The sequence below is a fragment of the Dermacentor variabilis genome, chromosome 5 (genome assembly GCF_050947875.1).
Source record: "Dermacentor variabilis isolate Ectoservices chromosome 5, ASM5094787v1, whole genome shotgun sequence".
Taxonomy (NCBI): domain Eukaryota; kingdom Metazoa; phylum Arthropoda; class Arachnida; order Ixodida; family Ixodidae; genus Dermacentor; species Dermacentor variabilis.
The window spans coordinates 32,544,413-32,688,591 of NC_134572.1; the positions used below are offsets into that span (position 1 = coordinate 32,544,413).

Consider the following 144,179-nt stretch of genomic DNA (forward strand, 5'->3'; position numbering starts at 1 on the left):
TTATGCATGTGCACCTGTTCCTTTTCATCTGCACTTATGCATTACCGTTAGTAGATTAATAATGCTTCTGAACCAGCTGTACTTTCATATATGTTGCATAAACAGAAATAATTTATATAGTGCTGAATCATGCAGTGCGAAAAATAAAACAAATGCACCAGCAATGCATTCACCGTTTTTATTGCTCGATATAATAGATGAATTCCTTAAATTCATGTCGTATGCTATTATGGAAACAGATTAAATATTTACACTACTCCTTGGCAAGCATGGTCGCCAGGCTGGCCTTGACCTTTGTGTCATTAGTCCCAAAGGTGCTGCAGGTGTATGCTGCAAATAAGTAGATGCAGCAATATGAGGCAAAAATAACAAGTGTACATTCTTTGTGTGTTCATTAAGCAGCTTAATATATTTGCTCAAACCATCTAAGTCAATACTTAATGCGGTTTAACTATGACTAATGGCTGCTTGTCAATACAAATCAGCACCTTTATACAATGTTTTATTGCATGGTATGGTGAACAATTAAACAGTCACAACTGCTGCTCGTGCCAGCAACAGTATGTTCCCTTTTATGACAAGTTCATATATGATGCATTATTGTACTTATCCCAAATGGTCTCTATATTTATTGCTGAAACGTTACCCAGTTGGGCTGTCTGTACATTTTTTTTTGGCTGGTAGTTAAGTATGCCCGTGCAGAGGGATATTTTCAGAAGACGTGACTGGAATATTCACAGTATCATGCCTAAGATTGTAATTTATTTTGCTTAATACACATTTAAATGTATTTCTCATACTTTTAAATGAATGGGTGATTGGCCATAACTTCAACGGAAGGCAGATGGGCTGATTCTATCGATATGGTCACTTAATTTGTTACAGGTAATGAGGCCTCTTGGGCGTGCTAACAGGTTTCCAAGTTAGGTATACCACATGAGCACCCGAAATACCACACGAGCACTTTGTGTCATGGCACGACAGATATGCACCTCCTAGGAAACAGAACTGATAGTATAGTTCGAATGAATTCTATTACAGTAAATTATTTAAGGTGCTTTGAAAGATGAAAATTTTTTCTAGGCTATCGAGGTTCAGGACGTTTAGCTAACGCAAAAAAAAACACATATTGAGTAAGAAATGCCTTGTCAGTAAGCTTGACTTTCTTTTATTTTTCAATAAATGGAACCAATTTCCTTCAATTTTTATTAGGTGAAACGTTTTAAAAATATATTTAACTCAGAGATTCTCTGGAAACTTTGTATGACACATAACAAGACAGCATACCTATGTGGCCATTTTAAAATTTCCCGATCTTTTTCCAAGCCTTCCCTGGCTGCTTTCATGAAAATTTTTTGGCAATCTATGACGCCTGCAGCTTAAGTGTAATAAAAAAAAATATTCTGGTTTAATGCTTGCCAAGTACTGCCAGTCCGTAATATTTAGATAAAACGAATAACACGACAGTCACTTGACATGCAGTATTAGATTCAACTGACTTGAATCCCTTGATTAATAAAGCTGACAAGGGCTTTGGCAAGTTCGTAATTGATGGCCACACGAGTACAGCACGGAAGACACAGAGACACACGTAAAGCAAATGCAACAATGTGAGGAAAAACTATGCAATGAGTTATACAATTAGTTATTTTTACGGTTCAATAGTAGTTTTCAATATAATTTGCTCTCATCACTTATGCCTCTAGTTAACTTTGTTTACCTCTGACTAAAGACTACATGGCAATATTAATCAGTACCATTATGATGTTTCGTTATACTACAGTATGATAAGCAGTTAGACAACCGTAATGGTCGCCGGTGCCAGCAACGGTACGTTTCGTTTTAAGACAGGTTCATGTGACACACAGTGTACTTATAAAAATAAAAGAATTGCGAGAATCCCAAACGATTCCTATAATAATACTTGTTGAAACAAAGATACCCGGCTGGACTGTGCACATTTTTCAGGTGTTAATGCAATATGCCCGTGCCGAACGAACATGCTCAGTATACTGACTGCAGTTTTGAACAATCACGTTAAGATTTGCAATTTATTTCCGCTTAGAACAGTCTGCAATGTCTCTTTTCTCATACTTCGAGATGAATACATTTGCCACACTTTCAGTAGAATGCACATGAATGGGGGCGTACTGATCAGGTTACTTATCAACTAAAACATGTTACGATCTCTTAGGTGTGTTGATAAGGGTAGAACAAATGAAATGCCCACTGAATTATTTGAATAATCTGTGCGTTATCTACTTAGAAAAGACCACCAAATTGATAATCTGGCTCTTTTTTCTTTTGTACAGCGCATATTATATGCAGTCTGTCCAAGACGACGGCACTACAAGCAACAGTAATGAAAACCGGAACACTTATTACGCACGACAATGGCTTCATACCATGCACGATTAGCACAATGCGAATCTGCGCTAGCAGCTGCCTTGTGATTAAGAGCACGTAAACTGCAGAACGCCGAAGCATCGGAAGCCGCTTAACGCTTTTCATATAGCTCGAAAGATAACTTCTGCTGCTAAATTGTTTAAAAAAGAGACAAAAAACAAATTTTCCAACTACCGTCAAACGCAATGCCTTCAGTTTGAAACGTGTAAAGGTGTTCCCGGAGCGACTAATTTATTGTTCTCTAATTTTTGCGGCTAAGTTGCGAAGCTGCAAGTGACTGAGCTTATCATAGGTTTCATGCTCCAAAAGCGTTTGTGGTTGCATATAAATAGATTGGGTGAATCTAGAGATCTCTACTAGATATTTCTTCAAGTCTCGTATTTTGCTTGCTGTAACTTCCTAAAATTATTTAGATTGGTTGCCAGGAACCTTAAAAATACTGCTACTTTTAAACTATGCGAAAACGGCAGCGCACACACTGCTGATGCATGCCCCGCAAACACGGCCTTTCATCCGAGTACGCTAGCAGTTATTCAACTATGCCTGTCTGTTTGAAAATTCTTGATGTTAACACAATTTCGAGATATATACGTAAAGCGTGTCACGAGAATTTCACTACACATACGGTGCAGCATTCATCGCGGCGAGATCAAGCGCCACTAAATGAGATCTACCACACTGGCTTGGCTGCCCAACACACACAATCCGCTTAGTGGTAGCTCAGTATCAAGTTAAAACATGCTGTACTTCCTTTTTTACGCACCTAAGCTATAATGATAAAATCAACAAGCACGAGCGATCGCTCGCCGTAAAACATTCCGTATAGCAGAAGCGAGAACAAGAGCGCGTTATCAAACCATGTCAACGACAAACCGACACTATACCCGAGTCGCCTGCGCTACATGCAGCCGGTTCGCGCTACGAAATGCGCTCACATAATCATGAGGTATTGACGCAAAACGTCTTTGATAAAGCTTACCATTCAGTGTAGTTGACGTGTGATGCCACAAAGAAGACACGCATACACAGACACCAAGGTTCAGGGAGACACCGTGCACCGGCACAACCGTTTACGTGCCTGGCGCACTCGTTGAGACGGCGCACCGCCGCGCATGCGCAAGAGCTCCGAGCATGCGCAGGAGCTCCGCGCGGGAGGGCGTGCGCGCTCGGAGGAGTGTGAGCGCCTTTTCCTCCTTCATTTTTTTCTTTGTCTCTTTCTCTCTCTGCGCGCCATGCGCGCCAGAACGGGTGGCTTTTCTTTTCCGTTATGCATTTTTTTCGTGGACGAAGGATATGCGCTGGCAGGTTGTATGACAAACGCTGTGGGCTATCGTATGAGACTGGAACGCTAACATGAATGCGCTGTTTGTAAAAGCCGTTACGGGGCCCTTCAGACGTTTTAGACGCATTATTGCCAGCGTCGATGAGTAATACAGCGTATTTGTAGCATATCTTCCAGCGTACCGCCAAATGTGCTGCCCGCACGTATGTTAGTGCTAATTTTCTGTTCCGATGATAGGTCAAAGCAATCAGTACAGCATTGAGGTACTCATATGCGTGGCTGCGCAGGCATACCGCCGGCGAAATACTGGGTGGGCTCAGAGAATTTGGCACCTATTTTAAGTGAATGAGAAACTTTGATGAGTTTATAGTGCAGGATATTAGGCAACAAAAGTCGCCCGATGTTAGCGACGCAGCCGAGATATGAAGACAATGTGAAAAGTATCCGAGAATCGGACGACACACAACGCGAACACCACATGCGCGACATCGGTTCATGGCACATTCACAAAGTCCGCGTTGTCAGCTACAAACATTACGAGTGTCTTTGCTGTTAGCTTGATGCCTGTTTCGAATCCACTTGTATCTGAAGCTGGCGTTCATAAGATATATTTTAACAATTGGATCGGCGTTTTGCTTCCGTTATTCTACTGCCGCTAAAGTAATGCGACAACTGTGAAGACTGTCTTGGGATTGCCGAGAGCGACTACGTAGATCATATGTGGTCAACAAATGCGGAGGTATACACTATGTGTATACTAATGTCTACAAATAGGCTCTACAGCAATCTCAGCAGTATACAACTTTAGTGGCTTATATCAAATGCAGCTATGTATTATCCACCGGTACCTGCGCTTGGTTACAGCGTACACGGGTTGGGCCCAGATTAACGATGTTTGTCTATTGTTAATCTATAGACATGCCAGACCACGACAACTCAGACGTGGTGAATTCACCACCTGGTCTGCGGGCTTTCGCCACTTATTCACCCCCTTTGCCACATCTTCACCATCTGACCTTCACCACCTGGTCTTCGCGAAGTGTACGTCCGGGAAGCAGCCAGGTTTAGGGCCTTCGGGTGCCTGGAAGACCTTGGTGACTCGGACGGTGCCTGCTCCGCCGCGATCCTCGTTCGGTGCAGCTGCACCGAACGCAGACTAGCAGTCTGCACGGTTTGCCCGCCGCGCCGGGGTTGCGGTGCCGTCGTGCATAAACCAGTGCCATATCATCGCGTTCGCAGAGGGCGGGGGGTATGGGAACTCGGAATTACATATTATCGACTTTCTTCTATAGACATTCAATACACCAGGAGTAGAGAAAAAAATAGAAACCTTGTCGACTATTGTCCATAATATAGAGAGTCAACAGACAAAGTATGGACAAAAATAAATAGAAACTGTATCGGCTTTCGTCTACAGGTAGTCCATATAGAGGGGAAGTAGACGAAGAAGAAACAAACTCCTTATAGAATTTTTTCTATAGGCCGTCTATAGACTGCGAGTAGACAAAAAGAAATAGAAATCTTATCGACTTTCGTCTACAGAAAGTCTATATACAAAGTATATGGACAAAAATAAATAGACACTGTATCGACGTTCGTCTAAAAGTAGTCCATAGAGGGGAAATAGACAAAAAGAAACAAACACCTTATCGACTTTTTCTATAGACCGTCTATAGACAGCGAGTAGACAAAAAGAAATAGAAACCTTATCGACTTTCGTCTATAGAAAGTCTATAGACAAAGTATGGACAAAAATAGATAGAGACTGTATCCACTTTCGTCTATAGGTAGTCCATAGAGGGGAAGTAGGCGAAAAAGACACAAACACCTTATCGACTTTTTTCTATAGACCGTCTATAGACTGCGAGTAGACAAAAAGAAATAGAAACCCTATCGACTTTCGTCTATAGAAAGTCTATAGAGAAAGTATGGACAAAAATAGATAGAGACTGTATCCACTTTCGTCTGTAGGTATTCTATAGAGGGGAAGCAGATAAAAAGGAAACAAACACCTTATCGACTTTTTTCTATAGACCGTCTATAGACAGCGAGTAGACAAAAAGAAATAGAAACCTTATCGACTTTCGTCTATAGAAAGTCTATAGACAAAGTATGGACAAAAATAGATAGAGACTGTATCCACTTTCGTCTATAGGTAGTCCATAGAGGGGCAGTAGGCGAAAAAGACACAAACACCTTATCGACTTTTTTCTATAGACCGTCTATAGACTGCGAGTAGACAAAAAGAAATAGAAACCCTATCGACTTTCGTCTATAGAAAGTCTAAAGACAAAGTATGGACAAAAATAGATAGAGACTGTATCCACTTTCGTCTGTAGGTATTCTATAGAGGGGAAGCAGATAAAAAGGAAACAAACACCTTATCGACTTTTTTCTATAGACCGTCTATAGACTGCGAATAGACAAAAATAAATAGAAACCCTATCGACTTTCGTCTATAGAAAGTCTATAGACAAAGTATGGACAAAAATAGATAGAGACTGTGTCGACTTTCGTCTGTAGGTATTCTATAGAGGGGAAGCAGATAAAAAGGAAACAAACACCTTATCGACTTTTTTCTATAGACCGTCTATAGACTGCGAATAGACAAAAAGAAATAGAAACTTTATCCACTTTCGTCTATAGACAGTCTATAGACTTTATATCAACAAAAGTCCAAATCTATAGAAAGGAAAGGTCGTCTATGAAAAGTCTATAGACTTTCTATAGACAGTCTAAAGTCATTTTTGTAAGGGAATAATTTAAAATAATAATAAAAAACTATGGACTTAGACGCCGACAGCGACTTGTGATGTGCCGTCGCGACGATTCAATCTTTTTTTTTCTGTTATTCTAAGTCTTGAACGTTTCAATATCATTATTTCTCTATTTGAGTCGCCTATATATGTTTATCCCAGCGAGCAATTTCCCCTGCTTTTTTCTATTAATTCGGTACGTTCATTGTTTGGTGCTAACACAAACATATGAGCACATGCCATGCCTTTAATGTGCTTCTTACGCATCCCTTTCTATTCCAGTGAACTTGCCAGTATCTAGCATCAACAAGCATGGAGGAAGGAAAAAGATAGGAAGGAGCATACCGGAACGCTATTGCAGCCAACCTGGTGCTGCCAACACGTGATCGTCGCGACAAAGTGCGCGGTTGGTTTTAGAGTTCCCGCTCTGCAGGCAGTGCCACGACAGGGCGGCTGAACAAGCGTGCATCGAATAAATACTGGCATAGCTACTGGGAACCAAACCTTTCAGTAAATCTCGATTCTTGCTTCGTGATATAGACGCAGAGGTCACACGTTAACTGGGCCACCACTGTGGCGTCACGGAGCGTTCACTTGCCAAGGCTGGCTGCGTGATGTGCTCCCTCCTATATTTTTCCTTCCTCCATGTCAACAAGTACGTAAACCGAAGCTTCATGACAGCCTGGCAGCGCGCGCGGGCGTAAGTCTCAGTGCGCGCTTTCTGCTACTCACCGCGAACATCAGCCCCGACGTTGTAGCAGAAATCTTCCGCGTAGAAGTTCTTGCTGCACACTCGAGTAGTAGCCGATGGCTGCTTGCCAGTTCTAAGTTTCGCGATCCAAGCTTCGCCAGCTTCTTGTCCTGCGGGTACATGTGAACGCTGACACCGGGCTCCGTTCCGTACGTCCGGCACTGCGGCACCGAACAGTAGCCTACCATGTTCGACGCCTTGAAAGGCAGCCACTACCTATTATATAGGGCTTTCAAGTGTTTTGAAACAGACACGCGAAGCGCGAAAACTTCCCCACTTAATCAGGACCGCAGCGTAGGTGGGACTTTTACACTTTCGTTTTCAGCTCGCTTCGGCGCTTCCGAAGCAGCCAACGCGGCTTCGGAAGCGTTGGCTGCTTCCGAATACTAGCATAGCTACTGGGAACCAAACCTTTCAGTAAATCTCGATTCTTGTTTCGTGATATAGACGCAGAGGTCACACGTTAACTGGGCCACCACTGTGGCGTCACGGCGGTTGGTGAAAGTTGCTTGGTTAGATTTGAAAATGCACTGCAAAAGTTTTCTACCCGCAAAATATTGCCCGTAGCCGCCAATAGCTCGAGTCGTCCTCATGTAAATCTGATATACTGCCGACCAGATTGCCGGCTTCTAGCGATTTCATGCGGTAAGGATATAATAAACCATGTGAAATAAGCAATAATCCTCTTTATTATGGATAGACTGTGGGCAGGATGCTCGATTGTCCATATGGTGTCCACGTGTTCCTTCATACCATGTCACGCCGACGGTGGCGCCAGCTTTTCCAGTGGTGTCAGTGGTGGAGCTCGCTCCCAAAATGGAAACAAAGCACTGCATGAGCAGAGGTCTGTGTGCAGTGGCTGCTGTGAATCGCGCCCACGCGTCAGCCACGCGACTGCAGTCGCGCCACACTTAGCTCCGTTTGCAAAGCGCCGCGCGAGACAGATTGTCGGCGCCAGCCCCGGCATACTCACAGCGTTCTCTTCCTAGAATAAACCGTGTACCTACATAATCGTAATACAAGATATTGACGCCAAATGAAGGCACTGAAATTTCGCATTAGGTGTATCGTAATCATCGGAGAATGTTTTTTGTCTCCGACTTTGGCACCTCTTTTTTATATTAACACAGAAAGTGGCTTGGTTAGAATTGAAAATGCACTGCAAAAGTTTGCTACCCGCAAAATATTGCCCGTAGCCGCCAATAGCTCGAGCCGTCCCCATGTAAATCTGATATACTGCCGACCAGATTGCCGGCTTTTAGCGACTTCATGCGGTAAGGATGAAATAAACCATGTGAAATAAGCAATAATCGTCTTTATTATGGATAGACTGTGGGCAGGATGCTCGATTGTTTATTTCATATGGTAATTTTATCCTTACCGCGCAAAGGGCCTTTACATCGCGAGAAGCCAACGAACGGACTTGTGTCGGCATCTAGGTAAACACCGGAAAGTAAAGCCAACGGAGTAAACCTGTCGCATGGCCTCCGAGACCTTTGGCACGACTTGCGTTCCACCCGTGGTGGTGACGGAAGCTGCCACTGATGTCTACTGTCAGTGCAAGCTATGTATGCTTGTAGTTGATTTCACCAAACTCCAAAAGTTCGCGCTAATTTGATACTGTGCAAGGCTCTGCATATCAGGTGAATCACGAAGAAAAACAATAAATATATGGCTGCTGTCTATATCACACTGAGCATGAAAAGGAGGAAAAATAAATAAAGAAACCGTCTTGCATTGACGTATAAAAAATGATGAGTACGTTAGTTTAGAGCATTGAAGCGCTGTCCAGCTTTATAACTCTTCATAACATTGTCACAAACCACCATATGTGCGTTAAAGGCACAGACAACCGCTCAGAACATGAATCGAGAAAGCTCCTCAGATGAAATAATTCCCTATCGTAGTGATTAAAACGAGCCATGTTTTTCTCATTAAACGTGGATTTATATTTGTAATTAAGCACTAAAAGTCGCAAAAAATGACCTTTGGCACCCGACGCGGCCAAAAACATGAAGCTGCATAAGAGGTCCACAACGGCGCCTTTTACTTGTGCACGCAGTTACTGGTATTTTATTACTATTGACATGTAGTATGCTTTTTTATTATAACTTCTTTTTTATCTTACGATGTGCAGATAAACCTCCTTTTGCAGGGAGCAAGAAAGTGGCGCTGCCTTCGCCTTCGATCAGTTGGCTTTTTGTTTTTTTTAAATGGGGTTTTACGTGCCAAAACCACTTTCTGATTATGAGGCACGCCGTAGTGGAGGACTCCGGAAATTTAGACCACCTGGGGTTCTTTAACGTGCACCTAAATCTAAGCACACGGGTGTTTTCGCATTTCGCCCCCATCGAAATGCGGCCGCCGTGGCCGGGATTCGATCCCGCGACCTCGTCCTCAGCAGCCCAACACCATAGCCACTGAGCCACCACGGCGGGTGATCAGGGGTGCGATCGGAGATGGTTGTTCGGTGCGTTCGTTCGGTTACCGGCGCGCGCGATTGGCCTACTCCGCGCCGACGTCGCCAGCCGCGGGGCGCCGCCCCGTTTTTGGTGACGTCAAAATGACGACACGCTCCTGTCAATCATCCGCCCACCGAGCATTTCGTCCGAACACGACGGGAGTTGAGAAGTTTGGAGCGATCATACGGCTTCGCATGGCGCGTCTGGTGGATTGGATTGGATCCAGCAGGCGGCCTTTTCGGCTGCGAAATGGCAGGTTTGAATCCAATTCATAGTTTAATTCTAGAAAATGGCGCTTCCGTTGGAAACTTACAACGACTACGGTGGCCAGCCAGCCATGACTGCCATGACGTAGGCGTGTACTTGGGGAAAACCGAAAACGGGGTAAAAATATAAGAAATGTCTGTACAACAACGCGAACTTATTGCACCAGCTTTTTATTTTCAAAAGCTGTCGAAAAGGTCTAAATGTAGGTGGTGAACTGCAGTTTCACCCACTACCATGAAAGCAGAACAATGGCTCGCTTTCCGAGGCGGGCTATAGACATCGATCTCACTTCTCAGCAAGGAGGAAGGAAACTAAGGGGAGACCCTGACGTCACTCTTTGTGAAGCTAAAGTGAAGACGGAAGTTGGCGTTGCCCATGGCGTTGCTCCGCCTATCGGGCCAGCTCTCCTCTCTTGTTTACATTCCTCGCGAAACCACGCCGCGCTGCGAGCAACCGTGCTGCTCGGACCCGCGCGCTCCGCAGCAATACTAAACAATAGTTAGCACGTTAGCATAATTCCGCCAAAGCGGGCAAAATTTCCCGCGGATATTCTTTCGTCCGTTGCCATTGCCTTGGCGTGGTACATTGCGTACAGCGTTACATGCGCGTTCATTTCACGAAATTTAGTTCCTCCTCTCCCACCTGGCCACAGCAACATCCGGGAGAGCACGGTCCAGATAACGCAGCGCAACAAAACACGGAGACCAACGCAAACCTGCCCGCACGGCGCCTTTGCCACGGTACGAAACCTACGGAGCAACACGTGTGAGCGCGCAGAACCAAAACAGAGCCGCCATTGTGCCCCGAAAGGCGTGGCCGCTACGTCAAAGAAATAAAAAATCAGCAAAAAAGAGAACCTTCTACGTCACTTTCTCCACACTTTTCTCCTAGCGCGCCATGTAGCGCGCGGAGGGGGTAGGGCTAGAGTCAACGTTACTAGACTTTGGGCTATTCTGTGTCTATACAGTGTACTAGAATGTTTCCAGTACACTCTAGTAGGGCCTCTCCTCAGTTTCCTTCCTCCATGCTTCTCAGCGTTGCTGGAGGAGGGACTCTTACTTTTCTAGAGGCTGCTCAGATGGAAATTCTGCTTACTAGATATCCCCGTGCTGTTGGAAGTAACCGTTGCAGATGTAAACACTACCGAGGGTGAGCTTTGCATCGAACTATAAAAAAATAGGTCCTTAAAAATCGGTTGCCAGTCCCTTTAACTATAGATATATATATATATATATGCGTGACCTCCGAGTTTACATAATATTAAAGGGCATGCTACGGTGGTTAGCTTTGCATAGTTAAACTTTGCGCGCCATACTTTGCAACGCAGGTATAAACAAAAAATATGGAAGCGTTAGCTAGTATTAGACCTAGTAAGGGTAAAAAAAAAGAAAACGTTATTATTGGTGACGTCATCGCTGTCATCTGTTAGGGGTTGTGTTATACCGTCCTCGATCACCCGCACCGGTGCGCACCGACCATCCTCAATCACCGGAAGCGCACCCTGTTGGAGCGGTTTTCCGTTGCCCCGTCTCGCACCGAGAAAATCGACGGTGCGCCGGGGTGCAATCCCAGCAAGCACGGCGGGACGCGCGCGCGCACTGCCGACTGCAGAACCGCGGACGTTCTGGCCCGATAGCTGCGGTCGCAACGGAATTGGCGGAGTTAGCTAGTGGAGATGTCGGCAATGAGAAAGGAAGCGCTGCTAATTGCCGCAATCGATTAGCTTTTTTCAAGTTCGTCTGACAGCGAAGACGGCATGCTGATCGACCTCGTCCGAAAACAATGTGGTGAAGAGCGGCCGAAAGTGGACAGGTTCGTTGAACGGGTCGTCAGGATTAATTATAAAATCCATTGGTGTTTGCTTGCAACCAGCCGCAGATGCTCAGCACCTGCAAACAATAAAATGTGCGCGCGCGCGTGTGCGTGCACCACGGTGGCGTGCACGTTTTGCGCGCCAGGGGCAAAGTAGCGCTGCATGCAAGCACCCTGAACGGGGTGCAGTTTTGTCCTCGATGTTGACCCTCCACAGTGCGCTACCACGGCGGTGCAAAGCGCACCATTCTGGTTTAGGGGCAACCCCGGGGCAAGAAGATCGAGGACGCTATTACATTTGTAGTCCATAGAGTTTCCTACAAGAATTTGTAGGAAACTCTATGTTGTAGTCTTCACGGAGCACGGTAGTCTTTAAAAAGCGAAAGTGCACTTTTGTCTGGTAACATTGAGCTTAGTTTTTTCCACCGGCGTGTGGTGGCGCTAGCGCATGGACGCTTCTTATTTTCATTTTGTTGGGGTCCCTTTGAACTGACGTGTACCGGTTAGGTGTATGTGGCGGCGGTAACGCTTGGTGGTGTGGTTTGGGCTGGAAGAGCACGTACGGAATTTTGTGTCTGCAAGGGTCTAAGGGACCCCCGACAATATTAACCAAACATGTTTGGCGGCATGCTAGATGACCTCAAACGCATGAATAAGCGGCAGGTAAGCAAGCGCACAGCGTACGGTTCCTTGCATGCTCTCGACGTGTGCTTACGGCGCTGACGACTGGAGATATTGGCACCTGTGTAAATACAGTTTGCGCGAATTTTGTACTAGCTCAGTAGATATTCAAGAAGCTAGCAAAAGTTTTATGCATTCTGTGCTTTTATTTGCAACCTAACAAAAACCTTTCCCTTGCGTGTAGTTTCGCCGACGTTTCTCGGCAACGGAAGCCGGGCTTTGCCAGATGTTCTGCTCAGCGAATGTCACGAGTAATTGCGCGGTCGAAGATCTTATCCTAAATAATTACGTGGCACTAGAACACTCTGTATGGTCAGAACTCCCGCTTTCATTAATCGCTTATTGTTGCTTATTAGTACATATTTAGTACTGCGCGTACACGAATGCACGAAATTGCCCCAAGGCGACTTTCCTGCAGCAAGGTGCTGTCGTTCTCATGCTAGATTCACCCATGTCAGTTGAACATGCGTACATAATGACATCTTCCCTACTTAATGTTTCCTTATTTCTACCGGAGGCACTGCGCTGGATATTTGAGGTTATCGATGCTTTCGCTTCCCACGATCTGTCGCCACTGCGCCCATTTAATTCTCGTAAATACAGCCACGTGCCAGCATATGTTTGATTCAACCTGTTATGTTGCCTAACCTTATTTTCTTTTCCGCCCACAGCTTTTATACCAAGTTTTAAACTTTGGTATGATCGTGTCGTCGGCCCTTATGATATGGAAAGGTCTGATGGTCGTCACCGGCAGCGGCAGCCCGATCGTAGTTGTGCTCAGGTAAATGTGCCCGGATCCATTTTGAAATGAGACACATGAGAAAAAATAAATGGTGAACGCAGATATTTAAGCCGCGTGTGGCGCACCGACCGGGTGAGTTATGAAAACATTGTGCCAATTCTTTTTGGGCAAACTTTCCTTAGATTCGCTAAAGTTTGTTCTTTTTTTTATTTGAGGGGGGAGGGGGGGGTTAGGTGGTATCGCATCTCTAATCGTGCAGAGTGAGAAACATAGACAGTGTACATATTGCTGGTCCACCAATTTCGCATACTGCGCGGTTAATATGACACTAAAGGGAAATCATAAGCACCTTCTAGCATGCATTGTGTCACTTCATAGCCCGAACTATTTTCTCTGAAATTTCATGAACTTAAGATGAACTTAGAACTTTTCTAATAGCTTATTTCACTTGCAAAGGACAAAAACTGTCATGCTGAATTGCTGTCTTACTACTTTACTATGTGGCTACTCCACAGCCCTGCTGAGACTTCATCAATAATGTTCTAAGTGAGAAAATCAAACATAGAATTTGCAGAAACCATAGATGATGATTGACGATGTAAGAAAACAGCAAAACACTTTTGAAAAGCTATTAATTTAATTAAAGGAATGTTGCGCTTGAAGGCGTATATTTCTTGCGGTGAGGACAATCGGGTAGCGTGTGTTGTTTCATTGTAGAATTCCTTAGAGAAGAGAACCATTCACCAGTACATCTGTAATGGTGTTGGAGCCCCTTCCTGCAGCCACCGCAAGGTGGGAGCACAGTGGGAAGGCAATCCTTTCTGAGTGCTTCACCACACACCAAACCTTCAGGTGCCCCACAGCTCTTGTGCGACAGCACTGGCTGTGAGGCCCATTTATTCACATGCACCACAATCTTATGAAGGCATGTCTTCTACAGAGTCAACGTGTTATGTTTGTATTGTCACCCCTTGCCTGTCTTCACAACCTCTGGATTAGACCTGGATGTTTAATAAAAGTCGACAGATCAGTTATTTTACCGTTGCAAACACCATATCTAGATTAAGTTTCAGAGAACTAGGTTTGTATATGATGTGCTTACAGTTGGAGACCAATGCACTCCACAACTCATTTGTGTGAGAGCATGCTTCTTTTTGTATCGTCTGTCAAAGTCCAACCACAAACAATGGCGAAAGAACCAAAAAAAAAACGATTTGCTTTAAAATAAGTACCTTTATCTGTCAGGTAGGCAAAAAATTACCAGGTAGGCTGTACTGGGGCCACAGCTGGCAGTGGGGTACGTGAAATGTTTTGTGCATGCTGTTGAGGGTGTATGGGCACTAGGGTACAGAAGTGACAATCACATATACAAGTGGCATTTGTGCATGCATTAGCAAGCTTACATGCTTAAATTATATAAATCTAGTCGGGGTCCTACGGTCTAATCTTGTAATCGTGCTCGCCCCCTATTCAAAGTGGGCAGATTGTACTGTAGTCAAAGGTGGCGGGTGCGAATTGGCATTGCTGCCCAGGCCTCTTCACACCATTTCTGGACCCTGCAGGGTGAATGCGAGAGCACCATAGCTTAACAACTGCCACATTTCTGCAACAAATTATACACCCGGTAAAGCCTTGCAACTCCTGATAAGCGCAGTGCGACTCCTGATAAGCGCAGTTTTAAGTTTGATGAAATGTCACTCGGATCAACCAATGTGCTGCCGAGTTATACCTCTCTGAATGCTCAGCGAGAGGCTAAATTTAGCTCGAATTGAATCGTGGGGTTAGAGTTACTGTATATGCATCCCTTATAGGGAGCATGTACAGTTACTCTGTGTGGTGCGACAACGGCACCATCTGTACATGTGCCCCATGCATATTCATGTAATGGCTGCTTTCCTGTACGTAATGATACCAAAGTAAGGCATGTGGGCAGTACGGTTGCAAAGCTATAAGCGATAATAGTACTACATGTTTGTTGCATACGGTTTTAGCAAGCTATCTGTGTTAACTGAACTGAAAGATGTTCCAAGTAAAAAAATCATGTTGAAGGAGGCATATCAGCTAAATATATAGAGCATATAGCTGTAACGATATAGTATTGTGGGCCTTGAAAAGTAAAGCAGAAAGAAGCTCAGCAAATGCAACAAATAAGAAGGTTGACCTCAGCAGCTTGTCCACAACAACTAGCAGGTATGCAGACATGAATACATGCAATCATATACTTGGAAGGCAGAAGCTATGCTGGCACAACTCAAATACCTTCCAGGCATACTAATCCATGTTCAATGAGTATTCATGAAGGTGTGCAGAAATTTTGCGTGGATAACTTGTGTGCTCAATTTATCCTGTAGAATGGCCCTCTAGTGGCACTGCCGTCTCATGAAGTTCCTGTGAAATATCCAGATATTTTACCATAGAATGAAGTAGTTAGAATTAAGCCACTTAATAAAATAAATTACATGCATCGCTTAGGAAAGCCCATCCATTTCTAGTATGACATGCAGCTAAATCATCTCCATGGCATGCACTTTGTGAAGTAATGCAAGGATGCAAAGACTGCAAACTTCAGCATTTGTGTACCATTTCTTTCTTTTCTTTTCTCTCTCTCCTTTTTCTTTACTGTGGTCAGTGGGAGCATGGAGCCAGCATTCCATCGCGGAGACCTGCTCTTCCTGACAAACTACAAGGAAGACCCAATCCGCGTTGGCGACATAGTGGTCTTTAAAGTGGAGGGCCGTGACATCCCCATTGTTCACAGGGTGCTCAAGCTGCACGAAAAGTGAGTCTGGCCATTGTTGTGGCTGAACTTGTATGGGACATCTTGCTGCAATCGCTGATTGCATAAGAAATTTGTTGCATGCAAAATTTTCTAGGTTCCCTTGGCACGTTTCAATTGCAGGCTGCGGTTGGAATAGCTCACGGAAATTGAATCAAGTCTTGCATGCCAACTCGTTCTGTGTGATCACAGCATACAGTAGCCATCTCCTTTTTCAACGAACACAACAGAATGTGGGAAATCTGCTCATATTATCCGACCTTCATTTTAAAAAAGTGCACTGACTGAACCAAATAAAGGCCTTAACTATTCAGCTTATTGGAGAAAGGAGCTAAAAGGGCCTTGAAACGCCTTTCATAAAAGGTGTGGTACAGTTGAGCCCACTTATAACAATATTCAAGTGCCAGGAAAATTCCATTGTTATAACCGATAATTGTTATAACTGGGTTGCACGGAAAAATCAAAATGGGAGATGGCAGAGCTGATATGGGAAAACTATAATGGCAGGCAGGCCAGTGCCCCTCCCCACCACCTTCCTCCATCTGGCTGCTGATTGGTTTCCCTCGTTTAACTGTTTCCTGGACACTCTGATCGCATGTAACAAGTCACGGCTGTCGCCGTTAAAGAATGACACTGCTGTAACAACTGCAAAGAGGGGGTCATGGGTATCAAGCAGTATGCGAACACCTCTGAGGCATCATTTTGGTGACGCCAAAAAGGGCCTTTTAAACAATGTGAGGAGGTTGCTGCGGCAGCCTGTTGGCTTGAGAAATCCAGAAGAAATGCCGAAGTGAGACTGCCACAAGCATCTTGCCACGCACTTCTCACTAGCTTGCACGAAAAAGCCCTATGTCCGTCATCCTTGCATGCTTTACATGAAGCTTGCCAACATCCTACTCCAAGGCATCCAGGTGCTCCACGTAGTGCAGTGGGAGGTTCCTCGCAAAAATAAATCCCTGGAGGGACTGACTCATCTGCCGGGCTTCCTGTGAGGACAACGTTGTGGCAGCCTGCCCTACTGCATCATCACCGCAATCGTCGCCGTCGCTACCTGACGCAAGCATGTTCGCTATGATCGCTTCATCGGTTAGAACCACTTACTTTCCAAATCTATAGCCATACGCTTTCTTTTCATTGGCAACACCGGGCATTGCCAATGATCAGCGGGCGGATCACCCATCTTCTGTTTCTGCAGCGAATCAAAACAGACTGAGAAACCACGTGGCGAGGAACAATTTTGACGCAACCAGCAACCAACAAAGACGAATGCGAGCGATTAAGCTGCTTGCAGAACTGCGTTGAATGAGGAGCCATCGAACAATGAGAGCAGCGCAGTTGGTGCGGTCCATTTGTGTTTCGGAGAGTGGCGTGGCGTAGAGCTTTGGGCACAGCCCATTCGGGTTTGGAGGGGTGGAAGGGTGACGGGAGAGAGGTGCATGGAGAAAGCCGGAAAATGGGCGCGTGGTGGCTGTTGGAGCAGCGGGCCATCATGCAGCAGCTCAAATTTCTCGTTTTCTTTTTTCTATTCAAGAATTGCACATTTCACTACCTTTCGGCATGGACACCCAGCAGCCAGTCTTCATCGTTATAACCGATAATGCGGTGTCGGGGCATTGTGATAAGTGGGTTATTTCACCATGGAAAACATACAGAAGTTGACAGTGCAGCAGCTTCTCATGGTTATAACCGATATATTGTTAGAACCCGTATCGTTATAAGTGAGTTCGACTGTATATGTCTGGCAATTAGCACGTCACCTCTAGAAAGCGTTACGATGAAAAGTTTGTGCATGTGCTACGGGTTATGAGCAGTGTTATCAACAATGGAAGACTGTCCCCACCTCATCTTTATAGGCATCCTCTTCGTCTGCTGCTTTGGAAGCTGTCCTGGCCTGGTGTGATGTTCTATCCACCTCTCTTTGTCATCGTGCCCTGAGCATTGGTCTCAGTGCAGCGACACGGTTCTCCATCACCAGATGACACAACACCCTTATTGTGTGGCTGTTAGCTTTATTTGTACATAACCACCTTTACACATGTTTGTATTGCCCCCCCCCCCTTTTTGTTCACTGCCTTCGGGCCTATAAATGAAATGAAATGATGAGATTTATGTTTAATTTTATGAGGTCTTGCTGCTATTATTGGTGTGTATTTGCTCATCTTCAGTGACGCACTAGATCACTGTCATTGGTGCACACTGCATGCCAACTTTGTTTCCTTCTGCCGAGAGCAGTAACATGCCCTGGCAAACCAAATGCAAAACTCCTTCCTATAAAGAGTGAGCATCGGAATTAAAACAATTACGCCTTATAATATTTGAAGCAGTGAGGGTTGAGTGAGTCGGTGTGAATTCGTGATAGCCAAACAGTGCAAGGGAACGTGCTGATCAGCTGTTGCCGCAGCCCCTGCGCATAAGTGCACAGCGAGGGAGCGCTTTTTCGTTTCGTATGCCAGCATGCTGCTGGCTACCAAGCTAGCGTGCAATGCATTCTGGTCTAGCGGCTTCAGCGGGAGATAAGACATGTTCTTTCTTCCACTGCGTCATTGTGTGCCAAAGGCCGGCGGTGATTCCGGCTCTGCCATGATTCTAGACAGTAGATTGTGCACTTTTTGCCATCATAGCCTAACTGCGCTGATCATGGAGCATGCCCGCGTTACACTGGGCTGTATCGGTGCCTTCACAGTAAAAGTAGGCAATCCGCAGCTATTGGCCGCCTGCAAAGTAAAATGAAAAAGACTGGGATTCGAATTAGGTAACAAAATTTTGACCCGTGTTTGGACATAAGATCCCTGTTCACTTTGTGAACAAGGTTAGCAGCCAAGACATTTTAACCTTTTTGCTATAGTTGCTGTTGTTTTAATTTCTGGTTTTGTATTGTTTAATCCAGGCCTTTCAAGCTTCTCACACACTGAACTTTGTTATGCACTGATTGTTCTTATGATGATTTATCGGACTTTTGGTTTCCTTTGCCTTGCACACAGGGGTGATGGGTCAGTGAAGATTCTCACCAAGGGGGATAACAACTCAGTTGATGACCGAGGCCTATATGCTCCTGGCCAGATGTGGCTCGACAAGAAGGACATTGTCGGCCGGGCAAGGGGGTAAGTGATGGCTTCCTTACTGCATTCTATTGCATGCACTAGCTGCAGTTAGCCCTTTACTTCTATCTTCAAGTTCTTTTTTTTTTCTTTGTCAGCTTTATAATACTGACTGCCATGCTTTAACTATGACGTAGAAAGGAACATGTATAACTAATCCATTACGGCTTTATTGTGTATCCTGTTATGAACTGAGACAGAGTTTGTGGCAGGATTGCTTACCTTCATCTTTAAATGTAACTAATGGACATTGATGTAGTGAAGAGGCTGCAATCTCTTGTCGTCCTCTCCCCTTATATTAAGTTCTTGCCAGCATTCAGCACGGCTCGAATGAAAGTTGCGATATTCAGAGTGCTCAATTGTCTATGGGTGGCTGAGGTAGCCAGGTGTTGCTTGTGTAAAGGGGTTTATTCGGGTCGCAGAGCAGCAGCGACAAATGTGGCACCAGCAGCTAGGGCGCAGCCAGAGAACGAACTGGGTACGAGCCATGCGATGGGGCAAGGGGGCTTTTCAGCATGCCGATCTTCTTCGTCACACTTGCTGTATTTTACTTATGATGCTTCTCTTGAACAGTACTAATCAGCTGTGGAGGCACTACACAGCAAGTTGAACTGTTGTCAAAGTTGAACTGTTGAGACATAACAGTGAGGATATTGACTCCACTAGCACGGAGGTCATTGATAATGTCCGTTGCTGCGGCAGGCAGAATCCCATCTGCAGGGGGTCGTGGAGTGTGGTACTGTCCTCATTATCAAGGACAAATCCTGTTGGCGAAAACAGTTGTGGATTGTGTCCGGCATCACTGCCTTCTAGGCTTCAGACAGGATTCTGATGGCCGAGAGCAAATCCACAACGTAGGTAGTTTTTGTTGCGGTCCACACACGAGAGGTGTGATTGGTAGCGCATCTTCAAGTTCTTAATCACGCCCTGGTCCATGGACTGCAACACACTTGTAGTATTTGGCAGCAAATGCCCTATGTCAATAGCCTTTAGGTTGTTTATATGCTTGTGGGCACTGCAGCTTCTGAACTTCAGCACCTTGCAGTTCTGAAGCTTATATTTCCAGTTGAGCTTCAGTATTTTCTTTTCAAAAACATCCTGGGTTATCCTCGCCTTGGAGTTTGCCTCATACCAGACAGGCAGCGACCTAACCTCTTTAAGAGATCTCGGATGTTTTTACTTGCTTAAAATGAGGAGCAAAAGCTTCTTCGTCCCTGACATGTTACCTCCCACGACAACCAGACGCTCCTTGCTATGCTTTCCCCCATGGGAGGGTTCCCTGGACATATTATAAAAGAGGCCTGTCTCATCACAGTTAAAGACATCGTCTGGAGAGTACTAGTGCAGCAGTGCACACAACTTGTCAGCGCTGTAGTTCAGCAAAGGGTTTGGTCAAGAGCACCACTCTCGCCACACATTCGTTTGAATGCCAGCGTGCACTTTTTTGAAATTCCGCAGCAAGCCATCTCTGAATTTAAAGCCAGCAATAGTCATGCGCAGGGCCAGCGTCTCTGCTTTTTTGTCTGAGCAGATTGCCAGAAGCAAGTATCCTCCTAGCTACAGCGGCGCTCAGCCACATGTTCAAGGCCTCTTCCAGCTTCAAATAGCTGCCCTCATGGAAATTTTTCTGTTTCCCCTCAGACAATGCTTCTTCTGGCTACAGGATCTTCTCCTTGTTTGTCACGTAGTCGGAGATGGTTTGCTTAGAGATCGAGAACTCCTGAGCAACTTCGCATTGAGGTGCCTAGGCTGCTTTCCACCTGACTCCCGATGAGACGGTGTTGGTTAGGCCTAAGTGCCGGGGGTTTCGGGCTGCATGTCGTCGCAGGAGGCTAGCTTTTAATAAACGCTCATACCTGTAGACGAATATACAACATACATCTGGAGTGAGATGACACGCACAGGCTGCAATGACGGTGGCGCGTGTCAAGTGGGGTTTGCAGGTAATTGCTGGCAACTACTGCAAATGCCTATAGCACAAGCTTGTGTGTGCGCGTGCTGGTAGGAATGAAGAAATGTTGCTTGTGGGCAACACTCCGAACTTGTGAATGTGCAAAACACAGTTTAAACTGCCAGTGTTGCGGAGTCAACATTAAATGTGCAATACCTGCCCATCACAATGACATGCATAGCAATGAGTGAACGCGAAGCGCACTCACAGCTTCGACAGATTTTTCTGCGGTGCTGGAGCTGTAAAAAAAAGAAAAGAAAAAAATGATGTTACATTTATTTAATGTTGTCCTCTAGCATACATCATGTCTTAGTCAGGCTGAGGACGTTGTGCCCAGCTGTGAAATGACAGCTGTCAGGGAGATTCTACCTGCTTAATTACCTTGGCTCTTAAATGATGGGTGCTACAACTGCAAATTCCACAGGAGAGTTTGGGGATGCTGTTACAGCCAGATACACTGCACATTTTGTACTACGAATGCAGTTTCTATCAGTTACCCCCAACAATAGGACAAAGCTGAATTGCCAGTCCATATTGACACTGACTGCCCCTAAACTTTTTATCACAACTGTGCGAAGGTAATCATTAGAAACTTGCACATCTGAGCCATTTTAGTTGGTGTGTCTTTGCATAAGCCCTATGGCGAGGCTTACAGCAGTGTGCACTGCCGTGAAGCCGCAATATAAGGCGAAAATTGCATATAACCTGCACCCCGCCTTTACTGTTAGAGGGTCACTAAAGGCAAATACTAAGTCGATGTGGACTGTTTAAATACCTTTCCAAAAACCTTGCAACACTTGTTTCGTGCCAAGAAAAGACTTAGTTTACGAGAAAATTTTATCTTAAGGGTCCGAATACCTTTTTCGAAATTAAAATCTCTCCCGCCACCCAACCTGGGGAGTGGTGACGTTGCATCCATCACTGCTCTTTGCTGCCATTGCTGAGTAAAACTGCGCCCGACAGATGGCGGCACCGAGCCAAGACAGAACGGCAGATTCGCCGCTGCGGCTGCTTTTTGGTAAAGTGGCGTAGACTGTTCGGGCATCCTGCGACATCACATAGAGGTTGAATTCCCTGCTGCTTGCAGTTTCTGTGATTTTCGCGAGCCAGCAAAACCACTGCAGCACTATGCGATCAGGAAAGTACTGAAACGCGAAAGCGTGGGCTGTGCAGAGTCCAGCGAATTCCGAAACCTTTCGACCGCCCTCATCATTGTCAGCAGTAATTTCAATGAGTTCTTTCTCCTAAAGATAATATGTAAATGGGCAAGTTGCATTTTATTTGGTCTTATAATACAATACGAGGATGTTTTTTGCAACGAGTAGTTGAGTACTAGTGACAGAATTTAATTGGAGGGCTTTCGTCATCGGGCAAGTGCTTGAATGTCCTGGGGTAGTTTCAAATCATGACCTGCATTTACCTCGATTTCTCGTTTATTAAGGCTCTGTTTGTGATAGCATTGACACCTTAGAGATTCTAGAGCACTAATCTATAACTTTAGCTCTGCTTAGTGTTTGCCTTTAGTGTCCCTTTAAACGGCAATGGCGTGACCGAGCGAACGAGCACAGCGAAAGATAAGAGTGAATGCGGAGCGCGTATGAAAGACACGAGCTGCAAACTATGTGGAGACCAATGAGAGTGATCCCTTCAGTGATGTGCGTGCGGGAGACTGGTGCCATGCGGACCCGCCCAACCGCTCATTTCGTACTATTGTCTGCAGATTTTATGGGCAAGAATACTGTCCTGCCTTACCTGCCAAGGCTTATTAGTTGCTAAAATTTGTGCTGCAATCTAAAATCTTATTGCCGGAAATATGATGCCGCTACCACCATATTGATGTAATAATTGAATCCATGAGCCTCGCATATAAGGCGAGGGCTGACTTCGAGGCTAAGGATTCTGGAGAAAGCAAAAACGTCACCTTATACAGTAGACTTCTGTTAATATGACGGCAGTTAATTCCATCTTTCGCTTAATTTCATTCCAACTAAAGGTCCGAGCTGGTGCCCGTGCATTTCTATAAGCCATGATGTTCATTATTTGGGCTCTAAAATTGACATTGGCCGGATGATTCCAACTTGACCAGTCCACACGCATGCGCCTCACCTATGTGGTAACTCCATTGATGACCCCTTTAGTGGCAGCATCTGTCTCGGTGGAGCTTAGGGTACTGGGAATGTGTGAACACACGTCATCTTCCATCAAAAACACCTATTTGTGTTCTGCCCTAGGAAGGTTTTCAAGCAATAATTGTGGCTCATAATATCTGATTTATCTGTATTTACCCATTTCTGATGGACACATTTTGTTTTCCAAGTAAATTCGGTCGGAAATTGCCTGCGCAGTGCAATTAGGTACGAAACGAAAACACTTTAACACCGTCTATGCTTTACCGCATAACATGACTGTATTGCTTCAAAGCTGAGTTTAAAAAATTGATGGCTCTCTTGTAATCAAGAGTAGATCTAGGCCGGCCTTGATTCTAAGCCGACCCTAGAAAATCCAAAGCCAGGATAAAAAGAAGCAACTTACTGCGAAGCTAGGCTGAACAAAAAGGTGCAGACAGCGTTGACAAGATGAAAACCGAATTTATTTTAATATGAGCATGGCCAAGCTCATTCTACGTCATCATTGCTGTTGTTGTCTGATAATTGCCATCCTCGTTGGAGCACGCATGAAAAGCATCTCCTGTGCTCCCTCCAACAACTGATGCTTTTCTCATTGATGCTGAAGTCCCACCTGGCTTGAACGTTTGATGATGCCTCTGCGGCTAGCAAAAGTTTCGTTTCAAAGCAGCACTATAGTGGCATCACTTGTTTGGTCTGCACTTTTGCCTATTTACTGCTGGCTGCCAGGTACGGCCCGACAAGTCTTCTCCTGACTTGGGCCGACCGGCCATTATGGTCTGTACATCTTAAGGCGAAATGAAAATTATTATTTAGTATTATTATTAGTTGTCAACTAAGCCCCATAGATTGGCCTTCAGAGGCACCGGGAAATTTAGCTGGAGTTTGAGAGCTGGTACGTTTGAAGAATTGTGGTGTAGGCTGAAGATCTGGAGGCATAAGATACCTGCCAGAGTAACCCAGTGGCTGTAGCGTTGGGCTGCTGAATGTGAGGTCGTGGGTTCAATCTCAGCCACAGCTGCCCCATTTTGATGGGGGCGGAATGCAAAAATGTAAATGTATCATGTATTTGGTGCATCTTAATAAATCCCAGATTGTCAAAATTAATCTGCGCCTCCTTACTACAGCTTGCTAATAATTAGATAGTGGTTTTACCATATAAAACCCCACATTTTCTTTTTTGGCATCATAAGAGAACTAAACTGAGTCATGAGACAAGAATATTGTAGGTATATAGGGTGCGGGAAAGTCGTTATGAGACAGGTTATTGTAGAGCTTTGGGAGAGGCTTGTGTTGTATTCAGCGGGTCTAATTAGGCTGAAGGTGAATTTGAAATGTTAAGCATGTTGAGGCAAGTGCACACAAGAGTGCACAGTTCACAACTGCAGATTCAGTAATGTGGAAAGTTGGGTGAGTTTGTGAAGCAGCACGCTGACCAAGACAAGGTGCAGAGACACAAGCGTAACAGTATCGTGCAGTAAAGCAGTGAGTGTTGTGTATTCTTGTCTCACCTTATCCTGTTCAGTGCGCTGCTTCACCAACACATTATGATGACTATGGATTCACTTATGGTAGTTTCACTGTGTTCATTTATTTTCATTGCAGGTTTGTCCCATATGTTGGTATTGTTACGATATTAATGAATGACTATCCAAAGTTTAAGGTAAGTAGTGAGCAGTTTTGTGGCTTGTTAATTCTTTCTTGCTTGGTTGTTTTCTCTGAGGTTACTCTGATGTAAAAATTATCTATATGCCTGTGTGCTGCATCACATCTCAATGTGTCACTTCTAAAGGTATGGGAAGGCACATCAACCAAATATTAAAGCCTGCATATATAGGTGCAGGTTTACAACGTGTCAGAATTTCTGACACCACACAGCAGCTTGTTACATTCTGTGAAAATGATCCCCATGCAACGTGTCATAAATCTTCATGACCTTGGGTGATGTTACCACTCAAGTTATCACTCATGCGCTTGCATTCATTGGTGAAGGTATGGGCAGGATAAAAAGAAGCTAGAATAAATTGCTTGATACTCAATTTCAAAATGCCTTTTGACCTCTAAGGGTATTGCTGAAGCTTCACTTGATTCTACACTGCATCCTGAGTATAATTACTGACTTACAATAAAAAAAGCCAACTCTTGTAAAGACTTGATGTGAAAGGAGTACTGACACAAAATTTCGAACCTGTATCTTTATCTTGTTTGATTCTTTCTCAGTGTACATGGTCATTGCTGGGCAAGTATTAATGGCGAAAGCTGCAGAATACATATTTTAATGTGGGCTTTAAAGACTGCACAGACAAACGTTAATCTGCAGCACTATGTGACACTGACATCAAAAGAACACATTCTGTAGCTTCTAAACTGCCTGTTACGATGCACAAAGAGTGCTGACATCACTGATAGGGTTGCTTGCAAGGAGCACTATGGGAGATGAGGCTTCTCTGCTGGGCTGACTGCCTGCTTGTTTGTGATGCCTCGTTATCGTGGGTGCGCCTTGTGCAACCTCACTCACTATCACACAGGGCTGACGTGACTGCAAGGCCAACAAGACAGCAACGCTAACGATCGGCACTGGTTGGGAGACTGTCATTCGCAGATTAGTTTGTCATGCTAGTCCATAGATTTCATATAGGTGCTATATTGGGTACTGTATTACATGAGGGACGATAAGATACAATTAGCCAAGTATCGTCTTGATTGCAGCTTTAAATTGAAGTTGATGTAAACAAATGTGCTGCTTTGCTGCATTGGCACTTTTCCATAAAAATTTAGTGCTTTCAATCAGTGTTTAAATGCACAAAGGTGTGTCTGAAAACACATACAAGACATAGAAAGAATGAATGTGTCGGGACAATGGATCACTTTGGAGGATGTGGTGAATAAATTATCATGGAGTGTGGACAGCCGCACTTCAAAAGAAGTGCCTATGATGTTGCCTACAGCGCAGACATTTTCTGGGGTGCTGCTTTTGAGTGCCTAGAATTGGAAATGTTTTGTTATTCAGAAGAAAATTCGTGACACTTGGGGTGCAACTAGTCGGCAAGGCCCTCGTGATCGCACAGTGTGTTGTATGATCTGTAGTGACGGTGATCCACTTATGTTCGAGTTGTCATCGGAAAAGGGCCAAGCAGGTCAAGGCTGACGGAATTGAATGGTTCAAAGAGAATGTCAATAGTGTGAAGGGTCCAGCAGGCCGCAGAGTAGGTCTTTTCCAGCGTTGGCATAGGTTACAAGCAGCAACATAGCGACGCACAGAACAGTACAACTCAGGCTCAAAGAAATCAACGTCATATGCAGACGTAAGTGCGTGCTACTGTGAGGTGTTCTACCGTGGATAGTGAAGTTTCTCAAATATGATGAGACATAATGATGAGGAAGAACGAGTAGAGGTTCGTGCCTTTCAGTGCCGATATTGAGGCACTAAAGGATGCTGTCATGGAGCATGAACATACAGAGGGCAGCGTTGGTACACTGCTTATGATTGAGAACACAAGGATTCATTGCATCATTGTTCAATGTGCACGTAGCTCATATCAGTAAGAGCCAGTACATGGGCGTCCGAATCATGTGTAGCATGTGTAGAAGGATCAGGAGGATCTACCGGATGATGAGGAAGACAGTCGGCATCTTTGTGTAAACAGCCCAGCTTTTAGAGAACGACTAACAAATATTCTGTGACGTGCAAGCCAGACCAAGCCGTCTTGTCGGGTCTTTGAGAGAAGAGATCCAGCAGAGGACATGGCGGTCTGTAATGACCAAAAATGCATGGCCAAATAAGTATGGCTGGAACTTGGTGACAACCTAAAGGCAGGCACTCTTGTTTTAGTGATGGAATATCATTTCTTTCTGAAGGTGAGAGCAGACAACTAGCATTGGCTGTCATGCGCTCTCTACCGTCCTGGCATTGAATGAAAGCAACAGCGATGCTGTGGCCGCTTGCGTCTTTGCGGATTTTGCTTCCAGCACATGGGTCAAAGTTGGCAAGTGTGTGGGGAGTTGTCAGATAGGGGACGAGAGTGGCAAATGCATGGGCCTGCTATGGGCGCCCTGAGAATAGGGTGTTCTTCAGCAGTCGAGTTAGCACTCGAGCAACATTGGCGAAGTTTCTGATGAAGCATTTTGTGTCAGTAATAAGTGCACTCTCCTCTCCCATATTTGGTGGTGGTGAAAACATCCTTATTGCAAAAGTAAAAAAATTTGGCAGAGACAATTCAGACTGCTCAAGTGTGGGAATGCAAAAGCATTATACTGTTCGTCCACTTCGGAACCTAATGAATGCACTCATGTTATCTACTTTTGATGTGGTGCCCTATTGGCTGCACCGTCATGTGCCCAATGATGCACACACTAGAGCACACCTTTAGTGAGCCAGATGGTTGCAATGTGACATGTGTAATGATGCACGCAATAAGCACACCTTTAATCAGCCAGAGCCCTGGTGCCTCCGTGCTGTCAGGGAACTCGTCTTGCCTCCCGGAGGTCCAGGTTAGATTCCCACCCAGACCGAAATTTACCATATGTTTTTTTGAAAGGCGTTTATTTACTTTGTTTACAGGGACCTCCCTGAGAAATTTGATGTCAGTACAAGCATTTCTTGACGTGTTTTTACTCTCTGTGCCACCGGCCATTCAACACATTAGGCGCACCTTTAGTCTGCCAGAACCGTGGAACCACCGTGGCGTCAGGGAAGTGTGCTCTTCTCCCACCCAAAGGCCCGTGTTCAATTCCCATCCAGTCCGAAATTTTTACCTAATTTTCCTTTCAACACCATTCATTTAGTTTGTTCACAGAAACCTCCCCGAGAAATCTGATGTTCATTCGAGCATTTTGTACACGTTTTTTTCTCTGCGCCATCGGTCATTTTCGGTGCCATCTTTCGGTCCCCCTAACTTTGCCGGATTTTTGCTCAATGGGGCAATAATGCTTTCGCATTAATACTGGCCTCTGGTCATAGGTTGGTCTCGCATCTCCTATCATATCTCTTATTTAATACACTTTTTTATGTCGCCTGTCACAGCTGTCATCATTATTACTTGAAAGAAAAATTCGGCAAACAAAGTGCCATCATTGGTACCCACCAAAAATTTGATCTTACCCATTAAACGTAAAGGCTATGCAACAACCGAATGCCCTTAGTGCACCAATAAAGGTGTAATAATGTTTAGAGTGTATGGGTGCAGCTTATTTCTGTTCGGAGGGGTCGAAGGGCAACGGGAGAGAGGTGCACGTGGCTGGCATGCGCAAGTTGGAAAATAAGTGCGTGGCGGCTGTTTGGGTAGCAGGCAATCGTGCAGCTGCTCGAATTTCTCTTGCTTTTTTCTTTTCAAGGATTTCGCATTTCATTACCTTCTGGCACGGACACCCAGTTGGCAGACTCCATCGTTATAACCGATAATCCGGCATGGGGTCATTGTCGTAAGAGGGTTACTTCGCCATAGAAAATATACAAGAGCTGATGGTGCAGCAGCTATTCATCGTTATAAGCGATATATTTCTGAAAGTTGTATCATTATAAGTAAGTTCGACTATAATTAATTCTTTTGTTCCAGGTGTGATAGATATTTTATGCGATCTTGTAAAATTTGTGTAAACAAGATTCTGTTACAACATATGTAATCTGTATGGACATGTTTAGAGCGTCAAATCGTGAAATGCCATTGCACTGACAAGGTGACCACTTCTCTTCAAAAAAATTAACTGGCTTTTCACAGCGCTTTATAGTTGTAGTCAGTTCTCCCCTGCTATGTGGCTGTAGTTTGTTGCATCTCGACCACGCAGCCAAGCTGATATCACCGTAATATGACCTATGCATTTGTGTTTATAGTTGTCCCAAATGTCACACTACTCTTTTATAATCATTGTTGCTTCATATCTAACAGTGAATCTGCCTGAGATATTTTATCTTTGGAAAAACTGGCACAGAGCTCTTGCAATGCGTCAGGGGGCCTTTATGGGGGAGACCCTTAGCTGCACACACATTTTCAAGAAGCGTGCTCAGTTTTAAAGAGAAGGAATGAGCATTGAAGACTATCCTAATTTTGGCCAACCTTCGATGAGAATGTCGAAAATGTTTGCAAAAGGAATTGACGAGGGAGTTGTGGCTACACACTCGACAAGATCTTGGAAGCTGTTGGTCCGAGTTGAATTTCTTGTCTGTGCATCTTTAGCATGGACATTAGACAGGTTGCCACGAACTTTGTTTCCCACCTGCCAGGAAGTAACAAAATCACTATTTGGGCCAGACCTTCATTTGAACATTATCACAGGAAACAAAGGGGTGTTTCAAATCCTACCGCCAGACAGAAAGAGGAAGAGCAGCACCGATGCAATGGAAACTTCTAGAACTAGCTTCACCTTTGTTATGCTAGGATGTCAAGGCCCGAAAAAGCACCGGTTGTAGGTTCGATCTCCTGATCTGGACGAATTTTCCAACCGCGAGGCTTTCTTTCTAAGCAAACCCTTTGTAGCTTCTTGCTTACACTTGGGTGGACGACAATTTTTTTTATTTCATAGCTTCATCTTCAGCTTGTGATCTTTAGAAGGTTCACTTCTTGGTCTTCAACATGTGGCTATGACCCTGAAGCCAAACAAGCTGCAAGCTAATGGAAACTGTTCACCAGGTCTATGAAAAAAAAAAAAAAAAGTACAAGTTCAAATGTAGAGATGATGCTCATCATTTTTTTTTTGTGTGTGCGTGTGTGTGTGTGTGTGTGTGTGTGTGTGTGTGTGTGTGTGTGTGTGTGTGTGGAATCGTGCATTGGGAATTTGTTCCTTCTAGAAAAAAAAAATCAACTTGTAGAGGTTGAAGCAATGCAGAAAGATTGTGTGAAGAAAATTACCAGAATTATGAAAAGGGTGGTGTGCAATTTTTCTTCATCACACTAACGCCCCAGCTTGCACTGCTTAATCTGTGATGCAATACTTAGCCCCTCAATGATAGGCCATTGTTCACCGAACCTATCTTCCCATGTGCTTTCTTATTTCCCTTGGCGATGAAAAAAAGAAATAAAGTTTAAATGTACCACCATAGATGACAGGAGAACACCTTTTCAAGAGGCGCTCACTAAGCGTCATAGGCAAAGACATGCCTAATTGTGACTTTTCTCACCAGTCTTATCACAAGTCACCTGCAAGCTGCATTGGACAAAAATTAAAGATGCAATCGAACCACAAGTTCTTGCCTCCATACTCCTTAAAGGAACACTAAAACGAAACAATCAATCAGTTTAGACTAATGAAGTATTGTTTGAGAACCCTGCGGGCAGTCATTTCAAAAAAATAGTTTGAAAGTATCAATATTTGAATTCTGCGCCGAAACCCCGGCGCCGGTGAAGTCAGGGATTCCAAAGTATGTTTTTGCATTTGAGCCGCGTTGGCTGAATAACGGTTCCTGAAACTTGCCATGTTTAATATTTCGTTCCTTTAGAACACAATGTAGTCAATCTGTACTGCTATATATAATTAGTATGCTCTAGAAGATGCCATCAAAATCCAAGACGTCACAGCCCCCAGGTGCGGGAACTTAAGTAGGCGTCGCCACATAAGGTACTCGCCACTTTTTCTGGCTTACCAAATGTCTTAGCTTTGCAAGAGTGGTGTTTTTGGTGTTGTAGAACGGTAATTTATTGATGCAGAAGAAATCATTTTTCACTTCAGTGTCCCTTAACCCGTGCTCACCATTTGCATTCACATGTCTTAAATATTTTCAGTCAGCTTTCATCAATTGAACCCCTACAGAATGTGAGAGATAAGTTTACACTATCCACTTGCTTAAATAAAAAGAAGCATGTAACTTGCGCATGTGCCTTTTGAGACACAACTTAGTAGAAACATAAGTCTATTGAAGTTTTGGAAGTTGGCTGTAAAGGTAAAGTGGCAATGAAGTGGAACATGTTTTTGATGTGACATCACCCAAGGCATGGTGTTTCCTGGCATTCTCACGTCCATTTTACATTGTACTGTCACTGCTCTGTAACCCTGATTGAAATAGGTGTCTGGTGATTACTGATCTGGGATGGCAGTTGGTTGCACTACAGCCATGTCAAAGTGTTACGTGAAATAAACGCTCTGACACGATGAAATGCCCAGCTGAATATACATCAGAAATGTTTTGTGCAGTTGCCATTTAACTCCACTTGCAACTTTCAAATTGTGCTACAATAGATAGTTCTAGGAATTGCACACTCCAGCATCTTTGCATACCTAAAGCCCTACACCCATGCCAACTTACATTTCTATATTGTTTCTTCGTGTAGTGCTTTTAAGTCGGCACACCCTTAAAAGAAACACACGGCCTACTCGCATTATCTTGTATGACATTTTTGCATTCTTTTGTATCATTGGCAGTTTGCGTCCTCTAACTTCGGGTGTGCAAAATCTAAAACTCCCCCGTGTCTTTTGCAGCTGTGGCTTGTGATGTTCACACAAGACTCTCCTTTGTTTTCCTTGCTTTGCAGTTCCTTGTGCTAGGATGTCTTGGGTTATTTGTGTTGGTTCATCGAGAATAGGACTGGCTGTGTCGCGAGGCTTACTGCCTCGCCAACATCAACTCGTGTGGGACTGCGCAAGTCAACAGCGAGGGGCTTCCCTCTTCCTCGCTGCCCACCCACGTACCGGTTCAGTGGCCACATGCCACGCGTTTTGTTTCGTTTTTTTTCTGTTCAAGATGGAGAAAATATTTTGCCAAGGTGTTCACAATGCGGGCACCTCTTTGTTTACGTGTTGTACTATCCAGATCAGGCCCAGTTTATTTCTGGAACAAAAAACAAAGCAGCAGACAAACCATACTTGTGTATCTTATAAATATATTTCATCACATCACATCTTTGTAAGGGTGGTTGGAGCACGTGAAAGTGAATTAAAAGCAATTGTGTTTTTTCTTTTTGCTTTGTCTGAGGACTTCATTGCAATTTTTGCTTCATTTGTCCTAATTTTGCGCACTGTAAATATGGTGTTGTGTGGACTGCTTATACTGTGAACACTGTAGGAAGTGCTAAAAAAATTGCAATTTGTAAGTATTGTTCTTCTACTTGTGAAGTGTAACTGAACAGTGTCAATGGACCAACTGATTATTTTTTATTCTAGATATGTTGATTGAACATGGCCACCATACCCATTCTTTTACCATCTTTCAGCCATGGGGTTAATAAGACCATAAATGTTGTAATTTATTAGAGTTTTGTGTTGTTATCATGAGCCATAATATGTCTGATGAATGCTGAACAAATGCCTTTTTCTCTGGTCTGTAATATTGACCACAGATAATGGCTCATCCCTTTACTGGCAGTTCAGTGCTGATCTGACAAAGTCAAGCAACACCCAAAATATATGTTGTTACACTCATAAGGTCAAAGAAGCGTCATAAGAGCTTACAGGATAGAAAATTTATTTTCGGGTAGAAAAGGTAAATTCTTGCCTCCATAGGTTTTACTAACATCTTGTGCTTTCTCCTAAGCAGCTAGGGTTTAGCAAGGAAGGTGTATTGATAAACTAAGTGTATGGGGCAAGATGACCAGTATCCTTCAACTGACACAATCTTTGTGTAACACAGTGTTTCAGAAAATTGAAATGTCTGTGTGGCATGACAGCCTTTACTTGCATGTTACACTAAGTTGGGGTACTTGCTTTGCTTTTGCTTTCGGATCGGCTTCTTTCGCCTGCTTGGCATTGTCTTCGCTCGATACATGTTATTGGTTGCATACTAAGCCATTAGGAAATCAGGTGTACTGTGCTCACATATGAGTATATAGCTTGTGATAGCAAGGTATTCTTAGTATTTGCACTGGTTTGTTAGACCTTTTGTCTATCATGCATGTATCTCATTAAGCAAAGAAAGGAAAGAGGTGCAAACGTGTGGATGAACATCTTGTAAGCAGCAGCTGTTGTACGCTGAGCACATGCTAGGTAGTGTCGCAATACCACGCTGCAACAAACAGTGGCTTCACCGAAGGATGTAGCATCTGTGCCTCATTACTGCAAGTTGTCACTATGTACCTGAAGTGAGGATTGATGAGCCCTTATGTCAGTTGTTACACCACATGCAAGAGGGGCCTGAATGTGCATTTGCAAGTTCATTCAGGTAATTTTATGCTAAGGAGAGGCTGACCGTCTTCCACGTCCTTCTGGAGTGTCGGAAAGCTGAATCTGAAAGAAAGAAACATTTTCCCTTAGCATACCGGCAGCACATCCCCCTTCATCCAGTAATGTTACTCGGCCCAGAACCGCTGTTTGACACCAACGCAGTCCTGAGCTTCCTAAAAGATGTTGTATTACATATTATTAGCCCCACACACTCGTAGCGTCTCCTCTCTTTAGAGGATGCCGCTGCAATAGCTGTTTCATATAGCACATGCCTCTAGGCCCTTGTGTCTCAAGGGCTCTGGCGAGGCAGTGGTGCTACAGGTAATTTCACCATCCAATATATTTTCTGTATTGCATTGCTCTTTCACGATGGATTTTATTGCACATAGAACACGTCATTTGTCATCGACATAATCTTATTACAGATATATTTTACGCACTCTAGAGCGACTATTTTTAAGGCCCCTATACAGCCACTTTACATTAACCCCATAGAACTCATAACTACATCGCGAACTTATCACCACTGCCTTGGCGCTCTTTGGCCACACTTGGCCCTTGCGCCAATAAACACTGCATATCATCATCATCAATTTTATGCTAAGAGCTCATCTATCGTTTGGCTTGATCTTCCTAAATTTCTCAGCGTGCCTATTTATTTAAACCTCTTTATAGAATTGGTTTAGGGCAGCTATTCTGCCATTGTGTTGAATTTGCTTGTATGTCTGAAAGAAACATGAAGGAAATGCATAGTTACAGATACCATAGAATAATATTTTTATTGGTTTTGATTTTTTTTTACTTGTTTGCCTCTGAATGATTTAAGTTCCTAGTTGAAACCACAAAACCGAGCCCCGAGACGGGCAGCTAAAGAGATCCTAATTTTATGCATTGTTTCATTAAGGGGCCATGCACCTTAATACTACTACACACATAAGAGACAAATTCTACCTGTTAGTATTAAAGCACTTCACAAATGAAGTCTTCCAGATGCACTTTGCATGAATGGAGTGATCAGGCAAATGCTGCTATGCTCTGGTGGCCATAACATTCTTTTCCTGGTTCGAGCTATGCTTGTAGCTGTGGCATGGACCCACATGAACTGAGGCCAGCCATACCATGACAGTCATTGCTATGAGCTTGTTTTATTGACATGACCTCGAGATAGAGTGGCCGCCCCCCTCCTGTGATGCAGCCCAAAGGTCACTTGTCCTGTTTGCTCTCTGGTCCCTGTCAAATTTTTTTCTCGTTTCCACCCTCTAAGGTGGTCACAGTATTGGCATTGTATTATAATTCTATGCCATCGGGTGGTGCCACCAGACAATTGATGAGGCAACCACCTAGAGGAACCCAGTTCTAACGCATTGATGCAAGGACCACCATACGGGACTTCTGAATTTGTCAGACTTCCCATGAGCAGCCAACAACAAAAGAAATAAATTGTGCAGAAACTATTGACACTGGTTGTCACCGTAAGCGAATGGCCAGAGTGAATGAGAGCGAATATTTTCCTTGCAGAGCCCAACCATTGCAGACTTCCGGCCAACCACAAGAACAGCTGACAGAGCCATAGAAAGCTATGCCTTTTAAGAATAGCATGTTAGGTGTATTTACCTGTTTTCTTATAGCCTCCTTTTAAAGTGGAGCTTTTATTGCGTACTTCCCCGTGACTTTGCACACGTCACTGGCTTTCCAATTTCTTGCTTAGGCGGCTCAGCAGCGGCTTTCTAGGCGGTCACGCCTGCAGAGCATGGGTAGGGTGGCTACCAGGGTAGGGCAAAAGAAGATATGGCTGTGAGAGGCAATGAATGTGAGAGGGAAAACGCATGGCAGCGATTGGCTGGAGTGCATTGGGCTGTAATGTGTTGTGGAGAAGTGCATGGAGCACTAAAGAAATGGTGCAGCCAGCTCCGCCGCCATGCAAAGCGATCTAGGTGCAGCTGAAAGCCTGAATCGCTGGAAAAGGAAAATGGACAACATATTGTACATATGAAGCAAAGTGTGGCATGGTACACTTAAGAAATATACAACACCCTATGATATCGGTGTACCTTGCAGTACCGATAAGGGTCAGCGCGAGTTTGTGTGGTTCGGACAGTGCCTTATAACAAATAAATGGTAGTCTGTCATAGACAAATGAGTATTTTTACAGATTAGGCTACTCAGCTGTGAAGAAATATGTTTACTAGCTCAGATATGAATACGATATGAACAGTTTACGAGCGTGAGTGGGCAGGACCAGCAAGTATCCCCTTGTACACTTTTGATGTCGTTGCACTGTCGTGCTTAAAGATTTCATGTCTGGTAGCGTGCATTTTATTCACAGGAGGAGATGCTTTGTTGGAGCTTGTATGTAGGTGTAATCGCAGCAATGATAAATGGAGAACCTGTGTAACTATATTTTGCTATGTAATGGCAATTACCAGAAATAATAAGGTAATGTTTCACTGCAAATTTTGTTCTGAGCACCCAAAGCATAACGAAATAGCAGACTGCAATTTGGCATTGTGTGTTTATCGGTTTTCACGGCGAGCAATTTCCCGCTGCTTCTTTTTCTTAACCCGGTGCATTCGGTGTTTGAAGCTTACAAAACCATGCATGAGCATATGCATGGTTTACCGCATCCTACCGTTCCCTTTCCATTCCAGTGAACTTGTCAGTATCTAGCATCGGCAAGTCACAGACCAGAGCTTCATGACATTAGACAAGCAGCGTGCGCTGTGGGCGAGCGTCTCAGTGAACGCTTTCTGCTACTCACCGCGAACATCGCAGCCCCGGCTCCGTAGAAATTTTCATCGCGGAATAAGTGCTTGCTGCACACCCGAGTTGTAGCCGATGGCTGCTTGCGGTTCTAAGTTTTGCGATCCAAGCTTCACCCAGCTTCTTGTCCTGCGGGTACGTGTGAAGGCTAACACCGGGCTCCGTTGTGTACGTCCGGCTTTGCGGCATCGTGTGGTAGCCTACCATGTTGGACGCCTTCAAAGGCAGCCACTGGTTATTATAGTGCGTTTAAGTGTTGTCAAGCAAGCACCTGAATCGGGAAACGTGCCCGCTTAATCAGAGCCGGAGTGCAAGTGAGGCTTTAGACTTGTTTTCAGCTCGCTTCGGCGGTTCCGAAGCACCCGACGCGGCCGATGTATCCGCGTGATTCCTCATACCACGTCTCGCCGATGGCGGCGCCAGCTTTTCCAGTGGTACCAGTGGTACAGTGGGTAGAGCTCGCCCCCGCTAGCGCGCACGAAGTTATTGGGCCTCGGCGCACCTAGACGCCCGCACTCTGTCTGCATCGCAGATCGCTTTGGAGAGATAGGGCTCGCGCGGCCTGGTAAAAACGCGGCCGGGGGCACACTCAGCAGCCGTCCGAGTATAACGCCCCCGGTACGACGCCCGGTACCGTGCGTGCGAGGGAAGATGGCGCACTTACTTGCCGCTTTCCTCCCTTCGGCACGCGAGATTGCGCCGCCATCGTCGGCTCTCCGTCGCACCATGGTCGCACGCTTTCCCTTGCACATACAGCGTACGGCGCGCGGGACTGATGTCACGAGACAAACCCCCGGCTACCCTCCTCGTCCGCGACGCCTCGCCCTTCGCTTATTATCACCTAGACTTTCCTCTAGGCAGCGTTGCTTTGCCGCGCGCTCTCAACGTTTAAAAGTAGCGTCGTCCCTGTCGTCCTTCGAATCTTTCCGCCGCCGCACGGGTTCCCGTCTTCCCTGCCCCGCGCCCTCCCCGCCCATCTCTTTCCGATTGGACTACCGCCGTCACGTGACAGCGCTCGCTTTCAGAAGTCTCTCCGGCGCCATTTTCGATGCAAACTAATAAAAAATTCGCAGGACGCTTAAGCTTCGCCTTTGCGTGGAACGCTATAGCATTCAAAGATCCCCGACTGCTTCTCACACCTCTCGGCAACAGCAACTATGTAACCGTAATGTTTACCGGAAAACGCTGGCGGCGAACGCTATGCAGGAAGGTGAGAGTTCTGGTAGAAACGCAGCCTCGTGTGAGCCGCGATGCGGCGGAGGCGAGCGCTATCTGGAGGTGTTGCAAGGAACCGGGCGCGCCGCTCCGTGGCCTCCGAGAATCTCGGACAGTAGAAACGCTGGCAAGTGAGTTTGGGTTTGAATTTCCGCATAACAGAATTATGTTTTCTCGTGTGTTAAAATTACAATCCGACGCTGTCTTGTCTGTAGATTGTGTGTAAGTCGTACTTTGCGATTTTTCTGACGTATTTTACTTTGAAAAATTGAATTAGTGCAGTAACTTTGCGCTACACAGAGCTTGCGTGGTTGGGTTTGCATGGTTCCGAATGATATTTGGCGATACGACGGTCGACGCGGAACGCCGACGCCGGATTTTCTGCTACACGGGAGCCCTAATACGCGCCGTAGTTTGCGGTTTTTTTACGGTGACGGTAGCTTCCGTCATGAGCGCGTCGTTAAGAGCTGCGCGCTTCCTTGATGCTTTTTCTCATGATTTGCTGCGCCTACGGTTGCTATAATCGCTTCAGTGAAGAAAAAAGAACTTTGAACAGCGGGCCTGTTTAAGCTTCAGCTCAGTTGAGCCCGGCGACCGCTCTAAACTGGGCGCAGCTAGGCAAAGGGAAGTGAAGAGGAGGAAAGGCGAGGTGAGACATAGGCAACAGCTAGGAGCGTGTGTCGCGGCGCAGGTTTTTGTGTGAGGAGGCGCGCTGTGGGGGATTGGCTGCGCCTAGTGATTACTTATGCTCTGACGTGTACGTGCACTACTAGTTGAGAAACGCGGCGTGCGCCTGCTTTAATCAGGCTTTAAGCTTTAAGAGGGCCAATATTCGGGCCAATGACGAATATAGTGCTTTGTTTCCTTCCAGATAAAAAATAAAAACTAATATGGAGGTTAGCCCGCACCACCATCTGGTATAACGAGCATAAAACCAAATCTAAAATAAATGAATAGGGGCTACAATAGCAACCCAAAGCACCTTTAAGGAAAAGCCACTAAAGAAAATAAAAAAATTGAAGCTAAGCGTGGAGGATACTGACAGAGTGCCAAGAACAGATATAGTAGGTGTAATGGAATTATGTATTTTTTGTCAATTGTTCATTACCGCTTATAAAGCTACCAATCATCTACGTTTATACACTATTATAACGATTAAATGTCTTCGCAAATTGCGCATTTTTGTGCATATACAAGTCATTAAATTTTTCGCGTGATGGACAAATTGTCCTGTGGTAGTCGCCAAAGAATGCTTACGCATTAAAATATGTGCGCGCTACTGCTCGAGGAACGACATCCGCGGTAATATCGTGTGGTGTAAAAGCTTGGAATAAATACCTCAGATACACTGTGTTATTTAGAATACTTCTACTTACCTCACAAAGGCGCGTTTATGGCGGCCCATTGAAGTTTGCGCGACCATAGACATATATATGCTTTGGTGCATCCATATATTCGCTACACATCATGCTTACCGGACGGCAGCGTAAGAAGCTTTTTTTTACTTCACTGAAACGATTACGGCAACCGTAGGCGCAGCAACTCATGACGAACAGTAGAAACAGCGCCAAGGAAGCGCGCTGTTCTGAACGACGCGCTCATGACGGAAGCCACCATCACCATATACTACGTACACTGCGGCGCGTATTCATTCATCGCATCGAAAATAGCGCCGGAGACTTCTGGAAGCGTGCGCTTTCTTCTTGGATAAAAAAAAAAAAGGAAAGTACGCGCTGGCACGCGACCGCGGTAGTCCAATCGGAAAGGGAGACGGGCGGCGGAGGGTGCAGGTAAGAGAGAAAGGCGGAAAGCCTAAACCCCTTAAACTTCGTAAAGTAGTGACACTCTCCTCCTCTGCCTTCTCTCATCCTCGTTTCTCCTCTCTCACGCTCCCTGCTCGACCGTGGCGCCGCCTACAGTGCTCGAGCGTAGCAACGGCGCCAACATGCGCTCCTCTCCACTCCGTAGACGCTTCTCGAGCAAAAATGGCGCTGATACACGGCGCGAGGGCCCACGTGATGCTATTAAGCCAATAGCGACGCGGCGTCGGCCTCGGCCAGAGCTCGCGAGGAGGAGGCGGCATTTTTCAAAGCGTGGCACTACTTTACGAAGTTTAAGGGGTTTTAGGAAAGCCCGCGCATCGGCGGAAAAGTTTAAAGGAGGACGCTACTTTTAGACATTGAGGGGTTTTAGCTTGTTCCTAGCGAGCGTCACTGCGCTGCAGTGGACTCGTCGCGGCACCCCGAGGCGACCGCAGTACCTACGCTACGTAGCAGACCGCAGCTGCATGCAAATTCTGCGTTTGCTGTGGGCATGACAGGGTTAGAGAGCGCGCTCGCGATCATTTGCTCCTGCCTGGCTGTGCTACGTGGTCCTGCTTGTCCTGCTCCAGCTTGACCTACACATAGCAGCCACATCCAAGTTGCGCATTTTGAAGCTCATTACAAAGAGCAGCCTACCAAGGCGTCCAACCAGAAGCGGTCAGGAGTGAGCGCGCGCTGGCTGGCAAGCGTGCGTGTGGTCTGACGTTAAGTTTCACGTGGTTCGAGGCTAGTTGAGTATTCAAGACTGGTCGAAATTAGCGAGACGCGACGGCTACGACACCAATAAGCAAGGTGGCCAAAGTTTAATTCCTACGCGGGCTGCCGAGCGTGAGCAGACGATAGCCTGCTTTTTCCGGAAGTACATAATTATCGAAATTCGAAAGCAGATTTTCGTTTACTTCAGCCTGATTAATAAACTGCATCAATAAATAAACACAGTAACGGTAGGAAGAAGCGCACAGCAACTGCAATATGTGCCAGGAGGTAATTCAGAACTCATCGAATTTTTTTAATTTGTCGGTTATGAATTTGATTTTTCTGTGCAAGTAATGTTCGCCTCTTCGAGTAGACCAGCTCACCGACTAGAATTGTGCTTTCTACCGCAAGCAATTAAAAAAATGTTTGAACGTGTTCGCTGAAACACGCTGTCTAGCGCCGGCAGGACCATATAAAATGTCCCACATGCGTATCGTCCAACTCGCCACACTCTACACAGAACGGCGATGGCGCGCATCTAGTCTTGAATGGCAAAGTTGGTGTGTACTGTTTGTTACAGTGTCTAGAATTTTGTAGTACTGTGAACATGTTCCGATTCGAAAAAGTAGTGTGGTCACCGGTTAAGGGAACTATCATGAAGTGAAATGGGTCACGTAAGCCAAGATTTTATAAAACGAGGACCGAAATCTCGAGAGAGGTAACGATTCTGGCTTCTGAGTAGGTCTCACCACAGCACACCCCTTCGCTACTGCCGCAAACAGAAACTGCTTGAATTATTTAGTTCTAACCACCATTTATGCCTAGCGGATATCATCTGTTCATTCATAAACGGTCTCTTAACGAGAAAAACCGCCTACAGCCTCGCCATAGTTTCACGTGCAAGGGTCCTAGAAAAGGGGACAAAGAGGATGAGCGGGTGTAATTCACCCGGCGAAAAGAAGAAAAAGAAGCGACCATGGAAGAAGCTACCGGCAAGAGTCTTCGAAGTAACCGAAGTCGACGGAAAAAGTCGCGTCGCGGAAGCCGTAGGAGTTCAACGAAGCGGGCAAAGTCTCAAGTAAGTACCGTGGCCTTGCAACGCGTCCTGCATGATGCCAAAACCTAAGAAGGACGTTATTGAGTCGCCTCAGTAAGGCACGTATACAGTGCAGTTTTGTTCTGCTGTAAAATTTTTGCCTCAGAAGCCGAACAACTCTTTCGCAAATGCGGTTTGCTAGCTGTGCGTAGTTGACTACTCTGAACTGTTATGTTGCTCCGCAATCACGCGACTCGCTACCGCACAGGTTTCCCTGACTGCGAATGCGGCGTTTCCGCCCCATCGTTCCCCGATCAGTGGGCTTCGTCTTGAAATAATGAGAACTCTTGAGCTACAAGCGAAATGACTGCTGTATACGCGTCAAGAAGGAAAATCTGTGGGTGTCCAAAGTCTTTGCTAGCAGACAACAAGTTGAAAGTCGAAAGAATCGCTTAAAGGGCCCCTCACCAGGCCCCACAGCAAATTTTGGTTATACGCTGGAAGTTGTTACGTGTCTTCTAGGGAGCGTTCTGCCGCAAAAATGTCTCAACCCGGCTCATTAATAGCCGAGATAGAAATATTTCAGTGCCGCGAACCCATGATTTTAGCAGGCGGGCTCCACAGCCAAGCAAGACGCTCTCTCCACTCGCCCCGTCTAGCCTACGCAAGCGGAATTCCTCCCCTGCATTCTACCATAACCAGACCTCGAGGATCGCGTGACGCATACGTCACAGGCCGCGCCTTCATTTTTTTCTCGCTTTCTTTTTTCAGCGCTACGCTTTTCCGCCGACGGCGTCGCGCGCGAGCTGTTGTTTCGTTGGCGCAGCGCACGATTTTGTGCGCTGTGCACAAGGAAACATGACTAGCAGTATAATTCAATGCTACACGAATACTGAGGCAGAACAAGTGGATCGCAGAGCATGCTTACGGGCGATGGAAAACGGTAGAAAATGGCATAGTTTCGCTACCTGCGCACGTGACCGCACGACCGTGGGAACAAGCAGACGAAGCGGAAGTACATCTCTCTTGCTTCGGTGCGAAGAAAAAAAAAAACACGCAGACATTCCGTTTATGTGTTTTATTATTTCTCTAAAGTTCAATTCTTCAATTCAAGCAACAGATCGCACAGATAACAGATGTCTTGAATAATTCTCGAAATCACATGTCACCACGAGCGACGTCACACTGCGGACACGACTACGAAGGCGCAGGGGCAGCCGCGAGGAGAAGGAGAAACGTCGTTCGGTTTGAGATTTCAGATCTTTCCTCGGCGCTAGCGATGTAATACTTTGCAGACACGATCGTTATCGCGCAATGTATGCCCTGACAAGCGCCGCAAGCCTGGCCAGACCTGGTGAGGGGCTCTTTAAGGCTGCTAATTTTCTTTTTTAAATGCCAAGTATTTCTTTGCCTAGTCGGAGCCAAGGTCAAATGTGAAGCCGTCCAACGTCACAGAGTTTGTCGCTGATACGCGCGCACCCCCATGCACCCGCTCTCTGGCCGCTATTGGCTCGGCCCCTCACTCCACGCGCATGCGCGCGTTCTCTCACGAACTCACGCGCACACTGCTACTGGCTCGGCGCCTCTTGTCCTTGCTCCACTCTTCGGTACGGGTGCGCGCGTCGCAGATAGACGTGGCTCGTTTGTGCTAGGTCAAGTCCGGCCGTGCCTACGTGCGCTTTGTTGCGCGCAGACTTATAGTTATATATATATATATATATATATATATATATATATATATATATATATATATATATATATATATATATATATATATATATATATATATATATAATAGCTTTCATTGATTACGAGAAAGCTATTGATTCAGTCGAAACCTCAGCAGTCATGGAGACATTACGGACATTACGGAATCAGGGTGTAGACGAGCCGTATGTAAAAATACTGAACGATATATCTATAGCGGCTCCACAGCCGCTGTAGTCCTCCATAAAGAAAGCAACAAAATCCCAATAAAGAAAGGCGTCAGGCAGGCAGGTACGATCTCTCCAATGCTATTCACAGCGTGTTTACAGGAGGTATTCAGAGACCTAGATTGGCAAGAATTGGGGATAAGAGTTAATGGAGAATACCTTAGTAGCTTGCGATTTTCTGATGATATTGCCTTGCTTAGTAACTCAGGGGACCAATTGCAATGCATGTTCACTCATCCGGAGAGGCAAAGCAGAAGGGTGGGTCTAAAAATTAATCTGCAGCGAACTAAAGTAATGTTTAACAGTCTCGGAAGAGAACAGCAGTTTACGATAGGTAGCGAGACACTGGAAGTGGTAAGGGAATGCATCTACTTAGGACAGGTAGTGACCGCGGATCCGGATCATTAGACTGAAATAATCAGAAGAATAAGAATGGGCTGGGGTGCGTTTGGCAGGCATTGTCAGATCATGAACAGCAGGTTGCCATTATCCCTCACGAGAAAAGTGTATAACAGCTGTGTCTTACCAGTACTCACGTACGGGGCAGAAACCTGGAGGCTTACGAAAAGGGTTCTGCTTAAATTGAGGACGACGCAACGAGCTATGGAAAGAAGAATGATGGGTGGAACGTTAAGGGATAAGAAAAGAGCAGATTGGGTGAGGGAACAAACGTGAGTTAATGACATCTTAGTTGAAATCAAGAAAAAGAAATGGGGCATGGGCAGGACATGTAAGGAGGAGGGAAGATAACCGATGGTCATTAAGGGTTACCGACTGGATTCCAAGGGAAGGTAAGCGTAGCAGGAGGCGGCAGAAAGTTAGGTGTGGATGAGATTAAGAAGTTTGCAGGGGCAACATGGCCACAATTAGTACATGAACGGGGCAGTTGGAGAGCTATGAGAGAGGCCTTTGCCCTGCAGTGGGCGTAACCAGGCTGATGATGATGATGATAATGATATCAAGCGCCCGTAGACCATAGATCAATAGATCATAGATCCCCGCAGCCGTGGAGAAATGGTTGACCGTTCGCTCGTATGCAGGAGGTACTCAGACCGAATTCGGATGCTGCCGGGAACCCACCGGTCTTTTCTTACGGGTACAGATGTCTGCCAGCCCGGCACTCGACCTTTTTACAACGGTTCTCATCTTGAAAGGGCGCTCTACAGAAATTGAAAGATCTCTGGCCGCCTCTTGTCTCCCCATAGCCACGACGAAATAGTCGAACATCTGCTGCATGCTGCGGGAGGCGAACTAGTGCTGCCACCGGGTACCTACCGGCAAAATTGGTACTTGCGCGCTCTCCCCGGTGCTCGGCGAATACATGGGAGCTCCGCGCTTGGGAAGGACACCCACCAATATGTGCAACCACTCACGGCCTCGGGTAGAGCATCTGCTACGGTCGTGGGACGTTCTCTAATGTAGGCGTCGACGGCTACCTACCGGTAAAATGGGCACAAAAGCGCTCCCTGGCCCAGTGTTCGGCCATTTCACGGTAACCTCTACCCTTCGGAAGGGCCCTCGCTTGTGTGAAATTATCGGCATGGACCGGCAGGCAATCCTTTAAACCGTAATGATGGCCTATAGTGATAGAGCATACGTGGCGGATGTTCTATCACTATAGGCCATCATTGCAGTTTAAAGGATCGCCTGCCGGTCCATGCCCATAACTGGGTCAAAATCTCGGTGCCGCCGGAAACACACCGATTTTTCTATTGGGTAAAGGTGTTCCCCAGTCTGGTACTCGGCTACTTGTGGGGGTTCGCATCTCAAAAGGGGTGGGGTGGGGGGGGGGGTGGGGGCTAATGGGATTGTGCTTGGCGTATGCGCGCCCATGTCCAACCACAGATGGCATTGCTGAAGAGCATCTGCCTCGGCTGTGGGAGGCAGACTGGAGCAGCCGCCGGTTACCTACCGGCAGAATAGGCACCCGCACGCTCCTGGCCAGGTGCTCAGCCATTATAGGACCTCAATGCTCAGAAAGGGGGGTGTATTATCAACCCGAGGGCGTCCCCACCTAATAGGTGCATTGGGACGCCACGTCGGAAGTGGTCGCCATGGACGTGGCCCAAACCTCCTTTCTTATTGTTCTTTTTTTTTTTTATTGATCGATGCTTTCGGTCGGTCGACATGTTTCGCAGCCCACGGCTGCCATGATCGCTTGGACTGGTCGTGCATTTGACTTCACACAAGCTTGCCACGGCGTGCGCTGGTGCAGGAGTCCTGTCTAAGCCACACGTATAGTGATACCACTTTTGCAGGTAGCAGTCGTTCTAAACTAATCGGGGCCAGCGTGGTTAACAGAGCCTCTTCCAAGCGAGCGCCTGGCCGGAGGACGCTTGCGCACCAATTTCCAAGTATTTTTTCGTATTTGAACTATTTCACCGCATCAACGGCTCTTGAAATCTTCCAGATTGAATATTTGGTTCCCTTAGAGTGCCAGATATAGCTCTTCTTTGCAGATAAATAGTAAACGATACTCAAGTAAATGTCAAAATCCGTGACGTTATGGCGGGCTGGTGGGGGAACGTCAGGGATGACGTCGCCACGGGCCTTACGTTTTCGCGTCTTTGCTCATGGTTTACGAAGCCCTCGCACATGGTAATGGCTGCTTCGCTGTTGCATAGGTAAAGCTTACTAATACAGCTTACCTTACTGTTCTACTTGAGCGTCCCGTTAAATAACTGCATCGAATACATTCCAGCTGCGAGTATAGCGGTGCCATCGCGATTCGCGCGGCCTAAATGATCACGTTGACGCCGCGTTACGCGGACTCCACGCCAAAAATACTTCGGAAACGCGTTCCATATGGTTGCTTTTGAATGACAGACACCTTGCTGATGGTTATGTCCAATCAATCAATCAATCAATCAATCAATCAATCAATCAATCAATCAATCAATCAATCAATCAATCAATCAATCAATCAATCAATCAATCAATCAATCAATCAATCAATCAAAATGAGATTTGTAGAACATAAATACTCAGTTCGCAGAAGGAAAACGAATGTTTTGCTTTGTTGCGCGTTGGAGAACTCGCAGCCAAAATCCGACACATGATTGCAGCGCGCATTTCCTCCTGGCGCTCCGCTAGCTAGCAGTTTCGTGCGGGAGGCGCATGGAGCATTTTGGTTGCACGTACTGGGTGTTATTATTTTTTTCCATTCCTGCTTTCATTCTACCGGAGGTGCCTCATTAATGTGAAAAATTGTTTTGTCCATATAGACAACAAATTAAAATGGTATGTACGCTCCCTGTTGTCGGTGCCTCTACTTTTTGCAGAAATCTTGTGTGACAGATACTGTCCCGTCTGGAAAAGCGCCCTCTAAACAAGAAAAAAAAAGGAAAGAAAAATAAGAATAATAATAATAATATTTGGGGTTTTACGTGCCAAAACCACTTTCTGATTATGAGGCACGCCGTAGTGGAGGACTCCGGAAATTTTGACCACCTGGGGTTCTTTAACGTGCACCTAAATCTAAGTACACGGGTGTTTTCGCATTTCGCCCCCATCGAAATGCGGCCGCCGTGGCCGGGATTCGATCCCGCGACCTCGTGCTCAGCAGCCCAACACCATAGCCACTGAGAAAAAAAAAAAAAAAAGAACGTTGGTACCGAACAGGTGCCGCATTCACAAAAAAACTCTTACGCTGAACTTGTCTGCAAGAGAAAATTTTAGTCAATGCCATTGCTGCAAACGTTAGCGAAGGCGGCCAGGCAATGGCAAGGATCACTTAGGAATGAAAAAAAACTTTGTGAATTTGTCTCCAGAAGCGTGTGCAGTGTCGCGACTAAGCAGCTGGTTGCCGTACAGCTATTGTACCTACCATAACAGAGCAACAACGCCACGGCAGATACTCTTAGAGGAAATTTAGCTCATTTTCACGAACCATTTCGAAGAGCGTCTTCTCATTGGATGGGAAGACACCCTTAGAGATGCGCTCCCGCTAGTGTCATGATTGCGATCTTTGTGATAACCAGATGATCACCCTGGCGATAACCAATAACAGACGGAACTTGAGAAAATGTTTTGAGAATCCTTGTCCTTGTGTTCGCCATGAAACTGTTGTCGCTCGTTCGTCCTGTTAAGTTCTGCTCTATAGTGTGTGTGTGTGTGTTTTCCGTTCGTTTATCATACGCCAGCCAGTGATCGTCACGTCAGTTCTAGCTCGCGTGCTGGCATGGGTGGGCATTTGTTTCGTTGTCAATGCATCGACTTATACCTTATCTCCTTCTGCCGACACGCATGTATCTAGATAGTTTGCAGCATACTGCTGGGTCATCTCTATGGCTGGGTGAGCACCGAGCCGGGCAACCGAGGATTGTGTGCATGCGTATACGTGTGATTTATTCTTGTAACATATTCAGTTCTAAGCGCGCCGCGCCGTCTCAGCAGCCTCTATCGACAAGTATAATAGCGTGAAAATGAAAAAAAAAACCTTATTGCCTGCGGATTTCTTTCAGTGGTTTCCGTGTGGATTCATTGCCGAACGTTTCAACCTTTTGTTTGGTTCTTAATCATAGGACGCCGTCGCACCATCTCAAGAGCCACGAGCCCACACAGCGAAGCCCGAGGCCGTGAAAAGTAGGGAATCGGAGATAGCATTACCGGTGAGAATTTTCTTCCTGCACTTGCATCGCCTCATTTCTCGACGTTGAATTTGACGATATGGAAGACGCAAGCGGCTGCGGCCTGGCGCATGCATAAGCGATGGCAATGACACCCAGGGGAGTCATTGGTGAGCTCACGCTCGTATAGTGAGCCCATAGATTTCGTTTATATGCTCCAAGGTCAATGAGAGGCTGGCTGCGCTGAAAAAGTCTCCAATTTATCATAAGTCAAATGAACTATTTCGGGAAATTGTGACTATTTATTGTTTTACAGAGGCTGTTTGCTGGTGGAACGAAGGCTTGAAAGATGGTTGGCTGTAACCGAAACAAAATTATGTGTATACACAATGCATGTATATATCACAAAATATTCTAAACGAAAAAAAGAAAAGCCGCCGCAGTAGATTTAACGGTATCGTTGAGGTGCGAAGCACTTTGCTAGATTTTCTTTCATTACCAGGGGGGCCGATGCTATAATAGCCACGGTGTATCGAAATAAGTTATGTAGAAATCTGCACGGCGTAGGGGTACTATAGGAACAAATTTTCAACCACAAAGCTTTTCGTTGAATGAAATCAGTTATTAGTACCTTTAGCCTTCATACTGTATACTAAACATATTTTCGCAGGAAAATTGACACTTGAAATGATCGACGGGGATCGAACAAGAGGGACAACGTTTCGACAAGAGGACTTGTCTTCGTCAGCCCTGACGAAGACAAGTCTCCTTGTCGAAGTAGTCATTCGTACTAAACGCTGTGGCAGATGCCATCTTTCCCTTTCAAGCGATTCAACAATCAATTATCCAAATTGAATTCGGGGCAAAGTGGTGCCCCGCCGCGCCAAGTTGCCGTGCAACATGCCGCATTGGCGTGGCGCCAGCAACAATAACAATGAAGTTCGCGTGGCACCGAAAATAAGTACTCGCGTACCATGTTGCAGGCCCATGTTTGATTCCTCGCCGGAGACAATTTATTTTTATACAATTATTCTTGCGAAGTCGTCATATCGATGCCAGATAGACAGACTACAATGGGGTAGAGCAGCCAAAAGAAGAGTTTTCGCATTAAAGAAATACTGCGAGTTCATCTCAGTGGTAGTAGTGACTGCAGCAAGGAACAACAATGGATAGCGAGAGCACATAATTTCTCGTCCAGGATCGTCTCCGCCGAGTAGAAACCGCCATTCGATGGGAAATTAATGGTAAATTCTGGTGGTCGATCCGGTCTTGCAAGTCGGATAGCAAGACTATCCAGATCCGATTCAGGCAAAGCACGCGCCACCTGAACGGCGGTTCAGTTTCCGGAGCTATAGGACAGGGAAGGAAGCGATGGCCGATGGGAACTTTGGGTGATGCCAGCGTGATGCCAGACTGCAAGCCGCCGCATCACACAACGTTATAGCATCACGATGAGCGAGAGCGCATTCTAGAGAAAAAACTGGTACGCTATACGAAAACGATCGCTACAGCGATCGCTGCTTGAAAGGCAGCCACACGCCAGCACCGCGTTTTCAGCACTAAGGCGCTTTCACAGCTTGCCTCTCGATTTAAAAGAACTGAAGGTGTCGCTGACAAATGCGAGCGTCACCGCGTCGCCGTCATCGTTGTGAGGCTCGCAAAGCGCGACAGCATTATTATGAAACCGCCAAACGGCCGAGACGACACCATACGAGACCGGTAGAAGCGCGCTGACGGGAGCTGCATAGCGCTCATGCGACCGGAAACAGGCCGAATCTCGCAGTTTCCATGGCGTCGTCGGTGAATTTTTGGGCGCTCCAAATAGGGTTTTAGCGATTCGAAAGAACGAACTAAATGCAATCGGAGTGCCCTTTTTCGACTACCCGAACAATATGGCTACCCGTTGGGCGCTCCGAAACAAGCACCTGAAGATTGAATTAGTCTAACGGTCGACGCTCGCGCTTTAACCTTCATATAGCGTATACGTCTGCAAATATCTTCCGTTTCTGACACCTTAACTGTTTCGCTGAGGGCGGATGCCCTGATGCCATTACATTTTCTAACGATTCACTCCACAAATTCTTTGCACCTTTCGTCGTTGGATCGAACATGGCTATATAGATGGCCACAGCGTCGCCGCTATCACTGAGTTCGGCAACTCGGCAAGACGCGCGATAAGAAAAAAAAAAGAAAAAAAAGAAGATGGGGGGGGGGGGGTATGAAATGGCACATTACACAATTCGGGCCCCGAAGCACCGCGAGGCAGTGTGAGAGCCATCGGCACTCGGCGTCACCTTGTGGTTTTCTATCAGATCAAATACTGCTTAGTGGTCTGACGAGAAACGACATATACTCGGCATGTTGTAGTCGGTGGCAGGCTAACGAGGCGTTATCAATGTTAGCGCCGCCTCATCCTTGTGGCGGGATATACGCTGGAATTGTTCGCTGCAGCCCTTCATGTTTCTCGGCGTATTGATACGATGCTTCAGGGCGGAGAAGTGGCAGCCTCCAAGTCGAACATACTCCAGGCGGAGCAACCGAAGCAGGAGCTTCCACGCGGCAATGAACTGTCCTGGAATCCGACGCCCGTTCCGGTCGAAATATCGCCCGCGTCACAGCCCGAGCAGTTGGTTGGCGTGTGCGAAGCCGCCAGCAACAACGATCGTAACTGCCTCCAACCTGCGCTGCTGGCGAGCATCGCGGCGCTCATGCTGATCCTTATTGGGGCCGCCTATTACGTCCGGGTGGTGTCCTCGGCCCCGTGCTCGTCGCCGGCCTGCCAGCGACACCGCGCGCTACTGGACGCCAACCTGAACGCGTCGGTGCCGCCCTGCCGGGACTTCTACGCATATGTCTGCGGTCGCTGGGAGGCGGCGCATGACCTGTCTGTCAGGGACACCATCTACAAAGAGTAAGTACGGCCTCCACCTCCCGCCCTGTATTCGTATGGGTGAGGGAAGGGAGAAATAAATATTTCACCTTGTCCTTTGGCATGTACCGTCGATGTCGTATTGCCCACCATATTAATTTGAACGCCTCCAATTGTCGTGGAGAACCATACTGTGGACTATCTCCGCTGTCCCGCTCGTTATGTATTATGTATTTGCGCAAACAAAGCCTTCTGTATACAGAAGGCTCGTAAATGATTACTGCCAGATGTGCGAAACGAAGGTACTACAAGGTAAACGTTGCCGAGATAGGTAAGGTCTACATTCCAATTTTCTCTCGCGAAGAAGCTTCGGTCATCTTTGACGAAATGGATCGTCGAAATTCCGAGCTTAATGGACTAGTAATTGTTGTATTTTAACGTCTCAAAGGTGAACGGAGGACTACTAAGTCCTTCACACTAGTGGACTCATGTACTTGCGACCGGTGGCCGGCGCCTTTTGCAATACCGATGATGCGCTAGGTGATCGCTGTGGGGCGGAATGCATGTCACAATGCATCACAGTCACTCTTGCTTTCATGTGGTACAATAACGCCACAGCTTGATGTCCCCAGTGCCCATCTGTGGCGCAAGAAGTGCTGGGCAGCGACGCGCTAGCTCCGAGTATCGCGTTTGAATCGCTGAGCATTGTACGCGAAATTGTTGGCAGCGCAACACGGGGCTTATGCTTAAAGGCGTTATCGTGACACTAGGGAACATTACTCGGATTTATGTATATGTATATGATTTATGTATATACATATTCGGATGGTATCATAGAGACGAGCACAAAGATAACAGGGACGAGGAAGTACACAGAGCAGGCGGTTCATAGGAGATCACATGTCTTGTGTACGTACTCCTTCCTGTTATTTTGGGCTTACTTCTAACATCCTAAATTAAGCACAGCGTATACAACAACGGCTGTGAAATAAAGTGGCTAAAAAGAGAATAAACACACGCAGCAAAATTCTCAGCGAATGTACGCGCATATTTTTTTTTCTTTTTTGGTCGCAATAATTGATTGCTATAGGACGGCTGCTTCCGTGCGTAATATGTTGTCTGCCCGGTACCTGTTCTTACGTATTTTTTTCACGAAAACTTATAGCACATGAACTGCTTTCTGGATACGGGACAAGAACACAGGTTAACTAGATCAGTATGTACTTATACTCACTAATAGAAAATTCTAGAAATGTCGACATGCACTGTGTGCGAGCGCGCAGAGATAGAAAATGCACAGGCAGTATATGTTTACACTTGTTGCGATGCACACTCTGGCCCAGATTCATGACCAACGTGGCCACTATGGCGAATAGGACGACAACTCCCCAACAAGGGCAGACCGCGGTGCAGAAAGCTGCCAGGCTGTATCAGTCTTGCGCGCACGTCCACACGCAAGACTACAACCACGTGACCGAGGCACGGTCGCTGATGGAAAACTGCGGCGTGCGCTGGCCTGAGCTGACCAACACCTCGCGCCTTCTCCGCATCTTCTTCTCCATGGCTACGACCTGGAGCTGGGCAAGCGTCCTGCAGTTCATCGTGCGGAGTAACGGGAGCGTCATAATGAGGCCGTCACCTTTCTTTTGGTCGGTACTATCGGGAAGGCAGCGCTTGCTCGAGAAGAGTGCCGGCGAAGATCACTACCGGATATACTTCGACAGCATGGTTGCCGCATTCGGCAGCGCCGGGACAAGAGCGTATTCTTACAGACAACTCAGAGTGCTAGAAGACAAGGTGGTTCCTGCCCTGAAGGCAGCGCTCGCGACACCGAACTGGACCATACTGGAGGACAGCAGCCTGAACGCGATGGTGAACAAGACACAGAACCCATTCCAGAGTTCTGAATGGGAGAGCAGCATGCGGTCTAGCTTCAACTTCTCCGAAGGCTCGGTCTTATTAGTGAGCGTTGAGAACGTCGATTTCTTCAATAGCTTCTTCGCGCTAGTCAAGAGCGAGAGCGAAAGCGTCATGGCTTACTACGTCGGCTGGGTGGTCGCGCAGGCTCTCTCACTGCTGACCAGTTCGGAAATCGTCACGAAGTACTTTGTGAGCGACGATGCCTTAGCGACCAGGGAGCACGCGCTGTTCTGCGCAGACATCGCCCACGTGTACATGGGCTTGGCTTTCTACGCGGGCCACCTGAGCCGCGAAGTCACAAAGCGCGTGCTGGATGACGTCCAGACCATAGAAAGAACCGTGCAGACGGCGCTTCGCAGACACCTCGGCTCGTCGCCTTGGTTCACCGCCATTCCCCCGTCTATGTTGAAAGAAGCGGCGCTGGTCAGCTCTCTGCGACTACTGGAGACTCCAAACGCCACGACGTTGGACGATTTGTATCGTCTCTTTCCAGACATGGGCGACAACGTGTTCGAGAACGTCCGTCTCGCGGCCGTGGCTCGCCGGCTGACCGTAGCAGACACATCTATGACCGAATTCGCGAGCAGTGGAAGTGCACGCTTCTGCTCCTACCCCGCCCACGGTCAGTTTGAACTCCTGCCCGCAGTCTTAGAGAAGCCTTTCTACGAGCTCGGAGACGTGACGGCCGTCAAGTATGCGACGTTGGGCGGCGAAGTGGCCGACGCCTTCTCTTCGGCCGCGTTCGCAGGAACGGCCGACAGGAAGCTCCAGCTGGCGTTCACGCTCAAGTCGGCCTGCTTTTTCGGGAGCCAGGTGCTGTTGCGTCACCTCGAGCCGGAGCATATCGAGCTCGTGCGAAGGGTGACTTCGCTCCGCCTGATCTTGGGCGCCCTGGCGGAAGCTACCGAGGGACGCCTGCAGACCGCCAGGCTTGCCGGCTACGAGGGCTGGACGGACGTCGAGCTGCTTCTGGTCTTCTGGTGCTTCATTCAGTGTGGTGGCCTCAATGGCCGCCGAAAGTGCAACGGGCCGCTCACCATCGTAGACGAGTTTGCGCGCGCCTTTGGCTGCAAACCAGGTGACCCTATGTACAGTGGACGTAATTGCTCCATTGCGTGGTAAGCGCACAGCGGGAGGAATAATGACGACGGCGAGATTGGCACGAGCTGTGCTGGACATAATATCTGGAATTAGCGAATTATCAAGAATCGAAATTTTGAAAATGGCATCAAAGACGCGCGTCGCAGAGGAGTAAATGACCTGGAAAGATTGCCTGCGACCGCCGGTCCGGCAATTTTCTGCGACGCGCTCTTCTTTTCTTGTGGTGGTTTTGTTTTTGAAATTTGATTATGTAACTCAACACGTGAGTCCGCCAATGTGATGTACTTTGTTTCGACAGGCGGCGGCTCCAATAACCTGCCGTTCGCGACGAGGGAGCTCAGGGAAATTGCAAGATAAACACTGAATCGCAGCTGATAGAGGTACTTGCCTATGGACGCAAAGTATATATAAGCGAATGAACTTACCATTGATGAACTTTTGTTGTCTCGATTATTCGCACTTTAGATTCTTGTCTGCCAATTAGAAAGCAATATGGTATTTAACTGCTATTTCCTCTTTCTTCTGAGTAATTATGTTCGAATCAATAGTATGTCATTTCGTCTGGCTCTGTCGTTACGTTCTTTGATCATTGCGCTTCAGTATTTGACATTCGTTTTCATGACGCAAGAATACGATTGACCTGTTCGCTTCAATAAATCACTATGCGCGCTAGCCAATCCGATTTTGGCAAGAGTATCAGCACGCACACGTGATGGTTATTATTACTTACTACGTATTTTTACCGCTATAGCTGTTACGGTCTAACAACGTTGGTTGTTTTGATGTCCGCCGGTAGAGTCGCTTAAATTCCAAAATCATTTGCGAGAAATGCACAAAGAAAAAAAATGTAATTGTGCCGTGGGAATAGTAACTTACGACCAACAGATGGACAGTCCAAGATTCTGCCTCTTAAGTACTCTGGTGGTGGTGCAACAGTGGAGTACACTGAGTTGACGCCAGCAGCTTCTATAATCGCTAATTCCCGCTTAACATCTGCATACTGGATACACAGCTGACGTCCCCGCCTTGGCGTTACGTCGCCTTCCCAGTTGCAGAGGTGGTCACAAATTGAAATTTCCTTTATTTAATGACATTGGTGATGATAATGATTATGGGCCTTCAAAATATGGCACTTAGCCACAGGGGCATGGACCAAGAATCATGGGGAGAGGGAGGGTATTTGTAATTGTAGTATTGATTGTTGCTGTGCCTTCAAAACGTGGTACGTACCTACAGTGGTGGATGGTCCAAGAATCTAGTAGGTTTACGCTTTGTTAACAGTTCATTGTAAAGCAGCTAATAAAAAGATATGACTGCGAATAATTCTTGTGTAATTGAAAAGTGAGACCGGACAAGTGGACGGTGAAATTTAAGAGAAAAAATAATATTGAAAAATTATGAGGTTTTACATGCCAAAACCACTTTCTGATTATGAGGCACGCCGTAGTGGGGGACTCCGGAAATTTGGACCACCTGGGTTCTTTGACGTGCACCTTAATCTAAGTACACGGGTGCTTTCGCATTTCGCCCCCATCGAAATGCGGGCGCCGTAGCCGGGATTCGACCCCTTTGACCTAGTGCTTAGTATACTAGTTTGATTGTTGCATCTCCTTTTTGTTGTATTTCTTTTACTTTGCGTTTATTGTTTTCAAATAAGAATTTTCTTTAGCCACGTCACGCCGCCCGATTCTTGGCCTATGCTCCTTAGTGGGTGCGAGCCATGGCAGAGGTACGTTCGTCATCATCAGGTGACGTGAGCCACTGCGTCCAACCAACCGATGTCGTAATCAGTGTGGTGAAAAAATTTATAAACCAGCACCCGAGCCGAAGTGATCGGCAAACTCACGTCTACGTATTGTTCTTTACCTTACCTCCGTAGTCACAGGATTTTACCTCCTGTATAAAACAAATATGTTGGTTTAGCACGCAGGTGTCAAGACCTAAAGAAAATGCCGCAAGAAGCATTGAAGATTAGTGTCAAAGTAGGCAAATAGCCTTATGCGGTCCGCAGAAATCAAATAGATCCACCAGCAGCATTTCCGAAATAGTGCTGACGTCGATAACGGTAATTGATGATAGTGGCCCAAATCGCGCTTTGGTAGACGGCATGACAACGTAACGCCGCCACCGACGACGATGGTGTGACGACGGCGGCAACGCGACCAACACGGCATGACAACAGAATGACGACAACGGAGTGACAGCGTGGCAACGACTACGTGACAAAGGTTGTGCACCCGCGTTTTACTTCTGCGCTCGTTTACTCCACGGAGGCCGGATACTCCTCCGACCATTCGCTGTGAAATCGTGCAGATCCCACGCACTGTGGGAGTCGGTCTAAGCGAAAATGTGGGGGACCGGCAAGACGAAACGTCGCATCTCGACCAGAGATGCACAGCAGACTTTGGCGACGCACGCGCCTTGCAACCATCAAACAAGGTTGCAGAGCAGCGTGACTCAGCGTCCACCAACGACCACGACATCTAACCCTTCAGACGCCGACAGCATGCGCATCTGACTGCGCTAGCGGGTGCTTGACGACGAACGCGCTTCTCAACTCGGCTGCACCATAGTACGCATTCTTAGCAGCGAAATTCCGGCCGCCGACCACGAGAACGGGCCAGAAAGCCAAATCTATTTGCTTTAGTACGTAACAATAAGGTGAAAAGAATTACCTGCATGCCATCTACCAACACTTCGTTTCTGAAGGGATGCTCAAAAATATTTGTCCATCTGAGTCGAGGCTCGCTTTTGTTTCTAACAAGTAGGCATGGCTATTGGTGCTTAGAGGACGATATATTCTGTTCATGTTATATCAGCTTGTCCACATCGGCAGGTGCTTTTGAATTATTCAAATACGTTTTCTTTTGCTGCGTTTACTCTCGCGTAGCAGTTTATTCCATAAAACGCTGACATTGCGGCGTACGGGCAGTCATATTCCCGGAAGAGCAAGGAGGGCAATACGTGGGTGCTCTCCTCCAACAATCATGTTTATTTCCGCTCGTCAAACGACTAGACGCTTCGAAGTGAGAATGAGTGTTCGTCTTGATTTCTTCCTATGGCAAAAGTAGTGGATAACAAACCAGTAGATATACAAATGAACCAGAACTACGCTTCTGGTTCGGCGCTATGATTTAGTGTTTCCATAAAACCATGAAGTTCATGTGCTCTATTGAATGCAGTCAGTTGCGACCTAACGAACACAATAACAAAATATCCGCACACATTGGCACACTGCGTGTCTTTACATCTGCTCTCTTTCGTTTTCTTTATTTATACAGAAGGCTGCCCAGTTAAGACAAAACAGCCATGCATGCTAAGCAAATATAATCACTTGACCCCAAGTGGAAACGTTAGAAAAGCTTGAAATCTCAGTCACAGTCCTTCCCGCGAAGAAGAGCTGTCCCCGGTAATCAAATTGCCGTTGCAGTAGCTTTATGTTACGTTTTGTTCGCCTATACAGCACGCACGGGTATATCCTTTTAGTCATCTTCAACAGCACGCAATCTTAAGAAGGCGTTTGTAAGCACTGAACTTGCGACAAGTACAACTTGAGAATAAACGCATTCATTCAAATTTTTAGTGCTGGTCGTCCCTCTATAGTTTGCGGTTGTTTTCTGCGAGGGGATGGAGGACAGCAGCTTGTTATTCTAGACTGATTAAAGGGCGGGGGGCCGCTGAAAGAAATGTTTTCCAACCCAATATAGCGCCTTGAACATTCAGAGATGCGGAGCGGGTTCCCCAATCTTATATCTCTTCAGGAGAAGCGCGTCACATCCTTGATGAAGGCGACCGGATGGCGGGCACTCGACATGATGGTCCTCTCCGGTGGCAGGTGCGGGTTGGTGCTCGGCGTGTGCACGGCGCAAACCCGCACGAACACGGCAGTTGCCACGCCCGCCAACACGACCGCCACCAGCGTCAGGTACCAGTAGCGCTGCGTGACAGAGAACGTCCAGGGATGTTTGTGTTTTAGACTTACATGCGTGCCTATAACGAAGAATGTTACCACGGCAACAGCAGATGCCCTTATGTAAATATAGTCAGGATGAGCCGGAATTGGCTATAAGTAGTAGTCAGCCGATTCCGTCAAATAAACCATAGTTAGCGAGATCAAACGTGGTAGCTATAAATATATGACTCAGGAATCAATGAGCGATGTTAGGGAATCAAGTTGCTCAGGAGTCAAAGAAAACGTTGAAGTCGAGGAGAGCTTGTGAAACATCTGCGAGTCTGCAGCACGTACAGAATGAACTATGGAAGCAAACGCTTCGCTGGCAGAACTTAAAACACATGAGAAAGAGGTAGTAGGGGGGTGGGGGGAAGGGCGTTACGCGGAATTTCGCGAACAGTTCTTTTATCGCAGGGACGAACCGCAGCCATATATGTTACCACAAGTGCGCTGCCCATGCCCTCGCCGCCGAAGACGAGTCGCTTGAGCCTGGAAAGCAAACCCTGGGCGTCGATGAGGTGGCACTTTTGGAAAACGTCGCAGTATCCCTGCAGGTCGTAGCACGGAGCGCCCGGCTGCATGCGCCTGCCGCAGAAGTCCCGCATGCGCTCGAAGCTGCACGCCTCCTTGCATTCGCTTCCCGGCACTGCACGTAACAAGCGCGCAGGACGAGTCCCCTTGGAGAAAGCGTTACAGTTGCGGCAATGTTAAGCAGTGTTAAGAATAACGAAATGGCAAAAATTCTGTTATTTTGGCAACTGTTTGACGACATAAATCAAAATTTTTGTGCTACCCGATACAGATGTTAAATTTCGAATCACGCGCCCTTTTTTTTTTATTAAGGTTGCTGAATATCTAAATTTGGGGGGGGGGGTGCGAAGCCGGAGCGTAAAGCTTACTGTGAAATAAAGACAGGTAATGCAATACGGGTAAATTGCATTTATCGAGGCGTTCAAAGCATACGGAAAAGAGCGATTTTGAGATCATACTGACACTTGGCATTGGTAATAAAAAGAAGGCAGTATTTCCTCGTGTCCCTTAGTTCGCATAGCGCCTCGGGGGCGAGTTCGCACCGTTTTCTCTGCAGGCGATGAGGCACATGTCCTCCATGCTCAGGTATGACCCGGTCAGGTAGGAGTCGACCAGGTTGTACAGGCGGCAAACGGACTGACTGCACTCGCCGGCGTCGCATAGCTGAGTGGCATGATTGCACAACGTGCCGTCCGGCTTCCAGTCGGACGAAGGGCACTCGCCGCTTGTGCCGCTGGCGGACAGGGGTCAAGGACAGCACGGCGGTAAAAGTGCGAAGGAGAATTGGTCAGAATGGGGTGTTTCACTTTTGTAAATGCCTGTCACTGCCAGCATGGAGCAGCGTTGGCGTACGCCTGTCGTCTGCTGCAGCTGCCAATGCCTTTCATAATTAGTTTTGTGATAACCGATTACTTAAGCACTTCAAAAACCCATTACTTGATGAAATTACACTAATACATACCCACTTGGAGAAAATGACCACCTCTCATGTATATGATGGTCTAGGCACGCACAAATATACGCACAGATGTATAACATCGTGGCGCGGTTCGTTGCGTTGATTTTTTTCGTCGATTGGATTACCGTCTCGGCATACTTGAAATGTACTACACGGGTGCTTTTCGTCGTCGTTGGCAATACGACAGCCTTGTACCCAGAGTGGTATCAATTTTATTTAATAACCTTGTTGCCACCGGTTTTAAACAACTTATATATGGTACTACGTGCATGGGACTTCAAGGATGAGCAGAAGATTATTTTCTTATCGTTTCTGGTGTAATTTGAAATGTGTAAAAATCGGTGTCCACGAGCTTAAAAAAAGCGTCTGCGGAGCAGTTGTCCGTATTGTAGAGTCTTTTATAACGTCCGCGAAATAATAATTTATTTAAGGCCATTGCGCCCATGCTAGTGGTGGGGAATGCCTCTGTTTCGTCCTGCCTTCGTGCGAGCTTTTGACAAAATTATCTGTAAAGGCTCGTAAACAGTCTGAAAAAAAAATTCACTGACAGCTCGCGTTTTGATACTTTTGCATCTTTTTATTTGATTTTTGTTCACCTGGTAATCTTTCGATCACGTGCACTCCTGCAGATGGTGCAATGGTTCGATTTTGATGGCTGTGCGCACAGCGGTACTTCAAACACACCCACGCACAATCGGAGAATCGGCTTCGAATACGGCGTAGTGGATCTTCAGAGAAGTACTTAGACACATTTTTCAAAGCGGTAGAAACTATGCCAAACGCTTCTCGCTTGTATAGTGATAACGCTCAGCTATAGTCTGAACGTTGAGATACACTATATATAAATTGTTACTATGGCCTTGAGAAACAACGCGTTTAGTATTGTCCACGTTATCGTAATGTCATGACACAGAGTGGGATTTGCTGTGGTCATGTAGCATTGAGACCACGTTCGATGACGCTGCTTATCATGAAAAATAAACGAGAGGTGGGCGCGCATTTCTTCTGGCTGTACGCACGTGAAGCAGCGTTCACAGGAACGAAGCAAGCCGACGTATCATGACGTCATGAATGCATCCTCCTGCTGGGTACCGAAATTTGTTCGTAGAATCGAGCATTATACTGTATTATTTATGACGCTATGACACTTGCCAGTATTTTTATATAGCTCAGAAGGTTTGGACCTGCACTTCCCGCAATAAATAACTCCGAAATGTCATGTTCGTTGTAGATGTTGCAGATGGTGGCTTTCACGTTGACTGGCGCAGTTTGACTCGTATACTATCGCATATGTGTTCGCAAAAAATAAGGAATGGCTGGAACGCAGCCAAAGGGAGGACGGGGGTGTTGCGGATACCTTTTGAGCTCTGTTGTGAAACGATCTTCCGCATAGAACATGTGCTGCCCTGAAATTTGCCATTAGTGAATTCTGGAGTTTTACGTGCCAGAACCACGATTTGATTATGAGGCATACTGAAAAATTTAGCATCATCAAGAAGGATACGTGCAGTAGGCCTCGAAGGTGCAGTCGTCTTCAGGCCTGCATGCCGTCGACGTGTTGTGAAAGCGGCAGTCGGTGCTGCAGCATGCTCCGTTACTGGGACTGCGATTGTAAAAAAAAAGAAAGAAAAGAAAAAGTGCATGCTTCGCTTGGCACCCTTTCGCTTCACGGAGGAAGCTATGCGCGCTCTACTGAATCTGTACTCTAGAGTCTTTCAATGATATCTCTAGAATATATAAAACGATGGGTGGCGAAACATTCTTTGGAGAAAGCGCCTTTGAAAGGAAATGACATTGTTCTGTCAATACCTTCTGTAGAATGATATGCGGGTAACTTCTATAGTATATACTGTAGAAGGTTGTGCGGGGCCTAGGAATGTTCATTTTAGCGCACTACTGTTTTGGCGAGGCTCATGCGGCATCAGGCACCACAGAGCAGCACGGCATTGTAAATTTACGTTTGCTTCTCGGGTTCGCACTCATTTCAGTGGCGTCAACCTGACCAGTTGGAGAGAGGTTCCCGCTGTTAGTAACAATGTCTTAGAAAACCCTAACGCAGCTGGTCACGTCGCACAAGTACACGTGTCTCAAATTCGAGTCCTTACAAACTTTTGCCGGGCCTAGATCTCTTCACTATCGAGGAGGGGTAGATATGTGCCTTATTTAAGGCAGAAAGTTGGCTAGTTGGAATTCAGACAAGACACGGTCCAGTGCGTAAAAAACAAAAAAGATGGAAAGGAGCGCAGAGAAAGAAAGACGATTGGACAGATAGAACGCTGGTCTTCATATAATTCAAAACCAGCGTTCTATATGTGCAGTAAATTTTCTTTATCGGCCCTCTTTCCCGCTTTTCCTTGCGCGCTGGATCGTGTCTTCGTTTAGATAGGTGCCGGTCTGTAGTAAAGCCAACCACTTTAGCGCTTCTTAAGAGATACAGCCGGGTAAAAGCTATGCACGTCAACGGGGGTCGTGCGCGATGCCCTCACCTGCAAGCGGCTCCGGGCCTGAGCGTGCACGGCTTGCGGTTGATCTCTCCGTGCTCGCGCGCGTAACAGCACACGTCGGCACCACAGTCCTGGCGCTCGTAGCCGCAGTCGCACTCCTCGTTCATTTCGCGGATGGAGTTACCGCAGAAGGGGCCTTGGGGCTCTGCGCATGCGCGGCAGGTAACACTCGTTGCATTGGACTTTAAGCCTATTTTCTTAGAAATTGACTCTTTTGCCAAGTTCATTTCTGTAGGCTGCCTTTAAAAACTCAGCCGCCGCCAAAAAAACTCTTGTCCACAGATAGAATTTTTACCACTGGCGCGTTAAAATAAATTCTGGGTTTTCCGTTCCAAAATCAGAATCTGATTATGAGGCGCGTCGTAGTGGGTAGAGTCGGGATTAATTTTGGCCACTTGGGATTCTTTAACGTGCGCGTAAATCTAGTTACACGAGCGCTTTTGCATGGCCTTATTGAAGTGAGGCTCCCGCGGTCGGTCTCGAACCCGCGACCTCCAGCTCAGCAGCGCAGCGCCATAGCCACTGGGCTACCAAGAGGGGTCGCTTTGCTGTACGAGCATCGCCGAAAGGTATTTCACGGTAGCTAGTGACAGCTCAGAATTTAAAGCATTATGTACCTGCCGCAATGGGAGAAATCTTTAAGAGATGGAACCAGACCGAACGCTTTGATTAGGCGAGGTCACAGCCAGCACCCGCTAAGACGTTGAATTCGGCAGCAGCTGCGGCCGCTGCAAGGCAAGATCAACGTAGGTGAAAATGCGAAGGGGCTGTGGATAGTGCGAATGTGTACGAATGAAAGCGACAACGCTTCTTCGCTGATGATCTGACGGAGTCCAGAAGGTGTGTACTGGTGAGAGGCAACAGACGGGAACGTCTCATCTTGACCATGATGCTCATCGCGCATAATGGTGCATATGAGAGCCCGTTGCTCAGGTACATCGCCCTCGCCGGCAAGATGCCCAATGTCGTAGGGACGCAGTACCCTAAGGGAGCGAAGCTCATCACGCCGCTGTCATGCAGCGGTGATGTAAATAACTAAAGTGGGATTTTGAACTACCAGGACGTTGAATGCTATGGGGCTGATTTACTTGAAAATGTGACAAATGTGTTCTGCTTCCGTTATGTTGCTACTGGCCCGTCGGGAAAACGCCAAGGCCTCTTCAGTGTAGGAAGTGTACGATCGATTTTGTGTTGGCAGCGGTCGGCAAGCTTCTTTTTAGCGACATCAGATCGGTCAGCAGTAGTGCCGAATATCTGTCAGATCTTCTGCGTAAATGCAGCACATCAGTGTTCGTGGTTGAGGAACAATGTTTCCGCTACGTGGGTGAGGTAGAAGGCGACGTTTACTAACTTTTGATGGACGTTTCACTTGTTATAGTAGCTGGCAGTGTTGTAGTTATCGTAACATTCATCAATGTCGTCACCACAGAGTCCAGCGAAGACCAGGCGATCATGCTGACGACTATTGCGTGTTTAAACTGGCGTGCTCAGAGTTGCAGGAGGTGTAGGGTTAGTAGAACCAGAGCCGCTGGAGTACAACATCTCGGTTGCAGGTGGGGGCACCCGGTGGCCTGAGCACAGCCCCAGGGAGAACGGGAAACTGATACGGCACTGGGATCGAGGAAAAACCTTCCCCACTTAGAAGGTCGAAACCAGACCGAACGCTTTAATTAGGCGATGTCGCAGTGAGAACCCGCCAAGATGATGATGATCATCTTTGAAGATGATTATATACAGTTGTAAAGGATGAGGTGTGCTAAAAGCGCTCGCAATATGTAATAACAGTTGGTCTACATCGTCTCTAAAACAATCTCGCAAGCTGCTGGAATCTCTGATTTATGTGTGCAGTTACATTACTTCTCGCATTTATATTACACTTGGATATTTCATACCTATAGGACGAAACTGTTTGCAAGAAATTGTTGACAAGAGTGGCCACTTAGGTAAGGAATAGAAAATAATGCTTGTCGCTAAACGTTTTGCTTGCGCAACGAGAAATCCTTTTGGGTACTTCTTTGTAAACTATTTGAAGCACACAGTGTACATTTCGTATTTGTTATGCCAGTATCTATATCCAAAGCGGATCAGCTGCAGTGGCATTCTCCGGCGAAGCACGAGATCGCGGACTGGATGCTACACCTCGGTGGCTGCATTCTCACGGGGGCAATATATTCAATTGCGCTCCTGTAGTTACATTTAGGTGTGCGTTAAAAGACTTTAGGTGGCCGGAATTGCCCCGGTGCCATCCACTATGGAGCCTCTCATAACCGTATTTTTTTGCTTCGGAACGCTGAACTCCATAAATCAGTCTATTTTGTCTGTGCTCCCAGAATGGCCCAAACAGGGATCAAAGGTCCCTGGTTTCTTGCAATGGGCAAGCGGAGGATGGGCTGTAATTGAAGCTCACGAAATGAAAAGGCAATCGCTCGTGAAAGCATTGCGTGAGGCGTCTGGTAGTTAAGCTCACCCTGCAGGCAGTTGGGCCGGGACCCGAGCTGCGAGAACATCTGCATCAGGACAGCCGATATGTTGCGCACGCTACATACGGAGAAGCGCAGGTTGTTGGGTTTGTTGCCGCGCGTGGCGCTGGCGAACATGATGAAGTTACCGCCTGTGCCGTCGGGGACACAGTCTGGAGGCATGTCGTGCTGCCCGGATGGGACCCACAAAAGTAAGGATGTGTGAATATTTGAAGTTCAGGATGAAAGCTCGCTTGAATAATTACATTGAAGATCTCAACTTCTACCGATGGTTATACTATAACTTGAACATAATATCGCATCTTTATATAGCTCGTAAATAAATTTCAACACGCGTTCGCTAGAACGGTGCAAAGAAAAACTGCTCCGAATCGACGAGTGAAATTCACTCATAGTAAGCCTCGATCCAGCGAACGTGTCTATCGAACGTCCATATTGGTCCTTAAATACACGGACCGCTTTTTCGGGTGTCATACAAGTGCTAGCGTTACGTGTACAGACGTCGTTTCAGGGTATGTCCTCCGTGAAGCGATGAAAGCTAACGAAACGGCAGAAATTGCTTATTAAGCGCTGTTTCGCTAATTTCCACAACCGTGCATACTACCGAACAAACTAACCCGACGCAAAACCTTCTGTTGTTTGGTGGCGTTGAGTTACTCCCTTTGCAACGGCGTAAACAAAACGATTGAGGACACACCGGTGCTCCGAAGTTATGACCGAGCTCGTGGGCAAAGGTTATTTCGGAGACCTTCTGCGGCACACGCATGTTCTTGTTGAGAAAGGTGACCACGCCCGTGTTCAGGCTCAGTCTGCCGATGTAGCCCGTGGTGCCAGTGCCGACTACTATGCCGCCTCCGGATTGGAACTGCTCACATATGCCGCCCGAGAAACCTGCGTGCGTATACATGTAATAATGTTGCGGTTGTACTGATGCAAGCCCAGTTAGCCCAGTAGGTTTGACCGGAAATCGTTCCTCCCGAGCTTCTTTGACGTTGACAAAAGAAGGGTTCAGTAAATGCTCATCTAGATGGTGTCTCAGGAGTAGTAAAGCAACAGGCGTACGGCTCCTGTTCTGTGCAGTGCCTCCTTTGGGAAACACAGTGTGATGGAAGGCTTGTATGAGGAACACTTGTCATCTGCCCGGATGAGTAGTTATTTCCTCGTCAAACTGTAAGCACATCCATGCGAAGTATTTCATATATCACACACCTCATAATGTAAAGTACTAAGCCGGCAAACAGAGTTTCATTTTAACGCAGCAGACGGCCCCAATGATCGAGTTGCAGAGCGCCAAAACAACCATATCGACGTGTAGCTTGGCTGATGTCAGCTGTGTGGTGCGATGACCCTGTCTGGTGACCGGGTCCACATGATCGCTGCATGATCTGGAGCATTGCGCGATTTGTGAGCTAAAAGCGCTCGTGAGATTTGGCCGAAGTTTACGCAAGATCATATTGCAATTCGTTACAGTAGTGTCCGTGTCACATGGTCAATCTGAATTGCAGGTACATGTCGCCAGCTTTGAATATGTTGAGTAGTTTCAAACACACTCAATGTCACCGGCTGCACGCAAGAGCACTTATTGACAGTGTGAACCGCGTACTTACTATTTATTCACTCAGGGCACAGCTGCGGGTTTATATAATTTGGAACATTTCATTATAAATTCAACTATAATGTTTTTAAACGACTATCAACGGGCCAGTAAAACAGGTGCAGATCAGCTAGCCAGAATTGCCCGAAGAGGGCTGGTGACAACGTGCACGACATAAACAATGGCCGAAGTTTGTCAGTTGGGAAGGGAGTTCCATGAAATTTCTAATCAAAATATAGCTATAAAAGAAGGGTTGCATTTGGTTACGGAACAACACCGACATTTTGACGCCGCCCTTTCACATAATTGATTATTGCCTGTTCCTACATGGAAAAGAAAACCGTCTATATAGGTACACGTGCTCAGAGCACACCCTGCTGTAGTGTGCTACTATGCGGTACACACCATCGGGTTCAGCCATGTAGGCGAGGCCCAGCGTTCCTCCGGGAAAGTCCCTGTGGGTCCACAGGAACGAAGCGCAGAAACCGTCGTGGTTTATCTTTGACAACTCGTGCAGCGCATGGGGAGCGTCTAGGCTGTCCTGGCAAAAGGGGTTTGTCTGGATCGCCGGTCCCTCGCACACGCTGGAGTCGTTGATCTGTATGACACCGACAGAGTGGTCCAAACAGGTTGCCCGACCATTTCCAAAACACTGAAGATGCTCAAAGAAAGCTGCCTAATGTGGCTTCACCTGTCAAGAAGATGAAGAGGGCACAAGAAAAATATATTTTCTTTCATTTTGTATGAGTTATTCGCTATATATTTCTTATTAAATAAACGTTCAACAGTCAACAAGGCCACAGAAAAATTAATGAGATGTATGAAACTCCGCTCGTAATACGGTGACGCAGTCTGTACTAGTAGTAATAGAAGAAAAGTATGCATGACGTCGGCCAGGGCTGCTCGCAGGAGCCATGATACATGGATGCAGTGAACACACTCGCGAACTTGCTCAACGCTTCGTAGATCTAATTTAGACGACGATGCGCTTCACGCAGAATAGGCACGTGTCCGCCGAGTGGGATATATAGGTGTAACGCACGTCGTGCCGCCACCGCTAGCAAACTGTTGCCATTTGTCAAAATGTGCGCCGACTCGAAGAAAAAGAAAAAAGATACATTTTGCTTCGCGATGCATGTGTCTGTATGAGTGCGGTAGATCTACCGTACACTGAATGATTGACGTAGTTCAAGTTGCGCCTCGTGTGAGTATAGCGTTTCTTTGAGTTAATTGTGCCATAGACCGTATGAATCAGTTAGGCGAAAGCCTGCGAATAAATTATATGCAAGTCCATGCCAAACAAATAGTAGTTGTTGGGATATGTCACTTCAGCAGCACTGATGAATATCAGGGACACCTTAACATAAGAGTTCTGATTAACCGACGACCTGTGTTTTTTTTTTTTTACATCCACCTAAGGGTAAGCATGGAGCCGACTCATGGGAATGCGGCCGGCGCTTCTAGGATTTGATCATAAAAGTTTTCAAAGTTCGGCTGTAGAGCTCAGTAGCCACTGAAGAACTTGCCGAATGATTTTAATATCCTGGATGAAATCGTCGGCATTTGCGCGCAGATTGAAAAGAAGCTGTCCTCGATTAGCCGTTATACTTCACAAGAAATATCCTCACGTCACTCGCGTTTGGTGCGTAGAGCTCTCAACGTTTAAGTGCCCTTTCGAGTCAAGTTGTACATTCCTGATTTCTGCCACACATTTCCACCGGAATATGCGCGTGGCGCATTCTTACGCAACATCGACGTCTTGTCTAATGGATATTAGAAAGAAGAAGACTCATTATACGGAACGCGGCACGGATGTCAAAGCCAAATGTGGGAGCCAACTGGCCACATGGCCAGCGCTTGTTTCTACCACGAGACGCTGCACCACGAACTCGATGCCGGTGATACCGTTGAAGTTTGTGCCTCCCAAGATCTCCGAGACGGTCTTCACGTGCTTTGACACCATGCTGGTCAACTCCTGACGGGCCCTGAGAATCCTGTCATGCTCGTTTCCCTGCTAGGATGCCACTGCCTCGAACAGCGTGTGGTCCACGGGCGATCTCGAGGTTATACACGCGCTGAACGTACGTCTTTCGAAGCGTACCCTCCGGATCCCGGACGCCACCGCGGTTGGACGGCGTCTTCGAGAGGTTTCGACCGTGAATGCCGGAACCATAGGCCGCAAGCTTCCTTCGAATCGCGCTTGTCATCGGCGTTGTTTCGAGGTCGAGGTCCATCACCGAACGCTTTAGACGGCGTTGCTGTAAGGCCCACGAAAGTAAGCTACGCTATTGCGAGGAAGACTGTACCCCTGAACGAATGTACAATTGACGTACCGTACTGTAATCGCGTCAGCTTTGTTATAAAGCTTAGCATGTGTACTTTTAATGCTAACAGGCTCTTTTCTGTCTTAAATAATGGCAATAGCCTGCCGATTTAGGGTGCTTCCGCTATTTTCTCTCAAATCTAAAGCTAAGTCTGAGCAAAACTTTTTAGGTAATTGCGACGCCAGGTCTACTGTTGTAACTTTTACAACATGAAGTGAACATGTAGTATTTCTGAGCATTTTACTAAAGTTATGTTACTTGCCGACCTCGTAACAAGTAATTATACTATACAAACGCGAGCGGCTGTTAGCATTATTCGAGCTAAAGTATCAGCGGTAATCATCAAGTGTAAACTTGTTACCGAACACCATAGTGTTTTGAACAAACTAAGCCTGACGTTGTAGTCCTTCAATCACTCAGAGAACAATGGGAGGTATAGAGTTTGTTAGAATTGGCATTTGTTGAGTCACGCGCGGTGGTGTGAATTCAGTTCTTTGGCTTTGCGCCTCTTCTGCTGGCATCATTTCCGTTTTTCATGTATTTCAAAAGTTTAGTGTTGCTACCATGAAATTTTGGAACATTTTACATGTAGTGCGATTTTGTAGCTCTTTGAGCGAGCTGTCAAATACAAATGTGGTGGCTCTTCCATCGTTAGTGAGCATTTCTCAGTGAGTAAAGCAACTTTTAACGAACAAAGACTTCCAACCCTGTAATTTCGCGGTGGTTTACAGCGTGTGGAATCCTTATAGAGACGAATTTCGCCCTAGAAGCCTCATATAGAGAGATTTAATATTGTATGGTGAGATTCTTGTTGCCAAAAAGGGGTATTTACGCAGTCGTATAGTTAATGATCGTGTGCTCAATCGTCAGCCGAACGAGCCGATACTTGCAAAATCCACATTTACAAAGTCTGCTGGAGTACCGATGAGGCAATCAGCTTCTACTATACTTAACCGACATTTCTTTGCAGTGTGCACTTGAAAAACATCATAGTTTAAAATGCTGAGTTTGTATGTGATTGGCACGACATGCGACGAGCGTTAGCCAGAATAAGCTTTAATTATTGAAGTTCTGACTGCTGCTTTCTGATTGCATCATCTGAAAAGGGCGCACCGAACAACGTACAAACTCATCTGACTGCCGGAATGCCATCCTCCTCCGTTCACCCCGTTCCTCTAATGTCCATTTCTACGGGCCTAGTTCTCGCAAGCGAATTGCAGGTATATTTTCTCACATATCATGCTTCAAACGTTTTCTCTTCTAACATAGTGAAGTTTTGGGGCATATCGATAGCTGGCTGTCGCAGAGGAGTGTACTAAAAGTGTCCAAGGAATCGGCATTTAGAATATGTAGCTGAAGGGTTTATTGCTTTTGCCCTGTTTAATTTCAGTGGTGGTTGGTCTCAAGGCACCTGAGATTGGTGCCGCCGGTATTGGCGCCGTATTCGGTCCATGACATCCTTGGTGGCACCATGAAGGCCGCAACGTCCACCGGCGAAGCTGACGTCTCGCGCCGAGTAGATGAGCGAGTGGAAGGGGGCCGAGTCCTGGGTAAAATGGCCGGCGCGTTCCACGTAGAACACCTCGCCCTCGCGGGGTAGCGAGATGCAGCCGCTGAACACGCCGCTTATGATCGATCCCACCACGCGGCTGTCAGGCGCCCCTGGATAATAGCGTAGGTTATGCGACCTTTAAGTTAGCAAGAAACGAAAAGGATAACCAAGAGGTTCGATTTTTGTTAGTCGCCACATGAAACCAACAAAAGATGAAGCCAAGAAAAGCATAGAGGGAATTAACTGTGGATTACACTGACATGCAGAACTTATACGGCAAAGAGCATTAGAAGTGTTGGAAAAGACTATACCTACTTGCTGCCGGATGGAGCCGAAGCCACATACTCCGCATCACGCGTGCGATGCTCTATCAATTGTTAACCACAGTGGCGGCTGTCATCCTGTCTACGTTATGGTGCAGTTGTGCAGGTATGTGTGCTAGATCTGGCCCCGCGAGCGTTAGCCAGAACTGCTATTGACCATGGCGGTGCATGTTGAATATAGTTTTAATAGCAGGCGTCACGTAGTACGCGAACTTAAGAACAAGCAACTGGTCTACAAATCTACATATGTTACCTGGAAGTATAATGGCTGCCAGAGTCGAGACCGTCGCTATGCACTGAACGAGTAGTTAGTAGTATATCGTGTGGTATATTTTAAGTGTACAGATTAAAATGAAATTCTCCACTGGGAAGTACAGATGGTTCGTGCACACAGTGCTTTGACGGCAAATTCGATTTCGCAGGTGCCTCATCCGAACGGATCATCACAGAAAAAAGAAAAGCTGAGTGGCATGTTGGGGGACGTGTGTGTTCTCTGCGCTTTGGTAACCAGCGGCAGCCCATTTCGAACGCACGACCTCACGCAGTCGATTGGGCAATGCTGCATAACTTATTCTGAACGTCAAGAAAGAAATCTGAAGTCTAAAAAATGTCAGCCCTATTTTGTCTTGTAAACTAAAATGCTTATTGAGACGGACATTACTAGGCACAATAGTACCAACTTTAAGCAAGATTATTTACTTTGGTCATATCATAAGAAGCCAACAAACACTGACACCGATGACAACATAGGGGAAATTACTTGTGCTTAATAAGTGAAATAAAGAAACGATAAATTAATGGAAACTAAAGTGGATGAAAGAACCCACAACCTTCGCATTTGGCGGAGGTTGTGGGTTCGGTTCCCACCTGCGGCAAGTTGTTTTTTCATTCACTTTAGTTTCCAATAATTTATCGTTTCTTTATTTCATTTATAAAGCACAAGTAATTTCCCCTGTGTTGTCATTGGTGTCAGTGTTTGTTGGCTTCTTATGATATGACTGATAAAAAAAAAAACTCAGGCCCCTCAGTTAACCCCCTTTCTTCTCGTTTATTACATAACGAGGGTCTCGAATGCGGCAACATTGATCCTTTCAGGTAGCATATGTGGGTTGATTGACCACTTGCCTTCACCCAAAAAAGATCACGTTCTCGTGACGCCTTCGGCAAAAAAGGACGTTCCACGTCCGCCGCGAAGGTATGTGTGTGGTGGCGCTGGCTAACACTCCCAGGTTTCTACTAGGGCACATAAATATCCAAGAAAGTGGATGGGAAAACGGCGCCGCGGTAGCTCAATTGGTAGAGCATCGCACGCGAAATGCGAAGGTTGTGGGTATGGTTCCCACCTGCGGCAAGTTGCTTCTTCATTCACTTTAGTTTCCATTAATTTATCGTTTTCTTATTTCATTTATTAACCACAAGTAATTTCCCCTGTGTTGTCATTGGTGCCAGTGTTTGTTGGCTTCTTATGATATGACTAATAATAATAAAAAAAGAACTCGGGCCCCTTGGTTAACCCCCTTTCTTCTCGTTTATTATTTACTTTGGGGCATACAGCACATTTCCGCGATTGAAACCTTTCGGTCCTCAAACCTTTTCCCTAAATAAAATTTTGCGTTTTTTGAAACAATCTCCACTCGACAGTCTACTTTGATTCAATGAAGTAGGGTACCTCGATGTCAGCACCGCTTTCCGCCTTTCGGGCTGGTGACACTCTTTGACCAGGCCCGCGCCAAATCTCCGCCATATTGTGTCCGGTTTGTTGAAGAGGACGTACATGCGCGGGCACTGGTCAGCGCGGTGTGGTCCTGTTGCCTGGTCTTTATTTCAGCGATGCGGCCACACCTGTTCTCTAAGTCGACTTTTCGGGCTCGGGACGTGAGATGAAAAGGGCTTCACAATTTTATCGCTAAAAAATACACTGCCGTGCCCGTTTGCTGCGTACCTTTGTGCACCAGCTCAACTGAAAAATCACACCCTCGTCTTATATTTCCCCGTGACCCAGAACGCAGCAAGAAGTCGACAAGAACCTTGTTCATCGAAGATGTTTGAAGTTGTTTCTTCTGTGTGAAACGGTGTTCATTAAATTTTCTTACGCCCTAGGCGTTTGCCGTCTAAATCGCTTAATCGAGGTCATGGGGAGCCTGCTCAAACTCAATGTGTCATTTCCAAAAAATGCCATGCACTGAGCCTCCAAACGTCAGGAAAATGTTCTTGGGGAGTTTCATCATGTTGCGGCTCAGCATTTAAACTTTCACTGATTGTACCAGCTAGATGGAACAAGGGGAGATGGAATATGGAAGTAAAACCGCCGCAAGCGTTAACCTGAACTTATCTGTTTTCATGGTTATAGTAAGCATACAAACTTGAGCGTTGTCAGTGCTGTCGAGTTTGTGTGCGTGGCCTCCTGTGATTTCAGTGAGACTGAACGTGTTCGTGAGCTGGTTCGAGCTATATTTCGGCTTTCGGATTGCTTTCCTCAGGTTTTACCCAAGTGACCGCTGTACGGTGTCACCAATTCTAAATCTTCCGGAATATTTAAAAATCTTCTGAGGCCAGTAACATGCTTCTTGTCTTTCAGCTGGATTATTCTAAGAGATGGATAATAATAGTAAGGGAAATCGTAACACGTATTCAAAAATTAACGAAGATTCACTATAGTTAACGTCATAATTAATTACTTTTCGGCACATTTCGCAATTTACGAATTGTAGCCGCCGAGATTGCAAGACGTATCCACTGGAATTGAGTCTGCAGGATGACACCAGTTTCGAGATACTTCCCAAAGAAATACATGAGCATCCCAGTTACTTTTGGGCTTCAATGTATAAAAGATAATTTTGTAAAAAAGCAAGTAGAACAACAGTGCATATTTACGACGAGTTTGATTGCGCAGATATCAAATCTGGCGTCATTCTGGAAATTCGTTCCAAGTGGATACGCCTTACAAACTCACCATACTACTCGTAAATTAAATGTGCCTTCAAGTAACTAAGAAGTAATCTGTGAATTTTTAGAATTAGTTGAATATGTGTTTTGATTTTTCATGCAAGTAATGTCCGTCCATCTGAATAAGCCACCAAATGACTATGATTATGTTAACTGCAACCGGCGATTTTTAAAAATTCCGGAAAACTTGAAAATGATGACCCTTTATATTCTGGCAGTAAACATTCTCTTTCTTTTAGTGAGATGTGTCACGATGTTTCTCTTTCTTAGATTGCTGTGCTCGTCATGGGTCGTTGCATAACGGAACGAAGGCAAATGTGTCTCAACAAAATGGTTAGGCACTATATTTATAGTGCTCTTGCCTTTCACTTATTAGAAAGAATAAATTCTGTGGATTTGCGTGCCAAAATCGCTATCTGATTATGGGTAATGAAGGACTTCGAAATAATTTTGACCACCTTTGGTACTTTAACATGCACGTAAATTTAAGTACACGAGCGTTTTTGCATGTTGCCTAGGTTGAAATTGGGCAGCCACGGCCGTAATCGAAACCGCGACCACAAGCTTGCTTTTTGATACTCGTATAGTGTGCGTCTCTTGTGTGCGTCCCATGCTTTTTATCATTCTTACCTTTCACATGCACGATTTGTATCTCGATGAATACACTACCCTCAGATATTGGTAACGCTGCCGCGTTTACTCACCTTATTTTGTCCTATATCTTTTGACGCCTTGACGCAGCTAAAGCTTTACGATAGCAAGTCGCGTTAGTCTTTTTGAAGGACAACCCCTGAAACATTTAGTGTACACCATATGCGTCAACTATGTGTTTGAAGCAAAATTGTTAGCGTAAGTGAAAGCACGGCAAAAACGACTAGTTTTCTGCTGTGCACGAATTTTCTAGTACTGCTTTACTGTAAGTGTTTAAACTCCGTTTTTAAGGTGAGATGTAAATATCGCAATGCACGTAATCGTACAAAATGCGAGAATTATAAATTTTTACACTGTCAGTGAGCACAGAACCTAAGTCCCCGCTGTACGTCATAGCGCACATTTACGTGTCCCGCAATAATATGGCGGAACAATCAGACATCTCACCACCCTGTACGGAGAAGCGTGGCATCGAGGCACCTTACAATAGAGTGGGTGGCAGCGCCATCCTCTGAGTCCAGTGGTCACTGCTTTTCAGTGGCAACTCATGGCGATCCATCAGCATGGATTTTTTGAACAGGTGCTCTCAGCGCGTACTCGAATTCGCTGATGTGAAAAATCGTTCGCAAGCAGACCCTCTGTCGTAGACATCATAATGAGCGTTATCGTATAAGCAACGATGGGTCTATAAGACGTTGTACTGGTGAGCTCTGGGCCAATGTGACTGTCTTGGATTCTGTCACCTGTATCTAAACGAACGTTTACGGCCGTTTTTGAATATAATTCTAATAGGAACGCAGTCTTCATGGACAGGACGCTAACCCGAGGCCTCCTGCTGAGCAGATGTGAGGTGCCGATATTCTTACATCGCGGCGGGTGCGCACATTTAAACGTGAAGAACATGAAAACATGTCTCGTTAGACTGCAGCACGGCTGATGTGGGGAAACTAAGCTATAGAGCAGCTCGCCTGCGAGTGTGGTAGCTTAAAGGAATAAATCCTGGGGTATTACGTGCCAAAACCACCATCAGATAATGTGGCGCGCCGTAGTGGAGGGTTTCGGAATGGTTCTGACCGCATGGGGTTCTTTAACGCGCACCCAACACACAGTAGGTGGACGTTTCTCGCATTTCGCCCCCATCGAAATGCGGCCTTATAGCAGCGCAAGTGACAGCTCACCCACGACATGACCGGAATAGAGACGCTCCAGGCTGTCCAATACTAGTCCTCGATGCGCCTCGATGGTGAAGTCTTCGGAGAAAGCGGACGGGTCCCTCTCGAGGCGCAGCCTCGAGAGGGACCCGTCCTCTCTGGAACCTCTGGACCTCTCGTCCTCTCTGGACCTCTCTGGAACAAATCGGGGGAGATAGCTCGAAAGTGAACCGTCCCTTCACTGTGCGCGAAGTTCCGCAATTTTGCGCACCGATACAGCCCACTGCCGTCAACACGTGCTTACCTGTTGTAGGACCTGAATGCAAACTCGACGCTGCGCGGGGCCTGGCGTTGCGCGGCTGAGCGCTTCCAGCGCCTGCTGCCCACGCTGATGGGCTCGTACGCGAGCGGCTCGTAAAGCAGCACGAAGTCGTTGAGAGTGCGTGCTGCGCGCGCGCGGGCAGAACGAATCGAGTGACCGCAGTACGCAGGGTCCCGTGGTTTTGATTGCAAAGATATGATAATGCTGAAGTCAGTCACATTGGGCGGTGGACTTACCCGAGTAAACAATGGAAGCCATACAAGAGAGCGTCGCGAGTGCAATCCAGAAGCTTCCAAGGCCGACCATGAACGGCGCAAGAAAAAGAACTGCTCTGTGCCAATTCCTGTTCTGCTTCTTCTGTCTTCTCTTCTTCTGGTTCGTTTCCTCGCTTGCGCGCGTTCTCTAAAGCGGGCACGTGACTGCTAGCGGCTTGAACCAGCAGAGAAGTTGCTTCTAAAACTGGCGTAACTGAGAAATTAAAGCGGTTCTCCGCACTGTTGGCTTGGATGAAGACCCGGTGTCAGCCAAGGTGTGGTGGTAGCGTATGGACATGACGTCTGTAAGCACGGGATACCTTGCTTACTGCAGCGCGTACGTTTATTGCATGTCCGATTACGCTGTACTGCCCTCCTGTTGTGTGTGTAGAATATTCTAGTTGTATTAAATTCCGTATTAATGTGTGTTTATGTGCCGCCTAGAAAACATTCAGTGACAGCAATATTTTTTTCATTAGTGTGTAGCGGCTTACCAGTTTTTTTGCTGCTATATTTTTTAGCTAGTAGTAGTTATATGCGCGCCTTTTGTTTGCGTCTCGGCCATGAAGAAAGCCAAACAGTGGCCTCCACGCTTGAGCATTAAAACTTAACAACAAAAGTGAATGCACACGTTATGGCAAGAGATAACGGGACATTTCACCTTTCTGCACGAATAATAATAGCAACAAAATCTGAACATGGACACAGGGAGGAAAACTCATATACACATGATATTTGCCATAGCTACTTTATTTGCATCTATTTCTCCAGGTTTGCCCCACAGTGGGCGAAGGTCTTATTGCCGGCGGCTCTAACGCTTTCTGTGAATATTTGTTGACGTAACGCACGTTCCGGATCTGGTGAGCCACGCCGAATAGCCTCTAGAGCACGATGCTTTTCTCTTGCTGTCTATTTGTGTAAAAGAGCAAAAACAAAACAGAAATAATTAGAACTGAAAAGAGTGATGGTTAGGGCGCTATAATTACACTCTCTGAGGACGTAATTTATTGACGCACTCATAATTGTAATTTCTGACGGCTGATATATTTTCGTGCAGTGTAGCTGAACGGTAAACACAATTCGTACTCCCCCTGCGCACGCAGCTTAACTGATCATAAGGAAAAACTCGGAAGTGGTCTGTTATCTGAATTTTAGTGCATTCTGCTTACCTCGGTGAGAATTCGTGAGCGAATAATTTAAAGACACATCGGGGAGAAACATGACCACTTGTGAAACCGCAAACATTAGCACTGAGCACCGAGTGCCATATATAGAGGAATACACGAAGGCATTAAAGAATACCTGTCGCCGTATCCGCCGTGGTGGCGTAGTGGCTTTGGAGTTACGCTGCTAATTAAGCCGGCGGTCGCGGGATCAAATCCCGGCTTTGGCGGCCGCGTTTGATGGGGGCGAAACAAACAAAAACGAACGAAAAGTCATGTATCGTGCACTGGATGCACGTTAAAGAACCGCTTGTTTTCAAAATTAATCCCCACTGAGGGTGAGTCATAAGTATATCGTGGTTTCGGCACATAAAACCCCAGAATTTAATTTAAATTTTGAATACCCGTTGCGGTGGCTACGAGGATCCGGCTTTCAACTGCCGGGCGGGGGATCGCGAATTCGATTCTCAGCCTCGTAGGCAGAATTTCAATTGGGGCATATTGAGGTAGACGAGGAGTAAGTTGAGGGAATTGCTGAAACTGCACGTTTATCTACAGCATGAACAAATCACGAGGAACAGGAAGATAGGCGACACCACCCAGTGCTCGTGTGTTGTTATCGCGTTCCGCCTGATATGTTTGCGCTGAAGATAAACATGCATGAAGTTGTGCAACCGCGTAGTTCATGTGGCGGCATTTATGTAACCACCAAAATAAACATAGGCACAGAGGTGAGCACCTCCACACAGCGCAGACTGGGCAGTGATTCAGTGAGTTGCAACGCTTCCTTGACAACTGTCGCTGGTGGCTAGGAATACTCTGCAGAAAATACTCAGAATAGAACAAGTGCCAGCGTTTCAGCGTACGTTTCTTTTTCAATCGTCATAATCATCAGCCTATTTTATGTCCACTGCAGGACGAAGGCCTCTCCCTGCGATCTCCTATTACCCCTGTCCTACGCCAACTGATTCCAACATGCGCCTGCAGATTTCCTAATTTAATCACCCCACCTAGTTTTCCGCCGTCCTCGACTGCGATTCCCTTCTCTTGGCACCCATTCTGTAACTCTAATGATGCACCGGCTATCCATCCTGCGCATTAAATGGCCTGCACAGCTGCATTCCCCCTACCCCCCTCCTTAATGTCAATTGGAATGTCGGCTATCCTCGTGTGCTGTATGATTCACACCGCTCACTCACAGTTTCTTAATGTTACGCCTAACATACTTCGTTCCATCGCTTTTCTTGCGGTCCTTAATTTTTTCTCGAGTTTCTATGTCAACCTCCGAGTTTCTTCGCCCCTATGTTTGTCCCTGTAGAATGCATTGATTGTGCACCTTTCTTTTCAATGTTTGTAGTAAGCTTCCAGTCAACATCTGGCAATGTCTGCCGTATGCACTTCAATCCATTTTTATTCATCTGTAGATTTCGTTCTCATGCTCAGGGTTCCCTGTGAGTAACTGACCTAGGTAAACGTACTTCTTCGTTTTCAATACATTTTTGCAAATATCCGTCAGCACTACGCGTAACAAAGTGATGTCACTCGACTGAACGCCCAAAAATAACTCTCCTATAATTATTGAGAAACGCGGGTCCACATAATGAAAATCGGCCGTAGCTTTCACTTTAAACAGCGCCTATAAAACACACGGTCAAGAGGAGCACAGGACTAGCGCTGACTGCCAACAACATGTTTATTGACGTCCGCACCAATTCGTACTATTCGCAATGGGCTGAAATAAAGAAAGGAAGAAAGGGGAGGCTAGTCATGGTTAATCAACTCTTCATGCGCATGCGTCACAAACATAAAGCTATAAGAAGGAAAAATGCACAATATGGACACAATCCAAACTCATTAACTTCTAAGGGACTTGAGTTCCTTATCGCACAGAGCTATAGAAGGGGCGCTTACGTAAGTGGCTCCTGACCACATTGAAAAGGCCTCAAATATTTCCCTGGCCATCCGATCGCTGTACCTTCTCAACACATGTATGTATTCTAGGGGAGGGGGAAAAGCCACATTTTGCACAATGCACATCCAGATTACTACCAGTCTTAGTTTTGACACTGTGTGCAAGCTCACGCAAAGGTTCATTAAGAAAACGCCCCGTTTGACCTACGTAAGCGTAGCCGCGAAAGGTGGGCAAGGCATAAACTACATTGGTTTTGCAATCTACAGGCTTGGCGGTAGGTGCCTTACTACACAATCCACGAGTTTGTCGGCTCTCATTGACTTTCTTCCACAAACTTCCTGGTTTGTTTATTGCTTGTTCATTCAGTTAGGAGCCACTTGCGTAAGCGCCCCTTCTGTAGCTCTTTGCGATAAAGAACTCAAGTTCCTTAAAAGTTAATCAGTTTGGATGGTGTCCCCGTTGCGTATTTTACATTTATATTGTTTTACTTTTGTGATGCATACTCAACATGAGTTGATTGGCGATAGCTTGGCTACCCTTTCTTCCCTTCTGTCGTTCAGCTCGTTGCGAATAGTATTTATTTGTGCAGACTTCAATAAACATGTTGTTTATTGATGGGCCAATAAGTTAGTGTATTAGAAATCGCTGCACAGATCTGCAACGATTGTTTATGTCCTGTTGTCACATATTAAATGTAGTCAAAATAGAACTTACAGAGATATCACGCCAGTGTAGTTGGTACATGAGAAATGCGCAGATCCACTCCCAAAAGTCGACGTCCGGCCACAGCTTTGGTGTCATGTGCAAGTAGGCGTAATTACATTGCATTAACATAAAATCACTGAGCTTAGAGTCTGCACATCGCATCAACATGTCCACATCCGGGCATTCCGTGTGAGCAATGTAAGCGTCCAGCAGTTCCGCTGTGACGTCCCTGTGTGAAATCGTGGGATGCCAAACCAAGCACTGATCAGCGCTAATATGATTCCAGCAAATTTCTAGATTCAATTTATATTGAGGTTTCAAGTTCTGACGAGAAAATAGATACTGGGAGCCTACCGCTTCTCTGTACGTGTACATTTTCTTTCAATAGGTTTAGTCATCACTGGTGTCTTGTTAAAGTACTCGCTAGATAGGATAAAGTAGTAAAGACGCAGGAAAGAAGCTAGTTTATGCGTTCAAAAGAGCATTGGAGGGATCATCAGTAACTTCGTACAGACAATAAATCTGCTTGGCCTCGATAAAGAAATAAGGTTGAAAAATAGCTGTTGCAAGAGAGGTAAAAATTAACACACGCGCAAAGGACAAAGAAGACGTGCGCTTTCCTTCTATTTGTCCTGACCTGCACACCTGCACCAATTTTAGCCTCTAGTCTTATTGCTGTCTTCTACCATCTCGTCCAACTCGAACTAATACGAAGGTTGAAAAAGAAAAGAAGAAATAGAAGTGGCCAAGTGCATTGCTACTTCATGCCCTTTGATCGCTTACACGCATTTCTTCATCGCTATAATTCTCTGTAGAGCTTAAGTTATGCTTTGCATGTAGGTGATCTCGGTGCTGTACCTCTGGATGATATAAGGCAGCCTATTTTGTTTACTACGACGAAGACGTAGCCCTGACGTAGACAGAGAGACGTAGACCTTCTTGACGTGAGTGAATAAAAAATTGCAGAATTTTAGTGCCAAGTGCATGGTGTCCGCACTACGTTAAATTGCAATCTTGCCACACCTCACACTTTGTAACAAGTCCATTTGCTTTCACGTATTAGCAGTTTTACAGCGTCAGCTGTTTGCGCGCTTTGCCGCGTTGTGAGACTGTGCTTTCGGGCTGATGGAGTATTATATTGCGTGCATGCAACTGCATTGATTTGTTGGATGCTGACATCTTAGGCATTGGAAAACTTCTTTCCGTTATTTTTTTATTAGAACTACGACGGATTTCAGTGGTAGCTGGGGCAGACGATGATTCCTGCGTGTTACGATTGACGTTCGGCATTGTTTACCCGGCATTCCTCCTCGACGAGAAATCCTTCACAGGCAAGCGTGTAGCTATGAAAGGCCCTTCACGCTGTATCGTCGATTTCTCAGGACCAGGGAGCTGACTACTAAATCGGCATAACCAAAGCTCACGGGCGAGACGAGCGTCTGCCTGGATGAGGCTCGACACGACATAGACGGTGACACGAAAACAAAGGTGATCACGTCGAGGAGACCACAGCCGCCGTCCTTCGTGGAAGCAACCGCTACCGTTAATATCACTCTACCGTTGCCTCATCCTCACAAACAGACCGTCACGAATGGACCACTAAATAATCAAAGGGGCCAATGTCGAGGACTTCCGTGGGAGGGACTTCTACATCAAGTTCCCAGCTTGCCACGTCGTTGCCTCGTATGCGGTCGCGTTCGTTCAACATTGCAGGAGGAGTTCGGTGCAACGCTGCCACGTCATGGGGGGATATTGCGAACGGTTCAACGATTGTGGTGGGCCGACAAGAAGAACAGTGAATTTACCCGATGAGAAAAAGGGGGAAACTAAGGGCATAAAAAGTAGATATTTAACGAACCACTCCAGGCTACTCGGCCTGCCCCAACCAACTGGCTCCTGTTGGATCACAGTCCCCTGGCCTTTCACCAGATTAACATTCCTGCCGGACCCACTAGGCCCTTCCTGCCGGACTGCTCAGCCGCTGCCATGGCGACACTTTAACCCCCTACTCTCTTATCTCCTTTGCTCCCACTATCCCCCCACCTCTGTTTACGCTGAGCCGTGCTCCCGCAAGGGCTGCAGAACATAGCGTCAACCTATCCTTTTCCCTTCAAGAACCACTTCTCTCTCTCTCTGCGGGAGTGTGATTCGGCTCGTACTAGTGCTCCTACTCATGCTCGTGCTAGTACTCATGCTACTACATGTAAACTATCATGTAATTTTGTAAATAAGCCGCTTTTATCATCTCTTGGACGTCGTCCTGAACCTCTCGTTCTCACTTGGCACATCATAAGCCCCAAAACTGTACTGGCCACACGGACGCAGAGTCAACAACTGTGCGAAAGCGATGGGATACGCTACCCTGAGTGCCAATAGTGTACATCAACGAGAACGACGACGATAGCAACGCGACAGCAGCACAATTAAACTACCTGTCACAGGCATGAGCTAGAATTCTCGGTGGGGGAAAATACAATACCCTTTCGCTGCCTCGTTCTGCCATGAAAACATAATAGCTCTCTGGGCCACAATGAAAGGAAGCACCAGGAGTAGAAACAACTGACGACAGTTAGTGCTGTAATATTGTAGGTCGGAATTGACCGCTTAGCAATCAGTGTGGGTCAGACATTGAAAGAGTGATTGCCGAGGTGAAGGATTGTCCGCCTGGCTTACTTCAGTTTTTCGGTAAGGGCTAATGTTTAAAAAATTTGAAGCTAGGAGAAATGAACCAGGTTCCTCTATTTGATGATATGCTACACTACACAATGATACACTTCCTATATTAAGTCATATTGCTTAAGTTTAAGGGCAAGGCTAGCGACGAAATCTAACTTGAGAGATAGAAATAACTACAAGACTATAGAAAAAGGGTGCAGTGTAGCTCTTTGTAAATTATTTGAATTTTCAAATGTTTCACTACGTGCGGACGTCTAATAGACCACTGTAAATGTTATCCACAGTAAATAGCACACATTTATTGAGTAAGGTTCTTTTAATACTAAATATAAGAAAAAATGCTTGCGACCACGGTATGAGCTGCATTTCCTGAGCACAAGATAAAGAAATACATTCACAGAACTTTGTTTTCAGGATAGCTGTAAGTGAGGTGATTGCACTATACAAGGCTACTAAAGTTTCAAAGTTCACCTACTCAGTCGTAATAGTGGCCGCTTTCACGGCTTTAGCCAGATACAAGGCAGCACGAGCCATCTGGGTTTTGCTGCTGTAACCAATGCAGACAAGGCAGGTGTGTGACCTGAGGAAAAAAAACGCGGCGCTACTTCAACAGTTTAAGATTAAGTTCATTCATGGCGCTCTTTGGCCAAACCTGGCCCTTGCGCCATAAAACACTACACATCATCATCAAGATTAAGTTCATAAGCACTAATTGCAAACTTAATTAATGAGATACATATGAAATGAAACAGTTTTTTTTAATTGTGATACCGCTGTCCTGATAAGAATGTGATTGGTTAAACTTACAGTCTATAACATTTTAGCGATTGTTGGGGACAAAATATTTATTTAAAAATTCAGGGCTCTGATTTTTTAACGTAACTAGTGTTACGTTTCGCCTACGACGCGCGGTATTAGCCGGCGCGGATGCAACGGACGCGGGGGCTTCGTTCAAAGCGGCAGACATTTTGGCCCGTTCGGCGCCGCCGCTACGCCTCCCCGCCAAGCGCGTCCAGGCATGTTCCAATGCCACGTGTCTTCATGTGCGTGTGTGTGTGTATGTGCATGTTGGTGCCCACGCTTATCGAAGCGCGGCAGCCGGGGAGAGGAGCTCCCAACAACTGTGAAGCGAGGGGGTCTGACAGGCGCCGACACGACGGATGCGTCCACCTTCTCTTCCCATTGTGCCCCAGCGGCGCCGACACGACGTATGAGCCACCTTATCCCATTGTGTCCGAGCGGCACAGTCACGTGCTCGTCTATAGAGGGGTTCCTTCTTTCCCTCAACTGCGAGAGTATAAAAGCAGCTGCCCCCGGACGCCAAAAGAAGGCTCCGATTTCTTCTGTTGAGTAACGTGCTCTCCCGTCTCTCTACTTCGGTCGACCTGACCGCCAACTCTTTGCGATGTTAGAATAAACAAGTTGTTTTGTTGTTACCAGTCGACTCATGCTTTGCCGGGACCTTTGGATGCTTCCAGTTGTGCCCCAGGCCGCCAGGCCAACGCTACCCTTGGGGCTTGCGACCCAGGTGCAACAACGGGCGTCAGCGCCGAGTTCCCAACAACTCGTGCCAGCGGTGCGATTGCAACAACTGTCTGCCAGCGGTGAGATCGCGACAACGGAGGCCAGCAGCGAAGATATGCAGTTGACTGTATGCTGAGCAGCTCAACGACCATCCGGGAGCAGTGCAACGAGCCCTGTGTGATGACTGGTTGCCTGCAGCGGAACGACTGCGCTGAATTCTTGGCTGCGAGGTTTGGTGAGTGCGGGACTTTCTTCTTCTGAGCTTTGCCAGGCTTTTGTTAGTGTCAGAAACAGAGGTGGTAATTGTGGTTGTCGTTGCTGCCGGGTTAGTTTGCGGCAAGACAATAATAGGCAGTAGAGAAAGTAGCATTCAGAGCAGCCATGGATTTGAAGTCGTTGCGCAAACCGAAATTGCTGGAGCTTGCAAGAGAGTTGGGTCTGGATGTCTCAGACAAACTCAGAAAACCAGAACTGCTAAAGGCTATTCTTGAGTTAGAGGCTGAGGATGACGAGCTGTCGGAATGCCTTGAGACTATTGAGGAGAGGTCAAAAAGACATGAGCGCGAACTTAAAGAGCATTGTGTTTTGAACATCAAACTGACTGGGAGCTGTGTCTGCCTGGGGTGATGTTTGCATTAAGGACCGCGCCGCATGCGGCTACGGGGTTTTCGCCAGCTGAACTGGTGTACGGTCGCTCGCTGCGATCTCCGCTTCGCATGCTTCGAGAATCGTGGGAAGGCAGGGGCGACGACCCAGTCGTGGTGGAGTACGTGCTTAAGCTCCTCGAACGCTTAAGAAGGGCACAGGAGTTGTCAGGTGAAGCAATGGCAAAGGCCCAGCAGAGGGCCAAGGTTTATTATGATCGGACCGCCAGGGCCCGTCGTTTTGAGGTGGGCGATGAGGTCATGATATTGCGCACATCGCTAAACAACAAACTAGACGTGCAGTGGGAGGGCCCAGCACGAATTGTTCAGAAACTGTCGGACGTTAACTACGTGGTGAGTCTGCCAGGAAAGCGGAAAGCACAGCAAGTTTACCACTGTAATCTGCTCAAACCTTATAGACAAAGGGAAGCAGTGGTGTGCATGATGGTAAACGTTCCTGAAGAGCTTCCGGTCGAGCTTCCGGGACTAGGCTCAGTGACGAACAGGGAAGACACCGATCAAGTCATTAGTGACTTAATCAGTAAAGCATCGCTGTCGCCTGAGCAGAAAACCGAACTACACCAGCTTTTACAAGAGTTTCAAGGTCTGTTCTCTGAGAGGCCTGGTAGGACTTCTGTCCTTACTCATGACATAGAACTTACCTCCCCAGAGCCAGTACGATCCAAGGCGTATCGGGTGTCACCCCGCCAGAGCGATATTATGGAGGCTGAGGTAAAGAAAATGCTACAGCTCGGTGTTATTGAGGCAGGTGAGAGTGATTATACCTCCCCTTTCATTTTAGTTGAGGTACCGGGCAAGGAACCTCGTCCTTGCGTCGACTACCGCAGGCTTAATTCCATCACTAAGGATCAAATTTATCCGATCCCTAACATCGAGGAGCGCCTTGAGAAAGTTAGTAGCGCTCAGTTTATTTCCACCCTAGATCTTGTCAGGGGTTATTGGCAGGTTCCACTTACAGAAGAGGCTAGTAGGTATGCGGCGTTCATTTCACCAATGGGAAGATTCCGTCCTAAAGTGTTGAGTTTTGGTTTGAAGAACGCGCCATACTGTTTTTCGAGCCTCATGGATAAAGTGTTGCGGGGACAGCAAGAATTCGCTTTACCGTATTTAGACGACGTAGCGATATTCTCCGCATCCTGGTCTGAGCATATGGCACACTTGCGGGCAGTGCTAACCCGCCTGCGCGAAGCGGGCTTGACAGTCAAGGCTCCTAAGCGCCAGTTAGCACAGGCCGAGGTTGTCTACCTCGGTCACGTGATTGGTCAGGGTCGTCGCCGCCCCTCTGAAATAAAGGTGGCCGCTGTGCGAGACTTCCCGCAACCGCGCACGAAGACCGATATTCGGTCGTTCTTAGGTGTCGCCGGCTACTATCAGAGGTACATCCCGAGGTACTCTGATATCGCGGCTCCCCTGACGGATGCTCTAAGAAAGACAGAGCCGCAAACAGTCGTCTGGGACGAGACAAAGGAAAGAGCTTTTAGCGCCCTAAAGAGTGCCCTAACAAGCCAGCCGGTGCTACGATCGCCAGACTATACAAAAGGGTTCGTTGTTCAGTGCGATGCTAGTGAGCGAGGCATGGGCGTTGTACTGTGCCAACGGGAAAATGGAGAAGTAGAACACCCCGTCCTGTATGCTAGTCGTAAGCTGACCAGTCGTGAGCAGGCGTATAGCGCCACCGAGAAAGAGTGTGCGTGTCTCGTGTGGGCCGTTCAGAAATTGTCATGCTATCTAGCCGGCTCGAGGTTTATCATTGAGACGGATCACTGCCCTCTCCAATGGCTGCAGACCATCTCTCCCAAAAATGGCCGCCTCCTGCGCTGGAGCCTGGCTTTGCAACAATATTCCTTTGAGGTGCGTTACAAAAAGGGGAGTCTCAACGGTAACGCCGATGGCTTAAGTCGAAGCCCCTAACGTAGGAATCAGCCTCAAAATTGTTTGTTACTGATGTTTTTCTTCCTGAGGCAGGATTTTTAACATATTGCTTTTGTTTAGTGTTTCAAAGTGATGACATGCTCTCTAGTGCAATTTTCCAATTTGTGGACGCGTTCTGAGTGCTGCTAGACTACTGTAAGGAACTAGGCAGTGGTATAGAAGGGGAAAGAGCCTGGCAGGGCTTAGTGAGGGTTGTGCCGTGCTTGCTGACTGAGCGGTTGAGTTTCAGCGTAGTTCTAACGCTTGCCGGGAACGAGAACAAAAATGTGAACTCTCCCGAAGACACTTTGCAGTGTCCCGTGCGAACCTGAACGAGAGAACGAGGCCTTCTCTGTGCGCTGCGCTCAAGAAACGTCGAGGGACGCCCGACTTCGGTTATGAGCATCATCGAGCGACATCCCTCCGGACAGCGGATGCAGTCCCCTGACCATCGGGATCTCCTTCCCCCGGCGGGGCGGTCTGTTACGTTTCGCCTACGACGCGCGGTATTAGCCGGCGCGGATGCAACGGACGCGGGGGCTTCGTTCAAAGCGGCAGACATTTTGGCCCGTTCGGCGCCGCCGCTACGCCTCCCCGCCAAGCGCGTCCAGGCATGTTCCAATGCCACGTGTCTTCATGTGCGTGTGTGTGTGTATGTGCATGTTGGTGCCCACGCTTGTCGAAGCGCGGCAGCCGGGGAGAGGAGCTCCCAACAACTGTGAAGCGAGGGGGTCTGACAGGCGCCGACACGACGGATGCGTCCACCTTCTCTTCCCATTGTGCCCCAGCGGCGCCGACACGACGTATGAGCCACCTTATCCCATTGTCACCGAGCGGCACAGTCACGTGCTCGTCTATAGAGGGGTTCCTTCTTGCCCTCAACTGCGAGAGTATAAAAGCAGCTGCCCCCGGACGCCAAAAGAAGGCTCCGATTTCTTCTGTTGAGTAACGTGCTCTCCCGTCTCTCTACTTCGGTCGACCTGACCGCCAACTCTTTGCGATGTTAGAATAAACAAGTTGTTTTGTTGTTACCAGTCGACTCATGCTTTGCCGGGACCTTCGGATGCTTCCAGTTGTGCCCCAGGCCGCCAGGCCAACGCTACCCTTGGGGCTTGCGACCCAGGTGCAACAACGGGCGTCAGCGCCGAGTTCCCAACAACTCGTGCCAGCGGTGCGATTGCAACACTAGGTGTCCGCAGACGGTAAGTTGGTGCGCCCTGCAAGAACATCGATCGGCGCGCACACGGAGCTGTGCAAGCAGCATGCGGTCGGCAATATGGCTCTAGTCTGCGCCACTAGCATGATCACAGGGTTGCCTTGCTCTTTTCGAAGGAGTTCCGTCTGACGCTTCTTCTTGCTGTGTAACTTGGTTCGCTGAGCTGTTTGCCGCCGATGCATCATTTTGTTACGATGTATCCATGCAGATGGATGCATGCCAGGTGAAAGGAAGCAAAAGTCACTTCCCATGCAGGAGGTAGAAAGGACATAGAAGGCTAAGCGTCTGACGCAAAACGGATAGGCTAAGCGCCGCCATGTTGGACCATGACGTTTCCGTTTCATCCTCACAGCGGAAGTCCGTGGGAGGCCTTGTCAGTATCTGCTTCAGTGGTAGAACTCAAAAAGAATGAAAACAACTCTAAGGGCACTCACCTTTGACCGTGCGAGGTAGCCGCTTCCAATTCAGCTAGCTTACTTTGTAGCTCAATCGGAATGGCTTCAGTTTGACCCACACACATCATCCGCATACCAAGGCTATCGATGAGACCCCTGCGGTACCGAGGCAGGCGGTTTCCAGGTGTAAGACGGTAGGGCGAAACTGTTACAGGACGGCACAGGCATGCTTGATCTTTGAGTATGAACTTGTGGAATAATGAGCTCTATAAGCCCTCATTCACAAAATGCCGCCACGGTGGCCCAGTGGCTATGACCTCATGCTGCTTAGAACGTAGTAGGCTGTTCGATTCAAGGCCGCGGTGGACACTTTCCGATGGGAGCGGCGCTGGTGCACCTTATGGCACCTTTTCATGCTTGTGTTTTAAGGTGTATTTCGTAAACTCGTTGAATTAATGTATGAAATTGTCATCTGGAACTCATTGTTCAGTCAGTCTCGCCTTAATGCTAAATGACATCCCGAATAATGGGGCCGGGTAGGGAGCTCGACATGCACATGGAATTGAGATATTCGCACATTTCATCTTGATAAGCACAGATTCATAAGCACACGCCCGCGCGAGAAACCGCTTTGCTAGGTTTATCGCTGCGAAATACTGCCTGATTGGAAGCGTTTCACCTATGAAAAAGAAAGTGTTAAACCTCCTTAGCCTAGCAGTCTCCGCACCGTCTAATATCTCGTCTATGTGTATCTCACAAAAATGTATTACACCAGTGAAAGTGTCAAACAATCATTGCTAATTGTTCCTAACTGCGTGTCACCACACATCGACAATAGAAACAAAGTTGGTGTTCCAGTATGGGCATGGCTGAAGTAGACAACACGCTTTTTGTCACGTGGAAGAGGAGAATGCGAGAACTACGATGGGAAGATAGTCGGAAGACAGTTCCCACGCGATGCTGGGCGCTGATAATTTTTCCGTAACGAGCTCCCCTCGTCGGAGAAAAAGCGCCGCTAAGGGAAGGAAGTGTTGCCTCTCCGGAGGAGGCCGAGACGACGCAAAGAGCTAATGGACGTCTCCCGGAAGACAGACTCCACGAACTTGTGCCTGACCTATACTGAGAAGCAGCGGATAAGACCAGTTTGGAGTAAAAGGTCTCTCCCATACCCGTGGCCAGACCATCTCTCCGTCTTTGCGCCCGCTGGAACTTGGTAGGGGTCGCCGGTCTGATATTCCGTCCGCGACCATGTTGTTTGTGCTTCTTGACTGGCTGTCGTCCTGGTGGGTTGTGACCTGTGTGGGATTGGTTACCGCCAGGAGGGAGGGTTTGAATAGTGGTGTTATAGTTACGGCGCAGAGAGAAAGGAAGCTGCTCTGGACCATGGAATGGAGGCTCATCCAGACGTTTGTTGCTAAATACTAGATTTTTTTGTTTTTCCTATTCAACGATGTAAAAAAGTTTTGTTCAAGTGCCAGTAAACCTGTCGGTTTTTTATTTTGCAACTTCCGAGCTTCTGATTTCTTCAACGCGAAGCGTCTGCAACGCTACCATGTGGATCCTGGTTCGACACATAGCCTAGTCCCGCAACGCTATCAATAACTAACCTGTATTCTGAATCGTTTGTTCCCAGCACTAGCAGGGACTAGAATCACCTTGACGCCTCCATCGTCTCCATACTCTCCATACAAGATCCCACAGTGTTCAAGTCTACAATTTTTCATCACCTATACTACACAACTTGCGGTTAATATTTTCGCTATTTGTTAATTTTTTGTTGTTAGTCACTCCTTTGTGTAACGCCTGAGCAACCGTGAAAGTAAATAAATGAATTCGCTTGCGGGGACCATAGACACGTGTGGGCACATTTCCAAAAAAATTGTCAGAATGTGCAACAGTAAAAGCACACAGTCACAATGTAGTTAAAATGAGTTTTTCTGCTTGTGGATACTGGCTTCGAATTGTATCCTTGTGGTAGTAATATAGAAGCTTGAAACTGAAAGAAGGGTGCATAGCGTCATCTGGAGCAACATTCTAAGGCCAGTTTTGACGAATTTTGTTTTTCGTAGTAAGTGACGTGCGTCACTGGCTATCGTTCACGTCAATCACTAGCGTAAGGGAAGGTACACTCACAGGAAGAAAAGTACTGTGTAAAAAAAAAGAGAAAAAGACAGAGGTAGTTACCGTCCCGAAAATTCAGTCGGGTACGCTGTTATGCTGCACTGAAGGCTATGAATTAATTTTGACCTCTTGAGATTGTTTAGTTTGCTCGCAAAGCACGGTAGACGAGTGTTTTTGCGTTCCACTCCCACAGGAATGCGGGCTTTGCGCCACCGAATCGAACTCGCTACCTTATATACTCGGCAGCAGACCACCATAGTCACTAAGACACCGCGTCGTGTTTTTGTATACGCGGGCCTACAGAAGTCACGGTGCCGCACAGAAAACCCTTTTTCTGTTATGGTTACTTCACACAGGTTTTCATCATGCAAAAATGGGGTGAGTATCGCGGAGTTTATTATTTTTGCGTGTCACTGAATGACGCTGACTATGGAAGAATTTAATTAGCAGAGAACACAAAGAATGCGTCGAACCCTCCTTGCAATGTTACTTACAGAGTTCTCAGGCTGTTGGCCCAGGTGCCGACAGTTTTCGACAAGAGGGCGTTCTTTTCGATGTTGCTGCGCCGCAGGTGACGCATTGCGAACACAAACACGGTCACTCTATTGACACCCGCTTCGAAGCACCACCGACATGCCTGGACATGCAAAGAAACGGTCGTTATTTTACCGCGGTGGCTGTTGCTGTTACGCGGGTTGTCTCTGTGTTCCAGGGTGTCATACGGCGCCATGTCAAAGTTCCCGCGTGAAGCATCATGCTCCCCGCATATGAACTCGCACATATGGTGTGTCGGTAAACATTAAGAAAAATACAAGCGCGCGCGCACACACACACACACACACACACACACACACACACACACACACACACACACACACACACACACACACACACACACACACACACACACACACACACACACACACACACACACACACACACACACACACACACACACACACACACGCACACACGCGCACACGCACACAGGCACGCACACAGGCACACACAGGCACACGCACACAGGCACACGCACACAGGCACACGCGCACACGCACACAGACACACACATGCACACACATGCACACACATGCACACACATGCACACGCACACATGCATACACAGGCACACACATGCACACGCACACAGGCACACGCACACGCACGCATGCACACATATGCACACGCACGCATGCACACACATGCACACACGTACACGCACGCATGCACACGCACACACACGCACACGCACGCATGCACACGCACACATGCACATGCACACGCACGCATGCGCACGCACGCATGCACACGCACGCATGCACACGCACGAATGCACACGCACGAATGCACACGCAGGAATGCACACGCACGCATGCACACACACGCATGCACACGCACACATGCACATGCGCACAGGCACACGCACACGTGCACACGCATACGTGCAGACGCACACGTGCACACACGCACAGGCACACGCACACGTGCACACGTAAACACGCACACGTGCACATGCACACGCACACATGCACACACGCACAGGCACACGCACACATGCACACATACACGCATACATGCACACATGCACACACGCACAGGCACACGCATACATGCACACATACACGCATACACACACACACACACACACACACACACACACACACACACACACACACACACACACACACACACACACACACACACACACACACACACAAACACACACACACACACACGCACACACACACACACACATACACGCATACATGCACAGAAGCACACACGCACAGGCACACGCATACATGCACACATACACGCATACATGCACACACACACACACACACACACACACACACACACACACACACACACACACGTGTGTGTGTGTTTGTGTGTGTGTGCATGTGCGTGCATGCGTTTGTATTTCTCTTCTATATATATACACGCGCCCGCACACGCCCATTCGGCTATTTCAGACGCAGACAACTAATGTTCAGCAATCTGTAACGACCGCTTCTGCAAGGATTCTCAACTGTCAGCAACGAAATGGTACTGAGCACAGGCACCAAACCGCGCGGTCCGTCGCATGAGGTGGTAGCGTGATAAATCTTGGGGTTCTTGTCACTACTGTCAAATGGGCGCTCAAAATAAAACCTATAGTTATAAGAGCTTCTCCTGAGTTGAGACGCCTGTTCTCACCCTGCTGAATAGGTGCGTTCCAGCGGTGTATGTGCGTCGAAGGTCTGTGCCTGTTTGCCGCGCAAACCGTCGGCTGCCATCTGGAATGACGGCCACGTGACTAGGAACGGAACCCAACTGCACCAGCCACAGTACGACGGCGTAGTACCATGGCGTGCGGTTGTCCCAGAGTGCCTTTTGAGAAACTGTCCAAGAAGGAAGCTGGAGTTAGCTCTAATATGCGACTACGTGTTTTGTGGCACATGTTGCAATTTACTCATGGTATAACTGCCGAGTTCGCAAATTCGATCCACTAGGAACGAACTCGGAGGATAACAGTTGTTTCGAGATACGCGTTCTCAAAGTGTTCGAGGAAGTGCATTGGTACCTCGATTATTTTTTACCTTCGAGGCATAAAAATAGAAAGCGATTTGGTAAAACATGAAACAGAGCAACACCGAGTTCTTACGGCAAGTTCGACAGCGCTTGTCTCAAAATTGGTAGCACTTCGAAAATTCGCTCAAGTAGATGTGCCTCCTGAAATAGCTGGCTACAATTCGTAAATTGGATTATCTGCGCTAATGTAGCTAGTTGAAAAGATAGGGAAATTTTGTTAATTAATCAAATTTGCATTTTGATTTCTTGCACAAGTACTGTCCGCGTCCTTAAGTAATTCATTGCAATTCGTATATTTGTGCTATATGCCACAGGCGGTTAAAAAGATTATGTCAACGTCAAAGAAGTCGCAGTTTCGCTCCATAGGTTCGCTTGCGTTTCCTATCTTGAAAACGGTGCGCTCGCTACTTTCCTGTCGAGAATGCTCTGTCATGCTCATAACGCGCATGCCGTTCGTGGCTTGGAAGTACCGGGCTCGCAGCGTTAAAGGAAGGAATTGTTGTGTGGCAAGATACGACCCAAAGGCTGTAATTTTGCTTAAGAGTGTAATGCACGTACACCCTCTTAAAACGGATGCACTCTTTGGGGTGTATATCTGTCCCACAACAACAATCGTCATCTATCTTGCTTGCGTTTCCTCTCTTGAAAATTCGGCGCTCGCTACTTTCCTGTCGAGAATGCTGCGTCACACTGATAACGCGCATGCCGTTTGTGACTGGCAAGTACCGGGTTCGCAGCGTTAAAGAAAGGAAACGCGGGCAAGACAGATGATGATTATCGTTGTGGGACAAGATACGCCCCAAAGAGTGTAAATTTTTCTGAGAGTGCGCTCTTAAAAACGTTTACGCCCTTTGGGGTGTATACCTGCCAAACAGCAATAATTTTCATCTGACTTGCTTGCGTTTCCTTTCTTGAAAACGCCGCGTACGCTACTTTCCATTCGGCAGGGCTATGTCATGCTGATAACGCGCATGCCGTTCGTCACTGGGAACTACCGGGCTTGCAGCGTTAAAGAAAGGAAATGCGGACAAGACAGATGACGTGTATTGTTGTGTGGCAAGATGTATGACTCAAAGGGTGTAAACTTTTTTAGAGTGTAAGTGCCTGAAGAAAGTGGCTACCCGGGTTAACGTGCCGATGGTTTTTTCAGCTTCCAAGAAGCTTGCTCAGCTGATATATCACTTATGCAGAGAAAAATGGGGGCTCTAAGGAGAACCGCGAAAAGCGTCTTGTCGAGTGTGCCAACAACGTCGTGTACGAGATCTCCCTGTCCTGATGAAAAGTATACATCGGCCAGACGGGGCGATTCATCAGTCACTGACTCAGGGAGCGCGCAAGTATTCAAGCTTATAAGGAGAATGCACATCTTGCTGGCCATTGCAGTAGCTGTCCCATTTGTGAACCACGCGTCCTTAGCGTGGAAATCCTTGGCAAGAGCAAGCAAAAACGGTTCATGAAAGGTTAGAAGCATTTTTTATCAGAAAAGCCCGTCAGGATTGTGTAAGCGAAACATCGATTGCACTGTACAATGCAGAATTGAAATTCCCTTCACGCCTGGTTTAATCACTTCCTGTTTTAATAATTCAATTTTTACTTGTAATGGTGCATCTGCGCAGCTTGTTCATACATGTACCTTTGGCTTCAATAAACTCAGTTGTTAGTTTGCGCCTTGTTAAGAACGGTCTGCTGAGGTGCAAGTTTTGCCAGCCAGGTGCGAGAGCGGCGTCGACTTTTCCTGGAAAGCCACCGCCACCCTCTAGCCACACGGCGTCACTACGTCTACTGATCAAACGCTTCCCTCACCTAGGGATCGAGGGCGGACCGATTGTTTATAAAGAGCTGTTTTGCGGCTGCTCAGTGTACTTTGTCTCGCAGTCATGCTAGACTGATGAACTGCAGCGTCCTTAGGTAGATACTGTAAATAAACCCATATTGCTCGTTCTCGATGAGAAGCACTCCTTCCCTTCAAGAACGTCTTCAGCGTGGATAAGTTGGACGACAGCATGGGCCAGCTACCATCTAATTAATGCCCGACTCCAATCTTCACAACTGGTTACGAACGGTGGGATGGACCTCCCAATCCTTACAGCCTGTGTTCTGCTGTGCCGTCCCGTTGCGCTGTATTTCAAGATGGTTCTCATGTCAAAATACCAACTAGCCCAGCATTTAACTCTTTTAACAGAAGACGAACATTGCTAAAGGTATTTGTGGTAAGTTGGATGGCATGGTTATGTCATATGGTTGTGTTTGCTTCGCAAAAATCGCAAGACTAACACAAACTTCAAGATATCCCCTCCTAATGTGCACTGCAAAATGCAGTGATGTCCCAGCTGCTTCCCAAAAGCAAGCGTCACGTAGTCGAGGATAATCTTAACTGTAACGCCAAGGAATTTGTTCCGACTTAGGACATGAATATCTCGAAAGTGGCCCCATGGCTATGATTTCTGCGCAACTGGCACGACTTCACTGCACGTATAGGCTTCAAGTAGGTAAAGGGTTAGATAGTAAACTCTTCAATTGACCACGTAGACATTACAGTTTGTGGCGCAAGTAAAGACCACCTTGTCAAGTAATTCACCTGGGAAGCCCGTATGGTTCTGCATGCTACATCCAATTTTTCGGAAATATGTTCGAACTGGAAACACACACACATGCATACGCACACACGCGCACCCAAATATTCGCTGCGTCCAGCGGCGTTACCTTCATCGTCGCAAACGCACTCAGACGGGGATCTATCGTGGCTGTCCGCAGCAGCTGCTCCTCGTGGCCGTTCCATCCCTGCTTGTTACTAATAGTGCAAAAAAAAAAAGAAAGAAGGACACCAGATTTATTTTCTTTCTTTAGATTGGCAGTTTTATGGGCGCATAAAACAGGGCTGATGGCCGTCGACCTTTCTGATGGTAGCGAGATCGCATTTTTTATTTTTAAGTATATTTTTTAGGAGCGTGTTTCTGATATGAAGTTTACATACCGTCTGTAACTTATCTCATTCGTGGAGCTAGGCTTGAAAACCCTATCACGAATGAGCAGTCTTGCCTTGTTTATACCGAGCAATGCTCATGAATAATGAGCGCTTTTCAAATAGTTGACGCACTTTTGAAGGCTGAAAGAAAATTAATCGCGCAGCACAAATATGTGTGTCATGCCTGATGCGCCACTCTGGTGATCTTAAGTTCACTGCACGCAGTTGTAATGGAAATAATACCCTGTTGCATTCTCTCTGATCACCGAGCGCAGCTAATGATAACATCTGGACCGCGTAGTTTTTGTATCCTGCGACCACTCTTATTGTTAGTTATGCAGAACAGACGGTGAATGTTGGAATGCTTTTACATGTACTGCAGTTTAATGCGCTGTCAGGCTACACTTGCGGTACCATGCATGCTTTTTCTTAGTTTGTGACTGTTTACTCTAACCGGTAAGTCACAGAGCTCTGTGACCCAGGTGCGTACGTATGAACGTGTGTTTTTCTTTTGTCTGGTGTACTTCATGCTTGGACTCAGTATTCTATGGTAAAGTTCGTAATGGAAGCGTTTTATCTGAGCATTCTGTTAAATAAGTGCGGCTCCTGCTCACGTGGCAAGTCGTGCAAAATCTGTTTATCAAGACTAAGTTATAATCTAATGTTATAATTAGATTAAAAGGGTTAATGAGAAAATTGTAGAGTGATATGAAAAACTCCCGATACAGCTTTCTGATCTTCAATATGTGCTACATAAAAGTGTTTTTCCGAGCGTGAATAAGTCCACAAATACACGCAAAGTTCTTCGAGCGGCCAGATGTGTTACATAAAAGTGTTTTTCCGAGCGTGAATAAGTCCACAAATACACGCAAAGTTCTTCGTTAGCCAGATGTGTGTTGAAACTCAAGGGGAAGAAATTTCTTCCGAGGAATTCAACGACAATGCAGACTGGTCGCATGTAGGCCGGCGTATGAAGACCTTGGCCAGCCAGGGGACTGCCGCTCACCAGTCAAGACCTACGACGAAGAACTTTGCCAGGAACGTGAAAGCTTCGGTGACGAGGGCAGCAAGGATGCCGGACGCTCTACCGAGGGAGGAGACCAAGGTGATAGTGCGGCCTCGGGGAGGCCTTAACATCGCGAGGACCCAGACCGCCACCGTGGCATCAGCCATCATGACGGCGGCGAACGTATCAAGGGAGGATGGAGCAGCGGACACCTTCTGCCCCAACTTGCAACAAAACATCATGGTGGTGAGTACCCCCGACGATATACGTGCTTCACGTTACGCCGAAATAAAATCGATCTGCATTGGTGGCAAGGAACACGTGGTTGGCGCATATCAAACCGCGCCATATGGCACCGTTAAAGGCATTATTAGAGGTATCCCAATAGAGGACTCCACGGCCGCAATCGACCGGAACATTGTAAACTCGAGAAATCCCTTGGCACTTGGCGCGAAGAGGATTGGTAGCTCGACCACAGTCATCGTGGCTTTCAAGGGCCTGAAGGTCCCGAATTACGTGTGCTATGGTCCCGTTCTCACCAAGTGCAGCCTATATCGAAAACAATTCGATGTATGTAAGCAGTGCGGAAAGGTGGGCCACCGCCGCGACGTTTGTCCAAACCCTCACGTGAGGGCTTGCTTTGCTTGCGGGGCCGTTGACCCCAAGGAAGACCATAGTTGTACCCCCACTTGCCGATTGTGCGGAGGGCCACATCTGACCGGTGACAAGGTTTGCAAGAATAGGTTCAAGGTCCCATACGTAGTTACAAGGAGACAATGGGAGCGCAAGATGGCCGAACAACAAGCGCAGCAGCAACAGCGAACATCTCTCAGAGCTGAGGAATTTCCATCGCTGATGTCAGCAACTGCAACACCTGCCGGCCCAGCTGGTCGCCGAGCGTCACGTTCCGTCTCGAAGCGCAGGGCCCCAAGCGGTATCATGTGAACCAACACCCAGCATCACCAGCGCTTTATCATCAACATCCGCTGAGAAGGAACCGGCACCCAAGAGACGAGCGATCGAGAACCTGAAGGAGCGCAAGCTCAACGACCGGGTGGACAACCTGAAAGACAAGGTCGACCAAATCGAGGAACACCTCGATGGGCTCGAAGATTATATTAAGACAACGTTCACCACGATGATTAACGACAGGTTCGCCGCCATCGAGCGGACGTGTCAGCAGTTAACGAACGCAATACAGCAAATAACGCGGCAGTACAATCAGCAACAATCATGGCCGCTCCACCAACAACAACAACTACAGCAGTGAAGGGTCTCGTGACCTGGCACTGGAACTGTAACGGTTTCGCTAGCAAGAAGGCAGTCTTGCAGCAACACATAACACAAGTAGCAAACAAGCCTGATATAATCATGATACAAGAGACTCGCACTGATACAGTGTCGCTACCCGGTTATCGCGTATACGCCAAGTCTCCAAAGGTCAGCGGTGGCAGAGGGATATGCACATTGGTTCGCAAGGGACTCACCTTCATTGAGCACGAGTTGCACAATAGTAAAATTGAATACACTCTCATCGAGGTCGTTACGGGCAAGAAACAAAAGAACAGCACCTTTCTGCTTAACGTCTACAGTAGCCCTTCACACTGGAAGCAAAAATTCAAGACGCTCCTTCACAGAGCCAGTACCGTGGCGGGGACTCACAGGCTCGTCGCCTGCGGGGACTTCAACGCGGCACACCCGGCATGGGGATATAACAAGCAATTGGCCAAGGGGCGAGACCTGTTCCAAGACACATTAGACCTGGGCTTCACCCTCATCACAGACCCGACTGATCCTACAAGGATTGGGAACTCTGTGTCCAGGGATACGACGCCGGACCTCACGTTCGTGAAGAACGACGAGAAGGGGAATATCTCCTGGCGCAACACGGGGTCAGAGCTCGGCAGCGACCACTACATCGTAGAGGTCATCATACCGGAAGAGGTCAAGGCCTCGGAGGACACCAGAAAACATTATTTTACGGATTGGGATGCCTTCCGTAGCCTGTTACCAACGGAGATGGAGGAAATCAATAACATAGAAGAATGGTCAGCTCACATCGCGGGGAAGGTCAAGGAGGCGACCAAAATCATGGAAACAGATGAGCAGGTCGACAAGGTTGACAGCCGCCTCGCGCACTTATTCGAAGCAAAGCAATCTATCCTTAACAGGTGGAAGAAGCAACGACTAAATCGGCGCCTAAGGAAGAAGGTGGCGGAGCTGAATCGCGCCATCGAAGTTCATTGTCAGCTGCTCTGCACGCAACAATGGAACGAAATCTGTAATGCTGCGGACGGGCAGATGCATAGAGGCAAAACCTGGAACTTGATGCGGCATCTGCTCGACGAGACTAAAACAAAGTCCCACCAACGCGACCGCCTCGCAAAGATCATTCATAGAGCAGTCAAGGAAAACGGGGAAACTGAAGTAATCAGACGCATAAACAGCACGTATCTTCCGGTTACACCCACGGAAAGGCATCCTGAGTACGGCGGTCAAGCCAACGAGAAGCTTGACCGCGACATCAGCGTCGAGGAGGTGCGAGCGGCCCTGCACGAACTAAACAGCAAGTCGGCGGCCGGCCCGGATCACATCTCGAACAGAGCGCTCAAGAACCTCAGCGATGTGGCCATCGAAAACCTCACCGGTTACTACAACAAGTGCTGGAGTGCGGGGTCACTGCCCCAGCAGTGGAAGACTGCCAAGACCATACTCATCCCCAAACCAGGCAAGCCGCCGAACACGGACAACCTCCGGCCCATCTCGCTCACGTCCTGCGTGGGCAAGGTGTTGGAGCACGTCCTCATGTGTAGGTGGCAGGATTACCTGGAGGAGTCGGGACTATACCCCACCACGATCATCGGGTTTCGGCGTTCCCTCGGCACCCAAGACGCGATGATTCTGTTGAAGAAAGATATAATTGACGAAGATACCCTAACGAAAGACAACAAGGCCATTCTGGGGCTGGACCTGCAGAGCGCCTTCGACAAGGTGAAGCACTCTGCAATCCTAGCCCAGGTGTCCAGACTCAACATGGGCGCAAGAACATACAATTATATCAAGGACTTTCTGACGGGACGGACTACTGAGCTCTGCGCCGGCGATCTACGGCTCCAAGAGAAGAGGCTCGGCAGTGTCGGGACCCCCCAAGGCTCGGTCATCTCGCCGTTGTTATTCAACCTCGTCATGATCGGGGTGGCCAAGCGACTCTCTCGCGTCGAGGGCGTCCGGCACACCATCTACGCCGATGACATCACGCTGTGGGTTCCGGGAGGCAGCGATGGTCACATTGAGAGCACGCTGCAAGAAGCCGTCGACGCGATTGAAGACCAGCTGAACGGTTCTGGTTTGATCTGCTCACCGAGCAAGTCAGAACTGCTGGTGTTACCACCGAAATACGTCAGACGTAAGAAGAGCGAAGCGAGGGATTACGAGGCCATCAAGATCGTGACGAGGAACGGCCACGTGATCCCGGAGGTCGACAAGATCCGGGTGCTCGGCATGATCATAGACAAGCGACGGGGCAACGGCGAGACTATTTCCCGCCTTACAGCCAAGATTACCAACGCAATACGTCTCATCAGACGGGTCGCCAACCGCAAGGCCGGGATGAAGGAGGAAAGCTTGATTCGGCTTGTGCACTCCTTCGTAATCAGCCACGTCACCTACGTTGCAGCCTTCCACAACTGGATGCAATGTGAAAGGAATAAAATCGACGCCCTGATACGCCGAGCTTACAAGGCGGCGCTCGGACTACTCGAGTGTACGAGCACCAACAAGCTCCTGAGCCTGGGGGTACACAATACCCTCGACGAAATTGCGGAAGCGCAACGGACCGCCCAGCTGGAGCGGCTCTCTATGACCGAAGCCGGCAGGCGCATACTTCAATACTTGGGCTTCACGCCCGGAGCGAAAGCGGCGAGTAGCGACGTTTCTGTCCCGGACGGAACCCGGCGCCGGATTCGGGTGGACCTCATCCCGAGAAACATGAACCCGGAGTACAACAAGGAGAGAAGAGCGGCGAGGGCCAAGGCCCTCATCGACTTTCACGCCAAGGACGAGCACGCAAGGTTCGTGGATGCGGCAGAATACCAGGGAGACTGCGCGGCGTTCGTAGCTACCGTCATCGAGGCGTCATCCGGCGCGACGAGGGCAGCGGCGAGCTTACGGGTCCGCGAGGCGTGTCAGGCGGAGGAGGTGGCCATTGCCCTGGCCATTGCCGACCCCGGGTGCCAGACGGTGTTGTGCGATTCCCGAAGTGCAGTGCGGAATTATGCAAAGGGCAAACTGTGCGGTGAGGCTGTGCGCGTTCTGTGCTCGGCTGACCTGCAACGACAGAATCGGTGTGTTAGAATCAAGTGGTTCCCGGCGCACGCGGGCAACGATGCGTCCGAGAAGCACGATAACCACAACGAGACGGCACACGCAGTGGCGCGAGCGCTAACCAACCGCGCCGCTGCAACCGACCGTCCAACGTGGTGTAGTGCCAAGGACCGCATTACGACGTTCAATGAACTTACCCAGTTCCACCGCCTGGCTCGAAGGACTTTCCCACCCCCGCACCCGGGGCTGAGCCGAGCGGAGGCGGTGCTGTTCAGACAATTGCAAACTGGTTCTTTACCCACCCCAGTATTAATGACTCATCTATACCCTAAATTATATGTGAGTGATGTGTGCCGCGTGTGCCAGCGGGAGAGGGCCACCTTGACGCACATCCTATGGGATTGCACCAAGTTCCCCAATGAGGCTTCGACAAGTACAACGATTCCTCCGCGACTCGCGGCTGCGGCGGAATGCTACGACCACGAAAGCCAAACCTGGGCCGTCCAGCAGGTCTCGGCGGCTCTTGAAAGACAAAGGCCGAGCGAAACCGACGGAACATTGCCCCACAGGGCGACCAACCGCGGGAGTAACACGCGCTGGAGTTGAGTAGAGACCACCCGCTGAGAAGACGTCAGGGCCCGCGTCACGGCGCCATTTAGTCATGGTGTCGTTCTGCAGGCAACTACATGAAGTTGTCTCTCTCTCTCTCTCTCTCGAGCGGCCAGTCGCCACGGTACATTTCTGTGCATTTGCATGCTTCTTTCACGCTCGGAAAAACTCTTTTATGTGGCACGTATTGAGGAACAGAAAGCTGTGAGGGAAATTTTTCATGTCACTCGACAGTTTTCTCGTTGACACTTTTCATCTAATTATATTTCATTATTTGAATGGTTCAAAAAGACTAATTATCTCAATAAGCGGAATGAAAAAAAATAATTTGAGTACCTCCAAGCGACGGCGAACAGCATTACCTTTGTTGTGTCCAGGTATACGTGGCATTTGCATGTTTTTAAACTATGGCTAAAGTAAGTTGGGACAGCCTGTATAGCACGTTCATTAATCCTTTAGTCTGTCTCAAACAATGAGCTCCTCATGTGTGTGGCCCTGAACGCTGCCGGTTTTCACATCTTGGACGTTCCTCATGAAAGCCTGTTGACGTACCTTTCGTCCTTGGTCCAGCTTCTCCTCGCGAGAAGCCACCAAAGAACGATGTCTTTCTTTCACGGCCTGTTTATATCGAAGAACAGAAGAAAATAAATGCGATGACCTTTCGGATGTCCGATGAGGCTCTTAATTAAAGACAAAGATAATTTGGCATGCACAGGGTCCGCAATATTTGGCTGCGCCTGTTCGAAAAAAGATTTTGCGCTCACCGCTCTGCACTGTTCTTGCTTAAATTTCGCAGAACGATCGCATTTTGGGGTCGATTTCGTTTAGTATAACACTTGGCACGATTAGTCGCCTGTTTCTTAAGACAGAAATGTGCAACTGTTTTCGTCTATGGGGAAAACAGGCATCTGAAAAGCCAGCCCTGGCACAGACTTGTCTCGCCACCTGCCGCCATCTGCAGAAAGCAGCGTTTCAGGGAGGGCTGCCGCCATACAGTTACTATACTGACTCTAGAGGACAAGCTACCCATAGGGCCCATGCATTGAAATCGGGAGCCGCAACAAGCGCCGCCATGTTCCTACGCGCCGAGGTTGCCAGTTCCTGAGACGCTTGCTAGACTTGGTGACAGTAGTCAGTTTTAATCTGGCAACCGTAGCATCGATAGCAGCATGGCGTCTCGCTTGTGGTGTGGTGATGTGTGCGTGCAGCTGTCTGTTTGGGGCTTTATAAGTTGCTACTTAATTCTATGTTGCGGGATGGTGTGGGTGCGGTTCATGTTGGCCGTGCAGGTAGCAGTTATGCAAGCGAGGGATGGTCTTGTTGAAGTTTCCGGCGGTATGCCGTTTTCAGTGGTCACACCTGTTGCAGGAGTGCCACTCGACGAGGTTACGAGTTAGGAGCTCGAAGCTGTGGTCAGATTCCTCGTTGGCGTTCCGTAATTCTCTTCACACGGGCGCGGTATGTTGCAGAAGCTGCTGTAGCGATCTATCGTCGCAACGATAGATCGTTTTTTTTTATTACAAGTAGGGATCCAGCTGTAGGGCACATGTAACCCACGAACGCAAGTCTCGGGATAGCACCTGAGATTATAATAAAGCAGGCGGCGCAGGAACTCCCTGGCACCCAAGGGAGAGTGGGGGGATGAAAGCTCGAAGCATAAAGGTACGTAGGTTGGGGCCGCCGAGGCCGACGTGTGCCAGGGAGTGTTCGCACGTACAGCTCCCGTGGCACGCGCAGCGGTGCCTCGCAAGGTCAAGATACCTTAAAGGCACCTGCGCCCATGATCTTTCTTTTGCGTCGGTGCAGTGAGCAAGGTTAACCAGAATAATATGGAGGGCATCCGGTGCAGTCGCGAATGCGAGTCATGCCAAATGTAGCTCGCGTCGCCTGGCTTGTGTAGTAATATCAGTTATGTATGAACTTTATGCATAACACGCTTTGTTACGGAATCTTAAAGGAATGGGTCTAAAGGACGGCGTAGGTACGTTTTTTCGTACCGCCCTAATCCTATACATCCCCCCCCCCCCAAGCACACACACATACCCCCTTTTTTCCTATATGTATACACACGATTCCGTACCATGACGGATTGACCAGTTCAAGTTGTAAACCTGTCAATAACTGTCATAGGAATTACTGTAATAAACACATTTCCACGATCGAATTGCTTACTTTTATTTTTTATTGTAACACTGAGAACTACATAGAACCTTATTTTGTATGTGCGAGAGAAGTATAGGCCTTTTGCACCTTTGGTTATCACAAGCTTAATCCAATGTGCAATACACAGACAAAGCACCTCCTACAACATGAACTGCATTGAGGGTCACACAAGACATAAGTAATTAATGGTGCAAAATATAGAGGGAAGCTTCAAAATACGCTCTGTAGCACTGCAAAGTATAACATATCGTACGTGTACACTAAATGTTCAGAAAAGCAATGCATCAATGTCTCATTTGCCTTCAAGTTTATTATCAAGTTCAAGTTTACTGAAGTTTATTATGAGCATATGTACAACAGGAATCTGCTGACACCCGCAGTCAAGGTGGCTGTTCGAGGTGTGCTGGCTGCCTCAATGTAAGAAAAAGAAAGAAATTGGGTGAATGTCAACAGCAGTGCCACTGCTTCTTGCCTCTGACCTGCACTTGCCTCCGCGGCATCTTTGTTGGTGGAGTCTGCACATATGAGCTGGCGTGGCGAGGCGTAGGAGTCATATCCAAGAGAAGGAGTATCGCTTACATGGATAAGTGGCTGTTCGCATTAACTGTCGCTTTCCCTCAAATGCTTCCTTGGCGACTAGGGTGACACACCCGCAGTCAAGGTGGCTGTTCGGGTTGTGCTGGCTGCCTAAATGTAAGAAAAAGAAAGAAATTAGATGAATGTCGATACCGGTGCTATTGCTTCTTGCCTCTTACCTGCATTTGCCTCCATGGCCTCTTGGCTTGTGGAGTCTGCATGAGGGAGCTGCTTTGGCTAGGCGTAGGCATTGTCTAAGCAAAAAGGAAATGTCATTCAAATGGGGAATTATGGAAATAAATGCAGTTCTTATGTCTGCTTCTTGCACTCGTTTTGCCTAAAAGCTTTCAAACATAGTGTCCAGAATACACCAGCACTTTGATTGCATTTGCTTTTTACCTGTAGTTGTTGCTGTGAGATCCTTAGTATGACTGCATGCAGAATTGTAACACTTGGTGGAGGCATTTGAAGTGCTATCCAAAAATATAAAACATCATCCTTGTCTGCATGAGTGCTTTCAATTTCTAAATGCAGTGGTAACTATCACTATTGGTGCAAGGCCCTCCACATCTATGTGGCAAGTTCCATAGCTGGAACCTGAATTTTTCCTTTGGAACCTGAATTTTTCCTTTAGTGGTGGCGTCTGATATGTCTTCATTAGATGTGATCCCTTTCTTTTCATTTATCCCAGTCTGGAGGGAGCACCATTAAATTGTTTGTTTTATTTTTGCGTCTCTTGTTTTCTGGTTTGTTTCTGAATTTATTAAGCAGCAATCTCATAATGCTAAAGTAACTTATGTAATCATCAGCTTTTGTTTTGCAGAGAACAACGCATTTCCTGACCCACTGTTTGCCATCCCATCGCTCGCATAATTTTGCAGAGTATTCTATCTATATTGACTTGCTTGAGCCCCACTAAAGTTTTGCATTGTCAAATACAATTATTTACTTAAAATCACTCGACACTTCTCATAATTTCTGTACCTTGCGCTTCTGATACTATGCATTCTCCATTTTCGCTTGTTGTTTCTGACTAGGAATGTCTTTAATTCAGAGCCTAAATTTTTGCCATTGGAACACACAGAAGCGCTTGCCATTGCATATCTGCATAACAGGGAAACATGTGTCATTAAACATTTGAAATATCCAACAGAAGATTGATGAATGCAGCTTGCAGTGTCATTTGACTGAATGAGCCATAAAAGTAACTCATCTCACTTGGTAAATTAAAGCGCATATTAGTGTGACGTACAACATATGTTACAATAACGTGGCGGGTTCTCTTGCTTATGAAGCAAAATAATCGGTGCGCGAGAAAAAAGTTATTTTTGCGTGCCCCTTGTACACACTGATTTAAGGAAACTGAGCTGGAGCTGTCCACATGATCTACTTATTTTACCTGCGATTATACTCAACAAAAATGTGTCCCAGCTGCTTAGTGGTAGATTTTGTCAGTATTGCATATCTGCGTGTTGCCTGAAATAATTGAATTCTGAAAATGCTCGTAGAGATCTGATGTGCATATCTGTAAAGGATACATCTAAAATGCATGTATCTTTAAAGATACATGTAAAAGATACATGTAAAAGAATCAGCATCAAGTGCAAGTGAACGGTACCACAGGCCCGGAGTCAATCATGCAAATAGATTCGCTGCACGAACTTGTGACCAGAAAAGATATGCCACATAAAATGACATGCAAGTACGTGTTGAAAATATTGCACGGTTAATAAAACGCCTACGCTATTAATATGTGGGTTGATGCACTCGATTTCGTCTGTATTAGGCACTCGCCTCTTGATTGCTTCGTGGCGCAGAAATACTCGGCATCAGGCTGTTTTTTAGCTGTGGCCTTTGTAGAAGCATGATTGTTCAAAGTGCGACAATTAAACAGATTCTATGACTTGCTTGCGGATTCGCCAGTACGATTCCGGTGCGCTGGTCCGCCTATCCAGCAATTCCTACTGAAGGGAAACCTGCAAATATAAACACCGCTCCGCATGTTAAAAAATGCTCTACTGTGAAGCTTCTCAAACGATTGTGATGCATCACAAGAGCTGTATACTCGCGTGATGTTCTATGCATTCGTTTACTTACATGTGAAGGTTTATGCCAGAGCACTTCGAGGCTTCGGTGGCACAAAAGGCACGAATGTGCCATAGCGTCCGATATTGACGCGCGATCGCATGTCAAACCTGAACTGTACAAAACTACTACGCATCTAAAAAACAGATTCGAAACTGAAATTCGTGTCACCCTTTATTGCACGAATGCGTACATCGTGGTTTACATAAGTCACGAACTTAGCAAGCGCTTTCTGTAAACTTAATGTTAACGCATCACCTTCATAAAGCCATCAAGTATGCGTTTTTAAATGACAAAGCATAAAGTGACCTGTTCTTGTTTTCAGCTCTTTCAATAGTAACTGCGCTGGCCACATTGACTAGTAGCAATAGGGCGGCGCCCTAGCGATTCGCACTTTTTCGGGCCAGAATTTCCTCTAGAGTTGGTGTACTAACTATGGGTGCCGGGTGTTGCCCACTCCTGGAACAGGCGATTGCCCTCCTGGAGCGCTGCTTTCTGCAGATGACGACAGGTGCCGACACAGGATTATGCTTGCGCCGTCGCAGCGGCAGCTCGCATCCCCATAAGCGCAGGCAAATTTGCACTTCTTTCTTAGAAACCAGACAATTAACTGTGCCAAAAGTGATACTAACGAAGTCGACGCGAAGATGCGATCGTTCCGCAAAATTTGAGCAAGAACAGTGCATAACGGTGAGCGCAAAATCTTTTTTTGAACACGCGCAGCCAAATATTCCGGACCCTATACTACTGAGTCACTCATTCGAAATTGCCAAAAAAGACACTCTTATTGGGAGTGTTGGCTTGGTAAGCCAGAAAAGACGGAAAAACGAACGACAAGTCGTGACGTCGCCTTGAAGTGTCCGCACTAGCTCGCCGCGGCGCCATTTAATTTAACGGCCTCTGCTCAGGCCTAGTTATATTGTTGTCGGTAAGGATAGACTCTATTGTAGTCCATTGGAGCCAAACACGGCAGTTAGCAAGTTTCAAGAAATTTCAGTGTGTCACAAAGGCCTAAGTAAGGAAAAATAATAAATATAAAATAAAACATTGAAATCTGTGACGTCGCACAAGGCCCCGAAGCTGAGTTTGCGGTGCGAAATGTTAACAATCGAACTTTGATCTTCGAGTAATCTAGATATTATCACGAAAATTACGACAGTATTATTTTGAGAAATGCTTTATCAGTTTAAACTGATGTAACATTTTACTTTAGTTTCAATTTCAGAGCGAGGTAGTGAGCAATGAAGAAGGCAGAGTGACCGTTGTTTGCGTCGAATAGCGTTATGTTGTTCCTGTTGCACCCTCTCTTCAGAGATAATGATTTTAAAAATTCTGATGGCGAAAAAAATACGTTTTTAAAGAATTTATTATTCGCTGAAATATTGAAAATGAAATTACGCTGCACAAGTATTCTAAATTATTTTACCACATTAAAATGACATAGATATAATTGTCTATGAAATGAGATTTTTCAATTGGTTATATTTAGAAGTTGACATTATGAAACACTTATTCCTGTTTCATTTCACCAAGATATTCTTTCTGATCTTGACGATTTTGATTGTGGAATACGAAATTTCTTTTCTTTATTTTACTGACGGCATATACTTTATTGTGCAGCAGTTGCTGCTTACCAAGATGGCAGGCCAGGGCAACTGATACATTAGAAAAGCGCGGACCCAATCCCAAAAGCCAATATCTGGCCACTTCTTTGATGTCATGTTCAGGTACGCATAACCACATTGTATGACCACGAAATGGCTTAATGGCGCTCCTGCGCATCGCATCAGCACGTCCAGATCGGCACGCTCGGCTTGATTGATCAAGGGTTTGAAGAAGCCCTTGATGTGCTAAACAACTACGCTCGGAAAGCAGGGTTGGACATTTCCGCCCAAAAATCAAGCTATGTTGTGGTGGCCAACAAGAAAGGACGCGCAAGAATCACGCAGCACACCTTTACATTTAGACTCGGCGCAGTGACAATCCCTGAGGCTTCATAGGTCCGCATACTGGGTCTCGATATTCACCATTCCGGCAGTGGTGCACACTGGCTCCGTAAAAGCAGACAGAGTTCGACAAAAACCCTTCACCTTATTCGTCGCATTGCAGCAAAAGCAGCTGCAGCTCGTACTGACGCAGCTCGACGGTTGGTGCGTGCAGTCTTGCAGCCACGAATTTTATATCAGGCACAATTTCAACGGCTGACTTTGGCACAGCTGGCACAGTTGGAGACGATTAATCGCGATGCTATGCGCACAATCACAGCACTGCCCCGCATCACTCCGATACCAACCTTACAGGAACATGCCCAGCTCAACACAATTGCAGAGCTAATTTTGCAACGTGAAAAAGCACTTTAAATAAAAAAAGTAACTTATTCCGGCTGTCGCTGCGTTGCATGCTCATTTTCAACGCGGCTATCGGATTGACAATCAGCCCTATCCAATGCCTCCCTGGGAATTCACCAGCATCACAAGTAATAAGCCAACGAAGTTACGACGCAGCGATACAACAGGTATTATTGACGAACACAATATCGTCGATACATCATGCGCTAACACCTGCAAAGTCTATACGGATGCTGCCATTCTCCCAGACGGCGGCAGGACATCATTCCTGAGTACTACGCATAATTTCATCACCGGCCGCCAGCGCTATTTATTTGCGGAACCCAGCGCTCTAGTAATGGAACTTCAAGCCATCCACGACGCTGTGCAAGATGCGACATCTAAGCTGCCTACCATCAAGCAACTAGATATCTTCACTGGTTCTTTAGCGGCTATTCAGGAACTCAAGAAGGTTGATAAGGCGATGGAAATCTGCGAGACAATACACACTATGAATAGTAAAACAGCTACTTGCGTCAAGGTACACTGGATTCAAGGCCATTCAGCGAACCCTCACAACATTGCTGCTGACCAGCAGGCACACTGCCCTCATAATCCTGATCTTCCGCCTATTCCCCTCCCACCTCAACCCCTTAACTCGCTCCGAGTCCGTAAAAATTTTCTTCGGCGTGTCTGCTCCCTCCCCCTTCACCTTACTAAGGCGGAGGAAGTTGTGCTTAGGAGGCTTCGGGCCGGGGTGGCCCTTACACCGGCTGTTATCTCAAGGTGGAAGTGGTCGCATTTACCACTGGATGCTACGTGTCCATACTGCTCCGTTCCTGTGATGGAAGCAGATGCATGCCACCTAATATGGACATGTACTGGTTTAAAATCGGAACGCTCGCGTCTCCTACTGCAAGCCGGTCTCCGCTGTAGTGTGACAACCAGCTATGACCGCTGGATGCATGACAACAGATTCCACAAAACACTGCTTCAATTCATACACAACACAGGCCCCACAGCACACATATAATACACATATACGCACCAAGAATTATGCCTTAAGGGCAACTCTTTATCGCAATAAAAAAAAAAGATTGATGCAAGTGTCCATCAAGTTCTCGCTGAGGTCACTGCACAATAGCGGAACAACAAAAAATAAAAGGAATTTTGAGGATTTAGAATTTTCTGGTTAGATGGCATTTTATGGCATGGAAAGACGGAAGATATATTAACTATAAAATTTGTCACATTCCTATTAGATTTACGTTAGGTGCTAAAACGACGGTGATGTCTCCCGTAAATTTATTTACGTGAGACATTTAGGGTGGCCTAGCTCTTCCAGTGTATGAACTTTAGGTGTGCTCTTTGCCCCTCCCCTACCCCCCTCCATCTTCTCCCTCACGATTAAGAAATATTAAAAACTTGGCATAATCGCTCACCTTGGCATAATTGCATAATTGCTCAGTTTCGCGAATAAAATGAAGTGCCCCATAAGGTATCAATTAAAAAAGATCCCCGCGGCACCAAATGAGTGCAAGGTTTACTGAGTTATATATAGCAAACAGACAAACAACCAAAAACGAATGAACAAAAACCTTACACAACGCACTACCAGGAATAAGACTTCCCAGGATCGCACATACTATTCTTCAGGCAAAAAAAAAAAAAAAATCACCTACTCGCTTTGTAGAGAGCTGAATTTGACCGCTCTTGCCATCTCTAAGGCTTTCTGTGCCATATCGCTTTTAGTGGTATAACCGACGCATGTCAGACAAGTCCGCGTCCTGAAAAAAAAATATATATATATCAGAATCGCTGCCATAAGATTTGTCTGTAGCTATCGCAGCCAAGCGGACGTGTATTTGATCCGCTACAAGTTAAAACAAATCGATGCTTTGTAAAGTATTTCGATTTCTAGCTCATAACATGATTTGATAATAAGCTATTCACAGTGACATCTTTATATTGTGAGTGTATAGGATAACAGTAAAGGGTAGGGTATAGGGGCAAAAGCACGCAAGTGGGATAAATTAAACGAAAGCATAGCTTTAAGACAACAGCTACACATTCGTTCACTATGCCCCGTGCAAGCTTCTGAAAGGGTACGTGGCTTCTTCAAACCGTCTGTCTGTTTCTCACAACGTGAAAGAACAGCTGAAACGTTTTACAGTGAAGCTGTATATGGCTAGCCGATTCGTTCTTCAGTCCGTATGTCGCCTTTGCGCCGAAAGTTCCTCAGGCACAACCCCATGCACACGCGCGAAAAAAAAGTGACAAAGAGAGGCGCGGGATTGGCTGCGCCAGTAATGACATCGTTGCCCTCCGTCGCAGCGGAGCGCGTGCGCAGCAGTTTCACTCCAGCTCCAAAAGGGGCAGGCCACGCGTCATACGTACTCCTAAGGAGCAGGCAGCTTTCGATAAGCAACGCCGTGAGCAGAACCGGGAACCAGCTCGTCTACGCCATACCGATGCTGCTGCCCGGGCTCAAGAACAGGCTCGTGCAGCTGACCGCAAGCAGCAACTGCGTACCGAGGATCCGGCAGCATACCAAGCCATTGTTTAATGACCCGTCGGGATTAACTCAATGATAAAGACAGGGTCCGCACCTTTCGAATACGCTGGCTAACCATCTGTACGAAGGGCTCGGGCGGTGATATTTTCGTTACCCGAAATGGTTTTATGGGAGTCAATCTTCGAAATGCAAGCCGAGTACAGTAAACGAAATTACCGCAGATAATTTAAGGGCATAAAATTATTGATGGGACAGCAATTGGTAGGTTTGACTTGGTTTGATTTTCTCAAATTAGGCCTGTTGAAAAATTTTATGGCTAATGCAGAGACGCATACTATTTCCCTGGTAGCTGCATTAGTTGGTCACATGTTGGAAAGCGTAATACATATAAGAGGATGGCACGACTAATTCGCAAAAAAAAACTGATTCAATTTTTTATCTCATTACAGAATCTGCGAATGGTGACTATTTCACGAACTTAGTACTATCTGAGATGAGGCCGTTCGGTATAATTACTACGTGTGTGCGTCGCTATGTTACCGGAAAGTAGCTTGGCTTCTTAAGGCGTCGGAAGGGGAAACCAGATGTACAGTTTTCCACGACTCGACCAAGAGGGAAGGTACGGTTTTTCGTCGTTGCGAATGCGCTTTGTCTTTCTTAGCGTGCCTCATAACGTGACGGTAAGCCAGAATCGGCGCCGGCGGACACTGATACGTGTTCGTCGCTCGCAGTCCACCTGCTCACGTGATAACTCGTGGGGGACGCTCGGCGCACCGCTTTGCGAAGTTAAACCGTGCGATCCCCGAACTATGTTATCCGTATTTGGCGCAACTGCTCGTTGAGTAAATAGGCTGATTAGATAAAAAAAATCCCGTTCGTCCCTATAATATCGGTATGCCTTGCTAAGCACGTAAATACTACATTATTTGATAATATTTGACTAGACAGATATACATTAGCGAAGTACGCACGCGTTCTGCACGTTGAACGAGCGCCTCTGCCAGCATCCTCTCCCATCAAAAGAAATAATAATGAAAACTGTTCAGTGCTAATACAGTTTGTATAATGGGTATGATACCTGATGCGATTTTTTTGAAATTTCACTTATTTCGAAGGCACCGGTGAAAAACAAATGATGTTACTGGAAGTCAGTATTGCGCGCTGCACTTGCAGTTATTTTACTTTTTTGTCATTTTATCTTACGTTTGCCTTACACCATAACATGATCAAATAAATGAGAGCGGCCCTTCGTGAAGAAGCTGTACGAGTGACTTGTGGAACTCATCGTCCATAATTAACCGTTCGTCGTTGATGGGCAGCCCTCTCCCTATCCCGTCACCTTCTAAGCACTTTTTCCCTACTGGCCTTTCTCCCTGGACCCACGCCAGATGGCGAGCATCCGCTGCAGACGCGGGGGCGGATCACTTCGCAGACTTCTTGGCGTCTTCGAGTGCAGGGTCCTAAATACAGTTTGAGGCGGCCTTTACACCTTCCGTTGTTTCTTTCATGTTTGCCGTATCGCGTCATTGCAAGCCCGCCTATCGCACCACGATGTGCGCATGTACCTACTGATTCGTACAGAATAAAGGCAGCCACGCTATCTTCAATAAACCATTCTATTGCTTGTACCTACTGCGTCTGTTGTTGTTACCCGCGCTACAGCAATGTTTACTAACACGAGTTTACATAAAATAATATGTCGACTACTCATTGCCAAAAAGAAATCACCAAGCTCCGCGATCTTGCTTTCTTTGACTTCGCGGAGTCCGAGAGCATTAGAACAATGCGAAACTACTCTTGACATGCATCATAAGCGCAGTGAGTATTTCATTAGTAGCTCAACATGGAACGCTTTATGCATAGCGTGCCGACGAGAAATCAATTTCGGAACTAAGCATTTTTGATGGCTGAACGTAGCACTTATCCCAGCATTGAATGACGAAGGCATCGAACGTTCACCGGGAAAACAGACATGTTTGTATGCTTTAGTGTACTGATAGACATAAAGTTGCGTTGCTGGTTGTGTTCGTGCGTATGTGCGCATTGTTTATGTTCCCTATTATACCCCCCCCCCCCCCCCCCCTTCACTTCCCTCTTCTTAGAGACCAGATTTTAAAAATCTGGTTTACCCGCCGTGGTTGCTCAGTGACTGTGATGTTAGGCTGCTGAGCGGGATCGAGGTCGCGGGATCGAATCCCGGCCATGGCGGACGCATTTCGATGGAGGCGAAATGCGAAAACACCCGTGTACTTAGATTTAGGAGCACGTTAAAGATCTCCGGGTGGTAGAAATTTCTAGAAACCTCCACTACGGCGTGCGTCATAATCAGAAAGTGGTTTTGGCACGTAAAACCCGATAATTTTTACAAAAGTATCGTTTCATAACTTGGCGATAAATGTTTCGAGTGATGTGCCGGTGACAACGTCAGCAGGCAACATGTTCGATTCGCGGATTGCATGTGGAAAGGAGTACCTGAATATGTTGTGAAGTCTCTATTCCGTTAAGCGCTTGGTGTGTTTTGTTCGAGAACTACGTGCATCTGTATGTAGTAAGTAGTCACTCGCATTGATTTTCATACTGCCATTAAGAAGAAGAAAAAGAAACTTAAGACGAAGTAGTAAAGCTTGATTTTGTATAGCGGGAAGTTCAGCTTGCCTTAATAGTTCTGTGGGGGCGTCAAGACGGCGACACTTATTAAAAATAAATCTAATCGCTTTCCTTTGTACGTTCTCCAATTTTGCTATGTGCTGTTTACGGAAGGGAAACCAACGTACTATTTCATAATCCAGTATAGAGCGAACTAGTGACAGGTATGCTAAGCGTTTAGTATCCATTGATGCGGATCTAAGCGAGCGTTTTAACGAGTATAGAACTGCCAGTGCTTTATTAACAATATATGTTACCTGCTTGCCCCATTTAAGATCTGATGAAATTATGCCGCCTAAATATTTCTACTCTTCTACTTTCTTTAACATCTGTCCTTGTATGGGTAGTTCTTGGGCCCTTTTTTATTCATCACTGTCATAAAAACAGTTTTTTCTGTGTTAATCACCATCTGCCACGTTTGGTACCATTGTGTTATATATACAAGTGCACTGTTTAACGTTATCTGGTCATCACGGCAGGTTATTTCCTTGTAGATAACGCAGTCATCTGCAATCATTCTTACTGTGACATTAGTATTGCTGTGTAAATCACTGATAAAAAGAAGAGGATAGGAGCTAGAACGGCACCTTGTGGGACGCCAAATAGCACATCGCCGTAATCCGAAGAGTAGTCTTTGAAACATACATAGTGACGTCGACCTGCAAGATAGCTTTTTATCCACTTCGTGATGTTGTTATCACCGAGGTAGTGGATAAGTTTCTCAAGTAACTTTGGAAGAGAAACCCGATCGAACGCTTTGGATAGGTCTAGGAATATCATATCGGTTTGACTGCATTTGTCCATTGTAAGCGCTAAGTCGTGGATTGTCTCAATCAATAGAGTAGTCGTAGATAATCCTTTTCTAAAGCCATGCTGATTAGGGGCAATTAAATTATTTTTTCTACGAATGTTGCTATGTCTTTTAGGATTACATGTTCGAGGATTAAACCAGCCGTACAAGTAAGCGAGATTGGTCGGTAATTTGCTCTGCTGGCAAGGTCAGCGGATTTGTGTATAGGGATAACCTCAGCAGTTTTCCATTCCACCGGAACTTCACCCATTTGCAATGTTTTTACAAAAATAAGCAGAAAGAACTTTGACATCCATTCCGCGTAGCGTTTCAAAAATGGATTTGTTATGTTGTCAGGACCACAAGTCTTTTTTGGGTGTATTTCAAGTAAGAGGAAAAAAATTCCCGATTTGGTTAAGATTAAGTCGTCTAGTTTTGCTGTGTTGCTCGGAAGAGGTGTGAGGCTGGGTTGTTTACCGTTGTGTTGTGTAAATACTGAAATAAAGTATTCATTGAACTCTGTAGCCTTTGCCATAGCTTTAGTTTGTGATGGATTACTGGTCTGACGTGACTTCGAATTAAGGTATCGCCAAAACTTAGACGGAGATGTTTTGATAAAATTACTTAAGGTGACATTCATGTATTCATCTTTTGCCTGTTCTACGGCTGACTTTAGTGCCAGGGAATGTTTGCGTATTTTAGTAGTGTAGCCTGGTATAGGTGAGAAATAGTTTCCTTAATCTAGTATTCTTTCGCTGTAGTTGTATTATGTTTCTTGTTATCTAAGGGTTTGTCTTACGTACTCGTTTGATCTTTGTGGAAATATATTTCAATGAGCAGTACTGGATGATTCTTTCAAATTTTGACAATAATCCATCTACTGAAACTGTAGGATCATTCGAGAACGATCTAAAAGTGGAGTATGAGTTATCTAGATAATCAAGAACGCTGACATCGTCGGCATTCGCCTAGCCGAAAATTCGTGTACTCCCTTTTTGGGCAGGCGGAGGTGCGCCTAACAGTAAAGAACATTTAGTAGCTCTGTGGTCCGATATGCCGTCGACAACTTCCCATGAAACACTGTCTTCTGCGATAGCATCTCTCACAAACATCAAATCGAGTACATTTCTGCTTTCTGCAGTAACACGTGTTGGCTGCCGTATGAGTTGTCTAAGGCCAAGATTAAAACATAGATCAAGCAGTGCCTCTGCGTGAGTTGTATCAGCAATGTAATCAAGGGAGTCCCATGCTATACTAGCAAGGTTAAAATCCTCCGCAAGGATGAGCTTTGTAGTATGTGTAAAAAGATTTTCCATATAATTTGCTAGCACGTGTAGCATATCATGGGAAGTATTAGGGGGCCGGTACATGGTGCCAAAACGCATACATCTCATTCTTGCCTATTCCTAGTTTCTTCACTGCTTTTAGGTTTCCTCCTTTCCTGAGAGCATGTTCAATTCTATCCATATTATATTTCCTTATGTCAGCTGTCTTGCGCTTGTTGATTAACTTGGAAAGTTCTGCCAGTTCTATTCTAGCTGTAGGGTTAGCGGCTTTCATACATTGACGTTTCTTAATCAGATCTTTCGTCTCCTGCGATAGCTTGCTGGTATCCTGTCTAACGCAGTTACAACCGACTTCTATTGCGCACTACTTAATGATGCCCATAAGATTGTCGTTCATTGCTTCAACACTAAGGTGCTTTTCCTGAGTTAAAGTTGAATACTTTGTTCTGTAGCTTGATCCGGAATTCCTTTATTTTCCCTCTTACCGCTAGCTCACTGATCGGCCTCTTATGTACCAGTTTCTTCCGTTCCCTCCTCAACTCTAGGCTAATTCGAGTTCTTACCATCCTATGGTAACTGCAGCGCACCTTTCCGAGCACGTTCACATCTTGTATGATGCCAGGGTTAGCGCAGAGTGTGAAGTCTATTTTAATTCTAGTCTCGGCATTCTGGCTCCTCCACGTCCACTTTTGGCTATCCCGCTTTTGGAAGAAGGTATTCATTATCTGCAAATTATTCCGTTCTGAAAGCTCTATTAATAACTCTCCACTGCTGGTCCTAGAACCTATGCCATATTCCCCCATGACTTGTCTGCTTCTTGCCTACCCTGGCATTGAAGTCGCCCATCAGTATAGCGTATTTTGTTTCGACTTTACCCATCGCCGATTCCACGTCTTTATAGAAGCTTTCGACATCCTCGTCGTCATGACTGGATGCAGGGGCATAGACCTGTACGACCTTCAATTTGTACCTCTTATTAAGTTTCACAACATGACCTGCCACCCTCTCGTTAATGCTATAGAGTTCCTCTATGTAACCAACTATATCCTTACTATACAGGAATCCGACTCCTTGTTCTCGTCGCTCCGTTAAGCCCCGGTAGCACAGGACGTGCCCGCTTTTTAGCACTGCATATGCTTCTTTTGTCCTCCTAACCTCACTGAGCCCTAGTATATCCCTTTTACTGCCCTCTAATTCCTCCAATAGCACTGCTAGACTCGCCTCACTAGATAACGTTCTAGCGTTAAACGCTGCCAGGTTCAGATTCCAGTGGCGGCCTGTCCGGACCCAGAGATTCTTAGCACCCTCTGCTGCGTCACAGGTCTGACCATCGCCGTGGTCAGTTGCTTCGCAGCTGCTGGGGACTGAGGGCCGCAGTTCGACTGTTGTATTCATATAGGAGGTTGTGGACAAGTGCTGCACCAGGGTAGTCAATCCTGCTCTGGTGAGGGAGTGCATTACCGGTTGTGGTCACCGGGATCAGGCCGCACTCCAGGCCTGTTTATGCAATTTTATACACGCGTTTATCTTTTACAAATTAATTGCGTGGCACCGGGATTTGAACCACGGTCCTCTTGCATGCGATGCGGATGCTCTACCTCTAGGCTAACGCTGGACGCCTGAAACGAGGGAGGATTTATGTCATGATTTTGCACCAAACTGGGCACAACTCCGCTTGTGCCACTGGTCGACAGTCAAGGAAAACACGGTGGTAAAAGTGCGAGGGAGAATCGGTCAGAATGTGGTGTTTCACATCAGCGCTTCTCTACTGCGCTTGTTTACTCAACCGAGGCTAGATACTCCTCCGACCATTCGCTGTGAAACCGCGCAGATATACCACGTACTGTGAGAGTCGGTCTAAGCGACAATGTGGCGGACCGGCAAGATGAAATGTCGCATCTCGACGAGAGATGCACAGCAGACTTCGGCGACGCACGCGCCTTGCAACAATCAAACAAGGTTGCCGAACAGCATGACTCTGCGTCTACCAACGACCACGACATCTAACCCTTCAGACGCCGCACCCGATAGCATGCGCATCTGAGTGCGCTAGTGAGTGCTTGACGACGAACGCGCTTTTCAACTCGGCTGCACCATAGTACGCGTTGTTAGCAGCGAAATTCCGGCCGCCGACCACGAGAACGGGCCAGAGAGCCAAATCTATTTGCTTTAGTACGTAACAAGAAGGTGAAAAGAATTACCTGCATGCCATCTAGCACCGCTTCGTTTCTGATGGGATGCTCAAAAATATTTGTCCATCTGAGTCGAGGCTCGCTTTTGTTTCTAACAAGTAGCCATGGCTAATTGGTGCTTAGAGGACGATCATGTTATATCAGCTTGTCCACTTATAACCATCGGTAGGTGCTTTTGAATTATTCAGATACCTTTTATTTTGCTGCGTTTACTCTCGCGTAGCAGCTTATTCCATAAAATACCGACATCGTGGCGTACGGGCAGTAACATCCTTGGAACAGCAAAAGAGGGCAATACGTGGGTGCTTTCCTACAACAATCATGTTTATTTCCGCTCGTCAAGCGAGTAGACACTTCGAAGTGAGAATGAGTGATCATCTTGATTTCTTCTAATGGCAAAGGTAGTGGATAACAAACCAGTAAATATGCAAATGAACAAGGACTACGTTTCTAGTTCGGCGTTATTACTGTTCCATAAAACCACGAAGTTTATGCGACTCATTGAATGCAATCAGTTACGACCCAACGAACACAATAACAACATACCCGCACACATTGGCACACTGCGTGTCTTTACATCTGCTCTCTTTCGTTTTCTTGTATACATATACCGAAGGCTGCCCAGTTAAGACAAAACAGCCATGCACGTTAAGCAAATATAATCACTTGACCCCCAAGTGGAAACGTTAGAAAAGCTTGAAATCTCAGTCACAGTCTTTCCCACGAAGAAAAGCTGTCCTCGGTAATCAAATTGCCGTTGCAGTAGTTTATGTTACGTTTTCTTTGCCTATACAGCACGTACGAGTATATCCTTTTAGTCATCTTCAACAGCACGCAATCTTAAGAAGGCGTTTGTAAGCACTGAACTTGCGACAAGTCCAACTCAAGAATAAATTCATAACGCATTCATTCAAATTTTAAGTGCTGGTCGTCCCTCTATAGTTTGCGGTTGTTTTCTGCGAGGGGATGGAGGACAGCAGCTTGTTATTCGAGACTGATTCTCAGCAAAAAAAAAAAAAAAAAAAAAGAAGGCGGCGGGCATTGAAAGAAATGTTTCCCAACTCAATATAGCGCCTTGAATATTCAGAGATGCGGAGCGGTTTCCCCAATCTTATATCTCTTCAGGAGAAGCGCGTCACATCCTTGATGAAGGCGACCGGATGGCGGGCACTCGACATGATGGTCCTCTCCGGTGGCAGGTGCGGGTTGGTGCTCGGCGTGTGCACGGCGCAAACCCGCACGAAAACGGCAGTTGCCGCGCCCGCCAACACGACCGCCACCAGCGTCAGGTACCAGTAGTGCTGCGTGACAGAGAACGTCCAGGGATGTCTGTGTTTTAGACTTAAATGCGTGCCTATAACGAAGAATGTTACCACGGCAACAGCAGATGCCGTTATGTAAATATAGTCAAGATGAGCCGGAATTGGCTATAAATAGTAGTCAGCCAATTGCGTCAAATAAACCATAGTTAGCGAGATCAAACGTAGTAGCTATAAATATATGACTCAGGAATCATTGAGCGATGTTAGGGAATCAAGTTACTCAGGAGTCAAAGAAAACGTTGAAGTCCAGGAGAGCTTTTGAAACATCTGCGAGTTCTGCAGCGCGTATAGAAAGAACTATGGAAGCAAACGCTTCGCTGGCAGAACTTAAAACACATGAGAAAGAGGTAGTAGGGGGGTGGGGGGAAGGGCGTTACGCGGAATTTCGCGAACAGTTCTTTTATCGCAGGGACGAACCGCAGCCATATATGTTACCACAAGTGCGCTGCCCATGCCCTCGCCGCCGAAGACGAGTCGCTTGAGCCTGGAGAGCAAACCCTGGGCGTCGATGAGGTGGCACTTTTGGAAAACGTCGCAGTATCCCTGCAGGTCGTAGCACGGAGCGCCCGGCTGCATGCGCCTGCCGCAGAAGTCCCGCATGCGATCGAAGCTGCACGCCTCCTTGCATTCGCTTCCCGGCACTGCACGTAACAAGCACGCAGGACGAGTCCCCTTGGAGAAAGCGTTACAGTTGCGGCAATGTTAAGCAGTCTTAAGAATAATTAAAACGTATACATTCTGTCATTTGGGTAACTGTTTGACGACTTAAACAAAAATTTTGTATTAAATTTCCAGTCACGCGAATTTTGCATAAAGGTTGCTGAATATCGAGTTTTGAAGAAGCCGGAGCATAAAGATTATTGTGGAATAAAAACAGGTAGCACAATACGGCAAATTGCATTTATCCAGGCGTTCAAAGCATACGAAAAAGAGCGATTATGAGATCATACTGACACTTGGCATTGGTAATAAAAAGAAGGCAGTATTTGCTCGGGTCCATTAAGTTCGCACAGCGCCTCGGGGGCGAGTTCGCACCGTTTTCTCTGCAGGCGATGAGGCACATGTCCTCCATGCTCAGGTATGACCCGGTCAGGTAGCAGTCGACCAGGTTGTACAGGCGGCAAACGGACTGACTGCACTCGCCGGCGTCGCATAGCTGAGTGGCGTGATTGCACAACGTGCCGTCCGGCTTCCAGTCCGACGGAGGGCACTCACCGCTTGTGCCGCTGGTGGACAGCGGTCAAGGACAGCACGGCGGCAAAAGCGCGAGGGAGAATGGGTCAGAATGTGGTGTTTCACTTTTGCAAATGCCTGTAACCGCCAGTATGGAGCAGCGTGGCGTGCGCCTGTCGTCTTCTGCAGCTGCCAATACCTTTCATAATTAGTTCTTTGTGATAACCGATTACTTAGGCACTTCAAAGACCCATTACTTGATCAAATTACACGGATACATGCCCACTTGGACGAAATGACACCTCTCATGTGTATGATGGTCTAGGCACGCACAAATATATGCACACATGTATAACATCGTGGCGCGGTTCGTTGCGTTAATTTTCTTCGTCGATTGCGCTATCGTCTCACGATACTTGAAATGTACTTCACGGGCGCTTTTCGTCGTCGTAGGCGATACGACAGCCTTACACCCAGAGTGTTATCAATTCTGCTTAATGACCTTGTTGCCACCGGTTTAAGCAACTTATATGTGGTACTACGTGCATCGGACTTCAAGGATGAGCAGAAAATTCTTTGCCGATTGTTTCTAGTGTAATTTGAAATGTGTAAATGTCGGTGTCCACGAGCTTAGAAAAAGGGTCTGCGGAGCCATTATCCGTATTGTAGAGTCTATTATAACGTCAGCGAAATAGTAACTTATTTTACGCCATTGCACCCATGCGAGTGGTGGGGTATGCCTCCGTTTCGCCCTACCTTCCTGCGAGCTTTTGACAAAATATCTGTAAAGGCTCATAAATAGCCTAAAATAAAAATATCACTGACAGCATGCGTTTGCGTTGTTATATCTATTGCATTTAGTTCACCTGTAATCTTTCGATACCGTGCACTTCTGCAGACGGTGCAGTGGCCCGACCTTGATGGCTGTGCGCAGCGGTACTTCAAACACCCGCACGCACACTCGGAGAGAATCGACTTCGAATACGGCGTAGTGGATCTTGAGAGAAGTACTGACACACATTTTTCAAAGCGGTAGAAACTATGCCACACGCTTCTCGCGTGTGTAGTGATAAAGCTTAGCTGTAGTCTGAACGTTGAGAAACACTACATTTGAATCGATTCTAAACTTGGTCTTGATAAACAGCCCGTTTATTCTCGTTCTCGTTATCATGATGTCATGACACAGAGCGGGATTTGCTGCTGTCATGCAGCATTAAGGCGAGTTTCGATGACGTTACCTCTCAAAAAAAAAAAAAAAAAGAAGAAGAGGGCGGCGTGGATTACTTCTGGCTGCACGCACGTGGAGCAGCTTTCGCAGGAACGGAGCAAACCAACATGTCATGACGTCATCAATGCATTCACCTGCTGAGTACCGAAACTTGTTCGTAGAATCGAGCATTATACTGTAATATTTGTGACGCTATGACACTTGCCACTATTTTTTTATATAGCTTAGAGGGTTTGGACCTTCACTTCCTGCAATAAATGACTCCGAAATGTCATGTTCGTTGTAAATGTTGCAGATGGTGGTTTTCATGTTGAACGACGCAACTTGATTCGTATACTGGCGCTCATGTGTTCGCAAAAAATAAGGAATGGCTGGAACGCAGCGAAAGGGAGGACGGGGGTGCTGCGGATATCTTTTGAGCTCTGTTGTGAAACGGTCTTCTGCATAGAACATGTGCCGCACTGAAATTCGGAATAATTGAATTCTGGGGTTTTATGTGACAAAAACCACTATTTGTTTGTGGCACGCTGAAAAATTTACGATCATCGACAAGGATACGTGCAGTAGGCCTCGAATGTGCAGTCGTCTTCAGGTCTGCATGCCGTCGACGTGTTGTGAAAGCGGCAGTCGCTGCTGCAGCACGCTCCGTTACTGGGACTGTGGTTGCAAAAAAAAAGAAAGAAAGAAAGAAAAAGTACATGCTTCGCATCGCACCCTTTCACTGCACGGAGGAGGCTATGCGCGTTCGACTGAATACTCTAGAGTTTTTCAAGGATATTTGTAGACCACAGCAAGCGATGGGTGGTGCTCCGACAGCAGCGCACACAGCACGTGTTAACAATTATTGGCGAAAACGCCTTCGAAAGGAAATGGCCTTGTTTCTGTCAATACCTTGTGTAGAATAATATGCAGGGAAATTTTAGAATATATACTGTACAAGGGTGTGCGGGGTCTAGGAATGCTTACTTTCGAGCACTACTATTTTGGCGAGGCCCATGCGGCGTCACACACCATAGAGCAGCACGTCATTGTAAATTTACGTTTGCTTCTTGAGTTCGCACTCTTTTCAGTGGCGTCACCCTGACCAGTTGGACAGAGGTTCCCCGTTGTTAGTAACGACGTTATACAAACCTTAACGCTGCTGGTCACGTCCCAGAAGTACACGTGTCTCAGATTCGAGTCCTCACTAACTTGTGTCGGGCCTAGATCAACTCTTCAATGTCGAGGAGGGGTAGATATGTGCCGTATTTAAGGAAGAAAGTTGGTTAGTTGGAATTTAGACAATGACACGGTCCAGTGCGTAAAAAAAAAAGAAAGACGGAACGGAGCGCAGAGAAAGAAAGACGATTGGACAGATAGAACGCTGGTCTTCATATAATTCAAAACCAGCGTTCTATATGTGCAGTAAATTTTCTTTATCGGCCCTCTTTCCCGCTTTTCCTTGCGCGCTGGATCGTGTCTTCGTTTAGATAGGTGCCGGTCTGTAGTAAAGCCAACCACTTTAGCGCTTCTTAAGAGATACAGCCGGGTAAAAGCTATGCACGTCAACGGGGGTCGTGCGCGATGCCCTCACCTGCAAGCGGCTCCGGGCCTGAGCGTGCACGGCTTGCGGTTGATCTCTCCGTGCTCGCGCGCGTAACAGCACACGTCGGCACCACAGTCCTGGCGCTCGTAGCCGCAGTCGCACTCCTCGTTCATTTCGCGGATGGAGTTACCGCAGAAGGGGCCTTGGGGCTCTGCGAATGCGCGGCAGGTAACACTCGTTGCATTGGACTTTAAGCCTATTTTCTTAAAAAGTTGAATATCTTGCCAAGGATCATTTATATAGTCTGCGCTCAAAAGCTCCGTCGCCGCCAGAAAAATCTTGTCCACAGACAGCATTTTTACCACTGGCGCGTTAAAATAAATTCTAGGTTTTCCGTTCCAAAATCAGAATCTGATTATGAGGTGCGTCGTAGTGGGTAGAGTCGGGATTAATTTTGACCACTTGGGATTCTTTAACGTGCACGTAAATCTAGTTACACGAGCGCTTTTGCATGGCCCCATTGAAGTGAGGCTCTCGCGGTCGGTCTCGAACCCGCGACCTCCAGCTCAGCACCGAAGCGCCATGGCCACTGGGCTACCGAAGCGGGTCGCTTTGCTGTACGAGCGTCCCCGAAAGGTCTTTCACGGTAGCTAGTGACAGCGCATTATTTAAAGCATTATGTGCCTGCCGGAATGGGAGAAATGTTAAAATGATGGAACCAGACCGATTACTTTCATTAGGCGAGATCGCAGACAACCCCCACTAAGAAGTTGAATTCGGCACCAGCAGAGGCGGCTGCAAGGCAACATAAACCTAGGTGGAAATGCGAAGGGGCTGTGGATAGTGCGAATGGGTACGAATGAAAATGACAACGGTTCTCCGCTGATGATCTGACGGAGTCCAGAAGGCGTGTACTGGCGATAGACAACAGACGGGAACGTCGCATATTGACCATGACGCTCCTGGCGTATTATGGCGCAAATGAGAGCCCGTAGCTCAGGTATATCACCCCCGCCGGCAAGATGCGCAATGTCGTAGGGACGCAGTACCCGAAGGGAGCGAAGCTCGTTAACCCGCTGGCATGTAGCAGTGATGTCACTAACCGAAGTGGCATTTTGAACTACCAGGGCACTGAATGCGATGGGGCTGATTTACTTGAAAATGTGACAAATGTGTTCTGCTTCCGTTATGTTGCTACTGGCCCATCGGGAAAACGCCAAGGCCTCTTCAGTGTAGGAAGTGTACGATCGATTTTGTGTTGGCAGCGGTCGGCGAGCTTCTTTTTAGCGACATCAGATAGGTCAGCAGTAGTGCCGAATATTTGTCGGATCTTCTGCGTAAATGCGGCACATCAGTGTTCGTGGTTGAGGAACAATGTTTCCGCTACGTGGGTGAGGTAGAAGGCGATGTTTACTAACTTTTGATGGACTTTTCACTTGTTATAGTAGCTGGCTGTGTTGTAGTTATCGTAACATTCATCAATGTCGTCACCACAGAGTCCAGCGGAGACCAGGCGATCATGCTGACGACTATTGCGAGTTTAAACTGGCGTGCTCAGAGTTGCAGGAGGTGTAGGGTTAGTAGAACCAGAGCCGCTGCAGTACAACATCTCGGTTGCAGGTGGGTGCACCCGGCGGCCTGAGCACAGCCCCAGGGAGAACGGGAAACTGATACGGCACTGGGATCGAGGAGAAACCTTCCCCACTTAGAAGGTCGGAACCAGACCGAACGCTTTAATTAGGCGATGTCGCAGTGAGAACCCGCCAAGAAGATGATGATCAGCTTTGAAGATGATTATATACAGTTGTAAAGGATGAGGTGAGCTAAAAGCGCTCGCAATATGTAGTAACAGTTGGTCTACATCGTCTCTAAAACAATGTCGCAAGCTGCTGTTATGTGTGCAGTTATATTACTTTTCGCATTTATATAACGCTTGGATATTTCATACCTATAGGACGAAACTGCTTGCAAGAAATTGTTGACAAGAGTCGCCATTTAGGTAAGGAAGAGAAAATAATCCTTGTCGCTAAGAGTTTTGCTTGAGCAACCAGAAATCCTTTTGGGTACTTCTTTTATAAACTATTTGTAAACTATTTGTAAACTATTTGTAAACACAGTGTACATTTCGTATTTGTTAAGCCAGTATCTATATCCAAAGCGGATCAGCTGCAGTGGCATTCTCCTGCGAAGCACGAGATCGCGGACTGGATGCTACATCTCGGTGGCTGCATTCTCACGGGGGCAATATATTCAAATGCGCTCCTGTAGTTACATTCAGGTATGCGTTAAGAGACTTTAGGTGGCCCAAATTGCCCCGGTGCCATCCACTATGGAGCCTCTCATAACCGTATTTTTTTGCTTCGGGACGCTGAACTCCATAAATCAGTCTATTTTGTCTGTGCTCCCAGAATGGCCCGAACAGGGATTAAAGGTCCCTGGTTTCTTGCAAAGGGCAAGCGGAGGATGGGCTATTATTGAAGCTCACGAAATGAAAAGGCAATCGCTCGTGAAAGCTTTGCGTCAGGCGTCGGGGAGTGAAGCTCACCCTGCAGGCAATTGGGCCGGGACCCGCGCTGCGAGAACATCTGCATCAGGACAGCCGATATGTTGCGCACGCTACATATGGAGAAGCGCCGGTTGTTGGGTTTGTTGCCGCGCGTGGCGCTGGCGAACATGATGAAGTTGCCGCCTGTGCCGTCGGGGACACAGTCTGGAGGCATGTCGTGCTGCACGGATGGGACCCAGAAAAGTAAGGGTGTGTGAATATTTCAAATTTAGGATGAAAGCTCGCTTGAATAATTACACTCAAGATCTAAACTTCTACCGATGGTTACATTATAACTTGAACTTAAGATCGCATCTTTATATAGCTCGTAAATAAATTTCAACACGCGTTCGCTAGAACGGTGCAAAGAAAAACTGCTCCGAATCGACGAGTGAAATTCACTCATAGGAAGCCTCGTTCCAGCAAACATGTATATCGAACGCCCACTTTGGTCCTTAAATACGCGGACCGTTTTTTCGGGTGTCATACAAGTGCCAGCGTTACGTGTGCAGACGTCGTTTCAGGGTACGTGCTCCGTGAAGCGATGAAAGCTAACGAAACGGCAGAAATTGCTTATTAAGCGCTGTTTCGCTAATTTCCACAACCGTGCATACTATCGAACAAACTAACCCGACGCAATACCTTCTGTTGCTTGGTGGCGTTGAGTTACTCCCTTTACAACGGCGTAAACAAAACAATTGAGGACACACCGGTGCTCCGAAGTTATGACCGAGCTCGTGGGCAAAGGTTATTTCGGAGACCCGCTGCGGCACACGCATGTTCTTGTTGAGAAAGGTGACCACGCCCGTGTTCAGGCTCAGTCTACCGATGTAGCCCGTGGTGCCTGTGTCGACCACTATGCCGCCTCCGGATTGGAACTGCTCACATATGCCGCCCGAGAAACCTGCGTGCGTACACATGCAATGTTGTTGCGGTTGTGCTGATGCAAGCCCGGCTAGCCCAGTGGGTTTGACCGGAAGCCGTTCCTCCCGAGTTTCTTTGACGTTGACAAAAGAAGGGTTCAGTAAATGCTCATCAAGGCGGTTTCTCAGGAGTAGTAAAGCAACAGGCGTACAACTCCTGTTCTGTCCACAGTGCCTCCTTCGCGAAAGGTAATGTAGTGGAAGGCTTGCATGAGGAACACTTTTCATCTGCCCAGATGTAGTTCTTTCCTCATCAAACTGTAAGCACATCAATACGAAGTATTTCATATATAACACACCTCATAATGTAAAGTACTAAGCCGGCAAACAGAGTTTCGTTTTAACACATCAGTCGGCCCCAGTGATCGAGTTGCAGAGCGCCAAAACAAACATGTCGACGTGTAGCTTGGCTGATGTCAGTTGTGTGGTGCGATGACCCTGTCTGGTGATCGGGTCCACATGATCGCTGCATGATTTGGAGAATTGCGCGATTTGTGAGCTAAAAGCGCTCGTGAGATTTGGCCGACGTTTACGCAAGACCATATTGCAATTCGTTACAGTCGTGTCCGTGTCACATGGTCAATCTGAATTGCAGATACATGTCGTCAGCTTTGAATATGTTGAGTAGTTTCAAACACACTCAATGTCACCGGCTGCACGCAAGAGCATTTATTGACAGTGTGAACCATGTACTATCTATTTATTCACTCAGGACACAGCTGCGGGTTTATATAAGTTGGAACATTTCATTACGAATTCAACAATAAAGTTTTTAAACGACTATCAGCGGGCCTGTAAAACAGGCGCAGATCAGCTAGGCAGAATTGCCCGAAGAGGGCTGGTGACAACGTGCACGACATACCAGTGGCTGAAGCTCGCCAGCTGGGAAAAGAGTTCCATAAAACTTCTAATCAAAATATAGCTATAAAAGAAGTGTTGCGTTTGGTTATAGAACAAAACCGACATTTTAACGCCGCCTTTCACATAATTGATTACTGCCTGTTCCTACATGGAGAAGAAAACCGTCTATATAGGTACACGTGCTCAGACCACACCCTGGTGTAGTGTGCTACTATGCGGTACACACCATCAGGTTCAGCCATGTAGGCGAGGCCCAGCGTTCCTCCGGGAAAGTCCCGGTGGGTCCACAGGTACGAAGCGCAGAAACCGTCGTGGTTTATTTTTGACAGCTCGTGCAGCGCATGGGGAGCGTCGAGGCTGTCCTGGCAAAAGGGGTTTGTCCGCATCGCCGGTCCCTCGCACACGCTGGAGTCGTTGATCTGTATGACATGGACAGAGCGGCGCAAACACGCTGCCTGACCATTTCCAAAACACTGAAGATGCTCAAAGAAAGTTGCCTAATGTGGCTTCACCTGTCAAGAACGTGAAGAGGGCACAAGAAAAATATATTTTCTTTCATTTTGTATGAGTTATTCGCTATATATTTCTTATTAAATGAACGTACAACAGTCAACAAGGCCACAGAAAAATGAATGAGATGTACGAAACTCCGCTCGTAATATGGTGACGTAGTTTGTACGAGCAGTAATTGAAGTATGCATGACGTCGGCCAGGGCTGCTCGCAGGAGCCATGATACATGGATGCAGTGAACATACTCGCGAACTTGCTTAGCGCTTCGTAGATCTAATTTAGACGACGATGCGCTTCACGCAGAATAGGCACGTGTCCGCCGGGTGGGATATATAGGTGTAACGCACGTCGTGCGACCACCGCTAGCAAACTGTTGCCATTTGTCAAAATGTGCGCCGACTCGATAAAAAAAAAAAGAAAGATACATTTTGCTTCGCGATGTATGTGTCTGTACGAGTGCGGTAGATCTACCGTGTACTGAATGATTGACGTAGTTCAAGTTGCGCCTTGTGTGAGTATAGTGTTTCTTTGAAATATTTGTGCCATAGAGCGTATGAATCAGTTAGGCAAAAGCCTGCGAATAAATTATATGCAAGTCCCTGTCAAACAAATAGTAGTTGTTGGGATATGTCGCTTAAGCAGCACTGATGAATATCTGCGACACCGTAACAGGAGAGTTCTGATTAACAGACGACCAAGGTTTTTTTCTTTTACATCCACCTAAGGTTAAGCATGGAGCCGACTCATCGGAATGCGGCCGGCGCTTCTAGGATTTATCATACAAGTTTTCCACGTTCGGTCGCAGAACTCAGTAGCCACTGAACAACGCGGCGAATGCTTTTGGATATCCTGGATGAACTCATCGGCATTTTCCCGCAGATTTAAAAGAAGCTGTCCTCGATTAGCCGCGATCCTTCATAAGAAATAACCTCACGTCACTCGCGTCTGGTGCGTAGAGCTCTCAACGTTAAAGTGCCCTTTCGAGTCCAGTTGCACATTCCTGATTTCTGCCACACATTTCCACCGGAATATGCGCATGGCACATTCTTACGCAACATCGACATCTTGTCTAATGGATCATCTTCATCATCATCATCATCATCTGGCTACGCCCACTGCAGGGCAAAGGCCTCTCCCATACTTCTCCAACTACCCCGGTCGTGTACTAATTGTGGCCATGTTGTCCCTGCAAACTTCTTAATCTCATGGGTACTTGAACGAAAAAGACTCATTACGAAACGCGGCACGGATGTCAAAGCCAAATGTGGGAACCAACTGGCCACATGGCCAGCGCTTGTTCCTACCACGAGACGCTGCACCACGAACTCGATGCCGGTGATACCGTTGAAGTTTGTGCCGCCAAAGATCTCCGAGACGGCCTTCACGTGCTTGGACACCATGCTGGTCAACTCCTGGCGGGCCCTGAGAATCTTGTCATGCTCGTTTCCCTGCCAGGAGGCCACTGCCTCGAACAGCGTGTGGTCCACGGCGATCTCGAGGTTACACACGCGCTGAACGTACGTCTTTCGAAGCGTACCCTCCGGATCCAGGACGCCACCGCGGTTGGACGGCGTCTTCGAGAGGTTTCGACCGTGAATGCCGGAACCATAGGCCGCAACCTTCCTTCGAATCGCGCTGGTCATCGGCGTTGTTTTGAGGTCGAGGTCCATCACCGAACGCTTTAGACGGCGTTGCTGTAAGGTCCACGAAAGCAAGCTACGCTATTGCGAGGAAGATATTGCGAGGAAGAATAGCGAGCAAGCTACGCTATTGCGAGGAAAACTGAACGCCTGAACGAATTTACAATTGACGTACTGCACTCTAATCGCGTCAGCTTTGTTATAAAGCTTAGCATGTGTACTTTTAATGCTAGCCGGCTCTTTTCTGCCTTAAATAATGGCAATAGCCTGCCGATTTGGGGTGCTTCCGGTATTTTCCGTAAGGTCTAAAGCTAAGTCGGAGTAAAATATTTTAGGTAATTGCTACACCAGGTCTGCTGTTGAACTTTTACGACATGAAGTGAACATGTAGTATTTCTGAGCGTTTTACTAAATTTATGTTACTTGCCGACCTCGTAACAAATAATCATACCATACAAACGCAAGCGGCTGTTACCATTATTCAAGCTAAATTATCAGCGGTAATCTTCAAGTGTAAACTTGTTACCGGACACCATAGTGTTTTGCACAAACTAAGCCTGACATTTTAGTCCGTAAATCACTCAGAGAACAATGGGAGGTATAGGTTTAGTTAGAATTGACATTTGTTGAGTCACGCCCGGTGGTGTGAACTCAGTTCTATGGCTCTGCGCCTGTTCTGCTGGCATCATTTCCCTTTTCAACGTATTGCAGTAGTTTAGTGCTGCTACCATGAAATTTGGGAACATTTTACGTGTAGAGCGATTTTATAGCTCTTTCAGCGAGCTGTCAAATACAAATGTGGTGGCTCTTCCATCGTTAGTGAGCATTTCTCAGTGAGTAATGCAACTTTTAACGAAGGAAGGCTTCCAAACCTGCAATTTCGCGGTGGTTTAAAGCGTGTGGAATCTTTATAGATGCGAATTTCACCCTGGAAGCCTCATATAGAGAGATTTAATAATGTGGGGTGACATTCTTGTTGCTAAAAAGGGGTATTTACGCAGTCGTATAGTTAATGATCGCGTGCTCAATCATCAGCCGAACGAGCCGATTGTTGCAATATCCATTTTTACCAAGTCTGCTGGAGTACCAATGAGGGAATCGGCTTCTACTATACTTCACCGACATTTCTTTCCAGTGCGCATTTGAAAAAATCATGGTTTAAAATGCTTAGTTTGTATGTGATTGGCACGACATGCGACGAGCGTTAGCCAGAATAAGCTTTAATTGTTGAAGTTCGGAGTGCTGCTTTCCGATCGCATCATCTGAAAAGTGGCGCATCGAACAACGTACAAACTCATCCGAGTGCCGGAATTCCATCCTGCTCAGTTCACCCCCTTCCTCTAATGTCAATTTCTACGGGCCTAGTTCTCACAAGCGAATTGCAGGTACAATTTCTCACCTATCATGCTTCAAACGTTTTCTTTTCTAACATAGTGAAGTATTGTTGCATATCGATACCCGGCTGTCTCAGCGGAGAGCCCTAAAAGTGTCCAAGGAATCGGCATTTAGAAAATGTAGCTGAAGGGTTTATTGTGTTTGCCCTGTTTAATTTCAGTGGTGGTTGGTCTCAAGGCACCTGAGATTGGTGCCGCCGGTATTGGCGCCGTATTCGGTCCATGACTTCCTTGGTGGCACCATGAAGGCCGCAACGTCCACCGGCGAAGCTGACGTCCCGCGCCGAGTAGATGAGCGAGTGGAAGGGGGCCGAGTCCTGGGCAAAATGGCCGGCGCGCTCCACGTAGAACTCCTCGCCCTCGCGGGGCAGCGAGATGCGGCCGCTGAACACACCGCCTATGATCGATCCCACCACGCGGCTGTCAGGCGCCCCTGGATAATAGCGCAGGTTATGCGACCTTTAAGTTAGCAAGAAACGAAAAGGATAACCGAGAGGCTCAATTTTTGTTTGTCACCACATGAATCCGACAGAAGATGAAGCCAAGAAACGCATAGAGGGAATTAACTGTGGCTTACACTGACAAGCAGAAATTATAGGGGTAAGGGCAATAGAAGTGCTGGAAAAGATTATGCCTACTTGCTGCCGGATGTTAACTACAGTGGCGGCTGTCATGCTGTCTACGTTATTGTGCATTTGTGTGTATATGCTAGATCTGGCCCGGCGAGCATTAGCCAGAGCCGCTATTGACAATGGCGGTGGATGTTCAATATCGTTTTCACAGCAGGCGTCACGTGAACTTAAGAACAAGCAACTGCTCTTGAAATGTACGTATGTTACTTGAAAGTATAAATGTTGCCAGAGTCGAGATTGTCGCTATGCAATGAACGAGTAGTTAGTAGTATATCGGGTGGTATACATTAAGTGTACAGATTAATGTGAAATTATCATGTGGGAACAACAGATGTTTCTTGCACACAGGGCTTTGACGGCAGCTTCGATTTCGCAGGTACCTCATGCGAACGGTTCACACACACACACACACACACTGCACACACACATGCGCTGCCGCTGGTTTGGCAACCAGCGGCAGCGCATTTCGAACGCACGACCTCACGCATTAGCTAGGGCAGTGCCACAAATTATTCTGAAAGTGAAGAAAGAAATCTGCAGTCTAAAACTGTCAGCCCTATTTTGTCTCGTATACTAAAATACTTATTTAGACGGACATTACTTGGCACAATAGCACGAACTTTAAGCAGTATTATTTACATTTGGGCATACAGCCCATTTCCGCGATTAAAACCTTTAGGTTCTCAAAACGTCTCCCGAAATAAAATCTTGCGTTTTTTGAAACAATCTCCACTCGACAGTCTACTTTGATTCAATAAAGAAGGGTACCTCGATGTCAGCACCGCCTCCTGCCGTTCAGGTTGGTGACATCCTTTGACCAGGCGCGCGTCGCACCTCCGCTATGTTGTGTCCGATTTGTTGAAGAGGCCGCACACGTGCGTGCACTGGTCAGCGCGGTGTGGTCCTGTTGCCTGGGCTTTATTTCAACGATGCTGCGCCCCCGTTGTCTAAGCCGACCTTTCGGGCTCGCGACGTGAAATTAAAAAGGCTTGACAGTTTTATCGCTAAAAATGCACCGTCGTGCCTGTTTGCTGCACACCTTTGTGCACCAGCTCAACTGAAGAATCACACCTACGTCTTATATTTCCCCGCGACCCAGAACGCAGCGAAAGGTTGATAAGAACCTTGTTCATCTAAGATGTTTAAAGTTGTGACTTCTGTGTGAAACGGTGTTCGTGAAATTTTATTACGCCCTAGGCGTTTGCCGTCTAAATCGCTTAATCGAGGTCATGGGGTGCCTGCTCAAACTCAATGTGTCATTTCCAACTATCCCATGCACTGAGCCTCCAAACGTCAGGAGAATATTCTTGGGAAGTTTCGTCATGTTGCGGCTCAGCATGTATACTTGCACTGATTGTACAAGCTAGATGGAACGAGGGGAGTTGGAATATGGAAGTAAAACCGCCGCAAGCGTAAACCTGAACTTATCTGTTTTGATGGTTATAGTAAGCATACAAACTTGAGCTTTGTCAATGCTCTCGAGTTTGAGTACACGGTCTCCTGTGACTTCAGGGAGGCTGAACATGTTGGTGAGCTGTCTTGAACTACATTTCGGTTTTCGGGTTGCCTTCCTCTGGTTTTACTCAAGTGACAGCTGTACGGGGTCACCATTTCTAAATCTCCCGGAATTTTTAAAAATCGCCTGAGGCCGTTCGGATACTTCTTGTCTTTGAGCTGGATTATTCGAAGAGGCGGATATTAATAGTAGTTTGAGAAATCATAACACGCGTTCAAAAATTAACGAAGATTCGCTATTATTAGCGTCATAATTAATTAATTTTCGGCACATCTTGCCATTTACGAATTGTAGCCGCTGCGATTGCAAGACGTATCCAGTTGAATTGAATCTGTAGGATGACACCAGTTTCGAGATACTTCCCAAAGTGTGGCACGAAATACATGGGCATCCCAGTTATTTTTGTGCTTTAATGCATAAAATAGCCTTTTGTAAAAAAGCAAGTGGAACAACAGTGCATTTTTACGGCAGGTTTGATTGCGTACATATTCAATCTGGCGTCATTCTGGAAATTGATTCCAAGTGGATACGCCTTACAAGCTCACCATTATATTCGTAAATTAAATGTGCCTTCAAGTAATTAGGTAATTAGTGAATTTTAAAAATTAGTTGAATACATGCTTTTACTAACATGATTTCTCATGCAAGTAATGTCCGTCTGTCTGAGTAATCCTCCCAATGAATATAGTTATGTTGTCTGCAACCGGCGATTTTTAAAAATTCCGGAAAGCTTGAAAATGATCACTCGATCTGTACATTCTGGCAATAAAAATTCCCTTTCTTTTAGTTAAATATGTCACGATGCTTTTCTTTCTTAAGTTACTTTGCTCGTCATGGGTCGTTGCATAACGAAACTAAGGCAAATGTGTTTTACAAAAGAATGGTTAGGCACTACATTTATAGTGCTTTTGCCTTTCACTTATTAGAAAGAATAAATTCTGTGGCTTTGCATGCCAAAACCGCTATCTGATTATTATGGGTAGTGAAGGACTTCGAAATAATTTTGACCACCTTTGGTACTTTAACGGTTACCTAAATTTAAGTACACGAGCGTTTTTGCATTTTGCCTAGCTTGAAATTGGGCAGCCACGGCCATTATCGAAACCGTGACCACAAGCTTGCTTTTTGATACTCGTGTAGTGTGCGTATGCTAATATAAGACTGACTCCGACCCCATGCTCTTTATCATTCTTACCTTTCACACGCACGATTTGTATCTCGATGAATACATTACCCTCAGCTATTGGTAACGCTGCCGTTTATTCGCCTTATTTTGTCGTATATCTTTTCACACCTTGACGCATCTAAACATTTACGATAGCAAGTCGCGTTAGTTTTTTTGAAGGACAATCCCTGAAACATTTAGTGTACACCATATGCGTCAACTATGTGTTTGAAGCAAACTTGTTGGCGTAAGTGAAAGCGCGGGAAAAACGACTAGTTTTCTGCCGGGCTCGAACTTTTCAAGTATTGCTTTACTGTAAGCGTTTAACCTCATTTTTAAGGTGAGATATAAATATTGCAATGCACGTAACCATACAAACTGAGAATGAGAAAATTTTACACTGTCAGTGAGCACAGAACCTAAACCTCCGCTGTCCGTCATAGGGCGCCCTTATGTGTTTCGTAATAATATGGCGGCACAATCAGACATGTCACCACCTTGTAAGGAGAAGCGTGGCATCGAGGCACCCTACGACAGATTAGGTGGCAGCGGCAACCTTCGAGTCAAGTGGCCACTGCTTTTCAGTGGCAACTTATGGAAATCCATCGGCATGAATTTTTTGTACAAGTGCTCTCAACGCATACTCGAATTCGCTAGTGTGAAAAATGTTTATCAATAAGTCCCTCAGTCGTAGACATCATCAATGAGCGTTATCGGATAAGTAACGATGAGTCTATGAAACTCATCATTGTACTGGTGAGCTCTGGACCAATGTGACTGCCTTGGACTCTCACCTGTACCGAATTCAACGTTTATGAACGTTTCCGAATTCAGTTCTGATCGGAACGCAGTCTTCACGGACAGGACGTGAACTCGAGGCCTCCTGCTGAGCAGAAGTGAGGGGCCGATATTCTTACATCGCGGCGGGTGCACACATTTAAACGTGAAGAACATGAAAACATGTCTCGTTAGACTGCAGCACGGCTGATGTGGGGAAACGAAGCTATAGTGCAGCTCGCCTGCGAGTGTGGCAGCGTAAAGGAATAAATCCTGGGGTATTACTTGCCAAAACCATCATCAGATAATGAGGCGCGCCGTAGCGGAGGGTTTCGGAATGGTTCTGACCACATGGGGTTCTTTAACGCGCACCCAATACACAGTAGGTGGATGTTTCTCGCATTTCGCCCCCATCGAAATGCGGCCTTATAGCAGCGCAAGTGACAGCTCACCCACGACATGACCGGAATAGAGATGCTCCAGGCTGTCCAACACTGGTCCTCGATGCGTCTCGATGGTGAAGTCTTCGGAGAAAGCGGACGGGTCCCTCTCGAGGCGCAGCCTGAACTCTCTGGAACAAATCGGGGGATATGGCTCGAAAGAGAACCGTCCCTTCAAGTGCGCGACGTTCCGCAATTTTGCGCACCGATACTGCCCACTCCCGTGAACACATGCTTACCTCTTGTAGGACCTAAATGCAAGCTCGACGCGGAGCGGGGCCTGGTGTTGCGCGGCTGAGCGCTTCCAGCGCCTGCTGCCCACGCTGATGGGCTCGTACGCGAGCGGCTCGTAATGCAGCACGAAGTCGTTGAGAGCGCGTGCTGCGCGCGCGGGGGCAGAATGCGTTCCCAGTAAATGCTCAACTGCTCCAGTGGCGTGTCGTTTGTTGCACAAAACTTCGCCGTCAAGTGTGAACTAGCGCACGTGTACGGAGCATACAGACAGTGACTTGTAGCAATATATGCGCTGTTTTAACCACTCTGTTTGGACTTGTATGACAGGCGGAAGCAGTCGTTGTACAAAAACTAGCCTGTTTATTTAGAGCCATATAACGGCACTTTCAAGGACGCCTGGCCTAAACGACGACAAATTAAACTGGTAAGAATGTCAGTTTCCTGAAGCAACCGTCACCTCGATTTTCACATAAGAGGTGATCATTTTTAAGTTTTCCGAATTTTTTAGAGATCCCCTGCGGGAGATAACGTCAGTTTTATCCTCGAGCTGGATTATTCCAAAGGCAGATATTACTAGCACTAGAAATGGAAACAGATGTTCGGCTAATTAATGAAAATCCACTAATTATCTTCTTAACTGTTTACGGCACATATTGTAGTTTATGTATTGTAGCCAATGAGTTTGCCAGACGTATGCACTTAAAATACATTTCCAGGATTACACTATTTCCACGATATTATTTCCATAAGTATGGGACGAAATACATGTGTCTTCCAGTTACTTTTGCGCTTCAATACTTAAAAGAGCGTTCCGTTAAAAAAAAATCGATGGAGTTTGATGGCGTATGCCTGGCCTCATTGAGGAAATTCATTCCAAATCAATACACCTTGCAAACTCACCGGCTACAATTCTTAAATTGCCATATGTGCTTTAAGGTGATTAGGAAGTCCATTAGTGAATATTCCGTAATTAGCTGTGTATGTTTAAATTTCTCGTGCAAGTAATGTCGCCTCTCCGAATAATCTAGCTCAAGGACTAGAACTATGTTATCGGCAGGAGGCGATTTTTAAGAATTCCCGAAAGCTTAAAAATGGTCACCCCGTATATGTGGTACTTACACGATGCTTCACGAAGAGCAACCTCAGGATGCATTTCCAAGAACGTTCTGAAATGCCTTGAAAAGCCAGACATTGCTCATATACCGGAGAAAACATGATGTCACATCTTTTCTCGATATCTTTCAGGCCGTATTTCATTGGCTTTCCATGAAAAACGGTAACTCGAGACACTCCCGAGGGCGCGCGGGAGTGTCTCGAGTGACCGCAGTACGCAGAGTCCCGTGGTTTTGATTGCGAAGATATGATAATGCTGAAGTCAGTCACATTGGGCGGTGGACTTACCCGCGTAAACAATGGAAGCCATACAAGAGAGCGTCGCCAGTGCAATCCAGAAGCTTCCAAGACCGACCATGAACGGCGCAAGAAAAAGAACTGCTCGCTGCCAATCCCTGTTCTGCTTCTTCTGTCTTGTCTTCTTCTGGTTCGTTTCCTCGCTTGCGCGCGTTCTCTAAAGCTGGCACGTGACTGCTAGCGGCGTGAACCAGCAGAGATGTGGCTTCTAAAACTGGCGTAACTGAGAAATTAAAGCGGTTCTCCGCACTGTTGGCCTGGATGAAGACCCGGTGTCAGCCAAGGTGTGGTGGTAGCGTATGGACATGACGTCTGCAAGCACGGGATACCTTGCTTACTGCAGCGCGTACGTTTATTGCATGTCCGATTACTCTGTACTGCCCTCCAGGTATATGTGTAGAATATTCTAGTTGTATTAAATATCGCATTAATGTGTGTTTATGTGCCGCCTAGAAAACATTCAGCGACAGCAATTCCTCGCAATATGTTTTTCATTAGTGTGTAGCGGCGTACCGGTTTTTTTTGCTGCTATATATTTTAGCTAGTAGTAGCTATATGCGCGCATTTTCTTTGCGTCTCGGCCGTCAAGAAAAACAAACAGTGGCCTCCACGTTTGAGCATTAAAACTTCCCAACAAAATTGAATGCACACCTTATGGCAAGAGATAACGGGACATCTCATCTTTCTGCACGAATAATAATAGCAACAAAATCTGAACGTGGACACAGGGAGGGAAACTCATATACACATGGTATTTGCCATAACTACTTTATTTGCATCTATTTCTCCAGGTTTGCCCCACAGTGGGCGAAGGTCTTATTGCCGGCGGCTCTAACGCTTTCTGTGAAGATTTGTTGACGTAACGCACGTCCCGGATCTGGTGAGCCACGCCGAATAGCCTCTAGAGCACGATGCTTTTCTCTTACTGTCTATTTGTGTAAAAGAGCAAAAACAAAACAGAAATAATTAAAACTGAAAAGAGTGAAACTGAAAAGACTCTCTGAGGAAGTAATTTATTGACGCACCCGTAATTGTAATTTCTGACGGCCGGTATATTTTCGTGCAGTGTAGCTGAACGGTAAACACAATGCGTGCTCACCCTGCGCGCGCAGCCTAACTGATCATAAGCAAAAACTCGGAAGTGATCTGGTATTTGAATTTTAGCGCATTCTGATTACCTCGGTAAGAATTCGTGAGCGAATAATTTGAAGACACATCGGGGAGAAACGTGACCACTTGTGAAACCGCAAACATTAGCACCGAGCACCGAGTGACATATATAGAGGAATACACGAAGGCATTAAAGAATACCTATCGCCGTATCCGCCGTGGTGGCGTAGTGGCTTTAGAGTTACGCTGCTAATTAAGCCGGTGGTCGCGGGATCAAATCCCGGCTATGGCGGCAGCGTTTGATGGGGGCGAAACAAAAAAACGAACGAAAAGTCATGTATCGTGCACTGGATGCACGCTAAAGAACCCCTTGTTTTCAAAATTAATCCCCACTGAGGGTGACTCATAATCATATCGTGGTTTCGGCACGTAAAACCACGGAATTTAATTTAAATCTTTAATACCTGTCGCGGTGGCTACGGGGATACGGCTTTCAACTGCCGGGCGGGGCATCGCGAATACGGTTCTCAGCTTCGTAGGCCGAATTTCAATTGGGGCATATTGACGTAGAAGAGTAGTAAGTTGAGGGAATTGCTGAAACTGCACGTTTATCTACAGCATGAACAAATCACGAGGTACAGGAAGGTAGGCGACACCACCCAGTGCTCGTGTGTTGTTATCGCGTTCCGCCTGATATGTTTGCGCTGAAGATAAACATGCATGAAGTTGTGCAACTGCGTAGTTCATGTGGCGGCATTTATGTAACCACCGAAATAAACATAGGCACAGAGGTGAGCACCTCCACACAGCACAGACTGGGCAGTGATTTAGTGAGGTGGAACACTTCCTTGACAACTGTCGCTGGTGGCTAGGAATACTCTGCAGAAAATACTCAGAATAGAACAAGTGCCAGCGCTTCAGTGTACGTTTCGTTTTCAATCGTCATCATCATCAGCCTATTTTATGTCCACGGCAGGACCAAGGCCTCTCCCTGCGATCTCCAATTACTCCTGTCCTACGCCAACTGATTCCAACATGCGCCTGCAGATTTCCTAATTTAATCGCCCCACCTAGTTTTCTGCCCTCCTCGACTGCGCTTCCCTTCTCTTGGCACCCATTCTGTAACTCTAATGGTGAACCGGTTATCCATCCTGCGCATTAAATCGCCTGCCCAGCTGCACTGCCCCCCCTCCCCTCTTAATGTCAATTGGAATATCGGCTATTCTCATGTGCTGTCTGATTCACACCGCTCTCTTCCCGTTTCTTAATGTTACACCTAACATACTTCGTTCCATCACTCTTTTTGCGATCCTTGACTTTTTCTCGAGTGTCTATGTCAACCTCCAAGTTTCTGCGCCCCTATGTTAGTCCCTGTAGAATGCATTGATTGTACACCTTTCTTTTCAATGTTTGTAGTAAGCTCCCAGTTAGCATCTGGCAATGTCTGCCGTATGCACTTCAACCCATTTTTATTCATCTGTAGATTTCGTTCTCATAGTCAGGATCCCCTGTGAGTAACTGACTTAGGTAAACGTACTTCTTCGTTTTCAATACATTTTTGCAAATATCCGTGAGCACTAAGCTTAACAAAGTGACGTCACTCGACTGAACGCACAAACATAACACTCCAACAATAATTGAGAATGGCGGGTCCACATAATGAAAATCGACCATAGCTTTCACTTTAAACAGCGCCTATAAAACACACTGTCAAGGAAGAGCACAGGGCTAGCGCTGACTGCCAACAACATCTTTATTCACGTCTGCACAAATACACTTTTCGCATTGGGCTGAAATAGAGAAAGGAAGAAAGGGGAGGCTAGTCATGGTCAATCAACTCTTCATGCGCATGCGTCACAAACATAAAGCTATAAAAAGGCAAAATACACAATATGGACACAATCCAAACTCATTAACTTCTAAGGGACTTGAGTTCCTTATCGCACAGAGCTATAGAAGGGGCGCTTACGTAAGTGGCTCCTGACACATTGAAAAGGCCTCAAATATTTCCCTGACCATCCGATCGCTGTACTTTCTCAACAGATGTGTGTCTTCTAGGCGAGGGGGAAAACCCACACTTTGCACAATGAACATCCAGAGTACTACCAGTCTTAGTTTTGACACTGTGTGCAAGCTCACGCGAAGGTTCATTAAGAAAACGCCCCGTTTGCCCATATGTAAGCGTAGCCGCAAAAGGTAGGAATGGCATAAACTACATTGGTTTTGCAATCTGCAGGCTTGGCGGTATGTGCCTTACTACAGAATCCACGAGTTTGTCGGCTCTCATTGACTTTCTTCCACAAACTTCCTTGTTGGTTTATTGCTTGTTCATTCAGTTAGGAGCCACTTGCGTAAGCGCCCCTTCTATAGCTCTTTGCGATAAAGAACTCAAGTTCCTTAAAAGTTAATCAGTTTGGATGGTGTCCCCGTTGCGTATTTTACATTTATATTGTTTTACTTTTGTGATGCATACTCAACAAGAGTTGATTGGCGATAGCTTGGCTACCCTTTCTTTCCTTCTGTCTTTCAGCTCGTTGCGAATAGTATTTATTTGTGCAGACTTCAATAAACATGTTTATTGATGGGCCAATAAGTTAGTGTATTAAAAATCGCTGCATAGATCTGCAACGATTGTTTATGTCCTATTGTCACACCTTAAATGCATTCAAAATAGAACTTACAGAGATATCACGCCAGTGTAGTTGGTACATGAGAAATGCGCAGATCCACTCCCAAAAGTCGACGTCCGGCCACAGCTTTGGTGTCATGTGGAGGTAGGCGTAACTACATTGCATTAACATAAAATCACTGAGCTTAGGGTCTGCACATCGCATCAACATTTCCACATCCGGGCATTCCGTGTGAGCAATGTAAGCGTCGAGCAGTTCCGCTGTGACGTCCCTGTGTGAAATCGTGGGATGTCAAACTAAGCACTGATCAGCGCTAATAGGATTCCAGCAAATATCTAGATTCAATTTATATTGAGGTTTCAAGTTCTGATGAGAAAATAGATACCGGGAGCCCAGCGCTTCTCTGTACGTGTACATTTTCTTTCAATAGGTTTAGTCATCACTGGTGTCTTGTCAAAGTACTCGCTAGATAGGATAAAGTAGTAACCACGCAGGAAAGAAGCTAGTTTATGCGTTCAAAAGAGCATTGGAGGGATCATCAGTAACTTCGTACAGACAATAAATCTGCTTGGCCTCGATAAAGAAATAAGGTTGAAAAATAGCTGTTGCAAGAGAGGTAAAAATTAACACACGCGCAAAGGACAAAGAAGACTTCGGCTTTCCTTCTATTTGTCCTGACCTGCACACCTGCACCAATTTTAGCCTTTAGTCTTATTGCTGTGTTCTACCACCTCGTCCAACTCGAAGTAATCCGAAGGTTGAAGAAAAAGAAAAAAATAGAAGTGGCCAAGTACATTGCTACTTCGTGCACTTTGATCGCTTACACGCATTTCTTCATCGTTATAATTCTCTGTAGAACTTAAGTTATGCTTTGCCTGTAGGTAATCTCGGTGCTGTACTTCTGGATGATATAAGGCAGCCTATTTTGTTTACTACGACGAAGACGTAGCCCTGACGTAGACAGAGAGACGTAGACCTTCTTGACGTGAGTGAATGAAAAATTGCAGAATTTTAGTGCCAATTGCATGGTGTCCGCGCTACGTTAAATTGCAGTCTTGCCACACATCACACTTTGCAACAAGTTCATTTACTTTCACGTATTAGCAGTTTTACAACGTCAACTGTTTGCGCGCTTTGCCGCGTTGTGAGATCGTGCTTTCGGGCTGATGGAGTATTATATTGCGCGCATGCAACTGCACTGATTTGTTGGATGCTGATATCTTAGGCATTGGAAAACTTCTTTCCGTTATTTTTTTAGTAGAACTACGACAGATTTCAGTGGTAGCTGGGGCAGACCATGATTTCTGCGTGTTACGATTTACGTTTAGCGTTGTTTACCCGGCATTCCTTCTCGACGAGAAATGCTTCACAGGCAAGCGTGTAGCTATGAAAGGCCCTTCACGCTGTATCGTCGATTTCTCAGGACCAGGGAGCTGACTACTAAATTGGCATAACCAAAGCTCACGGGCGAGACGAGCGTCTGCCTGGGTGAGGCTGGACCCTACATAGACGGTGACACGAAAACAAAGGTGATCACGTCGAGGAGACCACAGCCGCCGTCCTTCGTGGAAGCAACCGCTACCGTTAATATCACTCTACCGGTGCCTCATCCTCACAAACAGACCGTCACGAATGGACCACTAAATAATAAAAGGGGCCAATGTCGAGGACTTCCGTGGGAGAGACTTCTACATCAAGTTCCCCGCTTGGCACGTCGTTGGCTCGTATGCGGTCGCGTTCGTTCAACATTGGAGGAGGAGTTCGGTGGAACGCTGCGACGTCATGGGGGGATATTGCGAACGGTTCAACAATTGTGGTTCGCCGACAAGAAGAACAGTGAATTTACCCGATGAGAGAAAGGGGAAAAAGAAGGACATAATAAGTAGACATTGTTCAAACCACTCCAGGCTACTCGGCCTGCACCAACCAACTGGCTCCTGTTGGATCACAGTCCCCTGGCCTTTCCCCGGATTAAAATTCCTGCCGGATCGACTAGGCCCTTCCTGCCGGACTGCTCAGCCGCTGCCATGGCGACACTTTAACCCCCTACTCTCCTATCTCCTTTGCTCCCACTATCCCCCCACCTCTGTTGACGCTGAGCCGTGCTCCCGCAAGGGCTGCAGAACATAGCGTCAACCTTTCCTTTTCCCTTCAAGAACCACTTCTCTCTCTCTGTGGGAGTGTGATCCGGCTCGTACTAGTGCTCCTACTCATGCTCGTACTAGTGCTCCTACTCATGCTCGTACTAGTGCTCCTACTCATGCTCGTACTAGTGCTCCTACTCATGCTCGTACTAGTACTCATGCTACTACGTGTAAACTATCATGTAATTTCGTAAATAAGCCGTTTTTTTCATCTCTTGGATGTCGTACTGAACCTCTCGTTCTCACTTGGCACACCATAAGCCCCAAAACTGTACTGGCCACACGGACGCAGAGTCAGCAACTGTGTGAAAGCGATGAGATGCGCTTCCGTGAGTGCCAATAGTGTATATCAATGGCAACGACGACGATAGCAACGCGACAGCAGCACAATTAAACTACCTGCCACAGGCATGAACTAGAATTCTCGGTTGGGGAAAATACAATACCCTTTCGCTGCCTCGTTCTTCCATGAAAACATGATAATAGCTCTCTGGGCCGCAATGAAAGGGAACACCAGGAGTAGAAACAACTGACGACAGTTAGTGCTGTAATATTGTAGGTCGGAATTGACCGCTTAGCAATCATTGTATGTCAGACATTGAAACAGTGATTGCCGAGGTGAAGAATTGTCCGCCTGGCTTCAGTTTTTCGGTAAGGGCTAATGTTAAAAAAATTTGAAGCTGGGAGAAATGAACCAGGTTCCTCTATTTGGTTATGAACGACATATTTCCTATATTAAGTTATATTGCTTAAGTTTAAGGGTAAGGCTAGCGACGAAATCTAAAAGGACGCGGTATAGCTCTTTGTAAATTATTCGAATTGTGCTTAAATGTTTCACTATGTGCGGGCGTCTAATAGACCACTGTAAATGTCATCCACAGTAAATAGCACAAATTTATTGAGTAAGATTCTTTTACTACTAAATATAAGAAAGAATTCACGCGACCAAGGTATGAGCTGCATTTTCTGAGCACGAGATATAAAAATACATTCACAGAACATTTTTTTTCAGGATAGCTGTAAGGGAGGTGGTTGCACTATAGAAGGCTACTAAAGCTTCAAAGTTCACCTACTCAGTCATAATAGTGGCTGCTTTTACGGCTTTAGCCAGATACAAGGCAGCACGAGCCATCTGGGTTTTACTGCTGTAACCAGTGCAGACCAGGCAAGTGTGTGACCTGAGGAAAAAAAAAACGCGGCGCTACTTGAACTATTTAAGATTAACTTCACAAGCACTAACTGTAAACCTGATTAATAAAATACATATGAAATGAAACAGTTTTTTTATTGTGAAACCGCTGTCCTGATAAAAATGGGATTAGTTAAACTTACAATATATAATATTTTAGCCACTGTTGGGGGCAAAATATTTATTTAAAAATTTTAGGGCTCTGACTTTTGAACGTAACTAGGTGTCAGCAGACGATGTAGTTGGTGAGCCCTGCAAGAACAGCGATAGGTGCACACAGAGCTGTGCAAGCAGCATGCGGTCGGCAATATGGCTCTAGTCTGCGCCACTAGCATGATCACAGGGTTGCCTTGCTCGTTTTGAAGGACCTCCATCTGACGCTTATTCTGCCGGTGTAACTTGGTTTGCTGAGCTGTTTGCTGTCGATGCATCATTCTGTCACGAAGTATCCATGCCGACGGATGCATGCCAGGTGAAAAGAAACAAAAGTCACTTCCCGTGCAGGTGGTAGAAAGGACATAGAAGGCTAAGCGTCTGACCTGAAACGAGCAGGCTAAGCGCCGCCATGTTAGACCATGACGTTTTGTTTCATCCTGACAGCGGAAGTCCGTGGGAGACCTTGCCAGTACCTGCTTCAGTGGTAGAACTCAAAAAGAATGAAAACAACTCTAAGGGCACTCACCTTTGACCGTGCGAGGTAGCCGCTTCCAATTCAGCTAGCTTAATTTGTAGCTCAATCGGAATGACTTCAGTTTGACCCACACACATCATCCGCATACCAAGGCTATCGATGAGACCCCTGCGG

At 46.7% G+C, this 144,179-nt stretch overlaps 5 protein-coding genes across 5 annotated transcripts; 2 read left to right on the plus strand and 3 right to left on the minus strand.

Moving 5' to 3' along the window:
- Positions 1 to 12,203: 12,203 nt before the first annotated feature.
- On the plus strand, positions 12,204 to 31,997 carry twr (signal peptidase complex catalytic subunit SEC11 homolog C twr). Its single transcript, XM_075692109.1, has 6 exons — positions 12,204 to 12,399; positions 13,089 to 13,198; positions 15,789 to 15,938; positions 18,917 to 19,036; positions 24,716 to 24,773; positions 31,573 to 31,997. The coding sequence occupies exons 1-6, from the start codon at positions 12,352 to 12,354 to the stop codon at positions 31,621 to 31,623; spliced, it is 537 nt and encodes a 178-aa protein (XP_075548224.1). The 5' UTR covers positions 12,204 to 12,351; the 3' UTR covers positions 31,624 to 31,997.
- A 17,569-nt stretch (positions 31,998 to 49,566) lies between these two features.
- On the plus strand, positions 49,567 to 54,575 carry LOC142582416 (endothelin-converting enzyme 2-like). Its single transcript, XM_075692110.1, has 2 exons — positions 49,567 to 50,139; positions 51,441 to 54,575. The coding sequence occupies exons 1-2, from the start codon at positions 49,709 to 49,711 to the stop codon at positions 53,137 to 53,139; spliced, it is 2,130 nt and encodes a 709-aa protein (XP_075548225.1). The 5' UTR covers positions 49,567 to 49,708; the 3' UTR covers positions 53,140 to 54,575.
- A 2,300-nt stretch (positions 54,576 to 56,875) lies between these two features.
- LOC142583490 (disintegrin and metalloproteinase domain-containing protein 10 homolog) lies at positions 56,876 to 74,712 on the minus strand. Its single transcript, XM_075693977.1, has 11 exons — positions 74,643 to 74,712; positions 74,389 to 74,530; positions 68,873 to 69,149; positions 65,543 to 65,735; positions 64,241 to 64,434; positions 63,531 to 63,711; positions 61,046 to 61,208; positions 60,064 to 60,162; positions 58,144 to 58,334; positions 57,511 to 57,716; positions 56,876 to 57,055 (listed from the first exon to the last, which is right to left on the minus strand). Exons 1-11 carry the CDS (start codon positions 74,710 to 74,712, stop codon positions 56,876 to 56,878), a joined length of 1,896 nt encoding a protein of 631 aa, XP_075550092.1.
- Positions 74,713 to 118,126: 43,414 nt separating this feature from the next.
- Positions 118,127 to 126,995, minus strand: LOC142583491 (disintegrin and metalloproteinase domain-containing protein 10 homolog). Its single transcript, XM_075693978.1, has 8 exons — positions 126,809 to 126,995; positions 125,509 to 125,702; positions 124,799 to 124,979; positions 122,302 to 122,464; positions 121,287 to 121,385; positions 119,363 to 119,553; positions 118,763 to 118,968; positions 118,127 to 118,306 (listed from the first exon to the last, which is right to left on the minus strand). The coding sequence occupies exons 1-8, from the start codon at positions 126,966 to 126,968 to the stop codon at positions 118,127 to 118,129; spliced, it is 1,374 nt and encodes a 457-aa protein (XP_075550093.1). The 5' UTR covers positions 126,969 to 126,995.
- Positions 126,996 to 127,079: 84 nt separating this feature from the next.
- On the minus strand, positions 127,080 to 143,941 carry LOC142583492 (disintegrin and metalloproteinase domain-containing protein 10-like). The gene is made up of 6 exons (XM_075693979.1): positions 143,914 to 143,941; positions 134,897 to 135,038; positions 134,670 to 134,788; positions 130,310 to 130,560; positions 128,398 to 128,787; positions 127,080 to 127,094 (listed from the first exon to the last, which is right to left on the minus strand). The coding sequence occupies exons 1-6, from the start codon at positions 143,939 to 143,941 to the stop codon at positions 127,080 to 127,082; spliced, it is 945 nt and encodes a 314-aa protein (XP_075550094.1).
- Between the last annotated feature and the right edge of the window lie 238 nt (positions 143,942 to 144,179).

Excerpts from the sequence above, each read along its gene's own strand:
- LOC142583490 (XM_075693977.1), bottom strand. The coding sequence starts at position 74,712 with ATGGTCGGCCTTGGAAGCTTCTGGATTGCACTCGCGACGCTCTCTTGT. Across the intron at positions 74,531-74,642 it reads GGCTTCCATTGTTTACTCGG|CACGCACTCTCAACGACTTC; the intron begins GTAAGTCCACCG and ends GCGCGCGCGCAG. Across the intron at positions 69,150-74,388 it reads GCATTCAGGTCCTACAACAG|GTCGCATAACCTACGCTATT; the intron begins GTAAGCACGTGT and ends GCTAACTTAAAG.
- LOC142583492 (XM_075693979.1), bottom strand. The coding sequence starts at position 143,941 with ATGGCGGCGCTTAGCCTGCTCGTTTCAG. Across the intron at positions 135,039-143,913 it reads GCTTAGCCTGCTCGTTTCAG|CACGCGCTCTCAACGACTTC; the intron begins GTCAGACGCTTA and ends CCGCGCGCGCAG. Across the intron at positions 128,788-130,309 it reads ACCGGCGGCACCAATCTCAG|CAACGCCGTCTAAAGCGTTC; the intron begins GTGCCTTGAGAC and ends TGGACCTTACAG.
- LOC142582416 (XM_075692110.1), top strand. The coding sequence starts at position 49,709 with ATGCTTCAGGGCGGAGAAGTGGCAGCCTCCAAGTCGAACATACTCCAG. Across the intron at positions 50,140-51,440 it reads AGGGACACCATCTACAAAGA|ATTCATGACCAACGTGGCCA; the intron begins GTAAGTACGGCC and ends ACTCTGGCCCAG.
- twr (XM_075692109.1), top strand. The coding sequence starts at position 12,352 with ATGTTTGGCGGCATGCTAGATGACCTCAAACGCATGAATAAGCGGCAG. Across the intron at positions 12,400-13,088 it reads AACGCATGAATAAGCGGCAG|CTTTTATACCAAGTTTTAAA; the intron begins GTAAGCAAGCGC and ends TTCCGCCCACAG. Across the intron at positions 19,037-24,715 it reads ATTGTCGGCCGGGCAAGGGG|GTTTGTCCCATATGTTGGTA; the intron begins GTAAGTGATGGC and ends TTTTCATTGCAG.
- LOC142583491 (XM_075693978.1), bottom strand. The coding sequence starts at position 126,968 with ATGCGGACAAACCCCTTTTGCCAGGACAGCCTCGACGCTCCCCATGCG. Across the intron at positions 118,969-119,362 it reads CATCGCCTGCAGAGAAAACG|TGCCGGGAAGCGAATGCAAG; the intron begins GTGCGAACTCGC and ends TGTTACGTGCAG. Across the intron at positions 118,307-118,762 it reads GCATGGGCAGCGCACTTGTG|CACTACTGGTACCTGACGCT; the intron begins GTAACATATATG and ends TCTGTCACGCAG.